Source organism: Culex pipiens, chromosome 2 (genome assembly GCF_016801865.2).
Source record: "Culex pipiens pallens isolate TS chromosome 2, TS_CPP_V2, whole genome shotgun sequence".
Lineage (NCBI taxonomy): Eukaryota > Metazoa > Arthropoda > Insecta > Diptera > Culicidae > Culex > Culex pipiens.
The window spans coordinates 112,598,946-112,743,124 of NC_068938.1; the positions used below are offsets into that span (position 1 = coordinate 112,598,946).

The following is a 144,179-nucleotide window of genomic DNA, read 5'->3' on the forward strand; positions in this document are numbered from 1 at the left end:
GAGTCTTTTTGTAACATTTTAGGCTATCTTCACAAAAATTTTGAACGCGAAAAAATCGTGGGCTCACCTTCAAATTTGACCTTTAAACTTAAAAATTAAGAATCTCATACAAGTGGAGTTTTTTTTTCTTTCAGTGTATTTTTTTCGGAAGCCCGTCAAATTTCCTACAAGTTTCTCTTTGTCTGTCTCGCGTGACAGTTCCACGAAAGCAGGAGACAAGGCAAAATTTGCACCATGTTGCCACATTTCATGCGAACTATATAAGCTAGCACTTAGCCTCAGAAAATTTCAGTGCCTACGGATGTTTCGTCAAAGACGGATCCACGGTGGTAATTTTATTGCTCACACACACACACGCACACATTGAAAGACACAGTTTGTGCACCAAATTGGGAGGAATTCTGTTCTAATGAAGATTGTTAGGACGGTCACCGGAAAACCAGAATGATTTGGGGCAATGGGGTTGGGACCAAATTGGTAGGATATTGGCCACAGCCTAGAGTGGCCAGTGCCCTGGGGAAGGTTCTACCGGGGGGACATTAATCGAACCATACGACATGGGGCAATTTTAATACCTATATTACCCCAAGTCGTATAGTTCGGTAAAAGTCCCCCGGGAGAACCTTCCTCCAAGGCAATGGCCACTACGGGTGTGGCCAATCCTGTCAAAATGGCCATTTTCATTACCAGTTTAAAAAACCATGAATTTTGATACCCATATTGCCCCAAGTCATATAGTTCGACCAATGACCCCCCGGTAGAACCTTCCCCAGGGCACTGACCAATCCGGGTGTGGCCAATCCGGTCAAAATGGCCATTTTCATAACCAGTTGAAACCATTAATTTTGATACCCATATTGCCCCAAGTCATATAGTTCGATCAATGACCCCCCGGTAGAACCTTCCCCAGGGCACTGACCAATCCGGGTTTGGCCAATCCGGTCAAAATGGCCATTTTCATTACCAGTTTAAAAAACCATGAATTTTGATAATCATATTGCCCCAAGTCGTATAGTTCGGTAAATGTCCCCCGGGAGATCCTTCCCCAGAGCACTGGCCACTCGGGATGTGGCCAATCCGGTCAAAATGGCCATTTTCATTACCAGTTTCAAAAACCATGAATTTTGATACCCATATTGCCCCAAGTCGTATGGTTCGATTAATGTCCCCCCGGTAGAACCTTCCCCAGGGCACTGGCCACTCCGGGTGTGGCCAATATCCTATAAATGTGGTCCCAACCCCATTGCCCCAAATCATTCTGGTTTTCCGGTGACCGTCCTAACAATCTTCATTAGAACAGAATTCCTCCCAATTTGGTGCACAAACTGTGTCTTTCAATGTGTGCGTGTGTGTGTGTGTGAGCAATAAAATTACCACCGTGGATCCGTCTTTGACGAAACCTCCGTAGGCACTGAAATTTTCTGAGGCTAAGTGCTAGCTTAAATAGTTCGCATGAAATGTGGCAACAGTGGTGCAACATTCTCGCGTGACAGTTCCACGAAAGCAGGAGACAAGGCAAAATTTGCTAAGTGCTCTCAGCCAATCAGCAGCCGGGATTTTTCCTGCATTCATTTTTTATTTTCATCTTAACTTTTGAATACTTTAACAAAGTTTTATCAACTTTGTGAGGTAGTCTACTTGCAATTTAAGACTTCCCCTTTCGTTTGGTGGATAAAGCATGCAGATTGCTTGAATTGGGTGGAAGATATAAGCGTTTAAAGTTTAAACAATTCACAAATCGTTACACTTTCACTTCGCGAAATTTTGGATCGACACCCGTAGACAGTGCCCTTAGGACAAAGTTCTTTGTCAATAAACAATAAAATCGGTTACTTTTTCGATTAATGGCCACCCGAAATCCCATAGTGCCCATAGTGCTGAGGCGGCAACCTTTTCTGCAGACATTTCTACACACCTCTACAGATTTTGTACCTGGCTGTTTTGCACTGACAGCGTCGCGCCGTTTGCGAACATAAAAAAAAACGCGCGCGCGGCGAAATATCGACTTGTGCGCAGGGTTACCAGGTCAACATCTGCAAAATCTGGCAAAGTAACTATTATTAAGACTGGTTGCAACGCGGCTCTACTTTGTTCTAGCTGTTTCATTTTTCAAATAGAACTGAAACAGACCACCCGCAACGCGGAGTTGCAGTTTTATTTATCGAGCAGTATTTTGAAACAGGAATAAAACTGCTCGACGAGTTTGTTTCAAACGTGAGACGATTTGGAACTGGAATAGAACTCAGTTTCAAAAAAAATCAGATATATGGAGATATCCACGTATTCTTACACACACACTATGATGCTGTGTTGATAATCATACGCACACAATTAAAAGCATTTTTTTGAAACAACATTTAGATCAGCGCGTTGCGAGCACCGTGTTCTAGTTTCATTTCCGCCAGTTCTAAAAAATTAAAACTGCTCGCAATTTGAAACAAACTTATAAAACTTCGCGCTGCAGACAGTCTTAGACTGGAAAAATCTGGCAGATGAAAATCTAACAACTCGAAATAGTGAAGGGGAAGGAGGATATAAATTATTTCTAATGTTTGTAGAATTCAGATGGTTTAACTGATTTTATGGCCTCAAAAATGTTGAATTTACATTTTCGTTAAGAAAAACACGTTCTTATTTTTTTGATTTTCAATTAAATTCGTTCATTTTAATCAAAAAGTTGTTCAAAATGGGCATAAAGTGAAAAATCTGGCAAAATCTGTCAAAATCTGGCACAGAGAAGGGTGAATCTTTATTCTGGCTGACACTTGAAAAATCTGGCATTCAAAGATTTATCTGGCAACCCTGCTTGTGCGTGACTGTTTCTTTTCAACACGAATACACGCACACCACCGCGCATATGTTGTATCCTCACACGCCGCGTTGCCTCTGTATTGTTGTTTCAAGGACGAACAGATCAATCGCGCGGCTTTGAAGTTGATTTCGTCCGTCCGATCGGATTAGAATGTAGAATTAAGTGCGGCCAGAAGGCACGATAGATTGGAGCTAAGCCAAGTGTGGTGATTTCACCTGAGATTAGGGACTTTCTATTATTTTTTTATAAGACTGCGTGTGTTTTGCGTAATAGTAATAAAGTTGTTCTTTATCTGGCCTATTGAACGATTAAGAAAAAAGAATATTTCTGTGGTTTTAAATTGTGCGAAAATTTAAGAGAAAAAGATAGAAAGTATGGTGAAAATTTTAAATACCAGCTCCAACAACAACCTGTTCTTCAACTCTGAACAATACAACGATTGTTCAAGCTTCTTGATGAAAGCAGGTAAGTGGCTTATGTCGGGTTGAGTTGGGCGTCGAAAATGGAGTCGCCACCATTTTGTTCTGATCTGATCCACGATCTTTGATCCCCAGATGATCCTCCGCTGGAAGAGCTGGACCCGGCCATCCTGAGCTGCGGATTGCCGGCGATCGTACTATCGGACATGCAGCAGCAGAACCAGCCACATCCGGCGCTGGCCTCGTTGAGGGCCCCGAAGATCCGTTACACGCCCGGCCAGCTGCAAGCCATGCGCAAGTCGGCCCTCTGCTTTCGCCGACCGGTCGTTGCGGACGATCCCCGCATTGGCCAGTTTGCCATCTGGAGGAGCGCGAGCCAGCTGAAGCGAGGTGGCCGGGGACCACCGTACACGTCCCGGGCCACGGAACAACAGAAGGGTGATCGGGGCGATGACATGAACGATGGGAAGCCACAGGAGAAGCCTCCGGGTGGTGGAATTGGACTTCAAAAGTTCCACTATGGGCGTGAAAATGGGTTCGTTGGACCGAGGTGAGTTTTTGGGGGAAGAATTGGAATGGAAGGGTGGAAAGAACTGAGAAGTATAACACTGATAGTGTGCATATCGATACGATGCTCCTGAAATGGCACTTCTCAAACACAGATGTGAACTTCAAGTATCTACCACGAATGAAAACAATTTTTCATCTTTACGCTTATCGTTAGTGCACTTCTTTTGGTTTTGTTGCTCCTAACAAATATTACAGGTTATAAAATCAGTATTGCAACTATTGAGAGCAAATCAACTTAACCCTCTACTGCCCAATTTTTTTTTCGAAAATTTTTATTTTTCCCGTGTTCAGGAGGTCATTTTGAGCAACTTTTGTTCTACGAAAAACTTTACTTCTCTTGTTTTATGTTTTTCTTGTTTCATTTTTAGTATTTTAATTTGCATTTATCTTGTTTAGTTTATGTTTGTTTTTGGTAGTATTTGGCCTACTCTACCACCTCCTATCATTACATTTTGCCTATCTAATTTTTTCATGTTTTTACAGTAACTTTTTAAATTTTTTGCATGTTTTTCACATTTTCTGCTATAAAATGGAACCATTATCATTTAAATTGTAAATAAATGCGTAGAGGCATAGTCTGGGGCACTAGAAAAATTACTGCATACTTCTTTTTACTTAAAATATAGGAAATGTTAGTAAAAAACACAGCCAAAGTTGACCCCTAAAAAAATGACATTTTTAAAAACATTGGCAAAGTCACATAAAACAAGTCAAACTTCCAACCCTAAAATTTTCCAAAATTTTAAAAGTTCTTCTTTCCAATGCTTTTTGAAGATCAAAAATTGGTTGAAAAATGGATTTTTGGCGATTTTTTAAATCGAAGCCCGTCTAGAGGCGGGGTTGGGTTATAGAGCGTTAAGAAAAATTATGAAATTTAGATTATTGATTTCATCCGGTCCGTGTACGGTTGGGTACGGTGCTACCCTCTGTTTGCATTTCTGAATTTTTAAGCCATCTCTTGCTTATAAAAGTTCTGGCAGGTTTCGTCCAGTTATATTTGGGATGTATTGAAGCCTTTTAATATCGAATCGTCCGCTTTCGGACAACCGTGCTTAAATGCGATGCATCGCCGCCTATGTTGCCAGGCGATCACAAAACAATCGGGTGCTGAAATTTGGCTTTTCGTATCGGTTCATCTTATTATTACCATTTTCGATCTATTCACTTTCCGCCTCTAAATCTTTCAGTTACCATATCGACGTCGTGCTATCTTGTCGCACCCGCCATTTCGACGTTCCGAGAAAAACGCGTTTTAATATTTGACCTTGAATTAACGAAAACTAGAGCACGCAATGTAAACAATAACAAACACATTTTGTTTGACTGACCATTCTGTGCATTGTCCCGAAGTTTGGTTGAAATTGGTTGCTGGAGTCCCGAGTTATTATTACAAATGTTTACGGTGATCTAACTTGTACGTGCGTCAAACGCATCCTGACCTGAAATCCCAATTGTCGCACTTACATCAATTTTCAGGGAGTGACAAAATAGCACGACAAGATTGAATCTAATTTCATATGAAAAGTGACAAAAATCCGCGGAGCTTTTTTGGTTTTTATTGAATATCTTAGGATTGAAATTGAATTTTGGGGATCTGTGAAGGTCAAAAGGTGAGGCATTGTGAACTGCACAAAATGGCGTTCTTAACTCAATTTGGTAAGAGAGGAAGGATTTGAATTTAATTCAACAGTTTGCAGATTTCAGACGGTTCAATTTTCCGTAGATTTAGTGTAAATTTTTCATAAAAAACATCACTCAAACTTTCGATATTTGAGAAGATATTTGATTAAAATTGTTCTTTTAATCAAAAAGTTCGTCAAAAATATGAAAAGCTGTCATAATCTGGCACAGATAATAATTAATATTTACCTATGTCTGACACTCAAAAAATCTGAAGAGAAATAGGTTAGCATGTTCCTCCGTTTCTGGCGGCTGCTTGGGTGCTGACTCGGTTTCGTTCGATTCAGCATTGTGTGCGTTGGTTGGCCTTAAACCATACGAATTTGAACAAAATGTATGCCGTTAACGCATAATTTCCCCATGTATTTTTCTAAAAAATTTGCATTTTTTATTTTATTGTAGTTTTTAGCTACAGTGAAACCTCATTTTACGCGGTGCGTTACGTTTTTCTAATTTGTTGATTTCTCTGGAACGACGCAACATTTTGCAATCTTTTAAAAGAAATTTGTAGGTTTTGTTCAGATCTACAAAACGCTTTTTGAAGCTTGCAAAAATATTGTATGGTTTTAGAGAAATCGACGAAATAAAAAGCGTAACGCCAACGCGTAAAAAGAGGTTTCTCTGTATTCCTTGTCAATACAGCAGGATCCAAATCAAAATTTCTTGTTTGCGCGATGCGTTTTTCGACCATGAGTTCCTTGAGCAAATTGATAGAACTCATCAAAATCTTAAAAAATGAACTTAGATTTTTGTCCTAGTTCGTATGACACATCAAATCAAGCCAAACATTTCATTAGGGCACAAAACCAAAACGTAAACATTCGGGATTATTCCACTATTCCATTCATTAGTACACTCCCTACATGCCCTCCAAGAATCAGATTGATAGCAAACAATTTCCTATTGAAAAAATTAAAAACACAAAAAGGCACATAACAATGTTTACTTAAAACCAGAAAAAAGTTCAATTGTGCCCTTTTCTTTTTCGTTAGTTTTTCGTAGTTGATGAACTTTATATGTTATAAAGTGAACTTTTCATACATTCCCAACACTAATTTACTTCAAAACAAAGTTTGGCTTGCGCTTCACCAAGGATTTCTGCAGAAAAAAACTTCGTCGAAATACAATATTTAATACGGTCCCGCGGCTGCTGTTCAGTATACTTTTGAAGATTTTTTATGTTTCACACACATTGTTCTCACCATTCGATCACAAAACTTCACCAATTATCAAAATGTCCGCTGAATTCCTCATTATTTCTAACTGAACAAAAGGTCCCATAAATATCATTCAAAACAACAATCGGGTGATAGCGCTTTAGTGCCCTTTCAGTTCTCTTCGAAATTGCATTTAGGAAGGGCCCATTATGAACAACAGTTGGAAAGTTAAAAGGGCCCAATAACGAGATTTGTTTAAATTATGAGTTTTATTGCGAAAACCAACATAAATTAAGAAGCATTCATGCAGAGTTGAGGATAATGATGTGTTTTATCGTATCATAAGTAAAAATACCATCAGTCAAGCTTCTTTTTTAAATAGGAATTCAAACAAGTTGTGCACTTTTTGCAAGCGATTTTCTCGAATCGCGGTTTTTGGTTTTGTGCCCTAATGAAATGTTTGGCTCAAAATCTAGTATTTTGTTCGGATTGCAAACCTAGAATGGAGACAATTCAACATAATTATTTACCGGAGATTACGGATCCTCACAATAAGTGTTTTTATAAGGATCAATTTTTTTTTTCGTGTGAACTGTTTTCATGCTTGAGTCGATTGCGGGCAGCGGGGCCACGGGGTTGCTTAGCAGGATTGATCATGTTTTTCGGCGTTCTTTTTCCTCGCTGGTAGCGATGAAATCAGCCTTTCCTTTATCATCGTTGATCAGAAGGCACGCCGCCGGTTGAGTTTGTCAAGGTTTTGATTAACAAAATAACATGTTAATTTAATTTCGAAATAGACAAAATTATATTACAGGGAGTCGGTCGAATTTAAAAATTTGTAATGTTATTATGTTGCATGCAATTGGAGTAAAAACACGTCGCGTCGCATGTTTCGTTCCGCGAGCTTGATTGAACACTTAACAAAAAGAAGCCTTTTGTTGTTATATCTGCTGGAAAGATTACGATGCTTTGATGTTGGACAAATATTTTAAGTTTTTAATCAAGAAACACCTCAGAATAATCAATGCGGTAGGTGTTCTGTGTTTAATTTGTTATTATTCTCTTTCATTATTCTGGCTGTCTAAAATAGAATCTTTAGGAAATTTTGTTGTACAGCAGCATCTCATTGTTTGCCTTGAGAGAAAAATGTCCACTCTTATAAAGTACTACACTCAGCGTTGGTTTGACACCAACTGTTGTCAAACGAACGGGGTCACTCTACACGAAGTTCATACATACTACAAACGTTTGTTTTGATAGTGTGCGTGAGCGCTGTGTAAAAACCAACGGGGTAACGTACAAAACCAACCAACGGGATACAAACTAAAAAAGTGTCAAACGAAAAAGTGACCAACCACTGGGGGTTGAGTGTAACCTGTACTGCCGCTCTAATCGTGTCCGTCCCATATGTAAAAACAGCAAGTCGAGAAAAACGCGTGTCAAAGTTGTCCCGCCCATAAGGATACCTGTTAGAATTTCACGAAAAAGTGGATTTTCTCCGGCTTTCTAGAACAAAGTACGACATTTTATTGGGTTTTCTGATAGTGATTTTGAACCAAACTGCATCATTAATTCAAAATTGACGAAATTACATATGGGACGGACTAGCTTCGAGCGGCAGTGTACTAACCTTCCATTTGAAATAAACGGAAAGTGTCCACTAAAAAATATCCCACCAATGGTCGCAACGCTTGCTTAGAGCGTATCCTAGACCTTAAGCCTTCCCAAAAACCGTCCAATTGCAAGCGAAACTTTTTTGGGGATACCGTGGTGATTTTCCCTTATCCCCTTAAAAAATGGAGCATCAACACTTCCCGTCTCCCAAATCGCTTTTCCTTGTCACTGGTGCGCCATGTATATGTGATGATTTTCCAGGACAGGTTGCTTTGGAATTAGGGGAACAGCATCTAATTCCAGCGTGCCTCTAATGTTGGCAGGTCAGAACTTTGACATTCAATTAAAGCTAATTAAAAGCGTTTTCAACTGAAATGGAGTGAGCAAATTGGATGGAGTTAGGAGCGAGTGCTTAACCTGCCAAACATACGAGAATTTCCCCTAATAATTGGGAAAAGAACCAATTTCACCAGAATCAGATTGACCAAAACTCAGTCACGAAATATTCTAGCAGAGCTGGTTCTGCCAGAATCCTGCTAGAACGGTGGAACATTTCTGCTAGAATTCTGCAAGAATATCCAACTCTGTAAGAACTCTGCTAGAATCTTGCTAGAATGTCATGACTGGGAATGACAGGGAGCGGCCGTGGCTGACTGGTTACGGTGTTCGCTTTGTAAGCGAATGGTTTTTGGGTTCGATTCCCATCTGCTCCCAACGAGAAAGTTACGAACACATAAATTTGAAATGATGAATATCTGAGTCGGGTGGAGAAGAATACACCTAGTTGTCAGTGTCAGCCACTTGCGAACTGTCAGTGAGAGCCGCCTTCATTTTTTGTTACTGTTCTTATTTGGTTGGAGCAGTATTGTCCCTGGGCTTTGTCATAATAAGTGTCATAGGTTTGATGCTTGTTTGGCAAAGAGTATGATTTGATTCGATGTGGAATTAAAATCGAAGTGTTCAGTATATTGCTGAAGCTTCCATTTTTCAACATGGACACCACTTCATGCTGCGAGAACCCACTTTGGCGCAGTCTCAGGGCTTATGGGCTATCTACAATCACTTAGCTTAGAACATCTAAGTAAAGTAGTTACTTAGGAAAGTACGCAACTTACGGCCGTCATCCACAATCAACTTAGAAATTTTGCTGGGCTGATATACGTTGTTATGCAGTTGTTTGTTTACCTTTGATATTGAAACTTCAACTTACCGTAGATTTTGAAATTTTTCAAACCATACGTCAGTTTCTAATTTGATTACTTTTCCATTGTAGAAGCTCGGCTTCATTTCCATTGATTCAAATTCCTAAGCTAAGTGAAATTTTCTAAGCTAAGTGATTGTAGATAGGCCATTAATCGATGGCCGGTAAGCTGTCATCGAGACAAGAAGGTTCTCCGATAGTGGAAATATCACATTTGTACAATGAACCGTTTCATATGTGATTTTCCCCTATCTTAATGTGGGTGTCAGGTTAGGATGCGGGTTTTTAAAAATTTAGTTTTCGTAGAATTTAGGATTTTAACTATAAATATCAACTTTTAATACTTTGCCTTTAGTTATTTAGGGACAAAATTAGTAACAGTGAATTTAGTAATTCTATCAGAATCGGTGATTTTCATTCAAGTAGCATAAAAACCATTATGATTTGTCAAAATTTCCGTAGAGTCTCGATCAATCAATAGTGAAATGATATCGGACCAAGTTCGTTGATCTGTTGAACTAACGGTTGTCGGATTATGATTGTATCGACCATTGTTGCGAATCGAGGATCTACTGGAATTCTGACGATCAAATGGTCGTCTCTATTTCAATTCACGACTTGTAAAATATGAACTGTTAATTTTTTTTTTGTTTTTTAAAAGAAGCCAGACAGGTTTTACAAGAAACGTTTTTTTGGCTATTAATTAAAATGTCGGGGATTTGAGATAAGAGTAGCTTTCGGATAGCTTCCTTTAAATCTTGTATTCAATTCAAGTTAGATAGTTATCCGCAAATGAAAATTTGGACTTATATGAATAATTGAAAATTTTGGACTTATGAATAACACACAACTGTGCATTTATTCTAGAGTCAGGTCCATACAGCGTCAGTGTTTATTTGGTCGAAGTGTACTAATTCATTGGCAGATCTGATTCTAGTTGTAATGTACGACAAGACTACTGACGGACGTGACAGGACGAGGGCCCAGTTTAGAGGTTTCGACATCAACGATGTGCGGCTGGATCACCCTCCCAAAAAAAAAAAAAAAAATTGGTTGGAGCAGTATTGTATTTGAAGGAAAATAAAGTATTTTAATTTGTAAATGTATTTTTGGACTGAGACCGTTCATTAAATGCAAAAGAGGCCAAAAATATGTAATAAACGTTTATTTATTTTTTGCTAATTTTTATTAAAATTCAGTTTAAAATATGTTTTCATGAGATATATTTCCTTATGACCATAAATCAAACAATGTTATGTCATACATACATGTGCTACAAGACTTATTAAGTTGGTAGTAGTAGTAGTCAATGTGTTAAAATATATAAATCGGTCAGTAGAACCCGAGCTTTGAGGGAAGTGACGCAAATTCTCTGGGCGAAAATGAGAACAAAGATGGGAAAACGGCGAGTTGGAGGTTAACACGGATAGATAGGAAGCGGAACCGTTTTTGTAAGCCACCGTTTTTTTTCAAAAAATCACTCTGCAAAACCGGCATCTTGGAAGAATGATCACGTCACAGCGAATTCACTTAACTTCCTCCACAGCTCGGGTTTTGAATTTTATTGCAACCAGAATGGAAAAGATGGAAAACAAAGTTCGGCAGTACCGGCGTTCACACCGACGTAGTTCCTCCGCTGTCGGGCGCGGTTCCGGATTAAAAACAGAAGGATCGCTCTCAAGAAGCAGGAAGCAGCAAAGAAAATACTACCCTCCCCCCCACGCCTGTGGAGTCACGAAGGAACAAGGCAAGGCGGTACTCTACAGTTCGGCTGAGCTGAGGAGGATCTTCAACGAGTTCAGCATCCAGTTGAAACTCAGCAAGACCCACTCAGATCAATTAAAAGGGATCGGTTTCATGTTGCTGTCATTTGTTTGAAAAAATATTATCATTATTTTTAATGTAACTTTCATGATTCCCGGTCCAAACCTGGTCTCAGCACGGAAGAGGACCTTAAAAAAATATGTTATGAATGAAAAAAAAAAATGTCAGAGAAAGTTGCATCACATGAGTCATGCACGATCTTGAGCACTGTTTTGAAATGTGCTGCAAGAAAATTTGAATTGGCAAGAAAGGCAGATGACGACTGACTGGAAAATTATATGGGAAGAGAAATTATCTTGCACAAAAAAACAAAAACAACAACAAGAAAATGAATAAGAAGTACTCTTCGCTTCTCCCTCCCAGATGAATATGAACGAAAAATCAAAGTCGCTCGAGGCGGGGTTCAATCCTCCGTCCTTCGGATTGGTAAGCAAAAATGCTAACCACTAGGCCATGACGACTTGGTGAGCGTGGACTGGAATTAGGAATACTGTTACAGAGAGCGAGTTGTGGCGCTATAACCACGGCAAATAGTGTCCAGGGCATTCGTGGAAATACAATGTCCCATCCCAGAGGGTCCCGGAGTACCAAACCTTCTTAGCATGGTGCTCCCAACGAATACAACCAAAATCTCGGAGCGTATGGTGGTGTGTCCCCACGCTTCTTCCTCCCCTGTCGATTCAGAATTGTGTTGTTGTTCGAACACTCAGTGCTCAAACTCAACCCAATTAGGAGTCATCTCTGCGATACGGCTTTACGCAGTAGGCCTGGCCGCTTTAACGCTTGTGATGTTTCCAATGCATTCTAATGCAATGGCGCACTACAAATGTTAATAAATGACAAGAAGAGTGCTAGGCGTCATCTAACCTAAGGCACTCTCCAGGATTCCTTCGAAAGATTGGCTGCGCTAGGGTCTGATTAGATTAGATTAGATTAGAAAGGCATTATTTAAAACTTCCCAAAGTGTCATGATTTTCTCAATGATCATGATTTTGAATCGGAAAACGGAATGCATTTTCGGATTCTTTGGACAATTTTCCACTAGAAGATGGTAAAATAAGTTTCTAAATTTAAAGGCGATTTCAGTTGAACAAATTTCATGTAAAGTGTGAAAACTTGTGATTCTTGCTTTGAATTTTGTATAAAATGCAATATAAATCGATAATTTTATAAACAAAACTAGTTATAACGAATTTAAGGAAAAATTCCAACATTTTAACAATTTTACCTGATTTTTATATGTTTTTTGTTAAAAAGCTTATAAATAAACATTGCTTTTCTTTCTTTAAAACTTTATCAGCAACCTTAGTGATGGTACATTTGACGTAAAAATAAAGTTTGAACACCTTAAATCTGATTTTAACAAGAAAAACTATGACTATCAAAGTCACCCCGGAATTTGAACTAAGAATTTTTAACGTAACTATTTTTCCAAACACTTTTGAAAACACTTTTTTTCAAAAATAGTGCATGGACTTTGTGTGGCCTACCCCAGTACATGTTTTAAAAATAAAAATCTTGAGAAAAACTTTAACAGAAAGAAAATATTCCAAAAACAAATTGAAATCCTATCAAAGTCACCCCGGTTTACGGTATTCCAGGAAGCATCATGACATGGTATTTTATTCAGCTATAGATAGAATAACTGATTGCATCCAACAATTTAAATTTTCTTTGTCAAAACGAAAAATAAAAAACCCAAATCGAAAGTCGATTAGTAAAGTACCAAACCATCCACTCTCTCCCCTCCCAGATTCCGTCGCAACTACGACTTCAACAATCGCAACCACCACGTGATCGTGAAGAACTACCGCGGCGGCGGTGGTGGCTACGGCGACGATCACCACCACCACTACCGCCTCCAGGACACGGTCATCGAGGAGGAACCGGAGTGGATGGCCGCGGGGCCCACGTCCCGCCTGGACACCATCGAGCTGCGCGGCTTTGACGAGGACGTCTCCCCGAACGCCTCGCTGGAGAAGGCTTCCTCCGAGGAGCGGAAGGTTGGTGGGAAGCAACACGTTTCGTTCTACGACGAGCTGCACCACTACGAGCACATTGTGGGTGGGGCGAAGAATCGCGGCGGTGGGAATACTTCGTCGGGGGATGTGGAAAGTGTGGCCACGTCGAATGGGAGCTCGCCGCCGCCGGCACGAAGCACGCCGACTAAAAGTGTGGGCGATTGCAACAATAACTTGGAGGGGGATGAGAAGCAGAGGATGGGACAGCGGGACGGGGTCAACGTGAACAATTTTGAGGAGTTTATGAAGTTTGACTCGATTTTGGGGGTGAGTTGGAGGTTTGTTTGAGGGGAATTTGTAATGAGATCTTGTTGTTTTGCAGACCGACAGTGGTGCCGGCAACAGTGGCGCCCAATCCGGATCGCGCTTCAGCAAGTGGTTCCGCCGTGGTGCGAATGGGTACAACCAATCGAGCGGGGCGAACTTCCGCCAGGCGTTCCTGTCGAACAGCGACGCCATTGGCAACAATCGCTTCCCCCAGCAGCAGAACCAGCAGCGTCACTACGGACAGCAATCTGCGGCGTACGGCAACCGTGGCTTCCACCCGTCGGAGTCTTACGATCCGCAGCAGCAGGGTCACTTTGGCGATGAGTCCAGCACGGCGTTCAAGCGCCTGGTCGACATGGTGGCCCAGAACCGTGCCAGCAACAACCTGCTTGCCCAGCAGCAGTACCTGATGCAACTGCTCAACAAGAACCAGCAGAGCGAGATCTTGCGCCGCATGCTCATGAAGAACGCCGTCGACAACGTCGTGGCCGACACGAACCAACAGCAGCAGCAGCCGGCAAGTCAACAGCCGCGCATTCCGACCCAGCAAGAGCTGCAGTTCCACACCCAGAGCATCATGCAGAACGCGCTGCTGCGCAAAAAGCTCCAAGATCAGCGCAAGATGCTGTACGAGCAGGCCGTCGAACCGGCCAACCCAGCCGTCCAGCAGTTTGTCCAGTCCGTCTGCCCCAACATCCAGCGCAGTCTGTCGGTCCTCAGCCAAACGGCGAACCAATTCTCCGCGCCACCGCCACCGCAGCCGTCGTCCGCCAACTCAATGTTCCCCGGCGGATCGACCGCGGCCGAGCTGTCCAACTCGCTGCAGCAGATGCTGCATCTGTCGCAACCCCAGCAAGGACGTCACGCCGCCAACCGTGGTCGCTTCGGCAAGGGTTCCGTCACCTGGAACCTCAACTGACCGGCGTTGTTTAGCTAGGAGTGCTGCGCATTTGTTCCTTTAAATTTTTGCTTCTTTTTTCCCAAAAGAGAGAGAATTGACTTCTCGCAACCTATTTTGTTCTGGCGCCGGTGGCGCTTCATCTGCTGGAAAGTAGTTTTTTTTTTCTTTTACTATTCAAAGTTCTCAATTATCAATTTCCCCCCCAAAAACATTAATTTGTGTTGCGTTTTTTGATCGATTTTTCTCTTTACTGTGTTTCGTTCCCTCATTATTATTGTAGTATTTCTTTTACGGCTAAAAGTTTCCATCATTACTCATTTATTTTCTAAAAAAACAAACATTTCTGTATTTGAAAAAAAATGAGGCAACAAGTTTAGCTCCCAAGACGATTGTTTGTTATCTGCAAGAGAACAAAACGAAACAAAACGGTTCACAAATTACACCATTGCTCGGGCTTGCTGAAGTTTGTTCTGTTTGCTGCTCGTAACCATTTATCGAACCGACATCGCCATTTTATGCTGAACTGAAATTGGCGTTCGAACCATCTGCGAAACATCTTCATCATACATAGTGAATTTATATTTTGAAACTCAAACTTTATAATAAAGCAATTGAATTGTAAAACTAAACGTTGTTTCTTTTTTTGTTGAGAGTCTTTTGTCGTGATTCAATCAGCCCAGTTATCGAACAACAATGGAAAGATAGAGTAAAATTACGAGCTTAGAAAATCACATTTCCCGAACAAGGACATTAATATTAAGGTACCGAACAAACACGTTCGTTACGAAAATTGTTGCATTTGTTCGAGATAGTCACACAACTATGATGAGCTAGAGTTATTCAACAAAACGGACACTTTTTATCTTAAGAGCGAGTTTTTCACCTATGTGAAACAGGTCGTATCGAGGTGCTCCGATTTGGATGATGACACTATTTTTACAAATAAGCATCAAAATAACTAAAAAATCAACTAATGTTGCATTAAACTTGATTTGTGAAGCTACCAGGAGTGAAATAATCCATTTAGCTCAAATTTCGCAACTTTTGATTGTTTTTATAAGGCAGGAAAAAGGGTGGTCCATTCTGCCACCAAGTGGATTTTAATTTAACACTTCCAATACCAAGCCTCTACATGATTTGGAGGTTCCGTTGTTGTTTGATTACCTTTGTAATAGCTCCTGGTAGCATTATAAACATTGAACAAACTTTTTCAAACAATCTAACTTTCGAGAAAGCTTATTTAAGAACCTCGAAATAAACAACATTTGCGTGATTTTTCAATAATTTTACATTTTTGCTTATAATTCAAAAAATACAATGAATGAAAACGTCGGTTTCGGTATGGTGATGTTATTTGACGTCCTTTATAAGACCCTTGCCTTACAGTTGGTCTAAATCCATTCTAAAGCCCAAAACCAAGGGTGGCCCATTCTGCCCCCACTGTCCCTACTTGGTGACGAATGCTCAAATTTCGGTTATCGTCAACATAATTAATAAACATCAAGATTAAAATAGTTTTGGAATGCTTTAATTCGTTCTACTCTACTCACTTGTATGTATGGTAACAATAAGATCGGTAATGATAAACAGAATGTACTCATTATGTACTTATTTCCCTTAAAACTACCAAAAAGAACAAAGTTCGTTAGTTTACTGTATCTTTAAACATCATAATCAATGAAAATCGTGAAAATATGAACAAAATTCTGATTTCCATAATCATTTTGCCTTTCGAGACATTCGGCCTTTTGAGACGTTCTGCCTTCTGAGCAAAAGACAAAATTCGGCCTTTTGAATTTCGGCCTTCCGAGATTCTGCCTTTTGAGTTTCTGCCTTTTGAGGCAATCTCGGGTAAAACAGGTATTCGCCTACTTGATACAGCATAGGGACGTGGCGTTACATCGTGCTGCCATCTGGTTTTTTTAAGTGCAAGAGTGGAAAAGTGCTGAGTCATCGTCTAAAAATAGACGGCGTTCTATCTCGCCCAGCAAAATGAAGTCGATAAAGTAGTCGGTTTCGATGAGAAAAAGTGGAATACGTAGTCTAAAATAGCGACGCCATCCCCCTATTGAATTTTGACGTATTGATCACAGGGTAAACTAAATCTATTTTTTCCGAAATGTTTTATTTAAAATGTTTTCTAAATCAAATTCACAACTCTGTGGTTTGACACTTCATGGTTCTGGTTCCGTGATAATCCTTGTCGCCAAAATTACGTATTCGGATCTAATAAAACACGTGAGTGTACAAAACATACTTTATCGAATCATGAACATTTTTTTTTGTATTTTTATATTTTCTTACTTTTGACATCAGATTCGAGTTCTGCGACCTCATTTGAATTAAATGTGAGTCATCATAGAGAGCCTAGGTCCCTAAGTCATCAAGTTGATCCAGATGTCAGTCGAGTATGGACCATTAGGGTGTAATATGGCTGTATGGAAAAAAATAAAGTTGTCCAAATTTGGCTAGCACAGCAACTTTTTGGTTCCTTATAGGGTCCTTAACAACTACCCAAAGTTTGGGAACGATTGGTTTAGTCTCCCCGCAGGGAGGTGTCAGTGTGGGGTAGCGAGGTGCCATGGTTGGATGAAGTCAAGTATCCCTGGACAAGAAGCTGACTCTCGCCAAGCACATCCAGAACGCCACGATCAAATGCGGTAAGATCACCAAGATGTTCTATTCTCTCGTCAACCGGCGGTCTCACCTGGATATCAACTCTAAGCTGCTGCTCTACAAGACGGTGTTCAAGCCGGCGATGACGTACGGTTACCCGGCGTGGTACGACTGTGCCGCTTCCCACCGGAAGAAACTTAAAGTCAAGCAGAACCGGCTGTTGAAGATGATGCTAAACCTGGATCCTTTCCACCCGACTGACGACGTCCACAGGATGGCTAAGATGGAGTTGATCGACGATTGGCTCCAGCGAGTGCTACCGAAGTTCTGGATGGGGTGCGCCACCTCAGTCAATCCCCTGCTGCAGCGGTTGTCCCCTTGAGATGTGATATTAGAATAAGTAACGCCTCCTTTCCTTTTTGCATGTTTTTTTTCCTTCTCTGTCTAATTCGTTCTCCTTAGTAAAAGTAAACTCTCTCCCCATTAAGAACAAATCAGCTGTTGAAAGGTATTCCATATCTCAGCTCAGGATAACAACTGCACCAATGTATTTGTAAAAGCAACCAAATAAATGAAATGAAATGATTGGTTTATTCTTCACTTTGCGCAAAGCGATTCAATTTTCCATACAAATTTGTATGGGAAAAATCATTTTTTTGAATTTTGATATTTATAAAATCCACGTTTCACGCTATATCAAAACCGGATTCACATTCGGATGCTCTGGAATGTGCTCCACAACTTTCCTGAAGAGAGTATGGTGCTAACTTGCTCCTATAAAAAGATACAGCGTCCTCAAAACTCGTCTAAAACGTGATTTTCGATCAAAAAACACGTTTTAGACGAGTTTTGAACACGCTATATCTTTTTATAGGAGCAAGTTAGCACCATACGAAATTTTTAAAACAGGGTTGCCGTGTCCGGTTCGCGTCTTTTTGCGTCTTCAAATTTTGTACTTTTCAATGTGTATTTGGTGCGATATGGCTTGTTTTTCGGGTTTATTTTGTTCGGCTACCCCCGGGCAGTTGTTGTGTGAAAGGGTTTTGTGAAATTTCCGTACGTGGAGGCTGAAATATGTTGATTTTGTGACGAATAATTTCGACATTTTTTCCAATCACTCAAAAAAATCCACACGTTCATGCTATGTGAAAAATCACGTAACCCCGATTTCCCCCTCGCTAGGCCCTTTTTACGTGACACACGTAAAAATAATGTGAAAGTGTTCTGGCAAAAAAATGTTTTCTCGTTGAAGTTACGTGAAAAACCTTATGGTATTTTTCCACTAGGTTCTTTCATGTAGCTTTTACGTGTTTTGAAATATAACTTTAACGAAGCTGTTTTTCTGTGAGTGCGCCCTTTTGACCAGTTTCTACGTGATAATTTTAGTATGAAAAATGATGGCAAACTGTAAAGACCTGCTGCGGAACTCTTTTTAACAAAGTAATGTTGAAAGATTATCAAACGGTATGTTTAATTTATTTTAAGTTGTTTTCAATTTATTCATTTATTTTGTTGTTTCAGAGTTTGAAAGCTGGACATGGATATCAAGAATCAACTAGCCACGGCCGGAGACCGGGTAATTCGGATGCCACTGCAACCATCCCGTCGTCGGACTGACGAGAAAACCACTGTCAAGCTTATCTTCGAGGCAGTGCCCTGGCGGGAAGATTACGTCCGGCGATCTTTTTTGGGTACACTGGTCACGGATCAGGGTTAATCAGGGAAATTGACCATTCTGCATCGGCAGTAGCAGTATCAACAAGAACCGGGTCAGTGACTAGTAGAGCCGGCTATGCTCGGCCCAACCTCGAAGACTTGCTGTTCCAGATTGATCACCAGAAGGGCCAGGAGCAATTCAACAAAAAGAACGGGACTTGTCTTAACTTAACTTCGACCCAAAACCAGTGAATAGTGAAAGATGTTTTAAGTATAAGTGAACAAATAAAATATGTTATATTTTCGAACAACATCATTGTTTTCATTTTGATTTGAAAAATTTAATTAAAAAACCCATCCTAAACTAAAACCATCCTATAACTTTCACTAGAATAAGCACGTAAGATTTATAAAAAAAGACATTTGGCTTTTACGTGTTAAACACGTAGAAACAACGTGAAATGATGAAGTTACGTGAAAATTCTAGTGGAAAAAAACCACATAGCTTTTCACGTAACTTCAACGTGAATGTTTTTTTGAGTGACTGAGAAATCGCTTTGTTCATTCCATGGCCGTTAATGTATTGGTGCAACAAGTGGAGTGCGTGAGTGAAGGTTCTCTAGCAATGGAAGATGGCAGCTTTGTGGGGTGATGTTGGGGTGATCGCAAATTGAGCTCCCGGTGAGTTTGTTCCTGCATTTACATGAGAGTGAGAGCGTGTGCAGAAGAGAGAGAGTCTGTGTGCTTCAGTGGAGTGGCATTGCTAGTGTGTGTGTCGTCGTCATCTTTTTTGGCAGAGTGTGGCTGGCAGACCGAGAAAGTCGGTGTGTTGGCGTGTCTGCTGCAAATATTCTCGGTGAGTTCGCTCCATGTTGAGCACACACAGGTATCCGATACCCAACGCTCAGAGACGCAAATGTGTGGGTTTCGTTGAAAGTAGGGATTGAGCTTTAAGAGATCGGTGTTGCCTGCTCAGATTATTTTTTTTCTTTTTCTTTCCGTTCAATCGTTTTCGTCTGTAAGCAAAACGGTTACCACGAATGGTTAAGCTCGATTTTTATTATATTTATTTAAAAATTGTTAAATATGCTGATTAAGCCCATTACCCTAAAAAGATAAAAGTTTAACTAAGAATGTATTTTGAATCGGTCGTTTTAAATTACCTTCTAATTCTTACATTTAAATAAAACAAAAAATAAATCATAATTTTTCACTCCGCATCACTGTAAAAGTTTAAAATTATGATTCCAATAATGCGTTAAATCATGTTTATCCTCGAATTTCGTTTAAACACATAATAATTTAAATGAAAATTTTAACTTTTCTTTACTCTTACAGTCGATAGCTTGAGTTTAATAGCAGATATGTTAAAACTGTGTTTAATCAGCATTGCCTTTACCGGAGAAAATTATTGGTTTAGTAATACAACAGTCAATTTATTCATGCACGGCTTCGTCGCGTTGTGTCTGCCGTTGCTTTAAATAGAATATTTATAAATCATGCATCTTTTACACTGTGCAATCTGTACTGTTTAATAATAAAAAAAAAAACTAACTCTACTTGATTCGCCCGTAATACCTTTCGAGGTATATCCTAGGGTTCTACCTCTCCTACTAACATTGAGTCCAAAACCACCCTACAAACATCTATACCACTAAGGTGACGTAGGGATCCTTGCGCACTTTAGATAGGTGTTTACTAACATTCCTTCCGCTCCCAAAAGGATAGCTTGGACCCGGCGAGGACCCCCTTATGCCCTGGGCTGTATTACACACTCATCAAAAGATGAAGACATGGTATCTCCCGTGTTGGATTATTGTTCCGGATGAGGGTCTAACACAACCACACCAAACAGTGGGATAAGCGTTGTGGAGCCATCCGAGGATAGGGCGTCCTAAAATGCTAATGCTAATGCTAATGCAAGTTAGCACCATACTCTCTTCGGGAAAGTTGTAGAGCACATTCCGGAGCATCCGAATATGAATCCGGTTTTAGTATAGCGTGAAACTTGGATTTTTTAAGTATCAAAATTAAAAAAAATGATTTTTCCCATACAAATTTGTATGGAAAATTGAATCGCTTTGCGCAAAGTGAAGAATAAACCAATCGTTCCCAAACTTTGGGGAGTTTTTAAGGACCCAACCAAACTGAATCTTTTCCAACCACTCAATCGAAGCCTACTGCGATGCGCTATGTTGGGGATGGAACAGTCACACCGAGCCGAGTACAACTCTCAAGGCCCGTTCTTACACTGATGATTCCTTGTTGAAATTCTTCGAATACGAACGCCATGTTGAAGAAAAATTAAACTGAAAGAAAGGACGAACTGCGATTTCGCACGATCTGTCAATCCGACAATCTACGGGGAACTTTGTTCAATGGTCGATGTCAGGCAGACTATTGAGAAATTAAAAGTGAGAGTGTGTGCAACATGGAGTTAAACTTTCTGTGAAGATTAACATAGCACTTTGCAAATTTTAACTCCATGTTGCACGCACACACTCTCACTTTTAATTTCTCGATAGAGTTATCTACTCGGTTATCTACGTGCGCATGTATTGCGTGTACGTACACGAAAAATATTGAGGTTAAATTTTGTACCAGCCAGCAAAACAAATGGTGTGCTAGTGTGCGTGAGAGCGGGCTTAGATAACTCTATGATGACTGTCAGAAATTCAGCGCTTAATTTTATTTTTGTTTAGAAAAGGTACGTCAATTTTATTTCAAAGATAATTTTTAGTGCTAAGCAAGTTCAACTTTAGAATAAAAACATAAGATCAATTCAAATTCAACGCTCTGCTTGAGCAAATCCACCAACGGGATCGAACGGGTACGGCCAGAACCAGCGCTTCATGCGCACGTGTCTTTCGCGCAGCTCCGCGAGTGCCCCCTCAGACAGGGTAAAGCCGCTGATTTTCAGCATCTCTAGCGAGCCACAGTGCTGGATGATGTAGTCCCCAACGGTGAGCAGATCACAGCTAACCAGGGCCAAGAACCGCAGGCGTGGCAGCTCTTTGCAGATCTTCAGAAACCTCTCATCGGTGAGGGTTGACAAGAAACGGATTTGGAGTTGCTCCAGCTGGGGATTCTGGCAACACAGGGCCATCAGCACGTTCGGGGGTAGCTTGCACTTGGACAAGACCAGCTCTTTGAGGTTTTGGAACCTTGCCGGATGTTCAGAATCACCGATTAGGACGCACTCGTGTATGTTGAGCACGCTGAGATTGGGAGATTTTTGCAGGTACTGAACCAGCTTTTTGGCCGTTGCATTTACCATGTGGAACAGCGTCAACTTGGGACTAGCCGCCGAACGAAAGTCCAATCCGTTAAGGTGACCGTTGATGTCGATTTTCTCCAGGTTCGGCATTTCGTTTAGGAAATCGGCCTTCGCGATCGAACCGCTAAAAATGTCCAACGGCAGCTTCTTCTGGTTGGGCAGTTTTTGGGCGACATCGCAGATCGTCTATCGAAAGAGATATTACAATTAGAAATTAAAAATAATTTGAAAAACAAACAAGTTTTTACCGAGTAGTCCTTCACCATAATCAGCAATTTTTCTAGTTGCTGTTGTTTGCGACAGAATATGTCCCAATGCTGATCCGACTTGAAATCAATGAAGCATGACAACCATTTGAGGCGCAACTTTTCCATCCCACAGAGCGCTTCCCGGAAATGACCATTGCAGAGTTCCAGACTTTCCAGGGTGTTTTGCTGGGCCTGAACAATCTTGATCGCGCTGCCATACACTTCGTCGCTGGTAATAACATTACGGAGCAAACAAAAAACTGCACGAGCCCGCAGCAACTTAAGAGGAGTCAAACGGCGAAAAATGCGCTCCCACAGCTTCATCGGAAGCAGCGATGATTTCTGATCCTTGTCCATCGCGATTTGCCTTGGTTTTTGGGGCTTCTTCCGTTCCGACTTCCGACACTGAAAGATGGCTGACTTTTGAAAAATGTGAACTTTTTTGAACACATCGATATTTTTGTCGATCGATCAATCGATATAAATTAAAAATAATAGGGTTGCCAGATATACAGATTTGGGCGTTTTGCAGACATATGATTTGGCAATTGCAGACATTGAGACTTTGCATTCGCAACCCGCATAGTCAAGAACTATATAACTACTTTATGACAAATAGTTACTCAACTATTTATCAAATGGTCTCTACTATTCATTAAATTGTAACCCAACTATATATGTACGATATATCAAACCATTAATTCCATTCCCAAAATAGTTTTGGTCGATTTTACTATATGAGAAATTAGTTGTTAGGCAGAAAACTATATGAGGTTTTCATACATATGTAAATATTTTTATAAACTTGGATTTTACGTCAAATAGTCATTGCCCAAAAAATTGACTATTCCCTATATAGTTTCTGAAAAACTACTTTACCGACACTACTTTGCCGACACTTTAAAAAAGACCGCAAAAATGAACCCTACAATTGTTGTGATAACTACTTCGGATATAATCAAATTTGATTTTTAAGTTCTATCGATAGTTGGTGAATGTTTACCGCCATTATATGTGATGTTATTTACGTTGCTGCCGAACTGCTGCCGCCTTATCCGATTGATCTATATCTGTTGGTGGTTTTTCAGTGGTTTTGGTGACATGTTGTGTTAGAAGGGAGCAAGCTCGGGGGCAAGTATTTTTCGATAAGTCCAAGTAGTCCAAACAATTGACTCATTTTATAGTGAACAGTAATAGTCCACCATGTAGTACACATATTTTTGGTGTATGGTAAGAACAGCATGCCAACTTTTTCTGGAATAGTGAAAGTCAATTTCATGAGCCCTCGTAACATTTTTCTTCTTTTGGGGAGTTTTCTGATAATCTGAGGAGAAGTGGGGGTGTTGAAGGTTCTCTATCATCCAGAGGAATCGACTGTGATCAATTTACTTGATAAAAGTTGAAATTTTTGTACCAATCGTTTAACATATAGTTGGATTATATAACAAACTGTAATTGTACTCCATACTGTTGAAATATTGTTTGAACTATTTGGACTTATAGAAATTTTTAATTCAAAATAGTATGGTGTATAGTAATTTTACTTCATGTAAGTTGACAAATTATTTGGATTATACAAACTTATCGAAAAAAATGTGGCCGCCATCAATTGTGTTCTACTATAGCATTTATAGTAGGTTTTTAGTTCTTACAGGTTCTGACTATAAAAATCTAAAATCTGTGGAATTTTGCTATATTGTTCTCAATAAAGTTGATAAATTGTTTAAACTATTTGGACTTGTACATTTTTTCGTTGAGTCACGTTGTCTAAACAATCCGAACTGTTTAGTGTAAGGTTATTGTACCCCAAATAGTTCAAAAATAGTTAGAATCATTAGATTTACTTCAATAAAAACGTCATCATTTGACGATCAGTTTCGTTATGGTTTTGTATAGTGCCGTAACTATATGATAATGGTTAAGTATGTGGTAACTACATCTCTTTTAGTAGTAATATAGTTTGGACTATTCCCCCGATGGTTTTTGATTATGCGGGAACCCAGTCACGACGTGCTAATAAGATTCTAGCCCAGTTGCTTTAAAAAAAATACAAAAATTAAAAACTGACAATTTTTAATATGAAAAACACAGAAATATTTTAATCATTTTTTTTTTCAATAAACTTTTTGAAAAACGACTTTCGTCATGCACACGGAACCGGTTTAACGAGTCTTCAACAAAATTTAAAAAAAAATAAAAAGAAAATCACATGGTGAACAATAAACAGAAGTCGTGTTAGAAAATCAGCGAAACAAAATAAAAACAGAAGATAGATGGTAGCTAAAACTGGAAGAAGAGAAACCCTGCTCAGTGATGGTTCGGGTACACCCACAACAGTTGACTCAACATGATGCGAATTAAAACAATACCGTCTACGATCACACATTATTCCCTTACCCACATTGGCACGCCCTTTCTTTTAGCCGTCTCGACTCTAACCCTCGCTGATCAAAGGTTTACGAAAAAAAATCGAAGGCGCTTATATGGAAGGCACTAGCCAAGAAACGGATCAAAACCGTCGATGAGAACAACAAAAATGTAGAAGGTCATCAATTTAAAATTAAACATACTTTTGTTACAATGTTTTTTTTATTTATTTAATTCTTTGGCTTAATCCAACCACCTCAAGCAGAATCCAGCTGCTTCCGAGGATGTGTGTATTACCTACGTAAATGGAATCAAATGGATTGAGAACCACAGTCGCGTTCACTCCCCTCGCCCACCCGTCACACCGTGGACATCGGGTACTCGCTCAAGCTCAACCGGTCGCAGCAACCGTCCTCTTCATCGCCATCCAGTGTCCCCAATCCGACGGGGCCGGCAAAGGCAAAACAGGTGACCCAGTTGAAGATTAGTATTAATATTCCTGCAAGATAGGCAAATTACGCCGATAAATTCGGTGACCACGTCCCGCGGAGTCCAACTCTTGGCCAATCAAGCACGAGACTGATGATGACGACACGACAGCGATTTCTGGGAGTGCATTAGTTACTGACCGCTTCGAGTTAGGGTGGGTGGGGCAAGCTTAACTCTAGATTAACTCTGAGAATGCATTCACTACTCACTTTTAGTCAGAAACGATAAAGCTGAAAGGAGGAAGGGAGAAAGAGAGAGAGAAAGAAGGGGCGCACACGAATCACAAGGCAAATGTTCTCGATTTCTATCTCGCTACGTGATCAGGACTAAAAGCTAAAAACACAAATGCAGATGAGGTTTTTTTTTTGTTTTGTTTTGGTAAAAAATGTTTTTTAATCTTCTATTTTAATCATGTCCCACTAGGTAGTATATTAATATTATCGTAACATACACTTTAGCTAATTGTTTTCCTTTTCCTCGCCCATTTCACTCGTCGTACAGTTTTATCTAAAAATCCTCTCATCGGGATAAAAGGAGTCTTTATGCAGCTTGTGTTCCACTAAAAATGCTGGCGGCCCCGAAACCGCGCCACCAGCCAAGATATTAAAAAACCAACCCCGTTCGGTTCTACTTCAACTTATCAAACAATCAACAAAAATGATGGCCTCACAAACGCGTTTTTGTGTTCCGTGTCCTAACCAGCTTCGCTAACTAAAATCCCGTATCAATTTGCTCGTTTCGTTGCCGTTGGGAGAAGACCTTGCAGCTAAACTCTCTCTTTCCTCTCTTGCTTGCTGCGAAAATAAATATTCGGAAGCAACTCTGGTTTTTTCGTTTGGGAGGCATATTTTTTCATTGGGACATTTACTTTTTTTACACAGTTTGGTACAAAGATAAATAGTTACTAGCAAGTTTGATTATTGAGTTTTTTTCTCTATATTTTGATGAGTTGATAAAACGTTTATGATAAGATGAACCACCTCGCAATTACAATACAAATCAATGAATCCTGAGTTCACCAGAATCACCGCGTGTGCACGATGATCGCAGCAAAGTCGGCACATTCATGTAACCTATATCATAATATCACAGATTTACGCGTGGTGTGTGCAAACAAACAGGCTTCTCTAACTTGTTGTCACTTGTTCTAACTTTGGGACTAATCGAACCTAATCGCCACGCGGTCACATTTTTTTCTCCCCTGGAATTCCGTAATCTAGTCAGCACTGACCGCAACCCCATCACCACGCTGGGAATTTCGCAAACGCAGCGAACCGTAACGCATGGCCTGCTTGCACGCCGCGTGGGGGTTGCAAATTAAATTCCCTGTCTGATCTGCGTCTGACACGCGCACGCACGCAGACAGGGCGAAAATCAATTTTGCACAAATTGCATTGATTCCGAGTAATGGAATGAGTTGAGGGGGGCGGGGGAGGGGATTAATTCGTTACACACCCGGTTAATTAGTATTTTCAATTAAATGGCGCGTTGGGAGGAGGAGAATTGTGCATCGCGCATCAGTGGATTGACGTTACACGTCAGTGTTTGGCTACTGGGATTGGTGGGATTTTTGTGTGCTGCGAATCCCAGTTGGCCGAGCTTCCTGCTAGTTTCGACTCGCTCCGCCCAACCCTGCTGGTAGTGGGAAGAGATTAAACTTTCCAGCTGAACTAATAATTGATTTCCTACCGGACTACTACTTCTGGGTATAATCAATCATTTAGTAGCAAGCCATCGTGTAATGGACAGAGCGATTCCAATCGCACACAAAAAATAGTAAAAATAGCTGAGTGGTTCCTGGAATGCGGCCACTGACTAAATAGCAATTTAAATTGTTTTAAAACAATATGTACAGAATGGATTTGTTAATTTCGCTACATTGAATGGCCGCTAATTCGAACGTATTCAAAATTAAAAGCACTCAACTGTCAAAACTGTCAAAACGCGTTTGAAAACCACTTCTGATCACTTTTATTCATTTTAACGCAAAAAAAAAATAAATTTACAAGACAACATTTTTTCGATAGATCAATTTTGGTCCCCTTGGAACGAACTGTCAAGTAGAACCTTTTCTGTCAAGAAGGGCCGCGACGTTAAATTTTAAAAATTGAATTAAAAATCAATTTCAAACCCTTTGCGGTCGTACAACGGGTCATTGTACTCAGAAAAAAAAGCTTTATCGTTTTGAACAATAATGTTACTAATTTAAGCTTAATTTTAGGACCCATTTTCAGAACACGTGGTTTCAAGCTTTTTGACAGAACAAGGTTGGCAGCAGACATGCATTTGAACGAACTGTACTTGAACTTCCCGTTCTTATATGCACATCTAGGAGGCACAGAACATGGTGTTTTTACCACCTTACGAGAACGCGTGCCGAACTCTTAGCGGCTCTTTAAAAAATTGTACAAGTTTTTTTTTTTTCTACTAATCTCTACTTATATTTTGAGCTAGGCCAGTTCTATTCACGAACTGGTGTAGCGCTGAAGCTCAATCTGAGATCTTCAACAAACAATTAAATATTAAATTAAAACTCACCTTAAACAACAATGAAATGGATAGATTTGCTAGTAAAGCGCACGATTGGTTGTTTCCTAATATGGAAATCCCACAGCACAGGTTCAAAAGGCCAAAGACTATGCAGAAAACGGGTTTCCATAAAAATGGTCCTCAAACATCCGAATTTCTTAACTTAGCTCACTTGGCAGCTATTCCGGATATTTTATATTTGTTCCACACACGGATGTCTGATGAATTTTTCACTGTACGGTTTAATTAAGCCTCATTTTCCACATTTTTTCACTGCACAAAATTGAAACCAGAAAAAATATTGACATATGCACATACAGCCAAAGTTCTGACACAGTGCCCGTGCGCGTGCTTTGATTAAAAACACGGTGTTTTTAAGTCTTAGAAGAACAAGAGCAGCACCCGTGCCGTGCCGATGCACCTCTGGTTGGCAGCCCTGCCATCGAGAGCAGAGGCTGGCGGTGTGCGGTCCGCGGAATTTGAATTGTTTAGTCGGTAGTTTTTATAGTAAATCGCGTGAAAAGTAGTGAAAAGATTATACAATGTGTAGATTTCATGTGAAAAGTGAAGAGTTCCTGCATTTTTCGGAATTTGGAGAGTTTTTTCGCGATTTTTGTTTTCTACGCCGCTTGGTCAAGGGTTTGACAGTTCATCGCGGCGGCTTCGCTCTTGCAGTAGTATTAGTGTGATGTGGGCTAGCTCGTTCTAAGGGTGGTATTCAACTAGTTAAAAAATCAAATAGTGCGAAAGAAATAAAAGCAGTTTGCCAAGGAATATTTTCGGAAGTGTCATCAAGCAGCGCTCAAGCGGCCTAAATATGGGACAACTCCCGGGTGCTTAGGACTACCAGAAATCAGAAACTTGGTGAGATCTATCCAAACTGAAATTTTCACATTTTGCCTACTTTTCAACAATCATTAAATACGCGCTGATCCCTGTTTTGCCTGATGGGATTGGAAGTTTAAAGATAGGTCGAGGACCCGTCTGGTTCTTGTACTATGTTTAGGCGGGGCCAGACAATGCCCAATGACCTCGGAATTGGGCCGCTAGGATCTCTGCCATTCTGAAATGGGTCATTGGAAGCAGCGCGAGGGCTGTCACCACCTAATACCCGGGACTGAGATAAGCTGTATCAGCTCAACCCAAGTCTGATACAAACTATACTTTCCCATAATTTCGCTGCCGGCCAGCGGGTATTGGATTGGACCACACACACACACACACACACGTGGTTTCAAGCTTTTGACAGCTGTCAGTCGTTCCAATAACATCACACCAGCCCTCTGGCACCACTGTAAATGTCTAGAACGTTTGACAGTCACCAAAACCTCGAAGAGCCCATAAGATGTAGTTTGCGAACAATGTTTCCCATCAACAAAAAAATATTGGCTTTTGTTAAACTGTATTTTCTTTAGAAACGGAACGGAATCGCTTGTTCAAACTTTATTGCACGAATTATCTCAGCGGTAAACATTACACCGTAGGCCTGGCCGCTGTTAAGCCCCATCTACAATCAAACATACGCAAACTCTTGCGAAAACAATCGTAAAGTTGATCCAGATGTCAGTCGAGTATCGACCCTCGACATCGAAGTAATAAAGTAAACAGGGACAAAAGTGATAGACGCAACATTCTGCGATTTGCCATTGTAGATCAGGCTTTACGAATATGAGTTTTTTTTCTATTATAAAATTTTAGAAACCTAATGTTTGAAAGCTTTTAATTTGTCAAAATTACCCTGGTAAAAAATACCCTAATTAGTATCTGTTCATTTTAATGAGCAGATACTAGAAATTTTATAATTGAAATAGAAAAAAATTAAAGAAAATCAAATATTTTTGAGTAAGTAGGGGAAATTCTCGTATGTTTGGCAGGATAAGCACTCGCTCCTAACTCCATCCAATTTGCTGATTTTCACTATTTAAACAACTTATTTTGCAAAACTTTTGATAGAAACTTGCTTGCTCACTTCTTATTGAGCTATTTATCACTCGATTTCAGTTGAAAACGCTTTTAATGAGCTGTAATTGAATGTCAAAGTGCTGATATGGCAACATTAGAGGCACGCTGGTTAAGATGCTGTTCCCCTAAGAATTTTAACATTGGCTTTCAATGCAAATGATTGCAGTGCCGACTAATCCTGAGATCCCAGAAACAAAAAAAAATGCAACCGCGAGCAGATTCATCCTACACAAAAAAAAAATATCGTAAAACCCTGTACAACAAATTGTAAAAAAAAAAACAACTCTTCTAACGCTAGCATTTCAACTAAACTTAACCTAAACTTGTTTGTTTTGATCCCTCTTTAATGTTTTCACTAAAAGAGGAGACAACCTGCTTCTATTTTTCGTCCTTATGATACAAAGCTTCAAATTACTTAAACGATGGAGCGCAAAAACATGTGTACATAAATTAACAAATAATAAACGATAATGTGTACAAGTGTGTTTACAAAATACAGAGATGCGGAATCCGTTAATCAATAATGATGTCTAAGAGTATGATATGAAGGGGGATGCGTGTATAATATGTATGTAGAAAATTAGTTTTAGTTTTGATTTTTCAGACATTTTCAGCATTGTTTTTTTTTGTTTCTCGATTATTTTTTTCACATCGTCCGTTGACTTTGAATGTTTTGCTGGAGAATGCCAAAAAGATCCGCGCTCTCCCTCTCTCTTCGGTTATTAGCACAAATCGCACACTCACATTCAACGCGGGAAAATGGGGCAAAGAGGAGAATAGTAACACACACGCAATTGTTTGTTTTTTTTCTGAGATTCAGCATTTCGCACACACAAAGTTAGAGAGTAGTATCAAGTAGCTTTTAGTATGCGTTCATATGTGTGTGTGTGTGTGTTTGCCCGGAGAGCTTTTGAAAAACTAAAGGTTAATCTAATTTTTCAAACACGACAGCGCTAACTAACTTTTCGCGAGGGCTTTCTTCTTCCTTTGCACTAGAATGTCGTGGAACGGATTGTGGCTGATGGACTGGTTGAGACACTTGATCCACTCGCGCTGCTCCTCCTCGCTGGCCGCGGACATCCGGTACACGGTGTGCTTACCCTCGACCACCTTGCCCTCCGAGTCCGTCTTGCAGGCCTTGATGATTTCGGCGCCGCCGCTGGCGTGCAGCTCGAAGCAGAACTGCTTGCTGCGGTCCTGCACCTCGCGGACCTGGGAGGGACGAAAATTTGGAAAAGAAAATTTTATTTTAATTATTATTTAGGTTCACTTTTTTTTTGCTTGCAATTTTAGACTCAATGAAGGATAACTTCACAGGTATTTTATAGATCTTTCCAGATGCAAAATATGACAGGATTTATTCGACCATACTAGAAATTAGTTGTAAAGTAAATATTTGGCTGATTTCACGAAGTTTGACGTGTCACTTCGTCATTTTGAGTGATTCTCAGGAATGTCCCCATGAGAACCGGTATCCGGAACTTCCGGGATGACAAAATTTTAACCATATCTTATCGGTGAAACTAGAAATGTAATGTAAAAATCTAGCTAATTCAACAAAGTTTGAAACGTCGCTCAACCATTTTGAATGATTCAGAGGAATGGCCCCATGAGGCCCGGTATCCGGAACATCCGGTGTGACCATATTTTGACAGAAACTTGACAAGAGTTGTGAAGTGAATATGTGGCTAGTTCCACGGAGTTTGAAGTGTCGCTTGACCTTTTTGAGTGATTCTAAGAAATGAGAACCGGTATCCGGAACATCCGGGTTGACCATATTCTGACAAGAACTCAGCGAGGATACTTGACAAGAGTTGTAAAGTCTCGCGAATTCCATGAAGTTTGAAGTGTCTCTTGACCATTTTGAGCGGTTCTTAGGAATGAGCTCATGGGAACCTGTATCCGGAACATTCGGGGTGATCAAATTTTAACAGTTTCTTATCGATCAGAGGCGACTCGTGCCCGAATGAAGTACCTGTTCAATTCGCAATTCGCAATTCGCAATTTTCAGTGTAAGAACGGGCCTTGACCGATCTTATGCACCAGGTTCCCGACGAACACGCACTGCCCTTACACCTACATCTTACCCTTGCTCTGAGTCAGTACGAGCAGCACGCTAGAACACGCTTTGAGTGTTCGTGCCAGGCATGCACACCTTCTTTTCCGGTTACGCATTTTAACTCGGCCGGGGGTGGTACATTACGTAGGGTTTGATGTAAGTATAAGCGCCTAACCATTTATAGTGTGCCTATCAATTTTCAGTAAAGCAAAAAACTGTTTAATTTTTAGTTTGAATTCAAAAACTAATTGTTATTTTACTGTGTATTGTTTTCTCCTGAAATCTTTCCTAGTGTTGAGTCGTGTTTATCTGTTGCTATTTCTTCTGTCGCGGTGTTTTGTTACAATGTTTTGAACCTAAGCATGTTATTAAAAAGTTTACCAAAAGTACAATAACGTTGTGTGTGACTTTGATCATTCAATATATTGAGTAAGGACTCAAACCTTACTTGTTTGAAGAAAAGGGCGTAGATTAAAACAATAGACAATAAAGGAAAGCAAACTACATACAGTTCGATACTGAAAGAATAAGTGTATGTTGAAGGAAAGAAGAGTAAAAGCTGTATGAAGTGTGTGTGTGTGTGTGTGCGACCAACCAAACGGGACCACGCGGTCGCTTCTTACAAATTGAGTTGTTTCCATGTATTTTAGATTTTGTATACATGCAAATAACTCGCATAGGCATTTGGACGGTGTTAGCTCTGTCGAGCTTCGGTGACCCATTTCTACGCAGGCTAGCCATGCGCGAGGTACCTCAGCTTGAATCGACAAGCCCCGCCCTAAAGAACGTTTGCATCAATCGGATTCAAATGTTATTTAGAACTTCCGAGCCCTTGTCAAATGGACAAAGGCCCAGCGTGTATATAGTTTGTAGTAATAGTATTCCTAATTCTACCAATCCAAAGGACGGGGGATCGAACCCCGGTTCGAGCGACTTTGATTTTTCGTTCATGATTAGAGTTTCAAAAATTCATATTTCCTAAATTTTCTCGTTGGGAGCAGATGGGACCATTCGCTTACAAAGCGAAATCCGTAACCAGTCAGCCACGGCTGCTCCATAATAGGGACAACACTAGAACGCTCTCACCAAATTCTGGGATCATCCATCCGGCTCCGTAAACTCATGTAATCCCCGCTTCCTTTGCATCTCTTGCGTTGCCGGATGTGGCCGCCAAGTGGTCCACCACAGACACGACTGCCTCCGTCGCCGTTGAACTGGTTTCCAGCTACCGCAGCCACGTCCCTGATTTCCTCCGGAGTAAGCTCCACCTCGAATCGCTTCTTCTTCACTTGAGATACTTCCACATTTAAAAAAAAAATGGGCAAAAATACGTGACGGATTGAAAAATAAACGCGCCCGCACATCACAACTACTACGATCACACCTCCACACCTACAAAGAAAGTCCACACCCGAATGTCAATTATCCATCAGCGATAGCAGAACATGACTGATTTTTTCCTTGGTTAATTTTTGTATAATTTTGAGCAGAGCAAGTCGTGCACTCAAGCTTTTTTGTTTTTTAGTCACAAATACCGGCACAATTATTATTTGAATTCTTCAAAATTAAGCCACTACAAGATCAGCTTCTGCGACAATTTAAACTGCCATGATCTTTTTTAACAATATTCAACAACATCAACAGGCCCACTGTCAATTTGAGCAAGATGCTCGCGGCGACTCTCTCTTTCACACAAAATTATAAATTGACAAACATATCTTGACTTTTTTTTGATAAGGTCCTATAAACAAATGTAAACATTGAGTGTATCCCTTTCACACCTTATGTCAAAGTCCATCGGAGTAAGCGGGATACACTCAATGTTTACATTTGTTTATAGGACCTTATCAAAAAAAAGTCAAGATATCGCCTAGAGAACTCTAATATCGCCTTCCACTCATCCGTGACGAAACCGACCACCCAAAACTAACAGCATTTTTCTTTCCATCTCTGTCCTGTCATTCTGCTGGAATTATTGCAGCGTAAACTACACGCTCGCTCAGCACACTCCGCAGCCACCGCAGCCACGCACACGAGAGAAAGCGAGAGGAAGGCTTTTCGCTCCCACCAACTATGATGCTGACTCTTTCAATGCTGACGGCATTTTTTCCTTTCTGAGAAGCAGCCATCTTTCAGCACTCAAAGCCCAAACTTATTTTGCTAAAATAACACTTTTTTCACTCGGAAATGTGAGAAATTCCATCGTCCGAACCACGAAAGCGATGAAAGCCATAATAAAAACATATTTTCCACCTCTACACGTCCAATTTTCACCAAAATATTTCGATTTCAAATCACGAGCTGAAAAAACCGAACCGAACCGGGCAAGTAGTGCTGCCGAACCCCCAGAGTAAAAGCTGTATGAAGTAGATTAAAAATATAGGCAATAATTTATGAAAAAAGCTATCTGATAAAGGATAAATAATATCATATAAGCTTAGATAGCATTAATGACAACTTCAGGAGCCGATTGGGGATGTTAGGGAAAACACATAGCAGTTAAAACTGGCAAATTAAGCAGAGGAGACTTGACAGATAAGTGAAACAGGACTAAAGTAGTTGGAGATAAGAAGAAGAGATACTCCTAGTTGCGATGTTCTAGGTACATCCACAACAGTTCGTTCAACATGCTGTGGATCAAAACAATACCTTCTACAATCACAAATTACTTCCCTTTCCCACATTGCCGCTTTATGATGTAGTCCATGCTCTGCAAAGAAAGGGATGTTAGTAAAATATAAACACTATAAAATATCGATACAGTTACTTTCGTGAACCTGAGTGACATCAGGGTTTCTTATGTTGTTGCTGTTGTCTCCAGTGTGATAATATCACTCCAAAGTGGTTGTCGTGGTGCAATCGTTCTCCAACCGCAGGCCCAGACACGACATGAAAATGTAAACAAACAAAAACAAAACAAAACAAAAAGATGCATTAGTATAAGAAAATAAGAGAAACGAAAGATCATGCAATCAAAATAAAATGGTGGATAGTAAACAGAAGCAGAATTAGAAAATCAGTTATACATAATAAAGAAATAGAAGATAGATAGTAGCTGAAAGAGGAAAGAAGAGAAACCCCGTATTGCGATGTATCAGGTACATCCACAACAGTTAACTCAACATGCTGTGAATCAAAACAATACCGTCTACAATCTTCCCTTCCCACATTGCGCATCCCTTTCTTTTGGCCGTCTCTACTCTGACCCTCGCTGGTCAAAGGTTTACGAGTTCGTTTCCACAGGCCACCAGCAAGGTCACGTGTTGTCATCATGATGACGAAACCAAGCCAACGTGGAGGTAAGAAAATGGGTAACTTGCAAGGAACCAGAGCAGCTGTTTTGACCAAGGTCTAGGTCAGCTAACAGCACTACGGGTGTAGTTCCGCTCCTTCCAGGATGTTCCTCACCGGGTGTCAACCGAAAAGGTATCATTTCACCCTTGGCCTGCAAGTACCTGTTCAATGTTAAAAAATGTTTTTAAAGCTTTTTTCTTTCCAATGGCTTTTATTTTTACGTTTTATTATTTTTATACTATTATAATTTTCTGTTTATGCAAATAATTAATTAAAATTATGATTAGGACGTTTTTTATCTCGTTAAAACGTATTTTTAAGACTTAATCATTAGCGTGGGGAATGTGGAAAAATAGAGCAATCGCTCTGCCATCCTTAACGAAATTCAACTGAAGTTATTGAATATTATACTGAATTTTAAAACTATTCATCAGGATGTTAGAAAAAATACCACATCCTTAACAAAAGAAAACTGTTTGTTGGGCTTTTTTAAGCCCAACTAATATTGAGCTAACTTGGTTACTATTTAAAAATTAAATTGACATTTTACTCTATACTTATTAGAACCAGGTCGTATCGCTTTTGATCCTTTGTCAAATTTTTAGAGAATTGAATTTACTCACTGTTATGTCCTCATGGTTTTGGAATTCAATTTCCGAATAAAAAGAAGGGCTTTTGATGTTAAAAACAAAACTATATTGACATGAATCCGAGATAATTAAAATATTTGTTTTTAGCATCAGTGAAAAAAAGTTTTCAGAACAAATTCATGCTACAATATATGATAATAATATATTCACCGGGACCGGGACTACAGTCTGAATAAACACAGTCGTTTTTGGAGCATTTAATGGCATCAAATCTTTAACTTTTTTAGGACTGCATCCGCTTTAAATAGAACCATCCGAAAAATAAAATAACGATCATGGTTGAATCTACTGTCATAATTCTTCTCATGTGTCCCGATCCTGGAAAAAGCACAGTACTTTTTTGTTTCAATTGTTTCAATTCAATCTATCAATCACACTATCTTAAATTAACATTTAAGATTAACAACCAGGAAGATCGAAGAGGTTCAACGCGCGCAGTTGAACATTCCAGTTTTAAAACAAGCCATCACCAGTCTGCGCAAAACAGCCTGATGCCTAAAAGTGCGCCAAATATAGAGCAATATCTGTGGTGCTCTCGCGCTCTCTCATTTATTCATGCTCTCAACGTGCTGTCAACGCGCTGGCTTGTTTACCTTTTGCATGCAGCTCCCTGGAGAGCTGAGCGAGCTAAGTCGGCTGGGGCCTGGGGGTGGCATTTCACTCTCTCCCAAAAATGCTGTCAGTTCACGCTTTCAGATTGAACCAGATTTACCAACACATTGATACTGCCGCTGCGTATGAATAGGAAGCTCTTTACATGTGTTGATTTTTTTCTGTATGGAGATTTTTTCCCCGACGTTCAGGGGGTCGGTGTTGAACGCGACGAGCATTTTACGCGTGGCCCACTAGGCTGGCTCGCTTTAGTATTGGTGGGTTGTAAAGAGAGGTAAAGAGTAAAGGGTGGCGGGTCAAAGCTTTTTCGGTGCATGCAGCGCTGCTGAACATAGGGAGTTGATTTTGTTACAGTATATTCAAACAAAAAATGTAATAAACAATTATTGTATGTTGCTTATTTAAAAATCACCGTGGTACTTATATAAAAAAAATTATCCGCTTGAAATCGGCTACCTGTTCAATGAACAGGTTGAACAGGTGGACGAGTCGCCTCTGTTATCGATGATACTAGAATTGGGTTGTAGAGTAAAATTCTGATTGATTCCAAGATGCTTAAAGTGTTGCTTGACTATTTTGAATGATTCTAAGCAATGACCGCATGAGAACTGGTATCCGGAACATCCGCGATAATACAATTTTGACAGTATCTTATCGATCAAACTAAAAATGGATTGTAAAGTAAATATCTATTGTAAATGTAACGTTTCCCGATTTATCTGTATTTTATATTTTGCCGAATTATTTATTATTATTTTTTATTTATGACGACAAAGAACATTTTGAATGCAATTGAACTATTCGCTTCGCCAAAATTTGGATCGACACCGAAGACCATAACTTTAAGGAAATAGTATTCTGTATTCTCGATTTTCCAGAAAAAAAATCCAGAATTTTTCTTTAAAAATGATGTAAAATGGTTCGAGTGAACCTAAAATCTTTTTTATTAAAAAAAAAACGCGAAAAAATAAAAATTAAATTCGACACATATTTTTATAAAACGATACCTAGCGTCAATATTTTGTTCCCCGATCTGTCTATTTTCCAGATTTTGGGATATTCATCATTGTTTTGTTTTATTTATTTTATTTTACATATTATTTTTCAATGAAGCAATGGCTTTAACTTAAGTTTAATTTTTCGATCCGGCTGTTTTCCAGATTTAAACAAATTCGTCATTATTGTATGTTATTTATGACCTAAAAAGTAAAAAAAAAAACAGTGCAAATGGTTATGTCATTGACATAACCAGAACGGCAAAGAACTTTCTCGAAAACGTAATTGAACTTTTCACCAACTTTTCACTTCCCCGAAATGTTGATTGATACCAATAGGACTTTCTAGACCCAGTGAAAAATATATAATGTAACTCAAAAATGACGAACTTCTTGTCACAGAGCCCTGATGCAAACAAAGATCGAGCTCGAGCTGTCACTGGCCCAGCGAAATATGTTAGCTGTCATCGGGCGGTAGACCTTAAAAACCAGCTAACAGAGGCATGACAGTAAAAACTTTTAAAAAGAGAAAGTAGATCTGATGCAAACAAATGATCTTTTAGATTTTCCATTAAAAAAACTCCAGACAGTTTCTTGAAAAATTTTGGTTAAATGAAAATCAAATTTAAAAAAAACTCTCATGAAAAAAATGGCATACAGTACTTGTTAGGTAACTGGGATGAGAACGTAGCCTAGTTAGCGAATGCTGCTCGTTAACTAGGCTGATCAAAAAATGACAAGGGAAACATCGATGCATTATATTTTCTCCAAAAACTATAAAAAAAATGTAACTTAGAAATATTTCCAAATCTCTTTGAATTTACGTTAAATATGCATGTCATGACATGACATTTTTAAAAACTCAAACATTAATATTTATTTAAATTGATAAAATTGATTATGTCATTGACATGACCAGAAAGACAAAGAACAATCCCGCAAACATTACTGAACTTTTCGCTTAGCCAATATTAGGATTGACACCGAAGATCATAACATCGAGAAAATAACCTTTAAGATTGTCCACATTTTTGCCAGACGTTTGGTCCCAACCCCGAATGCAACTTACCGCAATATTTTCGAGCGGGATAATTCCCCGCGGCTCCTTGTCGGTGGTGTATTCAAAGTAGTACAAACAATTATCGTTCAGGATGAACCATCGTCGCTTCCACGATTTGTATCTGCAAAGAGAGAGAGAGAGAGAGTGCAAAAATGACAACACATCGTTTAATTGTTTGTCCAGCAGCTTTTGTCAAGTGCGTCGCGTCGCGACTCCACCTACCTTCCTCCCTGCTTCCACAGCCAGCCCTCCTTGTCCGGGTTGAAGAACGTATGCATCAGGTCGTTGCCGTCGTCCTGCGGTATCTTGAACGGCTCTGTCCGAATGGATTCATACAGAGACTGCGGTTTGGGGGAGGGGAAAAGGGGAATTAGAACTCGCCTCGTGTAATTATGTTCCTGAAAATAAACTCACCTCAAGCAATTCTCTCGGTAAATCTCCGCCATTGTTGATGCCTCTATTCATTGATATAAATTGCTCAACAGTTGGTTTCTCTTTTACCTGAAAATATTTATATGGTCACAAGAGAAAAGGCATAAGATGCAATGAATAACGGAGAGTTCGCTTGCTTGCTAACTAAGCTGGATTGAAATATGTAATGCTTGTACGCAGAAATGTGGGGCATTGCATGAGCCTAAAATAAACCCTATCGTTATTTCCCGTCTGGCAGCGATGATGCTGTTACTGCAGCCAGGGGTGATAGAAGTATTAACCCTCTACAACCCAACCCCGCCTCTAAACGGGCTTCGATTTAAAAAAATGCCAGAAATCCATTTTTCAACCAATTTTTGATCTTCAAGAAGCATTGGAAAGAGAAACTTTTAAAATTTTGGAAAATTTTAGGGTTGGAAGTTTGACTTGTTTTATGTGACTTTGCCAGTGAAAAAAATGTCATTTTTTTAGGGGTCAACTTTGGCTGTGTTTTTTAATAACATTTCCTATATTTTAAGTAAAAAGAAGTATGCAGTAGTTTTTCTAGTGCCCCAGGCTATGCCTCTACGCATTTATCTACAATTTAAATGATAATGGTTCCATTGTATAGCAGAAAATGTGAAAAACATGCAAAAAATTGAAAAAGTTACTGTAAAAACATGAAAAAATTAGATAGGCAAAATGTAATGATAGGAGGTGGTAGAGTAGGCCAAATACTACCAAAAACAAACATAAACTAAACAAGATAAATGCAAATTAAAATACTAAAAATGAAACAAGAAAAACATAAAACAAGAGAAGTAAAGTTTTTTGTAGAACAAAAGTTGCTCAAAATGACCTCCTGAACACGGGAAAAATAAAAATATTCGAAAAAAAAATTTGGGCAGTAGAGGGTTAATTACAATCATGTCCAGTGCCAGTGCCGAGAGGAGAGATTGGCTGACCCACTATTTAGTAGCTGGCAGGTGAAAATAGCTCCAAGGCAGCGGGCTACAAATTCACGACGAAGGGTTTCGCGTATACCAAATAGTGTGGTTTCGTTTGAATCCACTACTTTATTAATATCATGAAAGATACGTATTTCGTCTACGACTTGCTGACTTCATCAGTGTCATGTATCGACTCCAAATAGTTTAGTGATTGTTAATTACAAGCCCTTTCTTTGCAAGATTTAAAATCATTTACTGTACAATTCCATAAAGAGCAGTGATACTTTTGGTGTAGCACTTTTTCCTATAATCAGATTGACTAATATCGGTGTATAAGCCCGAAAAACTAAGACTCTAATCAGCAACTAGTAATTTGCCGTTATTTCCTACTTAAGCCGTTGCAAATTTTTTTTTACAGTTTATGCGGAAAAGAAATTGAAAGGTAAACTATTTAACGAACGTCAACTGCACGAAGTTGAGTTTGCGAAAAAAAAAAAGGTCGAATGGGCAAAAGCTCGAATGGAAAAAGTCAAAAGGACAAAATGTCGAGGGTATTTTTTAAACATTTCTTAAGCAAAAAATATGATGAGCTTTAAAAAGGTGATTTAAATGGCTTTCAGTCGACAACCTAAAAACAATTAAATATTTTTGAAGTCAGTTATCAACACATAACTAATAGATTGCCTCGTCGTTATAAGGAAAATTTAAAAAAATATCAAATCAAACCAGAACAAAGTTTTTTATGCATTTTAGGCTCTTAAACAACGCCCCAAAATTTGGGAGCGATTGGTTGCGTCCACACTTTGCGCATTGGATTTCAATTTTGTATGGGAATTAGTATGTATAAAAAACTTTCTTTTTACATTTTGATTTTTATCATTTTCAATTCCCACTAAATTTTCAAACCAACACAATAGCGTTAAAATTGAGAAAATTCTCTACCCGAGCAGACGGAAATAACTTGGGAATAACATTTTTTGACATTTGAAAATACTAGGCCAATAACATTTTATGTTATTTATAACAAGATTTGTTATTCGTCGCTATGAATTTTTTGTTATTGGATTGTTATTGTAATAACAGTTAATAACATTTTTAGTTATTCTTCGAACAAATCTTTGTTATTATTTTTTGTTATCTTAACAACTAATCCGATCATCCCAAAAACAGTAGGAGGTATTCTTCCATAAAAAAATGTTATTCCAGAGTTGTTTTGGCTTTCAACCAATATCAGACCAATAAAAAAATTGTTATGATAACATAAGTACTTATTAAACCCTTATGCAAAAATTGATTTTTTAAGAAGATTCCATAACACTTTCTGTTCTTTCTGAATTTTATTATTACTGTCTGCCCGGGTAAAACTTTCCCAAAGAAAGAAATGTGCTATCTTGCTCCTGTCAAAAGATACAGCGTCCTCAAAACAAACCGTGATTTCCGAGCAAAAAACGCTGTTTTTAAAAAATGAAGAAAAAAAAAAAACAGACAAAATATTTCGAAAGCACAACTTTTTATTCAAAAGAACTACTCTGCCCATGTTCGCATAAATGTCCCATATGCAAAAACAGCAAGCTGAGAAAAACGCATTAGAAGTTTGTCCCATACATAAGGCTACGTGTTAAATTTTCGTGAAAAACTGGATTTGCTCCTAATTTCTAGAACAAAGTACTGGATGTTATAGGCTCTTTCGAAAGAGCACACAATTTTGAACCAAACTGCATTAATAACTCGATGAAAATGCATATGGGACATTTATGCGATCAGGGGCAGTACTCATGTTTGAAAGAATAGAAAAAAATCTCACAAAAATATTTATCCCCAAAATATTATTATTAGTCTGACTTTTTTAGGTGAACTGCTCATATTTAAAAAAAAATTGTTAAATTTTTCCACATTCGACGTTTTGTCCACTTTCGACTTTTTGTCCATTAGACCTTTTGGCATTCGACTTTTTGACGCACATCCGTTTGCGACGATTCTATGCATTTTAAAACTGCTTTATGGGGTTTTCATAATAAACAATTATATTTCTATGCAAGTTAGTGGAGTTATTCTTAAAATCATGAAAGGGATTTTTCATTGAGAAGAGAATAAGAAGAAATGGAAAATTCTAATTTAATTACATAAGCTATTCCTAATTGAGATACGGAGCATTTCCATATGACTTCAATTGGATTCAAAGCTAGATAAACTTTCTATTGTATTCTGATGATCTGATATCCAATCCTGCATCGAACGACATGTCAGTGCTAACACAAAAAGCTTCCCAACTAAATGCGTAAATTGTGCAAATGTTGTTTTATACGCATGGAACAATAGATGAACCTAATATGTAATGTTGGAAACAAACAAACAGACGCAAACTCACCGATGGATTATGCAACGACGTGTTCAGCATAATGATGGCAAAGCTCAGCACGTAGCAGGTGTCGGTGTTGGTGAAAATGTCCGGATTCAGCTGGCAGTACCGCTGGGCAAAGCATTCCATCATCCGGTCAATCTTCTGCGCCTCTCCCGGCAGCCGGAACGACCACAGGAATTGTCTAAAATACAGGTGGGAAGAGAGTTGTGCGTTAGTGAAATTAATTTCACTGATTGTTGAAAAGTACTCACCTCAATGCTTGCACGAGGATCAAATTGCTGAAATCGTGCAGATCCACAAACGCCTTCAGCACCTGCTCGTTGAAGTCGTTCTTTTCGCCGAGATAATCGCCTGAAATGAGCAGTAAAACAAACAAACAGAAGAAAAATGAGCAAGGAGAAGTGATTAACAACACGCTCATAAAGCATAATTGATTCAACATTCGCACATCTTTCCACGTGGCGGCAATTTATGAAAATTACAACTCCACAAACGGCCTCCCTGCATGAAAAACGGTTATTTGCCCCCAAACGTGTCACTATGGAAAGGGGGATGAAATATAAGCCGAACCCGTGCTCACGTGAGCCACGAGATGAATTTATCCATACAATGCACTTTCAACCTCGGGTAACGTTTGTTATGCCCACGTGGGAAGGGTTGATAGTCGAACAAACCGCAAACAAATTGAAACGCATACAGATGAAATAATTTTAAAAATTTTAATTACTTTTTATCAACCGGTGGTATTAATTATTTTTGTTTATTGTGACGCCTCAAACAGAGTGAACGTAAAAACAACACATCAGTTCAAATGCAAGGTTTTCCCTTGAGGGACCAGAGGAAATTGTGGGTTTTATCGTGCTGTGTGTTGCATCGCGGTTATTATTAATTACCCGTTCCACAAAACGAGTCCACTGACTGTATTGAAAGCGGTTTATCATTTTGATAGTGTGACTACCGACAGCAACAATATAGCAATGCATTTGTGAATAAACGACTGGTTCTAGGTGGTTTGTTAATGTGCATTGCATTGAAATAGAATCATGTAAGGGTAGCTCCAAATATAGTTTCTCTGTAGGGTCAGTTTTTGGTTAAAAAATGCTCAAATTTAACCCAGTCCAACGAATCATCTCTCCGGTGAATATTACGCAGTAGGCCTTGCCTCTTTGACGTTTTTGTGATATTTTAATGCATTGGAATACAACGGCACAAGATGAATGCAAAGGGGTACTCTAACCTAAGGAAGTCTTCAAGATCGCTTTTAAAGATTGGCATTTCAAGACTATTTCATCAAGACCAGCAAAACATTGTTTCCAAATTGCGTGTTCTATAACTTGTCGCTGTCGTGCTATCTTGTCGACTTCAATCCTGAGATATTCAATAAAAACCGAAAAAAAACCTCCGTGTATTGTTTTCACTTTTCTTGTGGAAGAAGTAGACCCCGAATAAGCACACCCCGAAAATTGCTGTATGTGCGACAACATGCCAAAAAGATTTCAGGCCAGAACGCGTTTGACACACGTTCAAGTCCGACTACCTTAAACATTTGTAATTATAACTCAGGACTCCGGCAACCAAATTCACACAAACTTCGGGACAATACACAGAATGGTCAACCATACAATACGAGTTTGTTATTGTTTACATTACGTGCTCTTTTTTTTATTCAAGGTACATTTAAATGCATTTTTCTCGAAACGCCAAAAAGCGACGTGCGACAAGATAGCGCGACAGCGTCGAATTGTGTTTTTTTTTATTGTATCTCCCACAATTATGAAACACCTAAACGAATCAAAAATATTGTATAACGCTTATTTAGGCCGTTGCAAATATTTTTCAAAGTTTATGTCGCAACCCCGCAATCGGTCCGAAAAATCGGGGGGCAAAAAAATATATTTTTTAAAAAAATTAAAATTTTAAAGGAAATAGAAGTCTAACCAACTGAAAACAATTAGAAATGCATTTTCCTGCATTTAAAATCATATTTAGCATGTCTGGGATCGTTCAAAAATATTTTTATTTTTTGTAAAAATCCAATGAACAGCACCGCAAAAAGTTTTTTTTCGGTGAAAAAAAAAATCTCTTCGATACTTGCATATTTTGAAAACTAATGATTGCAAAACAACTGGGCAGGTGTAAAATGCATTTTAAAACACTTTTTTCATTCAAATGTTTTGACAATTGCTTGTAACTTAAATTTTTATATTTTTTTATTTTTTTTTTCAAATTTTGAATTTTAGAAATACAGATCGGTAATAAAAAACGTAAAAATGAGAATGTCTTCTAGTTTCTGAGATATATCGCAAAGAATTGTAATTGAGAAAAATTGTGTCTAAGTTCTTTTTCAAACTGACAACTATTAGTCTGAATTTCAATGTTAAAAAATAAATTCTCAGTAAAAATTCAGAATCTCACAAATATGTTTCAAAATTTAAAATCAAGTGTTACAAATTTTGATTTTTTTAAGATGATTGATTTTGAAATTTTGTTATTTAAAAAAAAATTAGACGAATATAAAATTTCCATTTTTACAATGCTTTATCTCAAAAACTATTTTTCCGAAATTCAAAGTCCAAAAAAAGAAAATTATAGAGAATTTCCTAGGCTATTTGAAATAGTATTTTATGCAACAAGTTGCAAAATGAAGATTTTGTCAACACGAGCCATACATTTATCCAACAGGGCTCAGCCGCGTTGGACGAAAAAACTCTCAGTGTGAACTCTTTTCAGTGAAACGTTTGTTTCACGTTTTGTTTTCATTTGGGGATCGGGTGTTTGAAAAAATATTACTTTTTAGTGCAAGTGCTGAAAAGTTGGGAAATTTAGAAGAATTCCCGTCAGTTAAATTCTAGATTTTTTTTTTAAAGGTCCTACAAACAGATGTAAACATTGAGTGTATTGAGAGTAAGTGCAATGAACATTGACATAAGGTGTGAAAAGGACACACTCAATGTTAACATTTGCTTATAGGACCTAATAAAAAAAGTCAAAAATTTATGATTCAACTGTTTTAATTTTATCGAGATTTTATAAAATAATAAAGTTCGAGCAAAACTTCATTAAAAGCAGTATTAAAATTTATTGATTACTCAAGAAAAAATATAATACATTGCAAAATGGTTAACAAATAAGATTTCAATATGTATAATTTTACTAATCAATTGAATTAAAACACATAATTTATCATGAAATGCAATTTTTTCTTCTTTTTTTTAATATCGTTGATATCGTTGGTTCCGCCCGTGTGGATCAATCGAACCGCGCACTGGACTCACAATCCAGAGGTCGCCGGTTCGAATCCCGCGGCGGGCGCTCTAAAATTCTTTGTGTAAATATGGGTATTCGGCGCCGTCGCTCCGCGCCATACCTTCATACACTTAGGAGCCCAGGGCGGCGAAGTCCTTGTAGATAAAAAGGAAGACACTAGTGGTTGGTACTAGCAATGGTGGCCGACAGCTATAAAGTCAACTTCGTTGATTAATTAAAATAAATTTTACAAAAAAATTAAAAATAAAAGGCTATTTTTTGCGTTTCCATTCAAAAAGTGTTAACGTTTTTTTTTTTTTTTTTTTGTGGAATAAAGAAACTATCTGCATTTTGTTGAATATTCTAATGAACAATATCTTCAAAAAATAGTTGTAGATCTGATATGAAATACTTTTTTATTTGTAAACTGCTTTTAAAATGCTTGTTAATATTTTTTTTAAATGTTCGAATTTAAAAAATAAAGCATAAATGCACCGAGTAGCGATTTATCAATTGAATATTTAAAATTACGCGGCATTTTACGGTATATTCTAAATTTCACGGCCAGGGGCAAATTTCACAAATTACGCGGCTTCCGTGAAATCGCGAAAAATCTCTAGCCTTAGTAATATGTATTACATCTGGGAATAGTGACAGATCGTGAGTAAAAAAAAATAATTTTCTGATAAAATTTTCATAATTTTTTGATGAATTTTAGTTTTATCCACATTATTTCAGGAAAAATTTCTAAAAAAAAGAGGTAATATTCAACAATCCAAATTTTCAACCCTCCAAAAAATTTCTTTTTTTACAGAAAAAGCAAGAAGGGGAAAGGCATGTATTTTCAATGGGCACCTTATGTTGGAAATTAAAATGCAATTTTCTATCATAAAATTTGCCAAACAATTTGTTTACATAGTGAAAATTTGCAAATTGGACGGAGCTAGGAACAAATCCTTAACCTGCCAAACATACTTGAATTTCCCCTATTTTAAAAAAGGAATTGCAAACAACTGAATCTCAGTCAAACTAAAGGTGAATATCCATTACTGAAATAAAATATTTTCAGGATTGGATATTCACCTTTAGTTTGACTGAGGTTCAGTTGTGTCAGTTTAAGAATAAACAATGTTGTGAGGAACATAAAATAAACTTACCAATTGCTGTTTTGTTGAGTCCTTCTCCTTTGTATAAAAATTGAGCTACGTCGTGTGGGTCCATCTTCAAAAGCTGATTCTCGTACAAAAATTCAATGCCTGAAAAAAAAGAAAAAAAAATCACTATATCAGTAATACTGACAAAGTTATTGCCTGTAGAAGGTAAAGGTAAACTTAAACAGGCTTTATGTTCGTATAATTAATGCTCCCTGTACTAGAACAAGGGACAGTTTAAACACGGTTTACCATTTGAGAAGAGTTTGCAATGCCCCTTTATGTGCACATAACAAACTTCACCTTCATCGTCGACCAGCACACACTGCTCTCCAGATATGTGCGCCATCATATGCGGCAAAATCCTGTTCGATGCAACAAGGATCAACGTCATTCTCCGTCCCACCCTCAATCGCACTTTTCCGCCCACCTAGGGAGGTTAACTCTGGTGTGAACAGAGTGAAAAAATATCTTCCAGCTTGCTAGACAAACAAGCTCTCTTTGGTGACAAACGAGACTATTTGTGTTCAATGAATCGCTCGTTTGGGAATTGGTGGAGTGGACTCTTTTAGAATAGTCCCTTTGGTGTAAACTAGAACTTTTTCATAATGTAAATGAATGTTTGTTATATTTTCAAATAAAATTTAGTTTTAAAACATCTTTTTTCGTAAAATGTTTAGTCATGCCAACAATTTGAACGAGGTTAATTCAATTGTATCGATCGTGTGCCTTTAATGAACCAGAAGTTTTTTTCCCCGTCCGGTTGGTGGTCGACACAGTTCCGGCTGTGTTTATCGATGATCAAATTGTTTCTGCTCGATAGATAGAAGCCAGGCGTTGCCTTGTCGTTGTTGGTCGTGGGTCGTCGCAGTTCCGAGCCATTAAGTTTTCGGTTCGAGTGGACGAGGAACAATTAAAACAACTCACCCACTAAATATACTGGCGAGTCGGCTGTTGATGATGAGTTACAATGCATTCTCGATACTAGAGCAGTCGACGATGCGAGGGTGGTGGTCGTGGCGAAGCGAATTGCGTGACAGATATTTAATTTCTTGTTTTTTTAATTCATTTTTGCACTCGACGAGCTGCAGCAAGAACAATGAACAAGGCACCCAGATGGCACAATTTTCTGAAGGAAGTAAGATAAAGAAGAAGAAGAAAAAACTGGGCCTCCACGATGCAAGTGGGAAATGCACACATGTGAATTGTCATTGCATTTTATCAAAAGCACTTTAAATTACGAAAGGAAGTGGAACTCCAACAGCTAAGTGCCACCGCCGCAGATGAAATGGAAACATTTATATCTTAACTTTTTTTTCACTCCGTCATCATTAGTGGAGTCTAGAGGGTGACGAGCGGGAATTCCCGGGAAAAAAATCCCGGGAAATCGATCATTTTTGGACCTCTCGATTCCCGGGAAATTTGGTCGAGACTCCCGGGAAATTTTATTGATATAAATATCGTCAAAACTTCCAATTACTATAATTGAGTGTAGTCAAAAGTTACTTTAATGCTTATTTAGCAGGTACACCCTAGAAATGAAAAACTCAAGTTTTTTTTTAAACATTATTTCTATTTATTTTTTCTAAGAGGGAAAAGCCTTTTCAAGATAAATTCAATTTCCATATCATTTCCCGAGCATAGCAAACCTTATAATTTAGGTTTTTTTAATTCTAAGTATGTTAATTTCGCTGTATCAAGGTAATTTCCTTTTTGATGCCACTAAGTAGTTTTGGGTTTTGCATCAACCTCAATATTAAATAACATTTTGGAAAAATAACTCTGCAACTCTTTGTAAAGTATAGGTCCGCCAATTGTTAAAATTCTGATTTTTCGGATAACTGTTAATATTTCTTCATCTAATATTTTCCAGGTAAATATTTCTTAAATTAATATTTACAGTTGACCAAAGAAGGAAAAACAATTTTAAATTGTTGTTTTGAGTCGTTATTTATCATATTGCAAAAATAAAGATACTGGGAAATTACATATTAGCTAAATTAAATTTTTTTAAAATCTAATAGCAAGTTTATGCAAAAAGCTTCAGAATTCAGAAAAAAATACCGTCATCAGGGGTGACATTGGGTCTGGGGGTGAGATTGGGTCATTCTGTGAACTATAAAACGAGGCTACCTAAATTAACGTTTCATTGAATAAGTTTTAATTTAATTTAAGTAACAAATTTATAACATTTCTGTTAAATTATTGGCACTATTGCATAGTTTAAAAAAAACTCCCGGGTCCCGGGAATTCCCGGGAAATAGCAAAATACAACTCTCGATTCCCGGGAAATTGATAATCTCGAGAATCGTCACCCTCTAGTGGAGTCATTTGCATTAGCGATAACCCTTCATTTTTATTGCTTCGTTTATTAATATTGCTCATTACGTTACACAAACAAAAACTGGCTACTAACATGAATTACGTTGTGCATTTTTTCAATTGTTTTGTGTTTGTGAAGTCACAAATGCGCATTTTATACATAATTCCTGAATGACGAAGCAGTTAGAAAAACATTCAAGAGAAAATTTTAAATTTTCTAAACGTTTTTTATTACCTTTTCAACTGAAAATTGCTCGGCAACAATTGGTCTTATTTTTATGTAAAAAATGAAAACTCTATGTAATTTTCAAATTTTTGAATAAAAGTATTTTCAAATCTAAAAAATCACACGTAACATTCAAGGTCAACATTTGGTATGCTAAATTTTATTTTGATGCTTTGCAAATACTTTTATCCGAAAGATTGGAGAAGTTTTACAATGATTTTTTTTTAACATTGAAAACTTTTCTCAAATTTAATAAAAAAAAATATTTTCAGAAACGAACATACACGGAAACTTGTACAAAAAAATCTAAAATACATTCTTTTGCCTTAAATTTGCATTCAAATGGCTACAACTTGAAAAAAGTTTATCGCGTTTTATTGAACAAAATTACAAGTACTTCCTAAAAATAGTTTTTTTAACTTTATTAAAGTATTTTTGGAAAATACTAAAATTTTCACAAATTACCGTATTTTTTCGAAAATACTCAAATTTTCAAAATATGCAATATGGGTATCAAACGAAGCGAAATTTTGTATGCTTTTTCACTTTGTTAGAGTTTTTTTTGGAAAATACTAATATATTCAAAAAATTCAAAATACATACTCCAATTTTCAAATTTTGCATTATGGGTATCAAACGAAGTGTATCCTTCATACAACATTTTGCGTCGTTTGATACCCGTATTGCAAATTAAAAAAAATTGGGTATTTTCGAAAAAATAAGTTAATTTTTGAAAATATTGGTATTTAAAAAAAACTCTAATAAAGTGAAAAAGCAAATAAAATTTCGCTTCGTTTGATATCCATATTGCAAATTTATAAAAATTTGAGTATTTTCTAAAATATACGGTAATTTGTGAAAATTTTAGTATTTTCAAAAAAAAAGTTACCTAATCCACCCTTAGGTGGTTGATGCCTTCCTCACATTTAGAGGGTAATACTATCCAAAATAGATACAAAAGGGTGGACCTTTCAGTGTTCTATCAATTTCATTTATTATTCATACCATCTGATTGGGTAATTCAAGGCACTTATGTGCCTATAACTTTTGATAGGGTTGTCAGATGTTCAATCTTCTGAACTCGTTGGAAAGGTCTTTTGATTACCTACACAGAAAAAAAAATGATGGTAATATTCATCAGGAAATGGTGACAGATATTGTGGCAAAAAAATGATAAATTTTACCTTAGAAAATGATGAATTTTCATCAGAAAATGATGAAATTTACCTCAAATAATGATGAAATTTACCTAGAAAAATGATGAAATTTACTGCAAAAATGTTGAATTTTACGAAAGAATGTGTATTATTGCATTAAAAAATGTGTAATTTGTGGCTGAGAAAGTGGAAGGATAGGTATTGAACTGTCATCCACTTCAGAGAACGTAAATAAAACATATGATTCAAACGAATATTTTTTTCATGACTTTCAGGGTACTTTGTGGGTGGCAATCAGTTAGCGGCCAACTGCTTGATCGCTCTAAGGACCCGAGTTAGTTTTTTTGCAAATATTACTTTAAGGTTAGACGGAACGGAAACTGGTTCTTGGACAACTTTTGTTCAACTTTAATAAATGTCTGAACTCGACAGGTTGCTCGCTATCGACCTATTTAGCGTCTGCAACAGACAGAACATGTTTAAGTTACGGTGTTTTCTTTAAAGGTGCTTCCAAAAATGCTAGTCTTGGTATCAATATGGCGCTGCTTTCCCGTTTTACCTTAAGGTATATCGTTGGAATTCAATAATTATTCAATTAATTATTTGTTTTTAAACATTGCACAAGATTGAAAATAATTTCAGCAGAGCTGCTAAGTCAGAGCCTTCGTAGGCGGAATCAAACCTTTTTCACGATTTGCAGTCGACAAATTTGGAGAAGCAGAAATCGGAAAATTATTTAAGCCAGAGTAAATAATTTTGCATAAATTGTACGACTTAGGATTGAGCCATTTCTTTAATAGTATACAAAAAGTGAAAGCACTGATATAACTAGATATTAAATTATGTGTTTGCTTAAAGCCAACTTCGCTTTAAAATTGTATGCATTACAACTGAATTGTTTTAACACTTAAAACAGAGAGAAGGGAACAATGTTGGACATAAATTTGTGCGATTGCAGGAAGTTTGATAGAAAATTCTGAAAAATTTTGAGCCGAATGCATAATACGTGCATTTTAGATTCGTCTGGACCGAAATATTAGCGTTTGAAATCTGAAGCACTATTCTCTGCGAAGTGGTACCCCAGCACCTTCGAGTAAGACTTCATTCATCGTCAGTACAATATTGAGTCCAAAAAGGAGGAGGATCCTGAATAATGAAAACAAGATACCATGCAATTTACAAAAAAAGTATTAATCTGACTGCGTGTAAAAAGCCTGGTTGTAAAATATATTTTGCATTATTTTATGAAATTTTATGTAATATTACACTCTGGCATATGTAGCCCATCAGTATGGGAAATCTACTTGACCGATATGTCAAGCTCATAGATTCGTTTATCCTTTTAATTCTTCATCTGTCTGATTGCGATCGGGCTAAGGCGCCAGTCCATACTGTTAATGTTGGGTTTGAATCCCATCGGTGGCACCTTTTTTGTGTTTCCAAAAATTGTACATGCAAAGTGTAATGATAAATTACTTTTTTCATAATGCTGATGTGCCTGCGATTTTACCATCGGATGTTTTTGCTGTGTACTTACAAAAAAATGCTGCAAGCAGTAGCTACCTTCCCACACGAAGTTTCACCAGTTGAAATCCTTGAGATATTATCCCACATGAAATATCCACCTGCAAAAAAAACCATTTTTTTACAAAGTGTCATATTCTTAAGAAAACAAAACTTATCTAAAAGTGGAAATAGACGTCGACTAATGGTGATTAGATCCGAAAAAAACAAATTCTGCACAGTTATGGCGGCTGCTTTTTCCACGTTGGCTTTGGCATTTCCCAAGAGTCGTTTGTTCTAAGAAGCTGTAAAGATAAGTTGATAATTATGTTTAATTGTGAAGAAAAAAAAATATGTTTAATGATATTTAAAATTGTCATTAGGACTCTTAACTGTTGCGGTGTCAATCCAGAAACCGAAAAGTGATGCGTGTTACGCGAGAGGGGCCATCAAAGAATGCTTCTCACCAAGCCAATTTGATAACACTCAGAGAAATAATTAAAAACAATATATTAGGAATTTATTAGTCCTGTTTTTACTTACAAAATGAACATGAGGTAATTTACTTCAAATTTAACGTTTGTTGAAAAATTCAATTTTTCATTATATTTTGGATGAATAAGTACAATAATCAAATCATCCCGACTAACCAACTATCCTGAAATAAATGGATCGTACATCAGATTCTTCGTGAACTGTTCAAACCCCAAAACTCGACAAGCAACTTCCTTCAAACTTAACCAAAAAAGCACCACTTTTCAAGGATTCTTGGATGCGCAAGTGGCCAAAACACCCGGACTCTTCTTCCAAACCAGTCTGGAAGAAGCACTAACACAAACTCACCAAAACAAACGTCGACGGCGGCACGGAATCAGCGACGATTCCTGGACGTAAACACCCGGCACCTTCCTCCAAACTGATCCGGAAGAAGCACCAACACAAACTCACCAAAACAAACGATGACGGCGGCGCGGAACACCCGGACGCACTGGCACTATCCTCCAGACCGATCCGGAAGAAGCACCAACACAAACTCACCAGAATAAACGACGACGGCGGCGCGGAATCTGCGACGATTCCTGGACGTAAACACCCGGACACACTGGCACCTTCCTCCAGACCGATCCGGAAGAAGCACCAACACAAACTCACCAAAATAAACGACGACGGCGGCGCGGAATCTGCGACGATTCCTGGACGTAAACACCCGGACACACTGGCTCCTTTCTCCAAACCGATCCGGAAGAAGCACCAACACAAACTCACCAAAATAAACGACGACGGCGGCGCGGAATCTGCGACGATTCCTGGACGTAAACACCCGGACGCACTGGCACCTTCCTCCAGACCGATCCGGAAGAAGCACCAACACAAACTCACCAGAATAAACGACGACGGCGGCGCGGAATCTGCGACGATTCCTGGACGTAAACACCCGGACACACTGGCACCTTCCTCCAGACCGATCCGGAAGAAGCACCAACACAAACTCACCAAAATAAACGACGATGGCGGCGCGGAATCTGCGACGATTCCTGGACGTAAACACCCGGACACACTGGCACCTTCCTCCAGACCGATCCGGAAGAAGCACCAACACAAACTCACCAAAATAAACGACGACGGCGGCGCGGAATCTGCAACGATTCCTGGACGTAAACACCCGGACACACTGGCTCCTTTCTCCAAACCGATCCGGAAGAAGCACCAACACAAACTCACCAAAATAAACGACAACGGCGGCGCGGAATCTGCGACGATTCCTGGACGTAAACACCCGGACACACTGGCACCTTCCTCCAGACCGATCCGGAAGAAGCACCAACACAAACTCACCAAAATAAACGACGATGGCGGCGCGGAATCTGCGACGATTCCTGGACGTAAACACCCGGACGCACTGGCACCTTCCTCCAGACCGATCCGGAAGAAGCACCAACACAAACTCACCAAAATAAACGACGACGGCGGCGCGGAATCTGCGACGATTCCTGGACGTAAACACCCGGACACACTGGCACCTTCCTCCAGACCGATCCGGAAGAAGCACCAACACAAACTCACCAAAATAAATTACGACGGCGGCGCGGAATCTGCGACGATTCCTGGACGTAAACACCCGGACGCACTGGCACCTTCCTCCAGACCGATCCGGAAGAAGCACCAACACAAACTCACCAAAATAAACGACGACGGCGGCGCGGAATCTGCAACGATTCCTGGACGTAAACACCCGGACACACTGGCTCCTTTCTCCAAACCGATCCGGAAGAAGCACCAACACAAACTCACCAAAATAAACGACAACGGCGGCGCGGAATCTGCGACGATTCCTGGACGTAAACACCCGGACACACTGGTACCTTCCTCCAGACCGATCCGGAAGAAGCACCAACACAAACTCACCAAAATAAACGACAACGGCGGCGCGGAATCTGCGACGATTCCTGGACGTAAACACCCGGACGCACTGGCACCTTCCTCCAGACCGATCCGGAAGAAGCACCAACACAAACTCACCAAAATAAACTACGACGGCGGCGCGGAATCTGCGACGATTCCTGGACGTAAACACCCGGACACACTGGCACCTTCCTCCAGACCGATCCGGAAGAAGCACCAACACAAACTCACCAAAACACACAACGACGACGGCACAGAATCTGCAACGATTGTTTGACGCACGAGCGACCAAAACTCCCGGACACGCGACGATTGAATCACGATCCGACAGGCTTCTGCCAACCACTTTTCAAAACGTTGCGTTTGACAGTTGTCAAAGTCCCTGGGTCAAAAGATGGTTGAATATTGTACCTAAATTTGATGAATATTACTCAAGTATACGAGTAGCAAAAATAATGTTGAATATTCATCAAAAAATAGGTAATATTACACATTTTTTGTGTAAAACCTGTTTGACAAAAAATAATTTCGTTATTCAACAATTATAGAGGTAAAATTCATCATTCTTTTTTTCAACATTCTGTTTTCAACCTTCCATTTTTACATTATTTTTTGCTGTGTATCCAATGACAGGTCACATGATAGATCCGGATAACGTTTTCAAAGAAATATATGAAATCCGGCCTCTAAAAAGTGCATAAATGACACTTAAGTGCGTATAACTTTCGATAGGGTCGTCAGACCTTCAATCTTTTGATCTCGTTTAAAAGGTCTTTTGAATACCTTTCTAACAATGTATAACATGACGGGTTTTCTTTCGAAAACCACCCTTTTTACAATCTTCCGGACTTTGGTTAAAATCGTTTTTTAAGCATAACTTTTGAAGTATCGTCATCAGGGGTGACATTGGGTCTGGGGGGTGAGATTGGGTCATACAAAAATGCTGAAATTTGTATGACCCAATCTCACCCCCCAGACCCAATGTCACCCCTGATGACGGTACTTAACTAAACTTTATAATTTTCAATAGCGACTTATGGGACCCCAAGACGGAGCAAATGAGACCAAAATGGTCCAAATCGGTTCAGCCAGTTCCGAGATAATCCAGTGCATTTTTTTTATCAATATCCCACCACATACACAGACATTTGCTCAGAATTCGATGCTGAGTCGATATGTATACATGAAGGTGGGTCTAGGAGGTCAAATTAAGAATTTCGTTTTTTGAGTGATTTTATAGCCTTTCCTCAGTAAGGTGAGGAAGGCAAAACTCTAATAAGGTGAAAAAACATACAAAATTCCGCATCGTTTGATACCCATATTTCACATTTTGAAATTTGAGTATTTTAGAAGAAATACGTTAATTTGTGAAATTTTAAGTATTTTCAAAAGAACTCTAATAAAGTGAAAAGCATACACAATTTCGCTTCGTTTGATACCCGCATTGTAAATTTTGAAAATTTGAGTATTATAGAAAAATACAGTAATTTCTGAAAATTTAAGTATTTAAAAAAATCTAATAAAATGAAAAAAAAAACATACAAAATTTCGCTTCGTTTGGTACCCATATTGCATGTTTTGAAAATTTGAGTACTTTCGAAAAAATACGTTATTTTGTGAACAACTTTGAGTACATATTTTACTTTGAAACTTACTACATTTTCAAAAAATATATTCTTAGTGAAAGCATTGAAAATTTAACATGATATGGTTGAATTAAGTCGATTTTAGAAAGATTTAAAAAATGAGTTATCGTCCATTATCGGCGATAAGATTATCGCCGATAGAATTATCGAAATAACGTAACTATAGATTATCGTTGTCATCCCGACGATAACGGTAGAACTATCGTTATCGAGCCTCGATAATTTTATCGTTAACAAACTTGGTTCATAGATTTTAATATATTATGATATTTTTGTTTAGCTCATAAAATGCCTTTGTTGCCTACAATTTGATTTTTTTTTTGTGGAAAACCCTAACTTGTTCAGAAAAACTATAGCGATCTAAAATCGATTCTTTTGGCATAGAGAATGCATGGAAATAGTTTCATTTAAATTGAAAATACAGAAAATTTATTACAGAAAAAAAAACATCAAAATTCTACGAAATTTCTCTGCTCAAAAAATTTTCTGGGTTTATATAACTAAGATTTTAATTTAAAATGAACAAGGCCGATTTTGTAGAGAATTGATTCACTGTTTTACGTTATGAGCACACTCAAGTGAAATTGATATAACTTATCAACCCCAAATGTTTCGATAAAAATAGTTTTTAGTAATGTCTTGTGAAGACATAAGACTTTAGTGTAATTTATGAAACTTTCATAGATCTTACCTTTCTTTGGATCCATGTTGAACTTTTTGCGCCCGAGCGCCATCTGCTTATCCTTATTGGAATGTTTGTTCTCCTCCTTGTTCTCGTGGGCCCTCATCTCCGACTCGACCTCGTTCAGCTCATCGTTGATTTGCTACACACGCACGAGGGAGAAAAAATAAAATAAATTAGTACCAGGTCGTTTGATTGTGATTGATTGCTGAAATTGAACAATTGCCATGTTACACACTGAGGAGAATGATTCAAGGTGGTACCTTATTCCGGTGCGGAGAGCTAGAGCTCCGCTTGTAGACTAGATTGGATTTGTTCTTGCAGTTGTTGCACTTGCGCAGAACCTTTGGCGTCGAGCTGGCCGAGTTGGCGTGCTGCAGGCCGGCGATGGCGTTGTTCCCCGAGTAGTTCCGGTTGAACAGGTCCGCACTATCGTCGATAAAGTCAAAGTTGCTGTCGTCCAGGATGCTGAACTGTCGCAACGGTTTGCGGTTGTTGTTGACTTCGGAGTTGGCACTTGTGCTGCTGCTGCTGCTGGCGAGGTCCAGGAGTTGGGCCTGTTTGTTCTCTTCTAGGAGCTGTCGCAGGTCGAGACTGCTGTTGAGGAGTTCGCCGGCGTCGCTGAAGATGAGGCCGACGCGGTAGGTTTTCTGTTTGTTGATGACTGTTGTTTTGGTGACGGTGGTTACGGTTGTGGAGGTGAGGAGTTGTTCCTTGCGGCGGGGCCTTCTCCGGAGACTGCTTGTGGTGTTGGCGTTGGCGGCCAGCGCCAGATCTTTGAGATCGTTCGCGCTATCACTGGTGAGGTTGTCCTCGGAGGAGGCCGTTGGAAGGGGTTGATAGGTGTGGTGGTGACTTCGTAAACTGCGCGCCACGGTCGTGGTGATGGTGGCCGCGGAGGAAGACGAGGACGATTCGTGCGTTTCGGACGATGGAGATAGGGACGGCGGTGAAGGGTTGAGCTTGACCCACTCGCAGGTACAGACGGAGGGTCGTTCCTGGGCGGGATTGATCACTTCGGGGGGACTAGGTTGGACGGCGGCTTCTCCGGACGGATCGGCGGCCTGGAACAGACTGCTGGACGTCAGATCGACGCAACTCTTCTGGGTCAAGCTTTCAGCGACCTGCGCTGTCTTCTTGGGCTTCGGTTGTCGCCGCAACGACGAGAACCAGTTTGACTTCTTCACGTCGGCGACGGCCGCGTTCGCCGAGGAGAACATCTCGACGCAACACTCTTCCTTTCTTCAACAAACACTAAACGGAGAATATTTATTTGTTTATATTTTCGGGACAATCTTTATATGCACACTGACTGTATATCACAGCACATTACATTCCGCGTGCGACTCTTTACGATCGCGCACAGTTCACTGTTCAATTCGCGGCTATTTCTGGCCGCCGTCGCCGGTGGGAATCTTCATCGTCTGAGTCGCTGGCACTCTCCTGAGGGTTCCCATTATCGTTCATTTGGGCTACACGCGATTAATTACACTGAGCTACTTCTTCTTCCCGCCCGTCAATTCTTCTTTTTCATTCGCCGACGCTAAATCTAGGCTGAAATCGGAAAAAAAGTCACACGTAAGTCCCTCCTTCGTCCGGAACCACACAGAGCAAGCAGATTCATTAATTCGCCATGTTGGGAATCAAAATCGAATTGTCCCTGTACCCGTAAACAGAAAAAGCGCACAGCGCTATCTAGATAGGTTGGTACGAATGACAGTAGTAGGTGGCAGCGAGAACTGTCACCGACGGATGAGGAAGGAAGAGGAGAAGGGAAAGGGAAGAAGAGGATTTGTTTACGTTCACAAATAAAAGTTTGAACTCGCACGGAGTAGTCGCGTTTGCCCTCAAGTTTTGCGCCGCGTTTAATTTCACCCCGTTCGATCTGCTACAGTGGAAAACAATTCCCCCCGGTGATTAATCACCCATCCCCGCTAGTGCTCACCGCGAACCCGTCCCGCAGTGCCCAGCTGATCGTCAATCTTCCAGCACAGTTCGGTGTGTGCCCCCCAAAAGTGCGCCACGCTGAAATCGTCCGATTGGACGTCTCCCACCGGAAAACGAACCCGAACGGTGATAAGATCACCTGGCCCGCCGTGTGTTGCCCCCGATCCCGCCCCCGCAGAAGTGTCCCCCATCATTTTGGTGCCGTGACCAGGATATCTCCTGGTGCGCCACGTCCCGTCCCGAAACACAACGTAGGACTTTGGAGGTTAGATAACCTCACTTCGTGGATCACGAGGTCGCACGTTTCTCGCACGTGCTGTCTGCTGCACTGCTCGTGCGCCGTGCCTGCCGCGCCGGAAGTCATCGTTTGGAGTGGCTGATTTGATTTTTACAAGGCCTCATTCCCAAGAGGTACCAGGTGAGTACCTCTCCAATCAAATCACCCCCCATTTGCGGTACTTCCTGGGTCTTTACCCGTTCCAGCCTCGTCCATTCGTCCACGTGTGCCGCCCCGGAAGTGGCCGTGATGTCGGCGGCTGAGAAGAAGATCCGTCAGTTCGAGACGCGGCTGAAGGTGGTGAACGAGTCACTGGCGCGAGTGAAGCAGTTCCTGGACAGCTACGCGGAGGAGCAGATAAGTGAAGTTCCCCTCCGGTTGGGCAGATTGGAGAAAACGCTCGAGACGTTTGAGTCGGTGATGGCGCAGTACGAGCAGTTGGACGACACCGACGTGTTCGAGAAGGGCTGCTTGCAGCAGCGTGCAACCGTGGAAGAGCTGTACTTCAAGTGCAAAGCACGCCTGCTCGAGAAACTGCCTCCTGAGGAACCAAGACCCCCCGCGCCCAACCCTGAAACGAGTCGCCCTGCGCTGCTGTCTGGCCTGTCGAACGTGAAGCTCCCGACAATCACGCTCCCGGAGTTCGACGGCGACTACAGCAAGTGGCTCACGTTCCACGACACGTTCCTCTCCCTGATCCACTCGTCGAGTGAGATCTCGTGCGTGCAGAAGTTCCACTACCTCCGGTCGTCACTTTTCGGAGAAGCTGCTGGCAAGGTCGCGAACCTGGAAATCTCCGCGAAGGGATACGCCATCGCATGGGAGACCCTCACCAAGTACTACAACGACAAGAACCTTCTGCGGAAGAAGCACATCCGGACGCTGTTGAAGTACCCCAAGATCCCCAACGACTCCGTTGAAGCACTGCACCGGATTGTCGACGATTTCCAGTGCCACACGCAGACCTTGAAGCAGCTTGGGGAACCGATCGAGCAGATGAGCTCGATCCTGATCGAGCTGCTGGAGGACAAGTTGGACGACGCTTCGCTGAGTGCGTGGGAGGAATCGATCGGCCAGAAGGAGGAGCAGTCAACTTTCAGCGCGATGATCGAGTTCCTGCAGAGGCGCGCACGAGTGCGCGAGACGATCCAGATCAACCGTCCGCAGCAGGTCGCACCGAAGTCCGGAAGCCACAATCCCGCGCCCAAGAAGCCGTTCCAGACCCGCGTCAACTCGAACGCCGCAGTAGAAACCCCGCCCAAGACCTTCCCGCTGTGCCCCGCCTGCGACAAACAAAAGCACTCGATAATGGACTGCGCTGCGTTCAACGGCATGAACGTTTCGGAGCGCATGAGGGTGGTCACGGACAAGAGGCTCTGCAGTAACTGCTTCCGAAGCGACCACTTTGCCCGGAACTGTCGCTCGAAGTACCACTGCAAGCACTGCAACAAGCGCCACCACTCGATGATCCATCCCGGCCCCGGATTGCAGGACACGAACCCCATCGTAGCCACCCCCGCAATGAACCCCGCTCCCGTGAACGCCGCAACAAAGTCGAGCAGCGCCAGCGTGCTGCTGTCGACCGTGGTGCTCGCTGTTTTGGACAGCTACGGCAAAGAACACCTCGCCCGTGCCCTGCTGGATACCGGATCCCAGCCCAACGTGATGAGCGAACACCTGTGCCAGCAACTTCACCTGTTCCGCAAGGTTGCGAACGTCCCCATCTCTGGTGTTGACAGCACGATCACGAACGCCAAGCACATGGTCCGCACCGAGGTCAGATCCCGTGTCAGCCGTTTCGCGGAGACTTTGGACTTTCTCGTGCTCCGCAAGGTGACCTGTGAGACGCCGCCCGTTACCATTCCGATCGCCCAGTGGAAGATTCCGGAGCACCTGGCACTTGCTGATCCGGAGTTCAACGTGTCGCGCAAGGTCGACATGATCATCGGAGCTGCTCACTTCTACTCGTTCCTGCTCGAAGGCCGGATCCGTCTGGCTGGCCCAGTCCCCCTGCTTGTCGAGTCCGTGTTTGGATGGATTGCGACGGGCTCAGTAGAGGTCAGCAACGAAGCGGAGCAGCAACCTACGGTATCCTGTCATGTGGCGACAGTGGAATCCGTGGACAAGATGCTGGAGCGGTTCTGGGCTCTCGAGGAGGTCGGCGTTTCGAACTACTCGGTCGACGAACACAAATGCGAAGCTCACTTCAAGGAGACGGTTGCGCGCGACGAGAGCGGACGGTACGTGGTCAAGCTGCCGAAACACCCCGACTTCCAGCAGATGATCGGCGCGTCGAAGACGAACGCTGTCCGCAGATTCCGGTGGCTGGAGCAGAAGCTGGAGAAACAACCTGAGCTCAAGCCGCAGTACCACGAGTTCATGCAGGAGTACCTGACCCTGGGCCACATGCACGCTGTTCCCGACGACGCCGAAGACGAAACTTCCCGAGCATGCTATTTGCCCCACCATCCCGTGATCAAGGAACAGAGCTCGACGACTAAAGTGCGCGTTGTATTCGACGGTTCCGCCAAGACCAGCGCGGGACACTCCCTCAACGATGCGCTTCTAGTCGGACCCGTGGTGCAGGACGAGCTCCTGGACACTGTGCTGCGCTTCCGGAAGTTCCCCATCGCCTTAGTAGCCGACATCGAGAAAATGTACCGCCAGGTGGCGGTGCACCCTGAAGACCGTCCGTACCAGCGGATTGTTTGGAGATTCGACCCGGAGCAACCCATTACCACGTACGAGCTGGCCACGGTGACGTACGGTTTAGCACCATCGTCCTTCTTGGCCACGAGAACTTTGCTTCAGCTGGCAGACGACGAAGGCGCGCAGTTCCCCCAGGCCAGCGCGGCCATCAAGAAGCACATGTACGTGGACGACTTCATCGGCGGAGCGTACACCGTAGACGACGCGATACTGCTGCGCTCCGATCTCTGCAAGCTGCTGCTGAAGGGAGGATTCCAGCTGCGTAAGTGGTGTTCCAACTCGCTCGCCGTCCTGGCGGACATTCCCAGCGAGCTCCTTGGAACGCAGTCGTCGTTGCAGTTCGACCCCGAAGAAACGATCAAAACCCTTGGCATCAGCTGGGAGCCCGAAGCTGACGTGTTCCGGTTCGTTGTCTCGGTCGTCTGGGACCTGTCCCCCACCAAGCGCAACATCCTCTCCGTAATCGCCCAGCTGTACGACCCCCTCGGTCTGATCGCTCCCGTCGTCGTACTCGCCAAGATCGTCCTGCAGGAGCTGTGGTACTTGGCACTGGAGTGGGACGCGTTGGTCCCCCCGGAGTTGCGCACAAGATGGTTCGACTTTTGTGAAGGGCTTTCGCACCTGACCAACTTCCGCATCGACCGCTACGCCTTCGCCCGCAAATGCTGCTACGCCGAGCTCCATTTCTTCTCGGATGCGTCCGAGGTGGCCTACGGAGCAGTTGTCTACGTGCGCTCGGAGTCGCCGGACGGCAAGATCAAGGTGAGCTTGCTAACATCGAAGTCGAAGGTGGCCCCCCTCAAGAAGCGAAGCATACCCCGCCTGGAACTTTGCGCATTCTTTCTCGCCGCGCAAATGTACGTGAGAGTCGTCGAAGCCCTGGACGTGAAGTTTGAAGACGTGTACTTCTGGACCGACTCGGAGGTGGTTCTGCAGTGGCTGAAGTCGGCGCCCCGAAGGTGGAAACCCTTCGTCGCGAATCGCATCTCGGAGATCCAGATCATCACCCACGGCGCAAAGTGCCTGCACGTCGCCGGCATGGAGAACCCTGCGGATCTGGTGTCCCGCGGAATGCCGGCGGAGAAGCTCGTCAACAGCCCCAAGTGGAAGTTCGGTGCCTCCTGGTTGGGCAAGCACAAGCCGTTGTGGCCCCCGCAGCGCGACCTCAAAGGTGCGCTCCCCATCGAAGAGCAGACGGAGAAACCCGTTCTGGTTGTACAAACCGCCCCGCCCAACCGTGTCTTCACCATCTTCTTCTCGTACCGACGCATGCTGAACGCAGTGGGACTCGCCTTGCGTTTTGCGTCCAACTTTCGCAAGCCCGGCAAGCGGAACACGGACCGAGTTCTGTCGGTCGTCGAGCTGGAAGCCGCCAAGGTCGCACTCGTCAAGATCGTCCAAGCCGAGACGTTCCCGGAGGAGCTCAAGCTGCTGCGGAAAGGCCGACCTATCGCACCAAAATCCCCTCTGCGCCTGCTCAACCCATTCTTGGATCAAGCTGGTGTGATACGCGTTGGTGGCCGGTTGTGCCTTTCCGACGAGCCGTACGCAGTGAAGCACCCGATGGTCATCCCTGGCTTCCACCCATTCACGCGGCTGATGCTGACGTTCTACCACTTGAAGGTGATCCACGGTGGCATCACAATGACCCTCGCCAGCGTCCGAGATGAGTTCTGGCCGTTGAACGGCCGCCGCGCGGTGCGCAACGTGATCCGCCGCTGTTACAGATGCTGTCGAGCGAACCCCCAACCCATCCAGCAGCCGATCGGTCAGCTGCCCGTCGCCAGAGTCACCGCCAACGAAGCTTTCACCTGCACCGGCGTCGATTTCTGCGGGCCGCTGTATTTGAAACCTACGCACCGTCGCGCCGCGTCCCGCAAGTGCTACGTCGCCGTCTTCATCTGCCTGAGCACGAAGGCCGTCCACCTGGAGCTTGTCAACGATCTGTCCACGGCAGCGTTCCTGATGGCTTTGACCCGGTTCACCTGGAGAAGAAGCAAGCCGAGTCACATCTATTCCGACAACGGGACCAACTTCATCGGAGCCAAGAACGTGCTTCACCAGCTGTACCAGATGCTGCAGCCGGGACCCGAAAGCGACAAGATCGCCAAGCACCTGGCGGACGACGGCATCCAGTGGCACCTGATCCCCCCCCGCGCTCCCAACTTCGGCGGTCTCTGGGAGGCTGCTGTGAAGGTGGCCAAGAAGCATCTCGTCCGGCAGCTCGGAAACTCACTGCTGTCCTTCGAGGAGCTGACCACGGTGCTCACTGCGATCGAAGGCTGCATGAACTCCCGTCCCCTTACCCGACTGTCGGAGGATCCCAACGATCTGTCCGCGCTCACCCCGGCTCACTTCTTGGTGAAGAATATGATCCGCCCGCTTCCCGAGCCGGACGTGCGCGACGTACCGCTGAACCGGCTGAACCAGTACCAGCGCATCCAGGCCTACTCCCAGCGTTTTTGGCACCGCTGGCGGAACGAGTACCTGAAGGAGCTCCAGACGCAGTTCAGCAACAACCCCCGGCGCTACAATCTGGATGTCGGCTCTGTGGTCATCATCAAAGACGAACTGCTTCCACCTGCCCGCTGGCCGCTGGCCCGCGTCCTGGAAGTGCATCCCGGACCCGATGGTGTCACCCGTGTAGCCACTCTGCGAACCGCCGGAGGAATCCTGAAGCGAGCCATTTCGAAAATCTGCCCCCTGGAGTGCGCAGACGAAGCCGAGGATGAAAAGTGATTTTTTCTTGAAATTTAGTTTGTAGTTTTCTTAGCAATAGTTTATTTTGAAAATGAATTTTCAAGGTGGCCGGTATCATGTTGGGAATCAAAATCGAATTGTCCCTGTACCCGTAAACAGAAAAAGCGCACAGCGCTATCTAGATAGGTTGGTACGAATGACAGTAGTAGGTGGCAGCGAGAACTGTCACCGACGGATGAGGAAGGAAGAGGAGAAGGGAAAGGGAAGAAGAGGATTTGTTTACGTTCACAAATAAAAGTTTGAACTCGCACGGAGTAGTCGCGTTTGCCCTCAAGTTTTGCGCCGCGTTTAATTTCACCCCGTTCGATCTGCTACAGTGGAAAACAATTCCCCCCGGTGATTAATCACCCATCCCCGCTAGTGCTCACCGCGAACCCGTCCCGCAGTGCCCAGCTGATCGTCAATCTTCCAGCACAGTTCGGTGTGTGCCCCCCAAAAGTGCGCCACGCTGAAATCGTCCGATTGGACGTCTCCCACCGGAAAACGAACCCGAACGGTGATAAGATCACCTGGCCCGCCGTGTGTTGCCCCCGATCCCGCCCCCGCAGAAGTGTCCCCCATCACGCCACGACGTCGATGTGTCGATTGATTGATTGAATGTTCCTATTTGCCAGCCAAGTTGAGCTAGCCAGTAAGTCGTCGCAGTCGATGAGCTTAGTCCAATCACGTTCCACATCGATCGGTGCCAAATATTAAATTCACGGTCGGGCGATGGGTTTCTCGAGCAGTCAGGTGCAGCATTTTTCGCGCGCTCAAACAAAACTAAAGTGCGATTCTTCCGGAAGAACCCAGTAGGCCGCTCGGAGGAGCACGTGAATCCCGAGCTCCATGGAAACGTGATGCATTAAAATAAATATGTAATCGAATTCAAATGCACTCAGTTGCATCACAAATCTAAATTTTATCTATCTATCTATATATATAAAAAAATTCGACGGTTTTGTTCGAACGCGAATCAATTCAATACGGAACGTCGGATCGAGGTGCTCTTTGTTGCGTTGGGTTCGTATAAGTTCAAGGAAGGTTCTTACGCCAAAAAGTTACAACTTTGGCCACTCTGGAACCGATTCCGGAAAATCTGGAGATTGTATGGCAAAAGTTACGTATAATCAAATTTTGATCACAGGAGGCTGAAAAAGCAAAAAACTTAAAAACGTCAACAAACGAAAAAAGGCAGAACGAAGTTTGTCGTGTAAGGCTTGTTTTGTATAAAAATTTCAAAACTGCGATGAAACATTTACATTCAAAAATCAACTGACTTTAGACAAGCAAAAAAAAAGTGCCCGAAGGTCACAATGTCAAACGGAACCGTGGTTCATGACCAGGCAGGTGATTCAAATCCGGAAGCAGAAGTACCAACCCAGCAATGGATAACGGAACTGCAGCAGGCCATGAGTTTGAGGGAGAGAAAAATGGTTCCGCGTGTTGGTTGGCCTCCTTCATGGTAGTTTGCACACAGGCGGACCGTTGGAAGAGGAAGTTAACACGCACGCGACCGACGGGTGGCGGACGACGGCGTCAAGGTGGACACTGTGATGGGGAGGGAGGAAATTAAAATTCTGATTGATTCGTGTAATTATTAAGCGCAGAGAAGGGGTATTCATGGTTGCAATAGTGCGGATTTCAATTAATGTCTTTTACGATTAAAAACGAAAATTTTCGCGATATGGGAATTCAGCAAAGGAATTTAAAAAAAACTTTCTCGAAAAACACAAATTTGGCCGCATTTTCATAAATCTGAAGTGAAACTCCAAAATCATTTCAAGGACTACACTGCCCCTAATCGCATAAATGTCCCATATGCATTTTCATCGTTTTTGAGTTATTGATGCAGTTTGGTTCAAAATCGTGTGCTCTTTCCGAAAAGCCTATAACATCCAGTACTTTGTTCTAGAAATCAGGAGGAAATTCAGTTTTTTCGTGAAAACTTAACACGTAGCCTTATGTGTGGGACAAACTTGAAATGCGTTTTTCTCAGCTTGCTGTTTTTGCATATGGGACATTTATGCGAACATGGGCAGTACAACTAAATTAAAATTCCTTCAGAAGGACTTTAGAGGAGCAATTCAAAAATAAAATAGTTGAAAGATCTGGTTGCACAGTTCTACGCTATGGAGACTTAAGTAGAATATACTATGCAGTTGTTTGTTTATGTTTGACATGGAAACGTCAACTTAGCGTAGCTACGTTAATTCACTAATTTACCTACTGTTTCATTGTAGAATATAATTTTCCTATACATGAATTCCAATTCCTACGCTACGTAATTTTTAAAGTAAAGTGATTGTAGTAAGTTTACTGATTTTAAATAGGGCATAATTGTAAAAGTGAAAAACTGGACTTTTTCGCTCATAAATAGTTTAGCAACCCTGCAAATACCCATTCAATCATAGACCCATCACACATCACATCAACTAACGAAGTTCACTGTCAAAGTCAAATCAGCGAAAGTTTTATGTTCTGGAAAAAAAAAACGCGCCAACTGCACGCGCTCTCGTCCGTTAAAACACACGACTCGAGCTTGAAACGGAAGAGATCCTTTAAATATAGAACACGCAACGAAGCATAAAATGAGCGGGAAATAACAAACTCAAGTCGAAGCAGAAGGGAGGACGCTCGAAACGTGGTGGGATTTATAAGGTCGACCTTCGAGCGTCCTTTCTTGGGCAAAAGTTTGCTAATTTAAAAAAGGAGGAAAAAAATAGGGAAAGACACTGCCCACACGCTAGACAAGGGTCCGACTAGTCGTGAATGTAGGTTAAGTTTGTACTAAAATCGCATCATCGAATTCTGGGCCCGAAAGCGCGCAGAAAAGTGGGTCAAGAAGGGATGAAAACTTGCCAACGTTGGTGATAAATTTGCCTGTTGTTTGGCATGGATTCTTTTTTTTATCTTGTTAAGTTTTGAGGATGATATCGTGATTTTCGGAGAACTTGGAAGTATCGTTGCCAGATAGGACTAAACCGCACATTCCAGCGAGATCTATTTTTGTTTCGTTCATAATTCAATAAACATTTCCCGCTGCATTGTAGCTAATTGAATAAATTATGTGTAGTAAAAATTAATTTCGCGAGTTATGAATTATTAATCCGATAAATGTAGCACAGTAATTGGTGCGGTGCCCACCGGTGTTCGACACTCACATCGGTGGTCCCACGCGGTAATAATGGTCCGCTCGATGTACTGGAGTGCCACGGCCTATCGGATCCACGTGTCCAAACCATTCCCACATCAACTCATCAGCACTCCCCCGCACCCCCTACACAGCTAAAAATGTAGTAATCCAGCTGCGTGTAAAAGGCCTGGGTGTAAAATAAATATTGCATTATTTTATGAAATTCTGTGTAATATTACACCCTGAAATATGTAGCCCATCAGTATGGGAAACCTACTTGACCGAAATGTCAAGCTCATATATGCGTTTATCCTTACAGCTTTTCATCGGTCTGATGGCCGAGTGGGCTAAGGCGCCAGTCCTAACTGTTGGTGCTGGGTTTGAATCCCGTCGGTTGCAACTTTTTTTTTGTGTTTGCAAAAAATGTACATGCAGTGTGTAATATTAAGTGTTTATTTTGACGAAGGTGATGTGCATGCTTTTGCATGCGATTTTACCATCGGATTTTTTGCTGTGTACCTTCCACCTCCAGGAGTGCAGAATTTGCATTTTCGCGTTTCATTCAAAATGGATTATAGCGAAAATTGATAATTCGCATCCCAAACCAGCAAAGCCCACGATACTTGTACCGGATCGAGTGGCAATGTGTCCCGGGAGATGGTGGAGTTCAAAGTGGAATCGATCGCGGGTTGAGGTCTCGTTGAGAACCATCTCTACATCAAGAGACCACACATTGTCTGGTAGCAGATTAATTTATTTATTTATTTATTTATTTATCATCTTTGCAGACTTCAGGGTTTCTTACTAACTAAGCAACAAAATTCTACTTCTAAACACAGATTTACACACATTAAAGTCAAAATTTTCCAAAATAGTCGAGTGATTGAACTTTCTACAGCAGGCGTCAAGAGGGTTGTGGTGTCCGTAGTTCGTCGTGTGTCTTGGTATGTCGAGAAGCTGATGGTTCCGAAGTTCTCTTGAGGGAACTCGGATGTGGACTTCCTCGAGTAGGTCACTGCAGTCGATGTTGTTCCGCAAGACGTCAAACACAAACAGTCGTTGAAGGAGAACTCTTCTGTGTTGGAGTGTTGGCAGGCCGACCAGAGCGCACAGGTTCGTGTAGGGTGCCAGTGTCACAGGGTCGTTCCAGGGCAACACTCGAGCTGCAAACCTTACGAACCGACGCTGGATACTCTCGATCTTCTGCTGATGGACGGCGTAATACGGCGCCCACACCGGTACGGCGTACTCCAACACACTGCGAACTAGCGAGAAGTACAGCGTTTTGAGGACCCTCACGTCGGTGAAACCAGCAGCATTTCTTCGAAGTAACAGAGATGATTCGATATGGTATTACTTCCGTTGTGTATGTCCAATCCAATACTAGCTGGCCGGCAGCGAAATAACGAGAAAGCATTGTTTGTATCAGACTTCGATTATGCTGATGCAGCTTATCTCTCGGGTATTAGGAGCTGTTAGTACTCGCGCTGTTTGCAATGACTTATTTCCGAATGGCAGAGAACCTGGCGGCTCAGTTCTGAGGTCATTCGACATTGTCTGGATGCGATTCTATATCGGAACAATACCGTCTGTGTCGCATAATCGCAAATTATTTTTCCCATTTTTCACACACTTTAACTTAGCAACTTGTTGATCAGAGATATCTACAGGTATACTGCTCAGATCAATTGACCACGAATAGGACAAGTAGTCGGTTAAGATTCTTCAAGACCATTTTACAAACAATGAGCTTCACAGTGCCACCTGCTATATAACAGCCAGGCAACGTTATGATATGTTTTAACGAAAAGAATCATTTTTGACAATGTGTGCTATTAAACGAGATAGAACACAAAGTTGTAGTTATAATTAGAAAATCAAAATATCAATTCTCTGAAAATAAAACAAAATAAGAAGCTTCCTAATTAAAAAAAAAATGTGTTGGAATTATGTTGTACAGTTAGGCCGTTGGAAATAATTTTTAAAGTTTATGTCCCTCGACTCTGATCAAAGTCGAGGGGGGGGGGGGGGGGGTGAAAAAAAAGTATTATAAACATTTAAATAAGGAACCATGGTTTCAACATTTTAATGAAAAAAGTGTTTTAAAATGCATTATTCACCCGTCCAGTTGTTTTGCAATCATTAGTTTCTAAAATATGGAAGTATTGACGAAAATTTTATTTTTTGTGAAAAAAAAAGTATTTGCGGTGTTGTACATCGGAATTCCATAAAACCTCAAAACATTATTTTTTTTGCCCCCTGAATTTTCGGACCAATTTTGAAGGAAGGGGGGGGGGGCCACATAAACTTTGAAAAATATTTGCAACGGCCTTACTATTTAAAAATCAACAATCACAAAATGCAGAAGGGTAGTACCGTCAGTGGGGGTGACATTGGGTCTGGGGGGTGAGATTGGGTCAAAGTATTTTTTTACGGATTTTACCATTTCTCAGGTACTTCTCAATGAAACTAAATTCTGTTAAAAGGGTTGTGCAAGGGACATCTTAAGATGACTTTGCTGAAAAAATCTCGTTCCTAGAACAAATCCTGTCATTTTAGCAGCTGTCTAAAGTTGAGGTACGTTTTTGGCCAAAAATTACCTCTCGAAAAATCAACTTTTTAAAATTTTTGTTGGAATTGATCAAAAAGTACCCAAATGTTTGAAAATCTCTACTTCAAACATTTTAGCATGTCAATACGATTCTCTCAAACAAGAATCACTGTTGGATGACTTGTTTTTACCATATCTTTTATTTGAGCATCATTTTAGTTTCATTTGACCCAATGTCACCCCCTCTAAGGGGTGAGATTGGGTCAATTTTCAAACGATTGCCATTTAAGGTAGAGTCCATCAAATTACACCATATTTTGAGAAAATGTTAGTAAACTATCTAAGAACAATTCTACGATAAAAGATTTTCGATGTTATTTAAATTGTTTTTGTTATTAAGAAATTACGAGAGGTGTATCGTTTTTTGACCCATAGTCACCCCCACTGACGGTAGTAAAAGAATTGAATCTAACCCAGTTCCATATTTGGTGTGCGAAATTACTCACAAGCATGATATCGCCTTCATTAAGTAATGCCGGTAAGATTCATTGAACCATACAATCTCCCGTCGGTCACGCAACCTTCACAGGCATTGCAATTTACGCTTGATTTGTCCCCATGCGTGATGATGTTTTCAGTTTTCGCAGGAAATGTCACCAAACACAGCGAACCGTGTCGATATAATTTCCCAATGGTATCGAATGACGAGGTTTACCACAGTATCAAGCAGACGCAAACAAACGTGAGAAATATTCGAAAACATACCTCTTTTAAGTCACATTGTTCCATACCGTAGATAACATCGTCTAGCAGTCAAAATCAATACCCTCTTCAACATACAGCATGAACATTCCAATAGAACCACCCAACAGCACCAAACTGCTCGTAGAGCCGCAAAGTGGTAATTAAAATCATGATTGCATTAATTCTGTCGCCCACTCGGTCTGCCCGACCAGTGTTTGATTAATCAATTCTGGCTGCCCTGTTGACCTGTCCAAAGGGGGTCAAACAATCGGCCCCACGTGTTTACAATTGTTTTGTCAAACTCCCACCCACATGTGATAGGGAATCAATAGTTGAACTAGCAATATGTTGAATGCAACATTTTTAACCATTCAAAATCATTCACAGCACAGTAAAAGTGTGATTGCAGAAAACAAAGTTGTTTGCTTTTTATCCCCCCCCCAGATTTGAACTGACCATGAAGGTGTTGTACATTTGTAAATAATCCAGATTAGTTTTAGCACACAATTTACACAGAATGCATTCGAAGACACACAAACACACACTCACATTTAGGGTTAGTTAATTGAATTACTTATGAACTAAACACACAAAAAATAACTGCATGCAAATACCGAAGTTGCTCTACCACACGGTATCATCATCTTCACTGATATCTCTCAGTTGGGAGAATCTGTATCTCTACCGTGTGAGGGAGAATTGAAAAAAGTAGCCTAGACAGAAGATCAATACGAGAAGCACCAGCAGTACGAAATACACTTTGCAAGCACAAACGTCGCGTTCTTTTGTATCAGCCGAATTCCAAGTCCAATACACAAGTCGTGCAGTAACCAAATCGAGTTTATTTCTGATCCGAAATCATTCGACAATTTGAATCCAAATCGTAAAGATTCGCCGTGTAGTGATCTGTTCTCTAGTGCCGCTGAAACAAGTCCAGCGGACTGAGTGTGATCGTTGAGGTGATCGTGAAGCAACAACGACACTTTCACGGTGGAAAGTGCGAAGTGCGAGTGCCCATAGTGTACGGTAGTGAGGTGTTACCTGTCTCCGAGGTCTTCAGGTGCCACCAACGAAGGTGGGAAGCAAAACCTCCAACGTCCGGCACAAGTTCGAGCCCCGGCCCGAACATTTGGTCCTTCGAGCCGGATCGGAGGACGACGTCGAACCTGGGACCTGTAGTGCGGACGGATAGCGCTGCAGCGGTGTTGGTAAGTGGTCAATGGAACTTGACCACAAAAGGTGAGGCACTCGATCTAGTACTACTACCGTTGACGGGTTCCCACATTTGCACTAATTTGGCTGGTTGCAAATGGTGGATGAATTGCATGACAAAATCGCATGTTTGGCAAAGTGAAAGCATAAGGCAAAAGAGCACAATTCTACGAATTAGCGACAAACGCAGCTCAAATTCTACGCGCTGTGCACTTGATTCACTGAGAGGGGCACAGAGAGCGAAAAGTGGGCAAGCAAAGCAAAAGTGGGCAAGTACTCAACGAATGCACTTACAGTGACGCAAACAAAAGTGGGCACGCCAAGTTGTGGCGGTTGAATTTAATTCCAACAAAAATCTGTCTCTGGGAGAAAACTCGAGACTTTGCGTTTGCGTAGTGGCGTTTAGCGGATTCGCGGATCGCAAAAAGGGCACACCACAGCTGGAAACACGTTTCGATTTGTGTCCCTTTCGGTCGTTTTCGTTCGCGTACGCGTAGAGTACCACGCACGCGCGACGGTAAATGGTATTCCGCCGCAATCGTTTCGCGTTTCGTTTCGTTTGGTGAGTGAGTAGAGTGGAGTGTTGAGATGACAACCAAGGCGGATAAAAAGCTGGCTGATCTGCTGCAAAAGCGAGAGCGACTTGTGGCTACACGAGAGTTGGTTGAGAAATTTGTGGCTGCATACGATCACGAAAAGCATGTTATCCAAATACCGGTGCGACTAGAGACGTTGAACAGGACCTACAAGGAATTCCTTTCCGTGCAGTCGGAAATCGAGCAGCTGGACAAACCGGAATCCTTCAAAGCACATCTAGCGGTGCGGTGCGAATTCGAGGATGCTTTTTGTGAAGCCAAAGGTTTCCTGCTCTCCAAGGCGGATCACCACACAGCGCATGCGGATACTTCGTTGAACTCCAGCTTTACTCATTCACAAGGACCGTCAACATTCCATCACAGGCTGCCCAAGATTGATCTACCCAAGTTCAACGGAGACGAATCAAGATGGATTTCATTCCGAGACAACTTTGTTTCCATGATTCACATCAACGAGGACATTCCCGTAGTCAACAAGCTACAATACCTGCTACAATCGTTAGAGGATCCCGCCAGAAAACAATTCGAAACTGTTGAGATTCAAGCAGATAAGTACGCGCCGACCTGGGAGGAACTCTTAAAGAAGTACGACAACAAACGCTCGCTGAGAAAAACCCTATTCCGAAGACTGTACGAGTTGCCATCAATGGAAGGTGAATCAGCACAAGATTTGAACACGTTGGTTGACGACTTCCAGCGACATGTCAAAGCCCTGGAGAAGCTTGGAGAGCCGATCAACCAGTGGGATACACCGCTCGTATTTATTCTCAGCGACAAACTGGATTACGCTACCCTACGTGCTTGGGAACAGGACTCGAGCAAGAAGGAGGTGGTGACCTACGAGGAGTTGATAGAGTTCCTGAACAACCACGTTCGCATGCTGAAGTCCTTCGCAAGTGACTTGCAGCACCGTCAAAGCGGCAATGTCAAGGTGGCCGGCGCTAGTCAGAAGAAATCCCAATCAGTTAAGTTCATCGCGAACGCAGCCACATCGGAAACAAGGACGTACACACCGCAGTGTCCGTCATGCTCGAAGCAACACCTGTTATACGAATGTCCAGCATTTACTAAGCTTGCAGTGATCCAGCGTCGCGAGCTGGTCACCCAACGAAGCCTGTGCTGGAATTGCTTCCGCCAAAATCACCAAGCGCGTGCCTGCAGATCGAAGTTCTCCTGCAGGATATGCCAAGCGAAGCACCATACGCTGCTGCACGACCCAGGTGCATCGGACCACACTCAAGACGCTGCTGTGGCTTCCAATTCCACAGCTCCTCAACACAACCCGCCTACAACCATTGGAACCTTTGGATTAGCAAATTCCTCTGAAACCAGCCTTCCAATTGTAGCGAAGCAAGATACGGTTCTTTTGGAAACAGTAAACCTTCTCATCACCGATAACCACGGGAGAGAACTCCTAGTCAGAGCGCTTCTAGATTCGGCATCGATGTCCAACTTCGTCTCGAACAACCTGGCGGACTTGCTCAACATTCGCAGAAAGAACGTGGATGTCGCCGTAGCTGGACTAGGAGAATCTGCCAAGAAGATCGACCAACAAATCACCACCACAGTCAAGTCGCTAACAAGCCAATTCTCCACCACCCTCGATTTCTTGATCATGAAACCGCCCATGGTCAATCTCCCAAGAAGTGCAGTAGACATCACTCATTGGAACATGCCCGATGTCCGACTAGCCGATCCTCACTTCCACAGGCCAGGAGCGATCGACATCCTGATTGGTGGTGAATTCTACCATGAACTTCACACCGGACAACGCAAGCCAATCGGTGACGGACTTCCGTTACTTGTCGAAACTCATTTCGGATGGACAGTAACTGGCAAGATTCCCACCAAGTCCGACGGAGCGTCCACGTTGTGCTGCTTCTCCACCACCACTCGAGCTTTACTAGTAGCTCCTCAACCCATTTTGAAGCTCGAAGCTGCCGAACCAAATGCAAGCCATCTTAACAAACAAAGTTCCTCCACTCCCACTCAAACTCACAACGGAAGATACGTCGCATTTCTTCCTCGGTCGAAAAATCCGCAAGTCACCCACGGCAACTCCCGCGAGAGTGCCGCGCATCGCGTTTCTACCCACGCAAGCCGCCGTAAAGAAGTCCCATCTACGAAACCCGCCAAGAAAGCTCGCCTCAGCCACATGCGTAAGGACAACAATACCAAGCCCCACTGTTGTTTCGGATACCCGCTAGCCAGCTCGTTCATGCAAGCAGATCTACGATCGTGCTTCGGTCAAACATCTCCAGCCGTCAACGGTGCAGGAAACGAGATGATCGAACGGCAGACCGAAATGCAGCTGACCGACAAATCGCCAAAGCGCACATGCCGTGCCGTTCCGTCAAATTCGCTCACGTTCTTCAATCAACCACACCTCCGCAAGTTGGCCGAAGCTGAAAGCTGTCCGGTGCCAAGGCAGAAGAAGTTCTACAAGCAGCACGTCTACAAAGGAGAAGTATCAACCGCAGGAGAAGGCTTGCAGAAAGCCGAATTTGCAGAATCTTCAAAGATCGGTCGAGCTGTCCGAAACATGCTCAATGCGAAATTGGAATGTGAACAGGTGAGTACCGTTCCATTCGCTCCATCTCCACCCGTCCGTTCTACCGGGTCTTTTGCTGTTCCAGATGATGCACGCGAGTCAAGTCAACCACCACCAAGAACTGCAGAAACTCCAAAGACCGGTAGAGCACTCCGAAACTGCTCGATGCGCATAAGGAATGCGAACTGGTGAGCACCGTTCCATTCACTCTAACCCAAACGTTCGGTCTACCGGGTCTTTGTTGTTTCAGATGATGCCACGTGATTCAAGCAGGTCGATTCGTCATTAATGAACCACCCACGTCCTGAATGAATGTCATCAATGGATCGTGTCAGGACGATACGAAGTCTTCCCGAACGTTGCCGAAGATAAGGAGAGAGGATAAGAGAGTTTTGAAACAGCCACGGCTGTCTCAAGGTGGCCGGAATGGTCAGATTTGAACTGACCATGAAGGTGTTGTACATTTGTAAATAATCCAGATTAGTTTTAGCACACAATTTACACAGAATGCATTCGAAGACACACAAACACACACTCACATTTAGGGTTAGTTAATTGAATTACTTATGAACTAAACACACAAAAAATAACTGCATGCAAATACCGAAGTTGCTCTACCACACGGTATCATCATCTTCACTGATATCTCTCAGTTGGGAGAATCTGTATCTCTACCGTGTGAGGGAGAATTGAAAAAAGTAGCCTAGACAGAAGATCAATACGAGAAGCACCAGCAGTACGAAATACACTTTGCAAGCACAAACGTCGCGTTCTTTTGTATCAGCCGAATTCCAAGTCCAATACACAAGTCGTGCAGTAACCAAATCGAGTTTATTTCTGATCCGAAATCATTCGACAATTTGAATCCAAATCGTAAAGATTCGCCGTGTAGTGATCTGTTCTCTAGTGCCGCTGAAACAAGTCCAGCGGACTGAGTGTGATCGTTGAGGTGATCGTGAAGCAACAACGACACTTTCACGGTGGAAAGTGCGAAGTGCGAGTGCCCATAGTGTACGGTAGTGAGGTGTTACCTGTCTCCGAGGTCTTCAGGTGCCACCAACGAAGGTGGGAAGCAAAACCTCCAACGTCCGGCACAAGTTCGAGCCCCGGCCCGAACAGATTGGCTCCAACAAAGGCGGTACAAATTGTTCAACTATTGGGCTGAGTGCTCTCCCTCGATTTCAACGCCATCAAACCGTCACCAACAAACACGTATCATCAGCGCGCGCGATCGATTCACAGAGGGGGAGGAGAGGGCGCGAAACGATTGAATTCAAAAGCCTTCCCGTAATCCACCCATTATGGGCATTTCATGCAAAGCTCGAATTTGAGCGAAATGTCACTGCTTTCAGATTTTTTTGGTTCTGTTCTGTATCAGGTCTGAGTGCCTAGAATTGTTTGACGAACAGTTTTGGAGTGAGCTTTTTTTGGGGTTTATTTTCGTTTAAATCAATTTTGTTGTACAATGTAATCAACTTTAGATGGCGTTGCTTTTTGTTGATTGATTTGAATATTTGAAACCTTTTTTCTGTTTTTCGTTTGTATCATTCGTGTCATTGAAATTTATCTATACATTTTGTTATTTTTTTCCATACAAACTTCAAGGGCTTAGTTCCAGTGTCAGAATGAACTCAAATTCGGAATTCAGCCTATCATGGGTTCGATTCCCATCTGCTCCAACCTTCCATCGGATGGGGAAGTAAAACGTCGGTCCTGGCCTTGGTCGTTGTTAGGCCGTTAAGTCATTCCAGGTGTGGGAGTCATCTCCCTGCTATAAAGACAAATAACACACCAAACCACTGTGGGCCATCTCCATACAAACAGGCGGCCAAATTATTTTTTTTGCTTTTAAAATGTTTTTTCATACAAATTTGGGTAATTGTATGGTATTGAAATGATATACGTCCATTTTTATGACCTTTCATGTTTTTCAATAGTTGATTGTTTATAATAAATAGTCTTTTCATACATTTGCAAGTGCAACAGAATTGCATATATATTGTATTGCAAGCTAATACATCCCCACTTTAAGGACACAACCGCTCCCTCCTCTTTCTTTCACCCCCCCCCCTCCCCTCCTCCCCTCCAACAAAATTTTGCTAAGCGTAATAAATTCATTTTTAGTCAAATATTTATTTTTTACTGCTGTGTGTTTCTTTTTGTGAGTCCATGCCATATAACTTGAGACCCCCCCCCCCCCCCACCCTTATGGGCATAAATTGCGAAAATTTTAATTGTTAAATGAAATAACAGAAAAATTATTTTATCCAAAATATTAATTATGAAGTAAAACGATAAAAAAACAAAACATATTCTAACTAATCCTAATGTTCTTGTTCATGAAAATTCTTTTGATTATTGAGTTTTTGACGGCTTCAGGATATGTTAAAGGTACTTTTTATGATGTTTTGTACTAACCAACATAGAACTTAAATGTGGATCAGTTTCATGAATTGATCGCAGAAATTCATCATGCTAAGTCAATATTTTGCTGAATACAGATTCTCCAGTTTCGCTTGAGAAACTTCGGTACGATTACCTTATTTTGACTAAGGTACTCAATCTTAAATGTAGGCAACAGAAAATTCCAATAAAGTCATTTCGAACTTCTTGAAACTAGGTATTGATTTTTGAAGCGACGATGCCCACGAAGTAGGTAGCAAAGCAAGTGAAATAAACGGACGCATATGTAGATTGCAGCAAATTTTGATAAAACGTTAATGTTCAAAATGGCATATCTCCGAAAACGCAAAAAATCGCAGGCTGGAAATTTCAGCAATGTTAGATTATGATCCAATCTTTCAAGTGATCTTAGTTTCATGTTTAGCATCGGTTAGAAAAAAAAGTACTCGATTAACAAACACAAAAAAATAAGTTTTGTCAAAAAAATGCTCCAGTTATTCGATGAAAACTTCAGTTTTTGGTTTGGAAACAACATTTTATCTATTAATAGTTTCAAAGCTTATCTCATTACCTTTCCAACGATGTATAATTGTCCTAATAAAATATTTAAAATGGCTGAGCTATGTTAAAATTAAACAATCAGTACTTTTACAAAAAAACGCTAGTTTTTTACTCCATTTTTTGACTTTCAGCTTGCGTATCTCCGTAATGAACAAACTTAGAGCTTTGAAAATTTGTATTTTTCTTAGTTAGATTGTTTACTTTTGAGAAAAAAATACCAAAAAATATTTGGAGAAGGTCACGTTTTTGAAACTTGGCCACCCAATGTACCATAGTGCGGCCTTGGTTGTTGTTAGGCCGTTAAGTCATTCCAGGTGTGGGAGTCATCTCCAAACCAAGCCTGTTCTGATGGAATCGCTGGCGGCGGTTGGACTCGCAATCCAAAGGTCGTTAGTTCGAACCCTGGGGTGGAAGGTTCCTTGGAGTAGAAAGAGGCTTGGATGCTCTCCCCATTCAAGCCTTTGGACTGCTAGGTTCGAGCAGAAACTTGCAAAAGAGACCACAAAAGACCTAGGGGTCGTTAAAGTTGATGGTTTGAGTTTGATGGTAAATATTTTCAAAACTATGAATGATGGAGTCAACTTGCCTCAAACCCCTTATCGGAAACCTTGCAATGTTTTTTAATAGTTATTAATGTTTAAAGCATTTTAAGATGATTTTTGCTTAAAATTTTTGAAAATTTGGCTTTGTGTTTAGTTTTTTTTTGTTGCAGAATGTTAAAACACAAAAACAAGGGAGCGGCCGTGGCTGACTGGTTACGGTGTTCGCTTTGTAAGCGAATGGTTCTGGGTTCGATTCCCATCTGCCCCCAACGAGAAAGTTAAGAACACATAAATTTGAAAAGATGAATATGAACGAAAAATCAAAGTCGCTCGAGGCGGGATTCGATCCTCCGTCCTTTGGATTGGTAAGCAAAAATGCTTACCACTAGGCCATGACGACTTGGTAAACGTAGACTGGAATTAGGAATATTGTTACGTGGCGTTACATCGTGCTGCCATCTGGTTTTTTGAAGTGCAAGAGTGGAAAAGTGCTGAGTCATCGTTTAAAAATAGACGGCGTCCTATCTCGCCCAGCAACATGAAGTCGATAAAGTAGTCGGTTTCGATGGAAAAAAGTTGAAAACGTGGTCTAAAAATAGCGACGCCAACCCCCTATTACGAATCATCTCTGCGATACGGCTTTACGCAGTAGGCCTGGCCGCTTTAACGCTTGTGATGTTTCAATGTATTCTAATGCAATGGCGCACTACAAATGATTATAAATGACAAGAAGAGTGCTAGGCGTAATCTAACCTAAGGCACTCTCCAGGATCCCTCCGAAAGATTGGCTGCGCTAGGGTCTGATTAGATTAGAACGCTACACAGAAAAAAAATCATGGTAATATTACATCTGGGAAGGGGTACATCTTTTATGTCAGAAAAAAGGTGTAATTTTATCTCTGAAAATGTGTAATTTTACCACTTTTCTGTTGTAATGTCACTTTTTCAGTCTAAATTGAGGTAAAATTTCATCATAAAAGAGGCAATATTCAACCTTCCAAAATTAAAGCTTCCAAATTAACATTATTTTTTTCTGTGAGGGATTAGATTAGATTAGAATGTTAAAACACAAAAACAAAAAATAAAAAAATGATTTTTTTTAAATCGGGTTTCATACAACTTCGAACAGAATTAAATTCCGAAAAACGCTTCTTGAATGGCTTTTTTATGTCAAACATTCATGTGTTAAGTAAATTCTAGATTAAATTTTCAAAAGGTCCTATCTGCATAGGAAATCCATGACTCATAGGTTGTTTTGAAAATTTACTCTAGAACTCACCGTTCAAAACAAAAAATATTGAAAAATGTTGCTTTTCGATACTAGTGTTGAAAATTCAACTTTTCAGCACCCATTTCAGTGTTGAAAAGTATAATTTTTTCATTCAGTTATTGTAGGGAAAAGTAGGCCGTTTCGTTTCTCGAGAAGGGCAGGAAAAGTTGACAGTTTCACAGCGGAATTTCAAAAAGTATTTTTCTATACTGTTGTTTTTCGAGAACCGTTTGGCAAAACAGATCAAGCTAGTATAACATTTTCTTTTTTTCATTTATCGGTACTTATGTCATTATCGTAAGTAACTGATAAGAGCACACTGTAATTGTCTTTGGCAATAAAAATAAAACGAACCTTCTGTCCACTCAACAGCTCAGTAACCTGAGTTGATTAGGTGTGGTGTGACACTCGATTGTTTAGTCAATGCGTTGATGGATTAGTCCTTCCTAATTGAACGGCTGCACTGACCGACCCAAATTCAAGCAGAGTTCACTGTAACTACGCACCATTATCCGTTTATTTCTGTCTGTTTCAAGTTTTCAAACATAAAGCAAAAATATTATTGCCAGGTCGTAAAATTCACGACCATTTGCTGCACCGCCAGAGTCCGGATTATAAAATCATGGTGCTACTGTTTTCTCGTTGGCTTGTTCAGATATATGTATGATCTTGATCTTGAAACTGCTCTTTTTACCTCGACCGCGAACCAAACCGATGCTGATGCTTCTGGTTACCTTGCTTTTTTTCTCTCTCTTGAGCTTGCGTAATCTCAACTAGACGACAGTAGACGATATTAGAATTCGCTAAAAGTAATGGACGACAGCGTGCTGCTATAATTATAGCAAGGTTTATTTATACGGTTCCCCGAGTTCTTTTTTGCTGTCTAAACCCGGTTTGGCGTCTGTGGGAAATTCGTCGGAAAAGTTCTTGCTCATCTTTAGGCAATTTAGAGCATTTAATTCAAGTTGATTTTGGCGATGGGATTAAACAGCGAATCTGCTTTTTTTTCGGCAACCAATTATTTTTTACGACGGAAATATCCGCACAAAACGGTTCGCATTTTGGTGGGAAGCGTTTAATTGAGTTGTTCTGAACTCTCTGTGTCAGAGGAGATAGGTCACACACATCTATCGTGTAACACAAACTGAAGTGGTGCTCGGAGTTTTATCCGATAAGCTTGTGCCTGTGTGTTGGATTAAATGCTATACAACTGGTCGATAGTGGCACATCGAACGATTATGACCATGAGGCAAAAAAAAAAACAAAATTACACAGTAACGGCCAGCATTACCATAAAAATGTAGGAAGGCAAACCCATTACGAAAAAAGCGGAAGGCAAAACAAAGCTGCGTACTTGGTTTCGTATCAATCCAGTGCAAGGTCGTATCAGTAATTATGTATATATCGTTCTATAAATATAAACGACCACCAGTCCAGTGCAATGCGCTATAAATAACAACATCATACAACCCTCTCGGCCTCGAACGCAGTAGGCCAGAAGCTGGGACTTAAGCCTCATCCTGGTGGGGCTAAGCGATCGTTGGAGGAGAAACCGCCAGAATCGAAAACAGGGACGACCTGCGAAGCCAAAGGAATATAACACTAATGTTGGTTTATGTATGCATTCAGCAGAGAGTTCCATCAGAAAGCAGGGGGAAAGAGAAGTTAAAAGCTTTTGTGCAAGAGTGACTCTTCAGAGGGATTTGCTCATGGTGTCAACTTAAACATGATTTTTTTCGAAAGAGATTACTTTTTGATTTGCTAGTCTTCCTGAAAGTTAAGATTCTTAATTCTAAAATATATTAATATCATTTTTGCAATTCCACTGTGAAACTGTCAACTTTTCCTGTCCTTCCGGAGAAACGAAACGGCCTACTTTATCGAAAAGTAACATTTTTATTTTTTTTTCTTTTGAACGATGAATTTACTAAACACATGAATTGTTTGACATAAAATTTCATTAAAGAAGCGTTTTTCGGAATTGCAAAAAATGTTGTAAGCAATTTGTTGCAGAACATGATTTTTTCAGCACTCGTCGTATTTATCCAACTCGGTAAACCTCGTTGGATAAATGTACAACTCGTGCTGAAAAAATCGTACCCGAAGGTGCATGAACGTCACTTGGCCACCACAAAGCGAAGGTGCTCAAGCTTGAACAAGCTGATAATGCAGTAATGCGAGTATGACTCAACAAGTGTAGAGCTAGAGTGAGTGCCTGCCTGGCGTTCCAGCTAATGATCAGTGTCTCATGTACCTGCGCGACAAGTACCTACGTACACTTATTTGCCTACGGAAGCACCATTTGGCATTACGATTACGGACAGGGTTTGCCCTGCTCAAGCGAGTTACGCTCGGGAGTTTAGAAAAAAAATCGTCAAGTTACATCGCGAACGCTTTCTTCAACACAATCACTGTTCAAATCGATTTCCACATCCCATTTTCTCCGCCACCAGTCTTCTAGAACATGTGACACCTCGAGACACATAAGTCAAGATCAAGAGCAACGGTCGTCCATCGACTCCGGCCAGTCCGCAGTATGTTCAGTTCAGTACATAGCTGACCGCGGTCATTGCCTGCAGTCCTGAACCCGTATGCATGGCACGAGATATAATTGATTGCCGCGGGAACCGCATTCTTCAAATCGATGTCACCCTCCTCTACCTTGGCTGGCGCCTTCGCAATGCAACACAAATTCATTCATTACTTCGGCTCAATTGAGTGTGTCATTCTCGGGTTGGCTTTTTGCGAATCATTCAAATCAGCCCACACTTTCGGCGTATTTGTTAGTTTTGTCAGTGTCATGCACTTTGATCACACTGCGGTTTGAATTTGACACTTTTTTGTGGTTGGTTTCGTGAGTTTTGCCTCGAACTCAGAGAAATGAACAAACAAAAAAATCGGTTGCGACAAAGAGCTTGAAAGTGGAATAAGGCTGCTTACGAAATGTCGCTCAGTTTGATTTATGCAGGAAACTTTCAGATTTTATTATTTCAAGCTGTGCGAGTGTGCTGCTACTGCTGGGAAAAGTTTGGACGAGAATGTTTGCGAGCTGCTTACTGATTGCATGTTATCTTAAGAGAGATATGAGATTATTCAAACAAATGGAAGGGGATTTAGTTGTCCCACGGTGTAATCCTATAAATATGATTATATATGGTATGGATAAAAAGACAAAAAAATAGAGTAAATCGTGAAATCTACTCAGCATGATTTATGATATGTTAACCAGAAGTGGAACCTTGTGAAGGTTTTTTGATGAAAAAAAAAACGTGTTACATTTCGATACATGTGCTGAAACTTTAACTTTAACAAATTGCAAAAAGAGGATTTTTTCAGCACGAGTCGTACATTTATCTAACGAGGTTAACCGAGTTGGATAAATACGACAAGTGCTGAATTATAAGTCAAATGTCCATGTATTTAGTCAATGAATCGTTTAAATGAAAAAAAATGTTGAAATGTATTACTTATCGAAACAAGTGCTGAAAAGTTCAACTTTTCAGCATCCATTTCAGTGCTGAAAAGTAGAACTTTTCAGCATTTGGTTTTAAAAGTGTTACTGTTCGATTCTGTTATTTTTGGTAGAGAAAAGTAGGCTGTTTCGTTGTTTATGAATGACAGGAAAAGATAATAATTTCATGACGGATTGGCTAATAGTAGTTTATGCAACAAGTTGCAAAAAGAGGTTTTTTTCAGCACGAGTCGTACATTTATCCAACGAGGTTCACCGAGTTGGATAAATACGACGAGTGCTGAAAAAATCAAGTTTTTCAACGAGTTCCATACAACATTTTTTGCAATTTCGAAAAACACCCATTGAGTGAAATTTTAAGTCGAATTTTCATGTATTTTGTCAATTAATCGTTAAAATCAAAAAAATGTTGAAAAGTGTTACTTTTCGAAACAAGTGCTGAAAAGTGTTGCTATTCGATTCTGTTATTTTTGGTACAGAAAAGTAGGCTATTTCGTCGTTCAAGAATGACAGGAAAAGTAAGTAGTTTCACAACGACATTACAAAAAACTATTATCAGTTGTTCTATACTTTTTTTAAACACTAATACCAACATGCACAACTGTCGAAATTAATCTCTCAACTTACTGACTGAATCACTCGCTCGAAATAACTCAAGTGTTGTAAAACGCGAACGTAAATTCCATGATTCACTGGATGACACTTCACTTATCGTGGTTTGTTTCCTTCATTATTTGCTAAGCGACTTTTTACCCACTATCAAATGAGTGGCGTCGCGCCTTCAAAAACTCGACTGGCGTCGAAAAGTGACGAAAATAAAAACAACACTTTTCGTTGAGTTCGGTAATTGAACATTCCAGCGCGGGCTGGCTGCTCCTCCTCCTCGAACGGTGAATCCAAAACAAGTCAATTTGTATGGAAACCAGGTAACCGCACTTTCTAAGAGAGGAGACTGTTTACATGCTACTGATGTAATAAGTACAACCCAGCAGGCCTCGGCTCGGTTGGTTGGCGAAAGGAAGGAAGCCCGTCAACAGTTTCGTTACGATCGTTGAACCGGCCGATGCTCCAAAGCCTGCTTCGACGACTTATCCCACACCGAGCATAATCCACATAGAAGAGTACGTTCTGTTGTGGGACCGAGCCTCCACCGGGGGAGTGCAACGAAGGTCTCTATGGTGACACCGTCCTGTTGTCTTGCGATAGAACATCGTTATTCAAAAGCAACCTTTTTAGCATTCCTTCGGCGTACCGCAGCGCATCAACGGGCAGAACGGGGGATGGTGATGGTGGCAATCGTTTGGGGAAAGGAATTTGCTCAAGTCAATGTCTATGCTTGACAGCTTCTTCTTCTTCTTCTGAAGCAAAGTAGGCTGTTCTCTTGAAAAAACAACATGTTATACGAATTCACCCAGAAAAGTTGGGTTGAACAAAAAAAACGTAATACAAAATATCAAACCATTCTGTTTATATTATTTACCTTAATGTATTTTTGAAGTGACTTTCTCATAATTTCGTAGCCGGCCTTTGTTCAATGAAAGTATTTTTATTTTTCTTTTACCACAAGGTTTGTGAAAACCCAAAGAATTACTCAAATATGCAAGGCGAGGAACTTTTGATATCCTGGCTGCCTCTAGTGAGTAAAACTCGACAAGTCATGGGAGTTTGTCGCGTCGTATAATCGTGTTTGAATAGGCTCAAACCCCGCGTTGTTTGCCCGCGCCGATGGCGATGGTCTCCCTACCCCGATTGTTCTGTATACTGATGGATTGACTATTGATGAGCCCATTGAATGCCACTCTCTTATTCTTCAAGTATGTGCGCTCTGCCATCGGATCTGGGTGTCACATAATAAGTGATTTGTACACACGTACACCACACCGCCATCGGGATTCTTTGCCCACGATACAAGAAATGTGTGCCCTTTTCTGTCAGCAAAATGTCACAAGTTACTTGATATGACCTAATCTGTCCGCGCGAGGGGTTCGGTCCATCTACATCAAAGTGATGGAAAACGTGTCGGATGGTGTTTGGGGGTTTGGAATAAATTTTCATAAATCTAGGCCAAGAATGTGGAAAGGTGTTTCTGGTATCTTGGTAATGTATCGACAAAAGTTGTTAGTTAAGCCCTTGAAGATTGTTACGACCGAAACTTCGTTTGAGACGCAGTATGGAAATAATAAATAATGATGCCTTCATTATAGGTGTCACAATTCGCTACAAAAAGCGAGGCGGGTGGTTCAGGTCATCTGGATCATTTTCAACTTCTTTTTGGTTGAGCAAAGTGCTGCTTTCAGCGACAATCAAACCAATTTCACATTAATAAAACTTGACAATAGCTCGCCGGAACTGTAAGGTAGAGGGCCAAATTGGTGACTTATTCACGAGTGCGAGTTATTATCGAAAAGAGTCCTTCCCATAGCATCGCTACTTGGAAGGCACGTCGGTGGATAGCTAAGTTTTGTTCACTTTTGAAAGACACCTTCACATACAAAAGTTGCAAAGTAGTGTAGGCACGGCGAATCGACAAAACTAAATTCTTGATGCCCGGATATCATATAAATCCAAAATTGAAATCTATTCCACCAAAACCAAAACAGATCATCCCACCCTACCCAAGAATCCTTCAATTCCGACGAACTTGAACAGTCCAGTTTAGGGCGCCGTAAATCATTCATTCAAGATTTCGCGCTAAATCATCTGCTCCATTTGCTGGCTAGCTCACTAAATTTACTTTCATTCTTCGCCCACCACTGAGCGCACTAGCGTGGCGGTTAGCAAAAGATGACGTACACCTCTCTCAATTGCTTTAATTTCGTAAAGTGTTTATCTTTTGTACGCTCTCTCTCTCTCTCTCTATCTCGATTAGATGTAATAGAGTGTCGGCGTCACAATTTCTGCCATCTCGGTACGGCTTCTGAACCGTCGCCGCCGCCGCGCAATTGGATTTATTTCAATGCATTGTTAGCGTATAAGTGTAACTGCTCTCTGGTAGAGAAAATTGATGATTAATCGCAACGTCTAAGCGTGTGACGAAGTTTCAGCTTTGAATCACGTGCCTGCCAACTTTCAAACCGCGTTTAGTACACCCATGTGAGGGAGGTGGAATTAATTCATAAGATGGGCATGGAAACAAGGGCATATATGCGAAGTGTCTTTCAGGTTCTGTGAAGTGTGATTCATTCAAAAAATCCTCTCTGCGGTTGATGCAACACAGTAGGCCTGGCCGCTTTAAATTTGATAATACAGCTTGGAGATGCTCACAATCATGATTTTGACAAGAAAGAACTTGAAAGATAATAAAAACAATCTGCCGTTACCAGGACTTGAACTGGAGTTCTTTGAGTAATAGTCTGACTCTTTACCACTGTGCCACGAACGCTTGATGTACCAAACCCAACAGTAATGAATGCAGTGGTCGTTTTAAGAAACAGAATTACAGTCAATCAGTGTTACAATATTGACGTCACATTGGATATCAACAATCTCAAACAATTGTAGTCACATTTGATATCAACAATCTGTCGTTTGGGTGTAACTTCGTCGATAACTTTTGCTACCTCTTCTCAACAAATGGAGATTTACATTCCGTTTTTTTGTGTGTTTATACATAATTTCCAAACAATCTCGTCCATTTTTTACGACCAAACTTTTACGACGAGCTACAACGATTATGACCTTGCAAGTTTTGGGGTTGGCTGGTGCTCCCGAAAAAGATTGTTGTGTTCTTTTGTAACTTTTCGGTCCCTTTTTTTTCGTCAGCTAGAGAAGATGAAGTGAAAATCAGAAGCTCGGAAAGGATTCTACCACAAGAAGAACTCCTCGTTAGTATACCGCCCTAATGGCATGAAACTGTGTCAACTGGGTAATAAAACGTGCAGAAATTGAGCAACTTTCCCGGTTATCACACGCGTGTATTTGCGGCTCTCTCAGTATGGGATGTTCATTGTTTGTTTGCGGAACCAGACGACGACGACCACGACAGCTGGGTTTTACTGGAGTGTAAAGTGTACTGGGAATTTGCATGTTCTCTCGAAGTACACACAGATATGCTAGAATGGTTCTTTTGCTGAGTTTTGCAAGAATCTTGGAATCCGTACATTTCAATACAATTTGCTTCACTTCAAGAGCAGGTGCTACAAATGAAACATTTTATCTGCAGCCTTATTGCTACCATTAGTTCCACTGTAATAAGTTCGAAGCAAACAATTCATGCTTCAAATGCTAATTTTCCGCATTAGAAAGCTAGGCAAATTGCAGGTTATCTCACGCTAATTGAAATTCTGCCCTTTACTTTGCGCGAGTCTTCCGACTGGGTCTGGAAAGTCGGAATCACTGCGGCCTTGGTAGCAGGTGCCGGCCAGACGTGGGAGCATTTTCTGCTGGATTTGGAAGTGAACGAAAATAAACCATTTGACAGCCGTTAAGATGAGCTCACACGAGCGAGAGGGTAGTTATTATTTCACCGGTTTTTTTTCGTGTTGGCTGAGCTTTATTGTGTGTGATAATTGGCGAAAATAAGTAAGTCAATCGATGGATGGGAAGTGTCTCGATGGTTGTCAAGCGAGATGACGTGATTTGGGTTGATGTCATTTCTGTCTGAGATTTGCAACATTTCATTCATAACTCCTGAAATGAAGATCAATGGTTCAGCAAATACATTCATGAAACAGCTGTATTCAACCTTCACATACAAATACTTTTTTGTAAAGCTTTTTCTTAACATACCCTTAATAAATTACCGATAAATAAGATTGGATTTGGGAATTTCATAAAATAGACCATATTGAATTAAAGAGTTATTTTACCAGAAATATTACAAAAAAAAACATTTATTTCTACAATACAGATATTATATTTCGACGTCGTCGTGCTATCTTGTCGCACCCGCCATTTCGACGTTCTGAGAAAAACGCGTTTTAATGTTTGACCGTTTACACGAAATGTAAACAATAACAAACAGATTTTGTTTGGATGACCATTCTGTGCATTGTCCCGAAGTTTGGTTGAAGTTGGTTGCTGGAGTCCCGAGTTATAATTACAAATGTTTACAGTAGTCTAACTTGTACGTGCGTCAAACGCGTTCTGACCTGAAATCCCTTTGGCCAGTTGTCGCACTTACATCAATTTTCGGGGAGTGACATAATAGCACGACAAAATTGAAACTTCTTTCATATGCAGAGCGACAACAATGCACGGAGTTTTTTCGGCTTTGACTATCTCAGGATTGAAATCGAATTTTGGGGATCTGTGAAGGTCAAAAGGTGAGGCATTGTTAGCTGCACAAAATGGCGTTCTTAACTCAATTTGGCCCAAAATGCACGTGCGACAAGTTAGCACGACGGCGACGATTTGATGGTTGAAGTGATTTTCCACATCCAGTTCTAATTTAACCAATTCTTAGCAACATATTTATAATACATAAATATGTCCAAACATGTTTAGCTCAAGCTTCCAGAGATTTCCACTACATTTTAAGTTCAGGGCTTATGGTAGTTAAAAAAAAGTGTTCCACTCTAAAAATTCTAATAGAGTAAACAATTATACTGAATTTCTTGTCATTGCCTAGCTATATTGTAAATTTAAAAAAAAAAATTGAGTATGCTAAAAAATAAGGAATTTTGTAAAAAATTGAGTAGGTACAATTCAAAACTTTCATGCAGTGAAAATCTGTATACAATTTTTGGATGTTTAATACCTATCAGAGGCGACTCGTCCACCTGTTCAACCTGTTCATTGAACAGGTAGTCGATTTCAAGCGGTTAATTTTTTTTATCTAAGTACCGCGGTGCTTTTTCAACCAGCAACATACAATTACAATTTTTGTTTGAATATACGTTAAAAAAATCGACGCCCTATGTTCAGCAGCGCTGCATGCACCAAAAAAGCATTTGCCCGCCACCCTTTACTCATTACCTCTCTTTACAACCCACCAATACTAAAGCGAGCCAGCCTGGCGGGCCACGCGCAAATGCTCGTCGCGTTCACACCGACCCGCTGAACGTCGGGGAAAAAATCTCCATACGGAAAAAATTCAACACATGTAAAGAGCTTCCTATTCATACGCTGCGGCATTACCGATGTGTTGGTAAATCTGGTTCAATCTGAGAGCGTGAACTGACAGCATTTTTGGGAGAGATTTTGCTCGCTCAGCACTGCAGGGAGCTGCTTGCAAAAGGTAAATAAGCCAGCGCGTTGACAGCACGTTGAGAGCATGAATAAATGAGAGAGCGCGAGAGCACCACAGATATTGCTCTTTTAGGCATCAGGCTGTTTTGCGCAGACTGGTGATGGCTTGTTTTAAAACTGGAAAGTTCAACTGCGCGCGTTGAACCTCTTCGATGGAAAGTGATGTAATGTTAAGTTTAGATAGTGTGATTGATAGATTGAATTGAAACAATTGAAACAAAAAAGTACTGTGTTTTTTTCCAGACTCGGGACACATGAGAAGAATTATGACAGTAGATTCAACCATGATCGTTATTTTATTTTCAGGATGGTTGTATTTAAAGCGGATGCAGTCCTAAGTTTAAGATTTGATGCCTTTAAATGCTCCAAAAACGACTGTGTTTATTCAGACTGTTGGTCCGGTTAACTCTAGTTGAATATATTATTATCATATTTATATTGTAGCATGAATTTGTTCTGATTTTTTTTTTCACTTATGCTAAAAACAAATATTTTCATTATCTCAGATTCATGTCAATATAGTTTTGTTTTTAACATCAGAAGCCCTTCTTTTTATTCAGAAATTGAATTCCAAAACCATGAGGACATAACAGTGAGTAAATTCAATTCTCTAAAAATTTTACAAAGGATCAAAAGCGATACGACCTGGTTCTAAAAAGTATAAAGTAAAATGTCAATTTAATTTTTAAGTAGTAACCAAGTTAGCTAAATATTAGTTAGGCCTAAAAAAGCCCAACAAACAGTTTTCCTTGGTGAAGGATGTGGTATTTTTTCTGAACATCCTGATGAATAGTTTTGAAATTTAGTACAATATTCAATAACAAAAGAAGTTATTGAATATTGTACTAAATTTCAAAACTATTTTCGATAAGGATGGCAGAGCGATTGCTCTATTTTTCCACATTCGCCACGCTAATGATTAAGTCTTAAAAATACATTTTAACGAGATAAAAAAGTCTTAATCATACGTGTAATTAATTATTTGCATAAACAGAAAATTATAATAGTATAAAAATAATAAAACGTAAAAATAAAAGCCATTGGAAAGAAAAAAGCTTCAAAAACATTTTTTAACATTAAGATTCAAAAATTTACTACGATCTATAATCAATATTTATTAAAAACAACATTGTAACCGGGTCAACTTCAAGCACGAAGTCAAATCATCCAAAAGAGTTGAACCAGCCTCCGGCTGAAAAACTCTATAATAAAGAATAAAAAAAATAACATTGAACAGGTACTACATTCGGGCACGAGTCGCCTCTGATACCCATATTAAAAATAACTTTAGCTAATTTTAGTATTTTCATCAAACATTTTGTTAAAATTTTAGTATTTTACATAAGAAACTCTAATGTAGTAAAAATCTATGCATAATTTCACGTCATTTGATATTTATATCGTGCATCATTATTTAAAATAATATGACATTTTATGAAAATTTAAAGAATGAACACAAAAGTTCGAATAGACTACTATTCTATACAAAATTTTAAGGGTGCACAGCAACGAAGGAAGTTGTTGTTTTCTTATTCCAAAGTGGTGATACTTACGGACCCAATTCTGCAATAACGGGAATGTAAAATTAATCAAACTTTGTTGTAAATTACTTTGTGGACAGTACTTTAGGGGATGAATAAAACAATATGTCGATAGTACCCGTAGTTTTGAAGATACTAAAATGTCTGTAACAAAAATCTGGGTGCAAAAGCTTTGGTTGATGTGCACCGTTAAGTCGTATGATAACGAAAATTTTGAAAAAAAAGGGTATTTAAAAACGATATTTTGATAAAATTTTAGTGTTTACATTAGAAACTATAAAATAGAGCGAACATGTAATTAAAATGTTTCATCATTTGAAAATCATTAATGCATTTTCTTCGATTTATTTTTGTTTTCTGTTATAATGCAAATTTATGCAAAATTTTGGGTCTATGAAAGCTATATTGGAAATTTTAAACGTGGTGATTCTTGCACTCGATCGTAATTTTCCGACTCACGGAATCACTAATCGGGATTTCCTGATAGTAAGATTACAATCTACCATCGACAAATCGAGAAATTACGATAGAAATTTTACTCTTGAGAAATTTCAAAAACATTGATAATTTATTTTTTTTTAAAAGCGTTGAAAATTATACAAAAATCAAAAACATAAAAAAAATCAAAAACTAAAAATTTCTAAAAACATAAACAAAAAAACAAAAACATAAAAAAAAATATTTAAAATAATTCAAAACACCCAGAAATTCAACAATTTTGAAAAAAAACTAAGATTACTTTAAAGTTAAACGCCTTTCAAAAATTTAAGGATGCCAAAAAATTAAAAATCTCATTTGGCCGTTGCAAACATTTTTATAGTTTGAAATTAAATATAAATAAAAAAAAATCGTCAATACTTAGAAATTTTGGTTGAAACCGTGGCCTGTAATTTCGACTTTGGTCAGAGCCGAAGGACATAAACTTTAAAAAACATTTGCAATAGCCTAAATATGAAAAAAAAAATCCTTGAAAGTAAAAAAAAAGGAAATTTCAAAATATTTAATTATCATCAAACATATTTTTTTCAAAAGTTAAAAAGTGGTTTATTTATAATTCTAAGAAAATTATAAATTTTGATAATTTATAGTTAAAAAAATATTGTTTTTTTAATTTTTTTATTTTTTTTTAATTTTTAAATAAGAAGTAAAGTTTTGGGTAGGAAAAAAAAGTTGTTCAAAATGACGAAAAACTATAAAAATAAAAGAAATTCGATAACAAAATTCAGTAGAGGGTTAAGGAAAGTGTTGATAAGGAAACGTTCTTTTATTACGTAACGCAAAAAAAATGATTCTTGGATTCCCCCCCTCCCTCCCGTAATTTTTTTTTTTCATACGAAATAAAAAATGTTTGTATGGAGCGTAACACGGCCTTCGACCCCCCTCCCCCAACTGCGTTATGTAATAATAGAACGCTTCCTAAATATTTGAATTAAACTTTCATGTAGCATAATTATCAATTTACATCAACCAATTTAATTTATGCTTTTCTCGGATTTTTTTAAACATTATAACATTTTATAGAATCCAAAATTTAATCTCAAAATTGTAGAATTCCTTATCGAACTCATCTCACCTACGCAAAATTTGCATGTGCCTCTTCCTTATGTAAGCCACTCGCAATCTTCGCCATCGATGAATAATCTCACCCCAGTGCAGTCTGGTCTCCCGTATTCCGTGCACTCTCCAACAACGCACACCGAGATAAGAAAGCAACGTCGTCGACAGTGGGAAAAGACAAAAAAAAACAAACCATATCTTCCGTCGGGGACTCTTGCCAACACAGGAAACCCGGGCTGACTGTTCTCTTATCAGTGCGGTGCATGTACGACAATCTGCGACGACGACGACCCGCTAGTATATATGTTATATCTTGAACAACGACGATGGCACCACATGCAACAAACGGCATATCGTAAAACAGCAAGAACGTGTGGTGTGTTTGCCATTTGGGGCGACACCCGTTCGAGCGAACACATGTTTTACACACCCTGCGGCCCAATCTACAGGAATCATCACCAAAAAGGACAAGATTCTTGGACTTGGACTGAACTAGTCATAGGAGAAGAAGAAGACGTGCGATAACATCTTTCTCTCTTCATCTGTGGCTTTAGTTTACATTTGGACAACGCGCCTCGAAATTGCTTCGAAAATCGATCTGATCGGAATATTCCAATCTACGATTGTTGTTTCTTTGGCTCTTGTTGATTTCGATGCGAGTCAAACAGGAAATGTAGCTTTTTCCGTTCTTCTGCAGTTCAAAATCGGATTTCTATACATAAATACATTTCGTTATTGCAGTTCAACATGCAAACGCTTACTCTGGCTGTCGTGAGATGTAAACACGAACGATTGACTGAAGCCACCACAACAGGATCAAATGGATTCTTTGTTTCGACGTGATGTTTGCTTTGCATTTGTGTGTTTTTTCTTATGCCTTGGTTGAGTTTATGCACCAATCGAAACTAGTTTGAATAAATTTTAAGGAAAAGATTTGACTTATTGAATTTAAAAAAAGGCATTTGGAAGAAGCTGATAGCACAATAAGATTTTTCTCAGAATTTAAAAATCTTGGCTCTATTGTACAAATCAGAGCTATAACTTTTTTTAAAATTATTAATAAACTTCATATTAAAAACAATGACAATTCAAAAACTATGAAGTTACTGGATCTCAATGTATTTTTAATAGATTAACGCCGTAGGTAATTAAAAAGCTCAAAAAGATTCCTGACCATTTGCAATTAAAAAATAAATAAATATAAAATAAAGAAGAAACAAAAACCAATAAATGGCAAAATAATAATAAAAAAAAAGAAAGCATATTTGATTATCATTTAGTCTTCTTCTAGTTGGTGAGGATTACAGTCCTGACTCGATTATTCGAAGGTCTCGGAAAAATTTCACTTCGGATATTCGACTCTTGGGATGTAAGAATCGCGATTTTTTGTGGTTTTATGTTTTATTGTCGATTTCAAATATGACCCCTTAACGGCGAAAAAGTGATTTAGAATGCGTATACCCGAAATTTAAAACTTTTTTTCTGCTGGAAAATCATTTAAACTAAATTCTGTCGATTGGAGCGTATTCATAAAGCCCAAATCTATCATAAATTTATGAAATTGAATCGTTTACTGACTTCAAAAATTCCGAGATGTGTTATCAACTGTGTGAAAATTTTATAATTCGTTTCCAATTTTCCTGAAGCAATTTTGTTTTGGAGGTTATTTGAGCAATAATAAACAATTTCTCCCAAACGAAAGACAAATAGCCTAGCAATGTTTTTACTTCATCATTTGTACGAGGTTTTTTTTTCATTCCTCTTCCCGAGACCTGCATAATAAACAACCAAATTGTGCGCGTGAAGATTATTATTTTAAGAGGCAATTCCAAACTTTTCCAACCGGCTGCGAGTGAACAAAGAAGATTAATTGATCATACATATCTGTAAATAGATGCAGCTACTGGTTGGTTTAACCCCTTCTTCCTCTCCCTCTATCTCTGGAAGGTTTGTTGACGTTTCAATCGTCCTGGTCCGGTGGGGCTTAAAATAAACCAAACCCATCAGCCACGCAGCAATATGCATATTCAAGAAGCTGCTGCTCGATAACGTCTCTTGCATACTAATATCAATGTTTCGTGTAATGAAGGAAGTTTGTTTACCCTTTTGGACAGCATTTTATAAGTGTTAAATTCACTCTAAATTCTTCCACTTTGATTCACATTTTCGAGAGATTGTACCATCAAAATCGTTCTATGCAAATAACAAACTCCCACTGCTGCTGCTTAAAAAATGTGTATAAAAACAAAATATCACACCCAAACGCTGAAACAACCTTCCCCGACGCGCCCGCTAACAAGTGGAAAATAAAGCAATTTTCGCATTAGATATCGCACGAGTTAGTTTTTACGAGTTAAATGGACGGGGCTTGTTTGTTTGGACGTCTTCATCATCATCACCATCAGATCAGATGGCCTGTTTCAGCTCACGACTGCGATGTCACAGAAAAGCGAATTTTAAGACACCAGCCAGCATCAGGCAAAAAACAGTGAATGTTTTCGTTCTCCAGAGCATTCTGGCTGGCCAGGCAGATGAGGCAAGCAGGGATGGGACGTGCGGTGATGACGTGATGTGATGATTTTTGTATAAACAACGACCGACTGTTAAATTGAGAAATGCGGTATGCCGATTTCGGAACAGTAAAAATAATAAGGGGGAGTTGTCTACATTTCGACCTTTTTACCAAAATTTTAAAAATCTCATAAAGACAAGGACACTAAATTTAGTTGAGTATGTTAGTCGATTTTTCGTCAAAATATTACAAAATGTAAAATATGTCATTTTGTTCAATGTTTAACGTGATTAAGCTGGTACACATTTTATTTAAAGTTTTTGTCGAGCAATCAGGCATTTTTTCAATAGCTATGAGCTTTTAAATTAAATTTGACCACCATAAAACTAAAAACAAGTCAAAATTGTAGTATTGTAACCGGTGAGAAATCCCCCCATGGGGGAGAATTTGACCATTTTTGGAAAATGAAAATGCAAAACAATACAATGTCCACATAAATCGCAATCGTTGAGTTTTTATAAATTATGTGAGTAGTGAGTATTCACAGTTACTTACATATTTTTTATTGAGTTTTTGCATTTTTGAAGGTTGAACCGTTTTTTAAAAAGAGAACAACTGCATTGCTCTAAGTTTTGACATGGTTTTATACATTTTTATGAATATTTAATGTTTGCAAAATAATTTCCTTGCATTTTTTAATTTTGTTTGATAAAAAGAAGTTGCTTTGTTTTTTTAAAGATTATTTTTTTAAATTTCTGTGAACTCTGTGTTTATGCATCTGTTCAAACCTAAACCGCTTTTATTTTTTATAAATTCTTTTAAGGTTTTGACGAATACTGAGTTGAGGTCAAATAAGAGCAGTTAAACAAATGTTTTCATCGTTTTAAAATAAAGCCCTGAATTTAAGTATTCTAGGAAAAGTCTTTTTGTAGGGTATAACATTCCATTCAACAATATCGGTCAAACAAAAGGGTTTTTGGAATCATTTTCAAAAAGTGTCCACGTGGTTTATGGATGGTTCTGTTCGGAAAATCGAGTCTGGACTGTATTATTAAATTTTTAATCCTGAAATGTTCACGCAATGTACCGTAAAACGGGGTAACTTTGATAGCCGGGGTGACTGATAGGTTTGAGATTTTTCCGCAAAATGAAGAGTACAGTCAAAATACGTAAGGAATTGTTTAGAATCATTCTGACCCCTTTATAAAATTTTGAAAAGTTTAAAAAGTTAGTTAAAAAAAAAGTTAGTCATTATTTTAAACTTCTCAAAGTGTCATGATTTTCTCTAAGAAGATGATTTTGAATCAGAAAACGGAATTCATTTTCGGATTACTTTGGACAATTTTGCACTAGGAGAAGGGTAAATAAGTTTTTAAATAATAAATAATATGTGTTTTTGAAACACAATTAAAAAAAATCTCCAAATTTATAGGCAATTTCAGTTGAACAAATTTCATGTAAAATGTGAAAACTTTTGATTCGTGCTTCGAATTCAGTATAAAATACAATATAAATCAATAATTTTATAAACAAAACCAGTTTTAACAAATTTCACGCCAAATTCCGTCTTTTAAACAATTTTACCTAAAATGTATATGTATTTTGTTGAAAAGTTTATAAACTTAGTTAACTAAATATAAACATTGATTTTTTTTTCTTAAAAACTATATCAGCTACTTTAGTGATGGTACATTTAACGTACAAATAAAGTTTGAACATCTTAAAAATGATTTCAACAAGACAAACTATGACCATCAAAGTCACACCGGAATTTAAACTAAGAATTTTTAATGTAACAATTTTTCCAAACACTATTGAAAACACTTTTTTTACAAAATAGTGCATGGACTTTGTGTGGCCTACCCCAGTACATGTTTTAAAAATAATAATCTTGAGAAAATCCTTACCTGTTGGAAAATATTCCAAAAACAAATTGAAATCCTATCAAAGTCACCCCGGTTTACGGTACCATACTTTCTGACCGTTCTAAACAGCGCCGTACCTAGGGGTTGGCGTAGTTGGCGACCGCCAAGGGCGCCAGCCCTTGGGGGGCGCCAAAATTGATGATTGTACATAATTTTCATGTCAGCTATAACATCTTTATTAAATATTTGAAACAGAAAGGGCGCCGAATTATAAAATAGAATTACAATTAACTTATTTGGTTTTTAAAAATAAAAACAATATTTAGGGGCGCCAAGGTCAATTGTATGAATATTTCTTCTGAAGTATTTTTGAAAATTCATACTTAATGCTAAATTATTTTTTTCATCGAAGAAGGGGCGCTCGAGCGACAGAAAGTTAAAGGAGTTTTAAAAGAAATTCTCAAAATAAATACACGTTAAAGTTTGGACCGTTGTATAATGAAGTTTAAGTCATACCTTCCAGACTATAAAAATTTCCTACTATATGTTATTATCACGTTAATTTGGCTGTGAATCACAATATTCTATGAAATGGGAATTATTTAAACATTAAAACATATACCTTTCTTTTGAAATTTTTACATTCTCGAGTTAAAAAAATGGCCTTTGTAATAATTTCAGCTCGATTTCCCCTTTTATAATCAACTTCGTGCATTGAAATTTGCATACTCTTTTTCAAAATACAAGGGTTTTGAAATTGGAAAACTGCTGTAAATTTTCACCAATAAGACCAACATTATTTGTTCAAGAAAAAAATGTTTTTCAGAGCACATCACTTTTTATGTTTTAGCTTAACCAGTGTTGTTTACTTTTTAAATCGTCTAAAAAGCTTTGATAAGGTTTGAAATTATTTGTATAGTTTTGCGCACAAAAATATTTTTCTAGAATATAAAATTTAATTTTACGAATTAAAAATAAACAAATAAATACATATGAAAATAAAAATCAATGCGAAACATAATTTAAAAAAATTAAATGATGAAATATATTCTCAAAAATCGTATGGGCAAATCACTCAAAATTAATAAAAATTTCTTATCTTTATATTTTTTTAACTTTTTTTTTCTAACAAAACATAAAATTCGTCGATACTTAGAAATTTTGGAAACTTATGATTGCAAAACAACTGAACGGCCCAAGTAGCAAGTAAAACATCGCTTTTTATTGTTTTTGTTGATCAATTGCTTCACTAGCGTTTTTATACGTTAATTATTGAACAAGTGTCAGAAAATTTGGTCAATTGTTCACATTTTGATCAAAAAACCATTATTCAACATGGTTGTGTAACACAAATGCCAAATCTAGCAACGGATTAAGAATAGTTCATTTTGAAGTTTATTCTGACTTAAATAAAACAAACTTGTAGAACTCGAAAAGCAAAATTACATTTGCAGACATGATGATTCATTTCAGTTTGCTAAACATGATAACATAGTAGATGTAACCTTTGGTTTCAGGTTTTTAAAAAAAGAAAAAAAAAACAAAAAACTGCTATCATTATCGATTTTATGAAATCTGAGAAAATATTCAGCCAAATTAACTCCTGTAATAAATTTTCAATTCAACCTATCTCATATTATATGAACAATAAAACATACAATAACTGTGTTTCTGAATTTTACCATATTAAGGTCTCCAATTGCAATTATAAAATCAAAACTCATATTGAAGCAATAATTAAAAATCAATATCAATTTATCAAAATGCTTGTTAATTTGGGAGGGGCGCCAAATTGATGCTTCGCCAAGGGCGCCGTAGACCCAAGGTACGGCTCTGGTTCTAAATAAAAATTGTGTGTAAATTTGGGATGATTTTCTTTTTTCTGACCTGATTTGAAATATAACCGTATAACAAAACCCGCATCCCTACTGTCCATAAACTTTGTTTTGCTACAAAAAGCAGTTATCCAACGCCCCAAATCCTACCGTACACCGCGCTCCCCTTCCACCAAAATCCACGACTGTAATATGTAAGTTAAGCGAAATTGATAATCTTTATCGGCCTTTTGCGCCATGTGAGTGCACATGACTCACCACACCACCTCGTTCGCAGCTTGTTCTCGCAAATTCAGTGGAGACCGTGTGTGTGCTGTGCTGTGGCGGCTGAGTAATTTTAGCACGGGGCCTGGGAGCCACAAATATTTTCGCACTTTCTACGCGGCTGTTGTTTAGAGCACTCTCTCTCTCTCGACGGGGCGGTTCAAGGGAACCGCTTAACTCAATTGGACCCGACGACATCCACTGACTTTGACTGCACCACTGGCAATTGAAACAAATCTTCTTCAAGGGTTCTTCCGTTGTTGTGCAGTGTTGTGCACCAACCAAAACAGATCAATATTTTATGAGGATTTTTTATTTTGTTTTATTTTATGACACACACAATTCGTCCCCAAACACACAAAGAATCGAATGCGGAATTGAACTGTGACAAAGTCGACGACGAAGATGACGACAAATTGATGATTCTGCTCTGCTGCTGTGCTGCACACAATACATCCACTGATTAAAACTGCGCACTGGCACTATACTATTCTCGAGGTAGCACTTCATCTTCATCATCATCACTTCCTAGAAGCTAGAAGCTGGCTCCTTCGCTCCGATAAGCATCTCCATCAGCCGATGAATCCGTGTGAAATGTGTATTTCCATTTCCTCAATTCATCATGCCTCACAAAAACAACAACAAAAAGCAGGCTCTTCTCTCTTCTTCCTTGACTTTTTTTTTTCAATCACAAACAAGTAGTGGGCACGTGGGCGTATTACGACGAATTCCAAGTTTGGATAATCCGCCCCAAAAAAAAGCACTCCAAGAAATACACTCCAAAGGCACAAACCGGCTAAGGAAGCACACCAGTTCTTTGACGCAAGACACCGTCGTCGGGCAGGTGATCCTCGAACAACTACACGACAAACAGAGAAAAAAAACCACTCGAGAAGTGCTCGAATCACGTTCTACTGAGACGCGCGCGCGAACAGCTTGTGCGACCTTCTAACTCGCGAATTATGAAAAAACTGAGCTTGTACTACCCTCTGGCTGGCTGACTGGGTTTGGTGACGACAATAACACCAGGAAAGCCGCTTCCGACCAATACACACTGTGTTTCCTCTCTCTCCGAACACGACGTTCCGTCCGGCATGTGTAGAAGAGTATAGAGGAGGAAGAACACCACCACCAGCCACCAGCCAATATCGGAGAGCAGGCAAAAGAAACCGTATATTTAAAAAGCACAACGAGAGGGAGAGAAGAAACCAAAACACATTGAACTTGGCGTGTTCAAATACGGACTAAGAAACTCGGAAAATACCACCCTAATGCAGCGTGAACACGCGATGGTGACGAAGTGTACCAGGGAGGACAAGAGAAGTTGAGAGAACCGTGCGCTCTTGCGCTCCACCACCACCGTTTCTTGCAGATATCACTAATATCGCAGACACACCAGCTGAGGTGGGATTAGGGTGGGGTTCAGACAGAAATTGAGAGGCCCATGGATAGCAATTTTAGATTGTTTTCAAAAAGATTAGATAATTTCGTTTGTGATAAATTAGTTTGTCAGTAATTCACAAAAAAAACATGGAAAATATAATATTACCAAAAAAAGTTGACGGAATATCCTAAACTATCAATGATAACTTAGCCTTTTCAGTATCACTAATTTCTTTGTACGATTTTGAGTCCCTCAAAACATTTGCAGAGCTGGTATAAACTAGAATTCAATTCAAAAAATTTAATTTTATGACTTTATCAATACTAACAAGAAAAATGTTGTTTTAAAATATATAAAAATGAGGAAAAATAAAGTATTTTTCATGCCGAGTTGGATAAATATGACGAGTGCTGAGAAAATCGACTTTTGAAACGAGTTGCATGCAACACTCCTGCAATTCCAAAAACACTGTTAAATAGGATTTTTTTCAGTGAAACATTTGTTTTCTCGCTTTAGTTTGGCGTCCAAAGTAGTCGAAAAGTATTTCTCTAATGAGTGCTTTAAAAACTTAAAAAACAGCAATGTTAGGTAGGTTAGGTAGGTAAGGACATTTTCATGAGAAAAATGTGGCTTCAAACAAAATGCTGTACATTTTTTTATTGTTTCAAACATGAGCTGTAAATACAGTCATCCCTCATATTCAGAACCGTTTACAGATCGACCAATGTTCAAAAAATCATAGCAAATCGATAATTGAACTAAATGATTCGCTTTTACCTTCCTTTGAAAGCTTTTCTTGCGATCTTTCGAATGCTGTATCGAACAACTGCAAATTTTAACTTTTTTTATCAAGTTTTTGAAGAAAAACTTTGACCCTTGAAATCCACAAATTCGGAACACTTTTTTGTTACGGATGTAAACATACTTTGGATATCTTTAGTAGTACATATTTGTAACAAAATAATGACTACACACACTGCAAACAGTAAAACTCAAGCTTAGTGATGTTTTATACATGGTCTGATAACTTTTTTTGTGAAAATATCAGTTAAATTCAGGTGTTCTACAATTGTGGAAGGCACAATAACTCCCCACAATCATGGAACAGGCAATTTGGAGGCAGTGTTTTGCTGCTCAGGATAAAACAGTCTTGAAATTATTTTTTTTTTGTTCAAAAAGTACTACTTTTACTAGTGAAATTGCAAGAGAATATCCAAATAAAGATCCTTAAAAATAGTAGGGTTGACAGAAAAGCTGCATTTGGCATGCTATTGAAACATTATCACAAAAGTGTTCCGAATTTGTGGGTGTTCCGAATATGTGGGATGACTGTAGTGTTATCGAAAATAGTGAAACTTCAATCAATTTTTTTTGTGAATTTTGTTTTCCTCTAAGAAATCTTATCTTTCTTTTGTAATGCTTTTATGACACATTTTTCGGGCTAGTATACTTTAGGAAAAAAATTAAAACTTGATTTATTGGCGAAATAGATGTTGTGATAGGATTCTGTATATAGTTTCAGGCTTGTAAAACCAACTTTTACAAACATTCAACGATTTATAACCTTGATTTTGCCGCAAGTTAATAAACTACAATAAACCGAAATGTCGTGTTTTCAGGCACCTCAATCAGCAAAAAAAAAACCTCAAACCCACCTTCGGAATCCTAAAATATCTCTTGTGGTCAGGAACCATTTCTGAAAATAGGATAAATTTCCCTTCGAATGCAATTGGGTAGAGCATAAAGATACAAGCAAGCAAAACACCCTTTTTGTAAAATTCTTCGTTGTAACGTCACGAAATGTCAAGTGGCTGCAAAAAAACAACTTAACTTTTTTTTCAAAAACCAATGATGGCATTCGATTCAGCAGTCAATGTTACGTAAAAAACAAAAAAAAAGTCTAGTTTATGTTGAATATCACAGCAGAATCACAGCCTTTTCTAAAAACATATTGAAGAAGCAAAATTCTCCACCGTTGCAACGTCACGCTACATATTCTCGATTTCATTGGTATGTTTTCAAACGAGCACTTACAATGAACTCACTTTCATGAGCAATGAACTCCAATGCATGTAAACAGGAATCAGGGAGCAGGAAATAGGACGCGAATGTAAAGAAAATGAAGGAATTCGACGATAAATGGGAGAGAATTGAGCGAAAAGAGACCGGAAATGGAAATTTTTCCTTCAATTCTCTCTCGTTTAGCATAAACGATGAACGTTTTGACCGAACGATGATCATTTTGCTTCGTGCGTGTTTGAAAAGATCTGAGTGAAAAAGATAATATTCGCTCGTAGAACAGAAACCGAAACGTTAAATCCTTAGCCCAATGTTGATTCTTATGACAAATTTAACGTACTTTCAGAATCTGTAAAAATAATGAAGTGTTTTCTTTGAAATTTCCGATCTACATTAAAAAACTTAAGAAAAAATAGTCTGATTTGAATTACACAGAAAAAAATGGTAATATTACTTCTGGGAATGGTTATAGATTATGTGTCAAAAATGTATAATTTAACATCAGGCTCTGGAGAAATGTTCAATAGTTTCTGTTTAATTTCACATTTTTATATATTTTTAAGATAAACTTACTAAAAAAAGAGGCATAATATTCAACAAACCAAATATTCAACCTTTCAAATTTCATCTTTTTATTTAATGGATATTAAAAAAAAAATTATAAACATTGGCAAATTTACATAAAACAAGTCACACTTTCCCCCTAAAATTTTCTAAGAGTTCTTCTTAGGGAAATCAGACCACATTCCCTGAATGGCGACTTTCCCTAAAAAACATTTACTCGAATTCATTTCTTAACGGATTTTTCGGGGAAATAACTAATTGAGAAAATGACAGCGATTTTGCGGATTGTAAATTGGATTACTTCATGTCAATTCAAAATAACTAGAAAATATTAAACATTTTAATTTCCTTGAATCGACCTCGATTCGAACCAAAAACAAGGACCACCCCACCACACCATAAAAATTACTCTGCGACGCATACAACCGACCTTCTCCTACACTTCGCCGAGAGAAAGAAGACAACAACACCAACGATGAATGACAGACTTGTGTCCTACAATGACAACGGCGTGATTATCATAATACACTTGTGTGAGCGGACCATCGAGTTGGGAGAGACACCCGCACAAAAAAACGAAACACCCCTCTGCGAGAGTGAGAGCCGGCCTCAACCACATGAAAGACCGGCAAAAGTCGCCAAGTCGTCATCAATTGGCGCGCGCGGAAGCAACTAAAAAGTGACGTCATGTGTCTATGTTTACCGATGAGCTTTGGAATGCTATTTTTGGCCGCTCTCGTGGGATGCTCTTTGGTGTTTGCTTTTTAAGGATTTATTGAATGTGGGAGGGTTTGCTTTTGCTAAGCTTTGCAAATATGTTCTCAAACTTAAAAAAAACCACGTGTTGAAGGTCGTTCATCCTGGCTGGGTCTAGACGGTGAGCATGCTGTTAGGATGCCTTATTGATGTGGTTTATTTATGTATCTTGCAAATCTTTCCACTCTTGTGTTATATCTTCCACATCAGCAATGCTCAACAACACTTTCAAGTATACATTCAATAACTAGAAGCATTTTCTAAGGATTCTGGGGAAAACCCAAGTTTTTTTTATCAACTTCCTCTATTTCGAAAAAAAAACTCCAGTTCAGTGTTTTAATGCAATCAACTTTAAAGCTCTCATGTACGTAAATAAACACAAACAAACAAACCGAACCTAAACATGCTCCCAACAGCCCCATTCATCCACTCTCTTGCAACCCCTCCCAGTTGGGATTCATCCTCTCTCACCCTTTATCTTCCTCTCGCTCTCAAGGAACGGGGGTGTTATGTTTTGGTGCCGGGTTGCAGCGTTATTTTGTAGAGAAAGAGAAAAGAGTAAAATGTGCGAAGAATCGCGGAAGAAAAGATCAACCGGAGGAGCATTGGCCGAGGACTCACGTTGTTTATGGCGTCGGAGCAGAGTACCTACTACTACTGCTGCTGCGGGAGGGAAAGTGTCCAACCGGGCACGGAACAAGAACACGGACGCGCCACGCCAAAGGGAAGTCGTGGAAGTAGAATAAAGCGCCACTTTCCACAAACGGAGCGTTGAAATATAAATCTTGAGGATAAAAATGAATTATCATAGCAAAAAAAACGTGTTTCGGCAAGGAAACTTAAAAAAAATCTCTAAAACAAGCAATGGCGAATTACTACTAAAATATCAACCTTTCTATTGTAGTAAATCCTGCCTATTCTCTAACGGCATGATAGACTCGATTATCCAGAATGTTCCCCGAGATTAAATCTGAGATATGCTTGAAAAAACAATTAATATCCTAATCATGCAGAAAATATCAGCACCTTTAAAAAAATTAATTTGAAGGCCACGTGGTTTATGCACGAGTCCTAAGAAGCTCATTTTTTATAGAGTTTATAACCTTTCCTCTCCTTTCCTGTAAAGGTTTTTTTTAATTTTTTTTTAACGTTTAAAGTTGTGGAAGGTCAAACCGTGGAACGCGGACCATCGATGCTTTGTTCATATTTGAGTGAAAAATAGATTCATTCTCCTCAGATTTTTTGCAAACTTCAAAAATAATATAATTTAAAAAAATAAAAATAAACCATTCATTAATAAAGCCATTAAGAATGGCTCAAATATATTTTACAACAATTTTGTTTTTTTTTTAATAAAAATTATTTGCTGAAGCTCTTTTTGTAAGAAAAGCTCAATCTCACCTCTAGGCGGATTAATTCGATTTTTTTCTAAAATAAAGAATTGCTTATTCAAAATTACTGTTTGGGAAATATAACTTCATTAAGGGGTTAACTACATGTAAAAAAACACAAAACTTCATATCACAGAAAATTTACTTAATTTACTAAAAAGATGACTTTCAATCACTCCTGAAAGTTTCACGGAGATATTTCATGAATTAAGTAAGCGATTTAAGTTCACAATTTTGCCATGCGCAAAGCGAACTGTCAAACTTTGTGAGCGTTTTTCTCGAAACACCGAGTTGATTTACGGGTGCCACGATATCTCAAGATGGGATGGACCAAATTGGCTGAAATTTGGGGTGAAGACTCCCAAGACATATCCCGTGTGCATGACGAAGCCCGATTTTGAAATTTTGCTTTTTAAAAAAATACAAAAATCAAAAACTGACGATTTTTTTATGAAAAACACAAAAATATTTTTATCTTTTTTTTAAATAAGTTTTTTGAAAATCGGCCTTTGTCATGCACACAGAACCGGTTTAACGAGTCTTCACCAAAATTTTGAGCCGATTTGGTCAAGGCAGTGTTGTCGTCCCGCCCGTGTGGATCAATCGGACCGCGCACTCGACTCACAATCCAGAGGTCGCCGGTTCGAATCCCGCGGCGGGCGCTCTAAAATTCTTTGTGTAAATATAGGTATTCGGCGCCGTCGCTCCGTGCCATACTTTCATACACTTAGGAGCCCAGGGCGGCGAAGTCCTTGTAGTTAAAAAGGAAGACACTAGTGGTTGGTACCAGCAATGGTGGCCGACAGCTATAAAGTCAACTTCGTTTTTAGTGTTGAGATATCGTGGCACCCGTTTTTTGAAACTGCTAACTTCAAATAGCTATAACTCGGCAATGATACAACCAAATGTCTTCAAATTTGTTTTGATAATAGATGAAAATGTATATTTTTATGCCTTGAAAACAGATTTTAATTGAAATTAAGTGTGTGCTCACACCAACCTCAGACTTTTTTGTCGATTTACATGTATGTAACCCCTTCGGCTATATTTCTGTGTTTTTGACAGCAAATCTTTTCTTGTTTATTTTTTTTCTAAAGATTATAAAAAACCGTAGCTGATAAATTGTCATCGAAGTCGGTCTATTTAAATTTTTTTCGGATTTTTAATTGGCCCAAACTTTGAAGGGACATTCCCGATGGCCAAAGAAGCCATGTTGTGTCATTGGTACACCCGGTTCAACCATACAAGGCTCCATACAATTTTGGCAACTGTTCATTCAAAAATGATTCATACATATATGAGAATCCGGTATCTTATGGAGAAATTTTGCGATCGATTTGGTGTCTTCGGTAAAGTTGTGAGTATTGATGAAAACTATTAAAAAATAGGTACACAACCCGGGGATGGTTTTAACATTTAAATGAAAAAAAGTGTTTCAAAATGCATCAAACACCAATCCAGTTGTTTCGCAATCATTAGTTTCCATTCAATGCGAAAGAAAAACCTTTTGCGGTACTGTACATTGGCATTTGAAGAAAAAAAATAACATATTTTTAAACGAGCCCAAACACAAAACTCAATTATCATTGCAGAAAAATGCTTTTTTTAACATTACACCAGAATAGTGGTAAAATTACACATTTTCAGAGGTAAAATTACACATTTTTCTGACATAAAAGATGTACCCCTTCCCAGGTGTAATATTAACGAAGTTGACTTTATAGCTGTCGGCCACCATTGCTAGTACCAACCACTAGTGTCTTCCTTTTTATCTACAAGGACTTCGCCGCCCTGGGCTCCTAAGTGTATGAAAGTATGGCACGGAGCGACGGCGCCGAATACCCATATTTACACAAAGAATTTTAGAGCGCCCGCCGCAACGTAATATTACCATGATTTTTTTTCTGTGTATTTGAGATCGATTAACAATATTTTTTTTGAGAAATTTGGCTGGTACAAATTTATTCAATGTTTTTGGGGGGGTGGCAAAAAAACATATTTTTTTCAAAAAACTTAAAAAAATTTAAGCAAATTTTAGAGAAATCAGCTGAAATCAATTTAAAATGCATTTCCCTGCGTTTAGAATCTTTTGAAGCATGTTTGGAATTGAATTAAAAAATATTTTGAATTTTTTAAATCTTCGATGTTTAGTATCGCAAAACGTTTTTTTTTTCGCTAAAGTTTTTGTTTTCGTCAAATCTTACATTTTTTAAAAACTAATGATTGCAAAACAACTGAACTAGTGTAAAATGCATTTTAAAACACTTTTTCCATGCAAATGTTGAAACTATGGCCTGTTATTTCAATATTTATATTTTTTTTTTTTTGCTCTTGTTTAATTTTTAGTATTTTAATTATATAAATAGTTTATGTTTGTTTTAGGTAGTATTTGGCCTATTCTACCACCTCCTATCATTACATTTTGCCTATACACTTTTTTATTTTTTTTACAGTCACTTTTTCAATTTTTTGCTTGTTTTTTACATTTTATGCTTTAAAATGACACCATTATCATTTAAATTTCATTTAAATACGTAGAGGCATTGTCTAGGACATTAGAAAAAATACAGCATACTTCTTGTTACTTAAAATATAGGAAATATTAGTAAAAACACAGCCAAAGTTGACCCCTAAAAAACCACATTTTTTTAAACATTGGCAAAGTCACACATAACAAGTAAAACTTCCAACCCAAAAATTTTCTAAAATTTCAGAGTTCTTCTTTCCAATGCTTTCAAAGATCAAAAATTGGTTAAAAAATTGATTTTTGGCATTTTTTTTAAATCGAAGCCCGTCTAAAGGCGGGGTTGGGTTGTAGAGGGTTAACCAAAATCAAATTAACAATAAAACTCTGATCTCTATTTTGTACTCTTGTGTGTACAAGTGACACTAAATGACTCCAATACAAAAAAAAAAAAACAAGTGTTTGTAACGGAAACCGGCCCCGAGACTCTTATCGAACACTGTGACTCAAATAGTAAGGGAAGACCGTACGGCAAAATATAGTGAATAAGTGAATGAATGAAAAACATTGTGAGTTTCCTTTTCTCAATCGAGAAAATGTAATTTTCAACCAGCGAATAGAATTGGATATCGCTTTGTACAACGGGTTTTTTGCAAGTGTTTTCCTGTTTCTGTTTGGGGTCGTGCATAAACCACGTGGCCTTTTTTTGGAGAATTTTTGACCCCCCCCTCCCCCCTCATGGTTTTTCGTGGTTTCACGCAAACCCCCCCCCAATATGGCCACGTGGCTTTTTCCTCCCAGGTGAAAAATCTTAAAAAAAAAACAAAATAAGTATAGATTTCAAAAATGTTTATCCACAAATGATGTACCGTCAGTGGTGGTGACTTTTGGTCAAAAAACGATATTACTGTTGTTATTTTAACACAATAAAAACATTTCAAATTATATCGAAATAAATAATGTTGGGGAATGCTCCTGAATTTACCAACATTTTCCCAGAATATGGCTAGTATAATCACACCGATCATAAATGCCAATCGTTTTAAAATTAACTCAAACTCACCCTTTAGAGGAGGTGACATTGGGTCAAATAGAAAACATTTTAATTTGTGTAGGTGCTGTAACACCATTAAAACCAATTTAATCATATATATAAAAAAAAACAGAAATTCACTTAAAAGTGTGAAAAAAGTATGATATCACAAAGTTTAAGGTAAATAATAACAGTATAACAATTTATTGAAATGGTACAGAAAGTAAAAAATACTCTCAACAAAACAAGCAACTTAGTAAAACATATGTATTCAAAATTATGGAATTGCAGTGCAATTAATTGCATCCAGAATACATATGCTTTAAGAATTAAAGCTATTTTGATATATAAACAGCATTCATGATTTAGTTTAAATGCGCTTTTAAATATTTTCTTAAAATCGAAATTATTTAAATAGAAAAGTTTTGTTTCAGGAAAAAAATATTTTCATTTTATTTTAAGGAAAATATCTAGTTATGAAAGCTCCTAGTTAATATTTATTTTATTCCAAACATTCATAAAAATCCAAACTAAAGCAACTTTTCTTTTTAATTAAGCATGATTGATTCCAATGATTCAGTTTGTCCAAAAAAGTCGAGCTGTTTATTTTTTTCTCCATACAAGAATCAGAGACAGGGACAATCATTCAATATTACGACCTTTTGAAATGTTAGTCTTAATTTTATTTTTGAAAATATTGATTTCGAAAAGATCGGAAAATTTCACGAAAGTTTTATTTTTAAACATTGAAAATCGCACCATAAGTTGCTGAGATATCGACATAAGAAAATTATGGGTTGTTTGGGTAGTAAACATCCATTTTTCTGTTTTAAAATCTTTGCATGGCAATATCTCAGCAACAAAGCAACAAAGAATTTTCTCAGCATTTCAAGAATTTTTTTTTTCAAAATTGGGCAAACATGGGCACTAATTTTTTTAAATTAATAACTGCAACTATTTTAAAAAAAAGGTACCTAAAAATAGCTATAACTTGAAAACGGTGCACTTTATGAAAATTTCACTAATGTACTTTTAGATTGCAAATTCGATTTTACATCGAAAAATAAAATTGAAATTATGTTGCGGTCAATATTTCGATTTTTTTTAATCAGAATTGATTCAAAAATTCATAACTCAAACAACGATTTTTTGCCCGTTCTGGAAATTTATGAAAAGTTGGCAAAATTACAAAAAAATAAAAATAGTGTTTTTTTTTGCAAATCATGTTTTAGTGACAAAAAGTGAAATTAAAAATCGGCAAAGTAAATTACCATTTATCATTTTTTTCAGTGTAGTCCTTATCCATACCTACAACTTTGCCGAAGACACCAAATCGACCAAAAATTTCTTCAAAAGATGCAGATTTTTTAATTTTTATTGCTTCTAAATTTGTATGGAAAACTATATGGACAAACTAATGATGCAAAATGGCTTGGGCACCAAAAAAGGTTTCAGACGGATTAAAAAAATCAAAAATTAAAATTTAAGAATAAAGACCGATTTTGTATAGAATTGCTCGAAAATCGGTTTCGTGTCTTTGGAAAAGTTGTAGACAACGCCCTAAAAATCATTCTTTTAGTCATGGACATCCAAATTGTTTAAGTCTCACTCTTACTTTTAATTGATTTTGCTATCGACTACGTGTTTTGATAAATTTAAAAAAGATTGAGCTAAAATTTGGAATTTATTTTACATTTTTTTCAGTTGTTTAAATAAGCAATTATCTACGATTTAAGATTTTTGATCCAACTTTTGGTTGCTGAGGTATTATTTCAAAATAAATACAAAAAAAAATATTGAATAAGTTAATTTTTCAATCTTTTCAATATCTTTGAAATTATTAATACTGGGACGCCCAACGCATGTCCAATAAACACGGATGCCAAAGCCTCCCTAAAACGTTGGAACGGTAAATTCAACTCACAGGTTTTCGGGCTTGTCTCTGCGGATTTTCGGGCGATTTTTTTTACTAGAGCAAACAAAAGTTGGAACGACGTTTTTGATCGCATAAATTACAGATCTGTTCAAATCGAGTTCTGCAAAGTTTAAGGATCATCTAGACATCCTTATAATTCACTCAAAAAAAAAAAAAAAAAAAAATGTCCCGGTTGGTTGAGTTATGCCCGAGAACCAGCGAGTTGAAAATACCTTTCTACTTTTTTAAGGAGTTTTATTTATGTTGATCTTTAACGGCATTGTATTGAAATTTATTTCACAAATTGATATCCGCATTTAAAAATTAAGTGACTCTTTAAAACTTAAAATTATATGTCTATATATTTGAGTGGATTTATCTCAAATATGAAGTTGATAATATTTTCAGGAAAGGGCACCTTTGGCCCCTATTTTTTTAATCTTTAAATTAATTGAGAAACAAAAACAATGTTTGCTTGAAGCTCGTTTTTTTTTCTCTAAAAATCTAAAATGTTTGCCCATGTTTCTCTTTGGCTCAAGAGATGGTCCCTATTAACATAAAAAAAAAAAAAACAAAAAAAAATACCTACAACTTTGACGATGGAGCGTGTATTTTATGAAATGTTATGTAATATAACATTCCGAATTGTGTAACCCATGAAATAAGGAATCTATTTTAGACCAAAATATTCATCAAATTTTTTGGTGAATCTTAAAGTATGTATCGTTCGTTTTTTCGTTACTGGTTATTTTTTAATGTTAGACGTTTCACTTGCAAATGAGGTAGTGAAACTGAAATTTTACGCGATAATCCTGAAATTGGGGTTTTTAGTTTATTTGTACCTAAAAAAAATATTGCATGAGAGAGGAGATACAAGATATCTTGAGTTTGTTTTAAGTGCCAAAAGGAAATCTTTCGATTAAGATTCTTCAATCACTTATAGGACCAGCTACGGTAATAAGCTAAGATCTGAGATTTTGAAAAAAAAAATTTTCGCAGAGAATCATTTTTAGACACTTTCATTTTTGCCTTGTTACGAAAATCTTATAAAATTGTCAGCAATATTTATTTTTTAAGTTGTTCCAAAATAGAACTATCGAAGACTACATCTACTTTCAATGCAAATTTGCAAGCACATTTTTAGCTACCGTAAAACGGGGTGACTTTGATAGCCGGGGTGACTTTGATAGGTTTGCGATTTTTCCGCAAAATGAAGGGTACAATTAAAATACGTATGGAATGGTTCAGAAACATACTGACCGTGGTAGAGAAGTGTTCAAAGTACCTCAAGAAGAACTTTTCATAAATTTTTTAAAGGTTTATAATGTTAGTTAACTATAGTTAAGAAAATGTTGATGGAAGTCATTATTTTAAACTTCTCAAAGTGTCATTATTTTCTCAATGAACATGATTTTTAATCGGAAAACGGAATGCATTTTCGGATTCTTTGGACAATTTTCCATTAGGAGAAGGTTAAATAAGTTTGTAAATAATAAATAATATGTGTTTTTGAAACACAATTAAAAAAAATCTCCAAGTTTATAGGCAATTCCAGTTGAACAAATTTCATGTAAAATGTGAAAACTTGTGATTCGTGCTTCAAATTCAGTATAAAATGCAATATAAATCGATAATTTTAGAAACAAAACTAATTTTAACAAATTTCAGGCAAAATTCCGACTTTTTAACAATTTTACCTAAAATTTATATGTATTTTGTTAAAAAGCTTATAAACTTAGTTAACTTAACATAAACATTGATTTTTTTCTTACAAACTATATCAGCTACTTTAGTGATGGTACATTTAACGTATAAATAAAGTTTGAACATCTTAAATATGATTTTAACAAGAAAAACTATGACTATCAAAGTCACCCCGGAATTAAAACTAAGAATTTTTAACGTAACCATTTTTCTAAACACTATTAAAAAAACTTTTTTTCCAAAATAGTGCATGGACTTTGTGTAGTCTACCCCAGTACATGTTTTAAAAATACAAATCTCGAGAAAAACCTTACCTGTTGGAAGATATTTTAAAAACAAATTGAAATCCTATCAAAGTCACCCCGGTTTACGGTACTTGATACCATCAACAAAAAAAATGAAATTGTGTTTGCATTTTGGTACGCATTTTTTAGGGTATATTAACTTTGGATACTGTCACTTTATTTATTAACAGCTTTTAAACTTTTGCAAGACGTAGTTACATGAGTATTAAAAAGTGTACATTCAATAACAGGCTCAAAGTATTGATATGAATCTGCCGAAATATATAATTCAATATTGAATTGGAAAATATTAAGACATTGAAATATAAGTAATAATTTTAAACACAATAATTGTATGGTTTTGAAGTGTAACAAAAAATGTATGCATAAAAGTAAATTCAAAGCGCGTATTTTTTTGTTTTTTTTTAAGAAAAGATTTTTTTTAAAGGCCACGTGGTCAGCCGTCGACCCCCCCCCCCCCATGGCTTTTCATGGTTTTTTTCGGTCAGATTTCGGACCCCCTCCCCCCCCTAAGGAGACCACGTGGTTTATGCACGACCCCATTTTCGACCGAGCCACGTAGCCTAGTAAGCGGTAGATCGAGGTTCAAATCCTGGCTCGGACCAACACAACTGGTGATCTTTGCATCTAACGAGATAAATGTATTAGTAACAGCTGAAAGGATCCCTTAAACTTTATACTACTCTTACAAAGAACTATTTTTAATCGATAACTGAAGAAATGAACAGAATTGAATTGAATATCGCTTTTTTGCTGTCTGTACGTTTAATAGGCTACAGGTATAAAAAGAGCCTGAGAATAAATCCAATCACATAAATAATCTGCTCTTCGTTCAAAATGCAAATTAAAATAATAACTCAATTAAATCGACAAATTCTCCCATCGTCAAACCCACCCACGCCACGAGCCGTTCAGCTTCCCCGAAAGTGATCACCAGGAAGGAAAACGTGAATCGCAGCTCCAAGTTCCTCCAACATCCAACAACCAGGAATAACAACAGTCAGTCCGCCAGTCAGGCAGTCGCGTAAGGTGAAGAAACTGAGAGCCGTGTGAGAGCGTGAAAAGCTGCACCGGTTCCGCCGTATCGAATGTCTTCTCGGTTCCGACAGACTGTACCTACTCCAAGCCAAGACCCTTTCGCCGCACTATTGCTCTGGTCCGCTCAACCGAAACCCAAGACGCAAAAGTAACCCTCTCTGCGCTTCGTACGTTCGTTCGTTTGTGTTTGGTAATAAACCTCGTGAACCTTCCGGGTTGGCCCATCCTCCAACCACCCACTGGACCTCCAACCGGAACAAACGCCACGAGGAAAAAGCTCTCGGGTGTGAAAGTTTTATTCGCCAATAAAGGCATTTCGGCGGAAAAGGAAAAGTGAGATGGTTTCGCTTGTTTTCCCGTCCTCCTGACTGAAGACGCGGTGACTGTAAACATCCTGGAAAACGGGGGGCTTTTCTTTCGGAGTTGGTTTTCTGTGGATGGTGGTGAGCTGTTTTCCGGGCTTTGAAGTACGGATGTACAGTGAGCCAGAGAAAGTGTATTTATTTATCCTTTCGACGTGTTCAATATTTAACATTAGGGTGATGCGTTTTTAGCGTTCTCGGTTGCGAGATTTCTACTCGAAAAACTAGGTGTCCGAAGGCTTGATTGTTGACAATTGCAAACCTCTTTTTACACCTGAGATACAATCAACCCCGGGATTCAGGTGAATGCGTTCTTTTTGTTCCGGGCAATTTTGGAAGACGCGAACAGCTGTTTGTTTAGCTAGATTTGTGTCACAGTTTCGCCCCCTTTTATTTTTTCTTGCAAGATCGCCAACATCTGTGTAGTGAATCCTTTTGAAGTTATCGAAGATGACAAAATTTCTTATTTTTTTCTCCTTTCTGTTTACAATCTTTTTTTTACATTTGCTGATTATCTATCTCAAGCAATCCTCATTCTCATTTAATTATTCTACTTTATTCTTCTCTCTATACTCTATTCTTCTGTACTATAACCGTCTCCATTGATAATCAAATATTCCTTTCAGCATGACATGGAGGTAATTTATTAAATGTATTAAATAACATTGAAAAAATATAATAATATATGATTACACTTGACACACCCTACACAAAACCAATGCAATTATAAAACGGAGCGTTTGGTACGGTATGTCCACGCATCCTTCCTCCCCTGTAGATTCTGTGAAATGTGATCCGTTCACAGAATCCTCTCTGCGGTAAACACAACGCAGTAGGGCTGGCCGCTTTAATTTTTGTAATACATTTTCGGGTGTTCTCGGATGTACTGCAATTATTAATATTGACAAGAAAAGTGCTTGGGGCGTTATCTAATCACAAGACTTTCCAGCATGCTTTCATCGGACTGGCTGCGTCTGTGTTAGATTAGATTAGATTAGATTAGACTGAGATACAATCAACCCCGGGATTCGAACTGACGAACTTTGGATTTGCCCAAAAGCGACTCCACCGAGACAGAACCTAGGGAGACGACTCCTACACCTGGACTGAGCTAACGACCTAACCTCTAGCTTAGACCGGGGCCAACATTTACTTCCCCGTCCGACGGAAGGCGTGATCAGACAAATCTCGTCTTGAAAAAAAAGCCACCAGGACCGTCTGGAATCGAACCCAGGCCGACTGGGTGAGAGGCAACCACGCTTACTCCTACACCGTGGGTCCCGACGATGTCAATGTCGATTCATTACAGCTAATAATCAAAATAAAACGGTGGCTGGACAGATTTTAGCCTTCTAGACATTTAGCAGATTTTAGCTTTCTAGACATTTACCAACACATTCAAAGTATGTTTACACGGCTGCTGGGGGGTTTGTTTGCATCAGATTTGCTATCTCTTTCTAGCAACAGTTTTTGGCAGGCAAGTTCAAGCTGTTTATTTTTGTCTGATATGTCATTTTTGTCATGTCATGTCGTCATTTTTGGGTTAAATTATATTTTTTCTCGATTCGATTATCCGAAGTGATTTTTTCCAAGGCCCTCGGATAATCAAGTCTGGACTGTATATAGAAAATGATCAAGTTCAACGATGTATTTCAAAAGATATGTTTGAATTCTATATTTGGCTACAGTACAGAAGATTAACAATATAGGGACGTGGCGTTACATCGTGCTGCCATCTGGTTTTTATAAGTGCAAAAGTGGAAAAGTGCTGAGTCATCGTCTAGACGGCGTCCTATCTCGCCCAGCAAAATGAAGTCGATAAAGTAGTCGGTTTCGATGGAGGAAAAGTGGAAAACGTGGTCTAAAATAGTGACGCCATCCCCCTATGTCCCGCCCGTGTGGATCAATCGGACCGCGCTTCACAATCCAGAGGTTGCTGGTTCGAATCCCGCGGCGGGCGCTCTAAAATTCTTTGTGTAAATATGGGTATTCGGCGCCGTCGCTCCGTGCCATACTTTCATACACTTAGGAGCCCAGAGCGGCGAAGTCCTTGTAGATTAAAAGGAAGACACTAGTGGTTGGTACTAGCAATGGTGGCCGACAGCTATAAAGTCAACTTCGTTTTTCCCCCTATGGCGATTTTTGCAATAGAAGCCATTATATGACGGCATTTGAAAGACTTCGCTAAAGAGGAGAAAATCAATCTGAAGATTTGTCGAACCACTAACCACTGAGAAGAACGGCACTTTTGATTTATTGCATGAGCATGAGCATGAGCATGAGCATGGTTGACTGCCAATGAGCTGCTACTCCGTTATTGACGGATCAGCTGAAGTTACACAATGAACCAACAGATGAGTAGTGGGAGCTATTCATCCTCACTGTGTAACCCCTGAAGATCTCTGCTTTAAGTCAATACCGGCGCCCCCCCAAGGAGATGCAGTTCAACAAAGGTAGGAATGTTAGTCCGATAGTTGAAGTTGCAGACTCATCAGACACAGAGTTTGTCGCTCTATACCTGTTGACACCGCATGAGACCGTTGAATCCACAGCATCTCCTTCAAGCATCACGGGAAGTGGGGGAATTGTGTTAGTAGGGGAAGGAAAGGGAAGGTCAGGATTCATCTTGGTAGATGATATGACCAGAATGTGAACTGTTAACCATAATCGTTGCCTTCTGAGCTACGACGCTATGAGAAGGACTTATCATTCCCGTAATTTTTTTTTACTTCTTACCGCCGGCGTGCCATCCGAGCAACGATGCTTTGGGATGGGCTTTCAAAACGAAAATGAAATTTGAATTAACGCATTATTTCGGTAACGTACAATTAAAAATAGATTCGGATTCATTATTGGTAGATGATATGACCAGAAACTGAAACATAATCATTGCCTTCCGAGCTTCGACGCTATGAGAAGGACTTAATTATATACTCAATCCCGTAATTTTTACTTCTTACCGTCGTCGTGCCATCCGAGCCACGATGCTAAGGGAAGGGCTTTCAAAACAAAATGAAATTTTTAGCAACGTATTATTCGTTATCATATAAACCTCAAATAGTGCTGATACACCGAACTGTTTCAATCGATTTAATGAAATTCTTCGCGCATGACTTCTTTGCAACAAACTTCACCACGAATTTACCCAGTCCGGACCGCGAACAACCGGCTCAACAACAGAAAGAAAATATATACACGACGACGCGAAGCCTTCTATCAATAAATTCAAAAATCTTCTAGCACTTTCTCGCGGATTCTCGCGCGTCGATTCTTCAACCGATCTCCCCCACGAAACAAACTCACTCAAAGCTAAACTTGATTTTTTTGTTGCTGTTTGGGTGTTTTTGGAAACGCCTTTAGTCGAGAGTACAAAAACTTTTGTTTGTTGGACCTTTTCAAAAAACATTCAAGAATTATGCCTTAGAGTTTTATCACTGACGAACTGACGTGCCGCAAATTCTCCAGCGAACACCAACTCCATCTACCTTTAGGTTCGCTGAACTAATTCTCTCTCCGACACGTGTTTTTGATATTGTGACTATGATTCAATTTGTAATCTGCGTCGTTTCAAAAAAGTATGCGTTCAGAACGATTTTGGAGCGCGCTGTTCGTTTCGGCGAAAACATTGGCGCGAAAAGAGAGCTAGCGAAGAGAGGGAAGAGAGAAAAATCGGTTGACAGATTGTTCGCTAGAAGCAAAAATGACAAACAAGAAGAAGACAATTGCGGTCAAAAGTGGTTCGCTCGTGGCACGTCAGTTCGTCAGTGGTTTTAGCTTGAATAAACCGAGGGTATTTTGAAGGAATAAGAAAAATTGTATGCACTAGGGAGCGGACGTGGCTGACTGGTTACGGTATTTGCTTTGAAAGCGAATGGTTCTGGGTTCGATTCCCATCTGCTCCCAACGAGAAAGTTAAGAACACAGCAATTTGAAATGATGAATATGAACGAAAAACCAAAGTCGCTCGAGGCGGGGTTCGATTCCCCGTCCTTTGGATTGGTAAGCAAAAATGCTAACCACTAGGCCATGACGACTTGGTGAGCATAGACTGGAATTAGGAATACTGTTACAACCAACCCGCAACGCCTTTCGAGGTGTATCCTAGGGTTCTACCTCTCCTACTAACATTGAGTCCAAAACCGCCCTACAAACATCTATACCACTAAGGTGACGTAGGGGTCCTTGCGCACTTTAGATAGGTGTTTACTAACGATCCTTCCCATCCCTGAGGATAGCTTGGACCCGGCCAGGACCCCCTTATGTCCTGGGTAGTATTACACACTCATCAAAAGATGAAGACATGGTATCTCCCGTGTTGGATTATTGTTCCGGATGAGGGTCTAATACAACCACACCAAACAGTGGGATAAGCGTTGTGGAGCCTTCCGGTGGTGGGGCGTCCTCCAAAATGCTAATGCTAATGCTAATGCTAATTAGAAAAATTTTATGCACTATTCATTAATAACATACATTTTATTCTCAAAATGTATGACATTGGGGTTTTTTTTAGGAAATCTGCTGATTTTTTCGGTCTTATCGAATTAAAGAATTGCTTATTATTATGCTTATTTTATCAATAAGCTATACAGTTTAAATACAAATTTTCAATTGATTTTCGTTGAAAAAAATAAAATAAATAGTTTGCAATTAAACTTTAATCCATATTTTCGCCAAAATATTTCACCAGAATGTGATTTTCAAGAACTACCTATAACTTAAAAATGATAATTTTTTTTTTCGATGAACAAACTCTTAAAAAGTATTTGCAAAATAAGCCTAAACATCAATTAAAATGTTGTCTGGTCCGCGATTATAATCGTTTCGAAATCAGGCTTGGGCTTGGACTTCAAAAGTGCTGTAGAAACGATGGTTTTATTATTTAATAAAAGTTGTCTTGAATGCTAAACATAAAAATAAAATATTTGAAAATGTGTTTTGCTAATTTTTTTTTTCCTAAGATAAAATCGACTAAATTTGATTGACAAGTTTCCCAAAAGCACAGAGTCATAAGAAATTCCGATTTTAAAATATTGACCTGTTTTGAAAATGTATTTTTTGTAGAAATAATGATGAGTAGCTAAGTATTAAAATAACAATTTCTGATAGGAAGCAAAATAAGCTGGAACTTTTGTCTATTTGCATAAAACAGTACATGAAGGCTTGAAAAACAGCATCACCCTAACATAATTTACCAAACGCCAGGCAGCTGGCGAGAATATTGGTTTCCCGAAAATTGGCCCAATCAATTTGCAGTCAACGTTCGAGGAAGCAGAATTTTCAAGTTGAAAAGCACAAATTTGTCTTCTAGTCAAGGCACGAAATCGAAAAAGGGCTCATTTTCGTGTGTCTAACGGCAAATCATGTAACAGGCCAGGTTTTGATGGATCTAGACTAAATCGACCCCGCTGAGTCCGAAAATCGCGGTCACGAAGCCGAATTCCTTAAGGGAAGCGAGATATTCAAGATGGCGACCAATATGGCGGCTATATAGAGAAGTTAACAATATCACAGTATAAAGGTTGTTGACGTGTCGATTTTAACTAATTTGGGGTCGCTGAACCCGAATATGACCATGAAAATCGGTCACGGCGACCCAGGAGCGTGTAATCCAAGATGGCGTCCAATATGGCGAAGAGAGAATCTTCAAGTATTTTTAAACAACATGTAACAGGCTTGTGACCGATCAAATTTAACTAATTTGGGGTCGCTGAACCCGAATATGACCATGAAAATCGGTCACGGCGACCCAGGAGCGTGTAATCCAAGATGGCGTCCAATATGGCGAAGAGAGAATCTTCAAGTATTTTTAAACAACATGTAACAGGCTTGTGACCGATCAAATTTAACTAATTTGGGGTCGCTGAACTCGAATATGACCATGAAAATCGGTCACGGCGACCCAGGAGCGTGTAATCCAAGATGGCGTCCAATATGGCGAAGAGAGAATCTTCAAGTATTTTTAAACAACATGTAACAGGCTTGTGACCGATCAAATTTAACTAATTTGGGGTCGCTGAACCCGAATATGACCATGAAAATCGGTCACGGCGACCCAGGAGCGTGTAATCCAAGATGGCGTCCAATATGGCGAAGAGAGAATCTTCAAGTATTTTTAAACAACATGTAACAGGCTTGTGACCGATCAAATTTAACTAATTTGGGGTCGCTGAACTCGAATATGACCATGAAAATCGGTCACGGCGACCCAGGAGCGTGTAATCCAAGATGGCGTCCAATATGGCGAAGAGAGAAACCCCAAATTAGTTAAATTAAAGATTGGTACAAAAATTTCAACTTTTATCAAGTAAATTGATCACAGTCGATTCCTCTGGATGATAGAGAACCTTCAACACCCCCACTTCTCCTCAGATTATCAGAAAACTCCCCAAAAGAAGAAAAATGTTACGAGGGCTCATGAAATTGACTTTCACTATTCCAGAAAAAGTAGGCATGCTGTTCTTACCATACACCAAAAATATGTGTACTACATGGTAGACTATTACTGTTCACTATAAAATGAGTCAATTGTTTGGACTACTTGGACTTATCGAAAAATACTTGCCCCCGAGCTTGCTCCCTTCTAACACAACATGTCACCAAAACCACTGAAAAACCACCAACAGATATAGATCAATCGGATAAGGCGGCAGCAGTTCGGCAGCAACGTAAATAACATCACATATAATGGCGGTAAACATTCACCAACTATCGATAGAACTTAAAAATCAAATTTGATTATATCCGAAGTAGTTATCACAACAATTGTAGGGTTCATTTTTGCGGTCTTTTTTAAAGTGTCGGCAAAGTAGTGTCGGTAAAGTAGTTTTTCAGAAACTATATAGGGAATAGTCAATTTTTTGGGCAATGACTATTTGACGTAAAATCCAAGTTTATAAAAATATTTACATATGTATGAAAACCTCATATAGTTTTCTGCCTAACAACTAATTTCTCATATAGTAAAATCGACCAAAACTATTTTGGGAATGGAATTAATGGTTTGATATATCGTACATATATAGTTGGGTTACAATTTAATGAATAGTAGAGACCATTTGATAAATAGTTGAGTAACTATTTGTCATAAAGTAGTTATATAGTTCATGACTATGCGGGAAGCCTTGTTAGTACGTACCAAATGAAAACCGATCTACCAGGAAAAACATTACAAAACAGTCCTAATAATTCAAGGAATCAATCTTTGATGATTTCCCTAGTAACTTGCGCACAACACAAACAAGCAGCAAAAGGTAAAATCTAGAGTTTTTTTTGAAAAGGTCCTATAAACAAAATTTTCAATTTTTGCTTTTTGGGTGTTTTTAGAACCGCCTTGAGTCAGGGGTATTCAAAAACACCCAAAAAGCAAAAAGTGAAAATTTTGTTTATAGGACCTTTTCAAAAAAAACTCGAGAAATCAGGCGTTAAACACTCGATAGCAGCGTGCTAATTTACGTCGGCCATGGTTGAGAATCTCTCTATACCTTAAGGTTGACCTTTGGACGCCCGAGCAAACTTTATGGCACATTTATCATCCGCGATTAGGGCAGGTCGAATTTAAGGCGGCTTTTTATCGACAATTTCACCTCTCTTTCTCTCTTTATTTTCTGGTCGAGCTAGGCCCAGCGAAACCTATGATGATGGTGGTATCAAAAAATTCGTGTGCAAAGCCGACAGCCAACATTTTCATTCCATTCTATTATTATATACGACTTTTTTCCCTTGGCTTGTGTGAAGGTGAGAACTTTTTGATTGTTTTGCATAGTGCGTCCATCCCGGGAATTCCCGGGACAAAATTCCCGGGATTTTTCCAAAACCGGGAATTCCCGAATCCCGGGATTTTTTTATAATTTGTCCCGGGAATTCCCGGAATTGAAAAAAAAAAACAGATTTTGGTCTGGAAATTCAGATTTGGTTGTTGAAATGGATAAACAGTTGAATACATAGTAATCGATAAGAATTTTAAAGCATTAAAATTTGTATTCGGCATATACCAGCTTTAATTTGGCCTATCATTGAAAATTGTTAAATTTTATTTTACAGATCCGCAAAATGCATATCGCTTTAAATATTTTCTATTAATTTTATATATTTTTAAAAGACTGGGAACTATAACTACGAAATTTAATGAATTTAAATTCGAAAAAATCATAATGAATTATTTTTCATCAAACACCGGCAATTCAGGACCAATGTAAGGAATTAAACCAATCTTTTGCATAGTGTTTTGAATGGCTTCGGTTAAAACAGAAACAGAAGAAAACAATTATTCAGACCAACCAGAACTTTAGTCAACCTATTCAGACTGTAGTCCCGATTTTCGCCAGCTGGCGGAAGTAACTCAAAGATAATTTGTAAAATATATTTTATATGAAACATGAAATTCAAAACTTATCAAAAAGTTTTACAATGACTGGTATCATTTTATTTGTTGTCGCTTCTTGTTTTTTCAAAAGACATTTTCAAGCTGTTGAAATCATGTCATATAAAAAATATAAAAGAAATATATTTAAAAAAGACTTATTTCATTTGAATCACACTGGAATTTAAAAAAATGGAAATCCAAAGCACGACGAAGAACAAAAAAAAATGTTTTGTTGATTGAAGTGTAGATTATCACCAATTAGTATTATCAAGTCAATTCTTTGATTTTAAGCTTTAAAAACATAACAAATATTATGAAAACATAAACCCGGGATTTCAAAAATATTTTTCCCGTTTCCCGGGAAATTTGAAACCCGGGAAAATTGGACGCCCTAGTTTTGCAGCACGCCAAACTAAAAATTATTACGAAATTTCTTCGCCAGACGGTTTTCGTTTTTGTACGAGTCATGTTATACTCGAGCACAATAAACAATGCAAAGTGAGTCATAAATATATTGCTTCGGAATATGGAATAGTTCCGATCTGGACGGAATTGCTGCTGATTGATTGTGCGTATGAAGAATGGGTGCTCCAAACGAACTTATCACAAGGTCACGCCGAGCAGTGCATTTGATTGTGCTGTCAGCGGATGAATAATTGAAGGTGGAGAATTTTATGCAATCAACATATTTCTGTTTGTTTTTTCCGAACGATTTTAACATTGAAAACACGAAATTTAATTCTGTTCAAAGGAATCTAAGCGAAACAATAGCAATGATTATAATGACCAAATTCAAGCCAAAAAATATGTTTAAACATTGTAAAAAAACAGCGAATATGACCTTTGTGCTCAAAACTTTGATTTTTATTCAACAAACATCAGAATGGTCTGTGAATGTGTTACGAGCATAACTTTTTTTATGTCTGATACCAGAATTAAAGCGTTACCTTGCTCAAATGCGACCAAATTACAACATAAACTATAACTTTAACTTCCATGGCAACGTGTCGTAGTAGTTCGTTGGCATTTAGAAAAGTGCAATGCGACAGGGTAAAAAACTTTATTGTTTGCTTTAACTGTTGCGATTTTATCGTACACCACGCGAATGTAGGGTTGTTCTAGCCTACTTCAACCCACTAAAGCCACCTTATCCCACATTTTTGCTCCACAATTACAAGCATTAATGTTAACTGTGGAGCATAATTAAATTTCCCAAACCCCCATGCTGTGCACCACCAACACCAAACCAAACCGAACCTAATGAAAACGTATCGAAACCCCAAAATAGAACCCCAATAAACCCGCAATTGTTAGAGAGGCCTCGCAACTTCAGCGGGAGACGTCCTTCACTTGCCCAATGCTGTACTGCCGCCGAATCCTCGCCCAAAGGTCGACGGAAAATTCGGAAAACAGAGGTGTACAAAACTACACAAAAAAAAAGAGCAGAGGCCTTCAACATCAACATTTAACTTTGTGAAAGTGCTGTAGCGACCGACCAACCGTCAGGAGGAGGGAAAAAAAACGGAAACAGCCAATAATAATTGTGATTCCGGCACAAATAAAAATCGTAATATAATAAAATGTATTCAAAAACGACATCATCAAGGGGTGCAGTTTGGTTGACGGAGGGGGGAAGTAGGAGTCGCGAGAGATATTATACGGGTGTTTGGGCGGACTGTCACGTGGTCCGGGTGGGTTTAGTCGATTAATTTGTGATAAGAAGAAATTCTGTTTAGAAATGATTAAACTATCAAAAAATCTTTTCTGATCAATTCTCATCGTTTCCGCAAATTATTTTTTCATTCCTTATTTTTATTTGAATAAACATTGTCCATTCGATTCATGTCCAAAGAAGTCATAACAGGTTCGTCCATACAAGTTGATACAAATTTGGAAGCTGTCATTACAAATATGATATGGAAATATTCGAAAATCTGTTTCTTTTGAAGGAATTTTCTGATCGGTTTGGTGTTTTCGACAAAGTTGTAGGTTTTGAAGAGGGCTAATAAAAAAAGGCTTTTGATCCAAAGCAAAGAATGGGCAGAAAATTTACCGCCGAGTTATGATAAGACATTTGTGATTTTTTATGATTATTTCGAAAAAAATATTTTGAAAATTTTGTTTTTCAGTAACGCTCAAAAGCTGCGGTTTTTTGTCCCCTCCCCCTGAAACATCAAAAAAGTTAAAAATACAGATTTTGTGAAATTGATTTTTTTGTGAAAAAAGTTGATTAAAAAACGGCAACATTTTTTTTCCTGTCCACCATTTTTTTTATTGTTCTACAACTTTGCCTAAGACACTAAACCGATCAGAAAATTCCTTCAAATATACAGATTTTCGAATATTTATGTAACATTTTTGTATGGACAGCTGCTAAAATTGTATGTAGCCTTGTATAGGTGAACCAATGACACAAAATGGCTTCCTTGGTCATAGGGAAGACACCCAATTTTTTAAAAAATATCGAAATGGCGGTAAAAAAAATTTTTAGATGCTAATTTTAAGAACTACTCACGTATAAGTTCACCAAAAAAATCTGAGATACGGCCACAAAAAGTGCATAAATAACATTTAAGTACTTATAACTTTTGATAGGGTTGCCAGATCTTCAATGTTTTGAATGCGTTGTAAAGGTCTTTCAAATACCTACCTTTCTAAAAATGTATAAGACACATTCCGCCGTGACGTTGCAACGCTTTGACTTTTCTTTTTACAGTATTTCGGATGTAACTCAAAAATTACATTGAAAAGATACATATGTTATTACAGATTCGGAAAGTGCATTAAATTTCCTATGAGAAACAATGTTGAAACATTATTTTAAGCGAATATTCTATTTTTGAGAGTGGAATATGTAGCGTGACGTTGCAACGCGTGACTTTTTCTCAATCCTGACCCAATTCTTGTTTCGCCATTAACTCTGCTCTGTTAAACGGCAAATTTGGAGTTCTTCTTCCATTTTTAGTGTAAAATTGGTCAACAAATCGAATGCAATCATTAGTTTTTCGAAAAAATAAAACCTCGATTTTTAAAGACCACTTACATTTCGTGACGTTGCAACGCTCTTTTTTGAAAACAGGGTTTTTCGTTGTTTTTGTTAGGCTGAACAACTGTAGGTTAAGATTTGATTATAAGACATTAATAGACAGTACAAGGACATGTGAATTGATTGGCCCGCCCATGTTAGACCACCCCCCCCCCCCCTATTCTGCTTTCACAGTTGCAGTACGATTTACGAAGTTTTGCAAAGGGTTTTCTAAATATTTTTTTTGTATTATTCCATTATCACGAAGGACAAACCCCCCCCCCTCCCCTCTCCCGTCCTCTATCCATGTAACGGAACGTCCATGCATTACGTAACGGCGTAATATCAAGGGGAAGGGGGGAGGGATCGAGGATTTATACAAAAAAAGTGTATCGGAAATGTATTTCCAGGGGGTGAAGGGGGTCTAAAAATATAAATGTTTTGTTACGTAATGCAAGAACGCTCCCTTAATATTTTAATGATTTGAGCAACTTACAAAACACGTGGAAGTTTTAGAAGGGAGGTAATAAGCTTCAAGTTCATAAATAAAGTGCCCATATCGTTTGTTCATGGCCCCTAAGGGGTGATCTGCAAACAGCGTAACTTATTTTGTTGACTTTTGTTGTTTTTAAATTAAATTTGAGGAAATAATAAAACTGTTTACCTGCGCAACAAAACATTTTTAATTGCGAACAACTAAACGTTGCATACAACTTATTTAAGTAAGGGTTCGTCCAACAACAGAGTGACAAAAGTTTATAAAAAAAAAACAATAGAATCACGTGATTTTTATTGTTTAGTGAATTTCACTGTAATTTGACTTACATAAGGGTGTGGGATAAAAAAATCGTTGCGTTGTATTAGAATGAACCCTCACGTAAATCAGTTTATAATAAAGAAGCCATCCAGTAACCACGTGATTACTTTTTTGAAAGTTTTAGAATTTTCCCCCCTTGTGAACATTGGTCTATTTTGATTTGTTCAACAAGTTTCATAATTTTTTTTTCGAGTTGCATACAAACTTAAGTGACGGAATTTGTGAATGACCCATGTACAATTCTTGTGTAAATATGATCGGAAACATTATATAAAAAATAAATAATATTTAGTACCCTTTTGTCTTCAACAACCAACTACGCATTAGGGTGCCCAGAAAAAATGACCCCCTGCTCCACAAGCGGAAAACGGTTTTTTGGGTTATTTTTTTTGGACGAGATTAACCCATTGATAACCGAGCCTAAAGTTGGTGAAAAAAGTGTTTTTCATACAAAAATGACTTTTTTAAATCGCTAATAACTTTTCAGGGTCGAGTTTTACAGCTTTGGTATGTTCTACAAAGTTGTAGAGCATTAAATTTCCAATAAGAATCTCACTTTTGGGAATATTTGTATGGAAGTAGCGCACCGTGTAGACCAAACCGTAAGAAACTTGGATTTTCCATACATTTTTTCGATTTTTTCCATACAAACTTCACCTCCGAGTATCAATGGGAAAATGATGACCGAATTTGCTCATATTTTGCCCAGAGTCCTTAAATAGGTCAAAGAATAATATTCAGCTTGTGGAGGGACTTTTTGAAAAAATGTTCCGTATTCTGGGCACCCTACTACGCATACACCTTTTTTGCCATGTGACCAATATGATTTAAAATTTCGTGACGTTGCAACGCAAACTTAAACCTGTTGTAACTTTGGATCTAGACAACCAATTTAGTCGCTCTAGTTTGCATTTGAAAGCATTTTTCAAGTACAAAGAGCATCCGAAATATCAAAATGATTGAATGTTTAGTTTTTTGTTGACATAAACAAATGTCCCTTTTTCGTGACGTTGCAACGCAATAAAATGGTAAACTTACACTAGTTTTAAAAAAATACTTAACTTAAAATAAACTGCAAACCCATGACATTTCCATTTAGTACAACTAAAAACCTACAAAATTCAATCAAAATAATAGTTTTTGGAATTTATTTCGCTGAAAACTAGGAGTTTTTAGAAAAATGTTTTAAAACGATGATTTTATCACGAACTGATGCATAACTTTGCCAATTTATACAAAATGATATTCAAATGATCAATTAATGAAAACCATGATTTTTGAAGCTTGAAGTAGTCTAGAATCGAGGAAAAATATCCAAATAGCTCATACACGCTTTTAAAAATTTCATCCTAAGGTTCATTGCCGGAGAATGTGTCATAACATGACGGTACTTCTTAAGAAAACCACCCTTTTAACAATCTTCCAAACTTTAGTCATGATCGTTTTTTTAGCATAACTTTTGAAGTACTTAACTAAACTGCATAATTTTTATAGCGACGGACAAAATCGGTTCAGCCAATGTCGAGATAATCGACTGACAATTTTTGGATCAACATCCCACCACACACACAGACATTTGCTCAGAATTTGATTCTGAGTCGATAGGTATACGTGAAGGTGAAGGTGGGTCTAGGAGGTATAATTGAGAAGTTCATTTTTCGAGTGATTTTATAGCCATTCCTCAGTAATGTGAGGAAGGCAAAACTAAAAGAAATCCGACATTTTTTATGTTATGACAAGTTATGAATTGGTTATGCCAATTGAAAAAAAAAACCTTAATTAAGATTTTCAAGTTTACCGTTTTCAAGGTTCATATATTTTCATGTAATATTTTCTTTAAAAAGTATATGTGAGCATAGATTGAAAATGTTTTTTTTTCGCAATTCCGTTATGAAACTTTTTATTTTTCTGCCATTCTCGTACTTTTCATCGCAAAAGATAACAGTGCAGAAAAGTTAAATTTTCAACACTTGCATCGAAAAAACTGTTTCGGAGGTTGACACTTATCTTGACGGCAAATAACATTCAAGCTGGGAAATAAACAGATAAACAGAAAAAAATCAATTTCGAATAATGTTTTCTCAAAATTTAATGTACAACTCGTGCTGGAAAAATCTGCTTTCTGCAACTTGTTGCATAAACTACTATTTCAAAAGAGTTTCCCATAACAAGAAATGAATGTTTTTCCAACGAGGACTTAATCAATCACCTCATCAACAGATTGACGTTCAACCTTCAAGGCATATTTGTGTAAAGATTATAGCCGAAAGTAAATTTATTTAAAAAGTCTTTATCGAAAGGTCAAAAAGTCCGGAAAATTGTAAAAAGGGTGGTTCTAGTCAGAAACCCTATCATGTCATGATTGCAAATGCTATTATTAACTCTTTGGGCCGGATTTCAGATATTTTGATAAATAGATTTTCCTTATCAACATTGCCACCCATCGTTGGATGGTTAATAAAAAGACGTTCCCAACGAGCCCAACAAAATTAAGATCTGGCAACCCTATTAAAAGAAAAGAGTAATGAAGCTTTATTTCAATAAACACAATCTGTTTTAAATTTTATAATTAATTTCGGTTAAAAATAAATTGCACAAAGCACACCCTGCCAATGAAAACAACAAAACACATTCCACTTTTATTTTTACTTTTTTTGGAGTCCGCAATCCACCACGTGGCGGTGGCGGTGTCCGCGAGGATCGATGCCGAAGGACCGAAACTGGAGGCCAGCCTGGTGGTGGCTGCTATGGAAGCGAAATCGCACACCAAAACAAGTGCCTAGCGTCCGGTGAGCCGGATATCGACTCTTGTCTTTAACAACAACTAGCAACTAGCCGACGGCGGGCCAAAAAAGGCAAATCCAAAAAACATTTGAAGCCCAGTGCGAATCTCGCGGCGAATGTTTGTGGGTGGGTGTGTTGTGTGTTTGTGTTTCCGGAATAGATAAAAGAAGGATCTAATTTTGCTCCCGGCAATTCAGCCGTCTCTGAGCCGTAAAGTGTTGCACTAATGTCCTAGTACTACGGAGAAAAAAACCCCTTTCCGGTCATAATTTTATCTCTCGATGGAGGAATAAAACGTCGCATTTTATTGTGTATTCTTTTTCTTGGTTGTGATTGGATTTGCTGCTGCAGGCAGGTTTTGTGCTTGTGTGAGCAAACATTGCGATATCGATGATACCGGAAGCGATTCGAGCGGATCTTGGCCGTTTATCTGTGATTGCGACTGTAGATAAAGTTTATTGATACAGCTCAATAAGGTGAGTGGTTCTCCTTTTTTTGTTTCTGGTAATTTTTATCGTATCGGAACTTAACCTTTAATAAGCTTTAAGATACTCTTAGGTAACGTTTAAATCTACTTTAAAAAGATTTTAAAACTAATATTATTCATTCAAACATTGGAAACTCAAGAAACAAATTATTAGAAAAGCATTTTTGCCGGGTTTTTCTTCAAAATTACAGAACTTGACAAGAGTTTTTTATTTTACTAGGGGAACAGCATCTAATTCCAGCGTGCCTCTAATGTTGGCAGGTCAGAACTTTGACATTCAATTAAAGCTAATTAAAAGCGTTTTCAACTGAAATCGAGTGATACACAGCTCAATATGAAGTGAGCAAGCAAGTTTCTATCAAAAGTTTTGCAAAATTAGTTGTTTAAATAGTGAAAATCAGCAAATTGGATGGAGTTAGGAGCGAGAGCTTAACCTGCCAAACATACGAGAATTTCCCCTATCTTGTCAAAATTTATCTTAATTTTTTTTACACCAAGCCTTTGTTTTTTTTTTAAATATATGACTGAAATGACACCTCAATGTTTGAGGAAACTCGAGTCCCCTTTAGTATATTGCATTCCCAAATCCAGGTTTTTAAGCGAAGATGGCGTTTGAATGGTGAACGTCCGAAATGTCAAAATCACGCAGTGGTACCAATATTCCGAAAAAAGTGTGCCATGGCATGACAGCCACATTTGTTTTCTAATGTTGGTGCTACTGCGTGATTTTGACATTTCGGATGTTCGCCATTCGAACGCCATATTCGCTTAAAAACCTGGATTGACCAAATTATTCCAGTCCCAAACATTTCACAAACAACCAGTATGGTTTTATAAGAAACAAGCCTTACCCGACATACTTCGTTCTGCCTTTTTTCGTTTGTTGACGTTTTGAACTTTTTTGCTTATTCAGCCTCCTGTGATCAAAATTTGATTTTACGTAACTTTTCCCATACAATCTGCATCGGTTCCAGAGTGGCCAAAGTTGTAACTTTTTGGCGTAAGAACCTTCCTTGGACTTATACGAACCCAACGCAACAAAGAGCACCTCGATCCGACGTTCCGTGTTGAATTGATTCGCGAAATTTTTTATATATATAGATTGAAATGGCTTTGTAGGAAAATGTATTTACTGTATTTTATTTTGAAATATTGAAATTACTATCAATGTCAGGCATGTTTATAAAACCTAAAAAAAAATGAACTCAAAACAAAAAAAAAGCAAAAATGGATTAAAGCTTTTTCTATTATATAAAAGGAATGCATTTATGAAAAACTAGATTTCTGGAGTTTTTTTTGAAAAGGTCCTATAAACAAAATTTTCATTTTTTGCTTTTTGGGTGTTTTTGAATACCCCTGACTCAAGGCGGTTCTAAAAACACCCAAAAAGCAAAAATTTGAAATTTTGTTTATAGGACCTTTTCAAAAAAAACTCCAGATTTGTTTATCAAAATTCAGGTTGTTTTCTATTTTACAAAAAGTACTCGTGTAGGCTTGTGGAAATAGTGAAACGGTAACAATCCAAATATTTTTATTAACTTTGTCACTGACTTTTAGTTGATTCCTCACAACTTTCCAGATCATTAACAATTCGTTTTATTGAAACACTGACTAGATACAGGCTTTGGATCAGTAGGGTGGAATCGAAAATTGATTTTTTCAGCAACAAATTTTTTGGGTCCCTTTTAGGGTCCCAAACAACCTCCCAAAATTTGGGAGCGATTGGTAGACGTGTTGTGACGTGCGCGCTAAAGGCAACGTTGCTTGCCTCGAGTTTTTTTACGGATGGAGGTGGAAGAGACCTCCGAGACAGATGATTTTCAACTCATCCCCGGAAATCGGAAGCGGAAGAAGTCCCTTGAGGTCACCGGAGCTATCGTCGGAGAAGAAAAAGTGGAGCAGAATCTGCTCAATAACAACAAGTTCAGCCCGCTAGCGGAAAACAAAAACAACAACAATGCCAGCCCAGCAGGAGGAGGAAACGTCCCGGCGGTTCCACCACACGGCCAGTCGGCAGGTAAACAAAAGCAACCACCTTTTGTGGTGAAGAACACCACGGATTTTTACAAGCTCGTGGCGATAGTGGAAAGTTGTAAATTTGGTTTCGATCCTATTTACAAACTAACCCGATTTGGAACCAAGGTGACCTGCTTCTCTGTCAAATATTTTGACAAGTTGCAGGAGCTTCTCCAGAGGAAGAAAGTGGAATTTTACACCCACGGCCGAAGAAGCGAACGATTTCACCGGGTCGTTGTTCGTGGTTTACCTGATCAACTTAAACCGGATGAGGTCAAGTACCTGCTGAAGAGGGATCTCAAGCTGGACGCGCTGGAGGTGCATGTCATCAAGCGGAAGGAAAAGTCCACCGTGGACGAAACTCCGTACATTGTGGTCTTCCCCAAGGGATACACCAATCTGAAGAAGCTCTCTGCAATGAATGTTGTGGCAAGTACTATCATCCGGTGGGAGGCCTACCGGAATAAGCGGCCGAACGTGACCCAGTGCAGGAACTGCTTGCAGCTGGGTCATGGAACCAGGAACTGTCACCTCAAAGGGAGGTGCAACAACTGTGGGGTCCCCACAAGACGGACGAGTGCAAAGTCCAAGAAGCAGAGTCGAAGCGGTGTGCCAACTGCTCTGGAGCTCACGAAGCCACGGACCGCAGCTGTCCCAAGCGTGCGGACTTCATCCAGAGGCGCCAGCAGGCGTCGAAACCGAAACCTCCGGCAAGGAAGGCGGAGAAGCAGTGTCCAGCAGTTCCGGCGTTTACGCCGGCGGAGTTCCCTCCGCTGCCGGGCGCAGTTCCAGACGGAAACTCGAAGGATCGCCCTCGCCCCGCAGGAAGAAGCCAAGAAAGCAGTGGCTCCCGAGACGGTGGAGCCACGAAGGAGGAAGCCGGGGAGGTGCTCTACAGTTCGGCTGACCTGTGGGGCATTTTCTCCGAGTACATCGGCAGGTTCAAGACTTGCAAGACCCGCTTGGATCAAGTAACCCTCGTCAGTTACATGATCTCGAAGTATGGAGTTTAAGGAGTTGTTTTTTTTTATATATATTAGTTATTTAACGATCCTCGGTCCCAACCTGGTCACAGCACCTAAAAGGACCTAATAAAAATAAGTTATGAATAAAAAAAAAAATAATTTGGGAGCGATTGGTTAAGCCCACGATTGGCGCAAAGCAAATGAAAACTGTATGGAAATTAGTATGGGGAAACTAGCATTTTAACTTTTTTGAGTTTACAAAATTTATGTTTTATTATTTTATGAAACTAACATTGTAGAAGTATAGCAATGAATATCCTGAACAACTCTCCCGAAGACAGTAGGGTGCTCAATTGCTTTTAACAAAAGTTACAGAGCGTTCAAGAGAGACATTTCGAAATACTCGGTAAAAATCATACTTTTTGCCAACACTGCCATGTTTAGCGGAAACTTTCGAAAACTATAATATGTTTGAGGAATTGGGGTGCAACTTAACTAAATAATGCCTTCTGAACATTTCTTCATAACGATTTAAGGTAAGGTTCATCAAAATATAAGAACAATCATGTTTGTTTTGTATTTCATGGTTCCTTTGGCAATAATATGGACGGTGGGGCAATAATATGGACGTTTTGAATATTACGTCGTTTATGGACACCCCCTGACCAAATTTAGAACAAACTTCTGAGGATGGTGGGTCAGTTGTCCTATGTTGCCTCACCCTGTGCACGCTAGTGCTTAAAAGAGACCCAAAAATTGTGTTGCTGATTGGATTTTTATCATTTTCAATTTTCTCATATAACTAGATTCCACCCTAATGGATCAGTCTCCCAAGGAACCATCCATATACCACGTGGACACTTTTTTGGAAATCTCTTTTTTTGTATGAAGCGTGAACAATCGCCATTCCCCCATCAAATGGACTAAACCTATCAGAAATCTCAAGAATGTATCCAATTGATTGAGTTTTTAAGAAACTTTCTCTAAGAAAAGGTAAAAACTGATAAATTTTAATAGTAAATTCATTAAAATTCCACACTAACTTCTGTTCAAGGGCCCACTAAAGCTTAAAAATAAGTTCTATGGTTGAATATAATCGGGCCGACAAAAGCCGATTTCTCAGCGGGATAGGGTGCCCAGAATATTGGACTATTATCCAAACCTAGATTTACAAGCTTAATATTGTTTCTTGGGCTTTTTTAGTAATCTTGGCCAAATATGATCGAAATCGGTCAATATTTAACAATTGATTTTATAAGGTAAAGTTTGTATAGGAAAAATGAAAAAATAAATAAAAACCCCTTATTTTATTACGGTTGTGTCTGTAGGGTGCGCCACTTCCATCCAAATATTCGTAGGAGTGAAATTCTTAATATTGATTATTTTAATGCTCGAGTTTTTCAACTTTGTCGACTTATCAGCGATTTAAAAAATAATAATTTAAAGGCTTCAACCACCTTGGGGTGGATTTAGTAACGTTTTTTCTAGGTTTAAAATGGTTATGGCCGTTGCAAATATTTTTCAAGGCTTATGTTAAAATAACCTTAAAGAAAATGTTTACTGCAATCAACTGTGTAGCATAAATTTACACATGTTTGACACAGGATCCGGTCCTATATCCATCCATGATAAGAACTTGCTTGTGTTGCTGACTTGCTAATGACATATGTATTACTTGAGTAAAGGTTAAACTCCTTTTAGAAGCTGTAATCGAACGTCAAAGTGCAGGCAACTGAGGTTACCACTAAACCACTGACCCCGAGGAAATATAACCTACTCAAAAGTGCATGGAGTTGATCAGAATGATTCCGAGATATATATATATATATATATTTTTTTTTTTTATATAAAAATTATAATTATTGACGCCCCGGAAGATTACGAAAACGGAAAAACCTTTTTTTTCACTAAAATTGCACTTACTTAAAACTTTATGCAATAAACAATAGTTTTTAGGGTTCTTCAATTTGACGCGACTTTTGAACTATAAAAAAATATTTTATACCAATAAAAATCATAGCTAATTGCTTAAATTTAAAAGTAACTGTTTAGTTTTAGTGAAAACAAAAGATTTTTTAAAATATTGGTTAGTTCACAAAAAATCGAATGTTAAAAAAGATGATGTTTAATAACGATGTCACGGTGTGTTTCGTAGAAGAATCCTAAAATATTTAAAAATCGGCTTGTCTGATTTAAAAAAGGGCTGTTTCTCAACATTTTGCAACTTTTTAATATATTTTTTCGGTTTTACACCGAGCGAAGCCCATCTAGAGACGGTTAATTGAGTCCCCTTCAAGAGCCTAACATAAAATTTATTGATCCTAGTTTTAGATAGATATATCTTTAAAACCTTTGCAAAACTTGCAACTTTTGCACTTATTTTAAACTTAAACATTTTAGGCAATTTTCCTCAGTTTATGGCAATTGTTCAATGATCTCTTTAGTGTACTTACCTGAATCTCAAGTAAAATTTCCTGCTTCTTCCGTCGCAACTCTATGAGCAACTTTTGCTGATCTGGTGTGAGCTCTAAAAGGTAAGAAAAATACAATTTGTAATCGTTCCTTCACAGATGATTCCACGAAAACTGCGATGATGCTCTGCCTTTTTTCCCAAGAAAAGCGTTGACTTGCACTAACTGAACCAGCTGTCGATTTGTGATCTTTCCCCAAACGAATCGAACCTCTCGAATTGACTAAATTTAAACCGCAAATGTGCGCGCGCCGTCAACGCACGCACGGTGCTTCTTCCGCTCCACAAAAGTTAATTCAATTCGGGGGGGAAAGAAAAACAAACTCCGCGCACCCTGAACCTCTCCCCTGCTTGTGCCGCCATTAGTTAGAAGCTCTGGGGCCGACCATATTTATTATTGTTTATTGGGGGAACGATGTTTTACTTGCGTTTGCTTTCTTCCCGCTGCGCGTGTTCCGTTCCGTTTAAGGGATGTGAATTAACTGTAGTTTCGCGACGCTTTTGGGGACGGGTCTGTTTCTTTGGGAGGAAGTTGGGACAAGTGCCACGATTCAATCGGGGACAATTGCAACATTGACACCTGCTATAAGGAACGCAGATATGAATCCTCATAAATTGGTATGAATCATAACATAATGTTTTGGTGGCCATTCTTCCGATAGGGCACCTACGGAAATCCCACGAAAGTGTCTCAAACATAAGATCTAATTTTGCGACCCTCGGAACAACCGTGTTTTCACGACGCCACCTCAACAGTTCCACTTCCTCCTCAAACGCGACCTAATTGCAACCAATTCCCACCGGAAACCCACTCCCCCAGGCCAGGCCAGGCTATTAGGAATTGGGTTGGGCAGAGCACCAGCAAAACAAGCAAAAACACAGAAGGGTCTCCATTATTTATTACCAGGGAAATTTTCGCTGTTGTGCTGCGAAATGTTGGACATTGTGGCGTACGAGTTTTCCATCGTGTTCACCATAGCTTCGCCACCACCACGAAATTCACATTAAAACGCACTAATTAATGCACACACGCACTCGCACGGCAGCAACAGCTTCTTTTCTTTATTTTGGTTTCCCAATCACAAATCGCACAAAATACACAAAAATCTCGCGACGACGACGACGATTTCTAACACCATTCCATTTTGCGCACCTTCTCCTCTGATTCGTTTATTATTGGTTTTCCTTTTCCACCCGTTTCTGACATTCCGCTGGCCGTTGTGTCAACAGACGTGTTTCACGTGCTGCGGTCTGGCTTGAGGGCACTGGGATGTCTGCTTTACCGACTCGATACTTTTTCGCTGGCATTAGGGTAAAATGGCATCTATCAGGGTGATTTACTTTTGGATGAGGCCAGTTTTCCGTGGACGCGGAATCTGTAATAAAGGATAAAGGAATGATAACACTGAAACCCCGATGATTTGACACCAATTGTTGTCAAACGAACGGGGTTACTTTTTAGTTTGATACCCCTTTTACACGGAGTTCACACACACTATCAAACGTTTGTTTTGATAGTGTTCGTGAGCGCCGTGTAAAAAGTGACAGTTCGTCAATTGGGTCCTAAAATTAAGCTTAGATTGGTGATATTATTGTTTACAGCGATAAAGCTTATTTTTCTGAGTACAATGACCCTTTGTACGACCACAAAGAGTTTAAAATGGATTTTTAAATCAATTTTGAAAAATTAACCTCGCGATCCTTCTTGACAGAAAAGCTCCTACTTGACAGCTCGTTCCAAGGGGACCATAGTTGATCCATCGAAAAAATGTTGTCTTGTCAAAAAAAAATTTTGCATTAAAATGAAAAAAAGTGATCAGAAATGGTTTTTAATCGTGTTTTTTACCGTTGTACATAAAAATTGACATAGGGCTTTAGTACCCAATTGGGTCCTAAAATGAAGCTTAGATTGCTGATATTATTGTTTACAGCGATAAAGCTTATTTTTCTGAGTACAATGACCCTTTGTACGACCACAAAGAGTTTAAAATGGATTTTTAAATCAATTTGGAAAAATTAACCTCGCGGTCCTTCTTGACAGAAAAGCTCCTACTTGACAGCTCGTTCCAAGGCGACCATAGTTGAAATGTTGTCTTGTCAATATTTTTTTTGCATTAAAATGAAAAAAAAGTGATCAGAAATGGTTTTTAATCGTGCTTTTACCGTTGTACATAAAAATTTACATAGGGCTTTAGTACCCAATTGTACTGGATGTTTAAGTCTTTTCAGAAAGAGCACACGATTTTGAACCAAACTGCATCAATAACTCAAAAGTGATGGAAATACATATGGAAAATTTATGCAATCAAGTGCAGTATACTGCCGGATTTTTTCTCTAAATGAACGTCCAATGATTTTCTTCTGATGATGATTATTCCATCGCTGATGCTTAGTAAAACTAATGATTGCGTGAAAGAAAATACTTGGTGGGACAAACAGACTTGGTGTTGTTTTTAATGAGTTTCCGAACAAAGTACCAGATTGTATGTGTTTTTCTTAAAGTACACATCAGACTAAACTTAAAAATGTCATAAAGTCAAAATCGTCTAAAACTGACATGGGACAATTATGCGTAGAACGGCAGTATAGCTGTACAAAAAAGTGACTTCTTGGTTTTTCTACTATTTTTTTTGTTATACTCTATTTGCATTCTGTATGTTAAACTTGATGTTTTTTTAAAGGTCCTATAAACATACAAAACACAATAGTTTATAGGACCTTTTTAAAAAAAAAACGTTACTTAATCCACCTTTAGGTGGTTGGTGCCTTCCTCACATTCATAAAGTGAATACACTACACAGCGTATAAATAACACTTATTTTTATCAAAATATCTGAGATCAGGCCTCAAAAAAAGTGTATTGAAAACACTAAAGTACTTATAACTTTTGATAGGGTTGTCAGATCTTCAATCTTTTGGGCTCGTTGGAAAGGTCTTTTGATTACCTATCCAACGATGGGTTGCATGATAGATCCGGACAACTTTTTCATCAAAATATTTGAGATCCGGCCTCAAAAAAGTGTATAAATAACACTTAAGTGCTCATAACTTTTGATGGGGTTGTCAGATCTTCAATCTTTTGGACGCGTTGGAAAGGTCTTTCAAATACCTTTCTAACAATATATAGCATGACGGGTTTTCTTACAAAAACCACCCTTTTTACAATCTTCCGGACTTTTGTTAAAATCGTTTTTTTAGCATAACTTTTGAAGTACTTTACAAAACTTCATAAAATTAACTAGGGTCTTGTGGGACCCCAAGACGGATCGAATGAGACCAAAACAGTCTAAATCGGTTCAGCCAGTCCGGAGATAATCGTGTGCATATTTTTCGGTGCACGGACTCACATCCAGACACACGCACAGACATTTGTTCAGAATTTGATTCTGAGTCGATAGGTATACGTGAAGGTGGGTCTAGGAGGTCGAATAAAGAAGTTCATTTTTCAAGTGATTTTATAGCCTTTCCTCATTGAGATGAGGAAGGCAAAACTCTAGATTTTACGATGAATCAACTATGGTCTCCTTGGAACAGCTGTCAAGTTTGACCTTTTCTGTCAAGAAAGGCCGCGAAGCAATTTTAAATCCTTTGCGGTCGTACAAAGGGTCATTGTACTCAGAAAAATAAACTTTATCGTTGTGAACAATAAGATCAGCAATTCATGCTTTATTTTAGAACCCAATTTTAAAGTAAAAAGAGTAAAACAATTTTTTTGAACCAAGGTTAAAACAATTTGCTTTAACAATAAGAAATTTAAAATAGAAGTAATCGCCCGCCACTCTCGAAAATAAAATTAAGAGGAGAAAAAAAAATACCTTATAGTCTTACATTTAAAAAGTTAATCAATGAGAAATAAGGCAATCAAAAATAAAATTTTGCTCATGATGCCACCGACGTCATAACACGCTCCATACAAAAAATATTTTATTTGTATTGAAATTGTTAACGATGGAAGGGGGGGAGGATGTTCAGATTTCCAAAAAAGTGTCCACGTGATTTGTGGATGGTCCCTAAACGAAAAACAGTTATGCAAAAATATTAAGAAAAGTTAGCAAAAAATGCTACAAAATCAAGATGGAAAATAATCACGCAGAAAAATAAGGCTTATTTGAATCAACAAAACGTTTTGTTGATTTGAAAATCGTGATTTTTGTTGAATCAACGCTCAAAGCCAAAGCAGCTTTTTTCAAAACAACAAAAGACTTTTGTGGAATTGAGAAAATCAAGGTTTGTTTCAACTCAAAATCGGCGTTGATTATATTCAACAAAAAATTTGTTGATTCAAACCTCGTACAGGCTGATTCTACAAAACATTTTTCTGCGTGATTTTACAAAAGCTTACCTGTGAATGCACGTGTAATCCGCACCATTATTTGAAGCAACCTTGATTCTTACAAACTCAAACGGAATCGACGATCGTAACGTAAAATTAAAATATTGAATAAAATCAACTTCCGCATCAAACAAATAATTTCCAAATAAGAACGTGTTACCATCTTCATGCAAAGCATCAATGCCCTGTAAACATAATAAATTCAAATTGAATTTAAGTAACTACTTGACAAACCTACCCTAACAGAAAATTCTCTAATCGCACTACTTGCACTCGTATCTGGCAACATATTCTTGGGCACGTGCTCAACCGAAACCCCTTCAATAAGCAGCTTTCCCATCAACTTTAGCGTTATACTTCCGGAAGACCCCGGGAACGCGTGGCACTTCCCTGCGCAGTCATACTGCACAATGCAGCACTTTCTGTTCGCAGGCCCAAACCTGCCCAGTCTCATCGTTCGCTCCAGCACCGTCCACAGGAAAAAGCCTGGCCTGCGGGGCTCCACGCTGACCACCTTCCCGCCCAGATCGGCCGAGGCAAAATCGACGCGACCAAACTTGTCGTAGTTGATCTTTTCCAGAAAGTCAACCCGGTTCTGGAGGACGTCGATTGACCGGAGCGCTTCCTGCAGTTCATGCGTTACTTGTTCGCGGAAATCCCGGCGATGGGCCAGTTGGCCCGCTCCGGGGGTCGCTTCATCGTGCCCGTAAATGTTGAGGACGTGTTTCTGGAAAGTTTAAAAAAATAGAGTATTGGTCTGACGAGTCTGCAGTCTGTGGTATGCAAGTTACAAATCTTTAACTCTGTGTTCTTATTGACTTTTCCCCGCGGTGTTTTGAAGATTGTGAACGTACCGTAAGTGACCCAAGGTTCTCCCGGAGGTCCTGAATGTGCTGATTCTGGTCATTGTTCTGTTGCACAATGTACAAACAAACTCCCACACTCAATACCACAAGCGAAATGTACGTAAAACTTCGTCTTTGCAAAATCGGTTCCTCGCGTCCAACGTTCATTTTGAAATTTGAATTTTTGACACTTCACCATGGTTAGGTCTACATTACCGACGATAATATCGAAGAAAAATATCGATCGTTTTGTAAACAGACTTGGTTGAACTTAGCCCGGCAGAACTTTTTGCCCTCAGATTTGACAGTTTGGACAAGAAAACAACGAAATACGCAAAAGTTAGAACCAAAATTATTTCGATTGTGCAGCGAAGTAATTTGCAAAAATATCATCAAAAAAGTGGTGCAAATTGATTCGGTTCGCGTTTTGCTGCATCGTTACGTCGTAACTGTTTGGAGTTTTTACTGCAGAAAGTGAAAAACATTAAGGTTTTCGCCTCCCCCAACTCCCCCGGATCGCGGAAGGAAAAAAAAGTTCCGGAAGGAAAACGAAGAACCTCTTCCACGTTCCTGTTTGGCAAAGCAAAACACGGCAAGAAGGGCAATCAATCGGAACGAGCCGTAGCATGGGTTAAAGAAGATTCTCGCGTATTCAAACCGCCACGACACAATTACATCATAAAAGCAATCCCAAAAGAACAGCACAAATCCGGAACGCCCGTAAACCTCGCCACTCCTCAAATGTTCCTGCGCCAAGCATGTTCGCAATAATGGACAGCAACGAGAACGAGAATTATTGCTACCAACAGCAGCCGGCGGCGGCGGCGGCAGGACCGCAGAAGCAGGTTGCCGGCGCCGGTGCCATTCCGAAGGTGGTGACCGACAAGAGCAGCCAGAACCAGTTCAACAACAACAACAATGTGGCCGAGCAGGAGAATCTGATGCCGCAGGTGAACGGGGCTCGGCGGCCGGACTGCGATAGCGAACGGCGGATTGTGGCCGGGGCTGGAAGTGCGGGTAAGATTTTGCGGGATTTTCTGCTTTGAGCGGACCAAGTTGACAAATCGAATCAAAGTTATAGACACATACTCCAGGAGTAACGTAACGACCTAAGGCTCTAGGTTAGGCCGGGACCTACATTTGCTATTTCATCCGACGGAAGGCGTAATTAGACAAAACCTCGTCTCGATAAATGCCACCGGGGCCGACTGGGATCGAACCCAGACCAACTTGGCTGAGAGGCAATCACGCCTACCAAAATTCAGAATTTAGAGGGAGGGAAGGGTTTGCATATGTCCAATCATTTTATTATTTAACAATATTATTTCGTGTTGCTTCATTATTTTTGTGTTTTTTTAAGGTTCTTAAAAAATACGTTTCGAATTGAATTCCTACTTTTCAAAACCCAAAATTGTGTTATTTAAAAAAATAAAAAATAAACTAAGTGCAAACTTGGAATCCACCTCGATATCGATATATAAATCTGGCTACACTGCCACACTTTGTCGATACTTTTCTTAAACCCAGTCGTGAAACCGTCGGCAGGTGGTATTCGTAACCAAAGTGGCGAATCGGTTCCAACATTCTCAGCTGTCTTCATGTTCTACACAAATCAATCCGTTGTCGAAAATTTATTAAATCTTGGTCGATGAATCATCTGCAAAATGAACCCAATTTTACCGAAAATTGGTTAGGGGCTATCCATAAACCACGTTGACTCTTCTTTTGGAATTTTATGGAGAATTTTACGTCAACATTTTAAATATTATCATGTACAATCCATGCTATTTGAGAAAAACGCATTGGACTGTGAGCATCATTTCCATTCTAACATAACAGCAAAATATGATTTTCTATATATGAAAAAAAAAATATTAAAAATCCTTGCTTTTATCAATATTTCTATCAATTCAGTGTTGTAAATGAGTGATAGAAAAAAGTATCATTTGATGATTCCAGCATTAAAATATCAGAAAGTATAGCGACCGTCACTGTAGCTTGTGAGTTCTCTTCTTTTATCCCGTGATTGCCAATAAAAGCATTCTCTTTATATCACTCCTTCTCTTTCGCTCATTCACGCACTCTCACTGAAGATTCTTTTATTTTGTCAGAAACCCGCAGTAAAAGAACACGAAAAGGGGGTTGGGAATCGACCACGGATTACGTCTCGTCAAACTGCGTTGGAAAGTGTTGTTTTGTGACGGTTATGGGTGGTGTCTCATGCTCATGCTCATGCTCAATGTCACACGGGATTGTCTAAACAAGAGATAGAGAGTAGTTAGATTTCAAGCATGATAATTGTAGTCGCTAAGAACGAGTGATTTTTTAAAAGCAGATAGTTTATGATCTTCTTATTTTTTTTTTGCATAGATTGAATTTGCAATATTCACCTATTTTCTTTACGAAATCTAATCTTCAAATTTCAAACGCTCAAACGCAATATATTGTTTAAACCACGACGCCCCATGTCAGGCGGTAAACACGTGGCAGAGCATACACTTATATTTTGGCTCAGAAACATTCTTTAAAGTAATAAAATTATAATTATTGATGTTCATGTAAGAATTTTAACGTTGCATGATGATTTTGTAATAATAATGCAATCGACGCGTCGGATCGAGGTGCTTTTTGTTGCGTTGGGTTCGTATAAGTTCAAGGAAGGTTCTTACGCCAAAAAGTGACAACTTTGGCCACTCTGGAACCGATTCAGGAACATCGGAAAATTGTATGGAGAAAGTTACGTAAAATCAAATTTTGATCACTAAGGCTAAATAAGCAAAAAGCAAAAAAAAAAACGAAAAAAAGGCAGAACGAAGTTTGTCGGGTAAGGCTTGTATATATATATCAAAAATTCGATGGTTTTAACCGGCTCCATGGCTTAATGGTTACGGCTTCTGCCTCGAAAGCAGAAGGTTCAGGGATCAAATCCCGATCGGTTCTTTTGAAATTTGGAATCAGGAATTGAACTTTGAATATGAACAAAAAACCTTTAAGAATCAGGTGGGATTCGAACTCACACCCTTTGGATTTATTGTCTGGGACGCTAACCAGTCGGCCATCATGGATATAATGGTCTAGAACTGAAATGATCCGTAGTGGCGAAATAATGTCACAAGGTATAACATATCAAACCATTATATAACTACTAAAACCGTCTCAAAACAGCCCAGGGCCATCTCATATACTCATGAACTGGACGAGGGAGTCGTGGATTGCATTGCCCCGAGTCATCTGCATTACCGATCTATGCCTGTACAATTTCAGAAGAAATCGTTAGCCAGAGATAGGTATTCGCTTCAAAGGTTTTTGAGATATATGGTAGTTACTAACCGAACTATTAGGTTTACGCCGACTCGATTTTTAGGTTAGAAATTTGACAGCTTGGATGCACTGTTTACATTTTTTGCACGTGTGTCAAAGTAAAAATGTGTGTGCGTGTGCGCTCGTGACGTCACGCTGTAAAACCTAATGGTCATGGCCAAGTCCTGCCAAGACTGGGGTTCAAATACATACTCACATACATACAAAAAAAATCGATGGTTTTGTTCGAACGCGCATCAGTTCAATACGGAGCGTCGGATCGAGGTGCTCTTTGTTGCATTGGGTTCGTATAAGCCCAAGGAAGGTTCATACGCTAACTAATTGACACTTTGGCCACTCTGGAACCGAGTCCGGAGCATCGGCAAATTATGTGGACAAAGTTACGTAAAATCAAATTTTGATCGCAGGAGGCTGAATAAGCAAACAAGCTAAAAACGTCAACAAAAGAAAATAAGGCAGAACGAAGTTTGTCGGCTTTTAGACTGGTTGCAACGCGGCTCTACTTTGTTCTAGCTGTTTCATTTTTCAAATAGAACTGAAACAGACCACCCGCAACGCGGAGTTGCAGTTTTATTTTTCGAGCAGTATTTTGAAACCGGAATAAAACTGCTCGACGAGTTTGTTTCAAACGTGAGACGATTTGGAACTGGAATAGAACTCAGTTTCAAAAAAAATCAGATATATGAAGATATCCACGTATTCTTACACACACACTATGATGCTGTGTTGATAATCATACGCACACAATTAAAAGCATTTTTTGAAACTACATTTAGATCAGCGCGTTGCGAGCACCGTGTTCTAGTTTCATTTCCGCCAGTTCTAAAAATTTAAAACTGCTCGCAATTTGAAACAATTATAAAACTTCGCGTTGCAACCAGTCTTAGGCTTGTATTGTATAAAATGTGTATAGGCATACCTAGTCTGGAACATTATAAAAATTACCGCCTAATTATTGCGCAATTCCCACTAACTTGGACTTCGCACTAAATTATTGCTATCGATCG

The 144,179-nt window shown here is 39.1% G+C and overlaps 6 protein-coding genes across 8 annotated transcripts in view; 4 read left to right on the top strand and 2 right to left on the bottom strand.

Moving 5' to 3' along the window:
• Positions 1–2,913: 2,913 nt before the first annotated feature.
• LOC120426547 (protein cup-like) lies at positions 2,914–15,095 on the top strand. The gene is made up of 4 exons (XM_039591317.2): positions 2,914–3,277; positions 3,367–3,781; positions 13,031–13,565; positions 13,621–15,095. The coding sequence occupies exons 1-4, from the start codon at positions 3,187–3,189 to the stop codon at positions 14,482–14,484; spliced, it is 1,905 nt and encodes a 634-aa protein (XP_039447251.1). The 5' UTR covers positions 2,914–3,186; the 3' UTR covers positions 14,485–15,095.
• Positions 15,096–21,410: 6,315 nt separating this feature from the next.
• LOC120426545 (uncharacterized) lies at positions 21,411–22,646 on the bottom strand. Its single transcript, XM_039591315.2, has 2 exons — positions 22,264–22,646; positions 21,411–22,201 (listed from the first exon to the last, which is right to left on the bottom strand). The coding sequence occupies exons 1-2, from the start codon at positions 22,618–22,620 to the stop codon at positions 21,527–21,529; spliced, it is 1,032 nt and encodes a 343-aa protein (XP_039447249.1). The 5' UTR covers positions 22,621–22,646; the 3' UTR covers positions 21,411–21,526.
• Positions 22,647–24,857: 2,211 nt separating this feature from the next.
• On the bottom strand, positions 24,858–99,757 carry LOC120426537 (cytohesin-1-like). Of its 3 annotated transcripts, none has more exons than XM_039591304.2 (11): positions 99,606–99,757; positions 56,603–57,893; positions 56,349–56,481; positions 46,407–46,505; positions 42,255–42,354; positions 42,010–42,184; positions 38,695–38,781; positions 38,503–38,621; positions 38,290–38,401; positions 30,573–30,822; positions 24,858–25,129 (listed from the first exon to the last, which is right to left on the bottom strand). In XM_039591304.2, the coding sequence occupies exons 2-11, from the start codon at positions 57,557–57,559 to the stop codon at positions 24,990–24,992; spliced, it is 2,172 nt and encodes a 723-aa protein (XP_039447238.1). In that variant the 5' UTR covers positions 57,560–57,893; positions 99,606–99,757; the 3' UTR covers positions 24,858–24,989. The 3 variants fall into 3 exon arrangements, with proteins under 3 accessions (XP_039447238.1, XP_039447237.1, XP_039447239.1); XM_039591303.2 differs by lacking the exon at positions 99,606–99,757 and adding an exon at positions 99,338–99,579; XM_039591305.2 differs by lacking the exons at positions 24,858–25,129; positions 99,606–99,757 and adding an exon at positions 99,338–99,576 and having other exon boundaries at positions 30,150–30,822.
• LOC120426540 (uncharacterized) lies at positions 57,998–64,582 on the top strand. Its single transcript, XM_052707278.1, has 2 exons — positions 57,998–58,704; positions 58,770–64,582. Exon 2 carries the CDS (start codon positions 58,813–58,815, stop codon positions 64,009–64,011), a length of 5,199 nt encoding a protein of 1,732 aa, XP_052563238.1. The 5' UTR covers positions 57,998–58,704; positions 58,770–58,812; the 3' UTR covers positions 64,012–64,582.
• On the top strand, positions 72,243–74,976 carry LOC120426538 (uncharacterized). The gene is made up of 2 exons (XM_039591306.1): positions 72,243–74,822; positions 74,887–74,976. Exons 1-2 carry the CDS (start codon positions 72,243–72,245, stop codon positions 74,974–74,976), a joined length of 2,670 nt encoding a protein of 889 aa, XP_039447240.1.
• Positions 99,758–140,168: 40,411 nt separating the features above from the next.
• Positions 140,169–144,179, top strand: part of LOC120426550 (uncharacterized) — a 13,249-nt gene continuing 9,238 nt past the window's right edge. Inside the window, exon 1 of the mRNA XM_039591318.2 lies at positions 140,169–140,868. Within this exon, the coding sequence (XP_039447252.1) occupies positions 140,610–140,868 (259 nt within the window). The 5' untranslated portion in view covers positions 140,169–140,609. The remainder of the gene's footprint in view (positions 140,869–144,179) is intronic.

Coding starts and splice junctions, on each gene's coding strand:
- LOC120426547 (XM_039591317.2), top strand. CDS start 3,187: ATGGTGAAAATTTTAAATACCAGCTCCAACAACAACCTGTTCTTCAAC. Junction 3,782..13,030: donor AATGGGTTCGTTGGACCGAG/GTGAGTTTTTGG, acceptor CTCCCCTCCCAG/ATTCCGTCGCAACTACGACT. Junction 13,566..13,620: donor AGTTTGACTCGATTTTGGGG/GTGAGTTGGAGG, acceptor GTTGTTTTGCAG/ACCGACAGTGGTGCCGGCAA.
- LOC120426537 (XM_039591304.2), bottom strand. CDS start 57,559: ATGTTCTCCTCGGCGAACGCGGCCGTCGCCGACGTGAAGAAGTCAAAC. Junction 42,355..46,406: donor ACTCAACAAAACAGCAATTG/GTAAGTTTATTT, acceptor TGCTCATTTCAG/GCGATTATCTCGGCGAAAAG. Junction 38,402..38,502: donor CTGTGGAAGCAGGGAGGAAG/GTAGGTGGAGTC, acceptor CTCTCTTTGCAG/ATACAAATCGTGGAAGCGAC.
- LOC120426545 (XM_039591315.2), bottom strand. CDS start 22,620: ATGGACAAGGATCAGAAATCATCGCTGCTTCCGATGAAGCTGTGGGAG. Junction 22,202..22,263: donor TTATGGTGAAGGACTACTCG/GTAAAAACTTGT, acceptor CTCTTTCGATAG/ACGATCTGCGATGTCGCCCA.
- LOC120426538 (XM_039591306.1), top strand. CDS start 72,243: ATGACAACCAAGGCGGATAAAAAGCTGGCTGATCTGCTGCAAAAGCGA. Junction 74,823..74,886: donor CGAAATTGGAATGTGAACAG/GTGAGTACCGTT, acceptor TTGCTGTTCCAG/ATGATGCACGCGAGTCAAGT.
- LOC120426540 (XM_052707278.1), top strand. CDS start 58,813: ATGTCGGCGGCTGAGAAGAAGATCCGTCAGTTCGAGACGCGGCTGAAG.